Genomic DNA, 144,179 nt, shown 5'->3' with positions numbered 1-144,179 from the left:
AGGAAGAGAGGCCAGGGAGAAGGTTCAGGGGTACAGTGCTCACCTGGCATGCAAGACCAAGAGGTTAGAACTCCTAATACCACAAATATTTGGCATAGAGTGCGGGAGGAAGTTGGGAGAGCAAAAAGAAAACCAGCAAAGGAAAAAGCAATCTGTCTTAAACTGGTCAAAACTGGAGTCCTGCACACAAAGTTGGGAAGCCTGGAAGGAAAACCGGAAGCCAGAGAAGAGGCCCAAGTCTCCGGCTCACCAGGACCCTCTTTGGAAGGTCTTTTAGGCCCCCCCAGGACCCTCTGAGGAAGGTCTTCCAGGCTCCCCCAGGACCGTCTGAGGAAGGTCTTCCAGCCCCCCCCCCAGGACCCTCTTAGGAAGCTCTTCCAGGCTCCCCCAGGACCCTCTGAGGAAGGTCTTCCAGGCTCCCCCAGGACCCTCTTAGGAAGCTCTTCCAGGCTCCCCCAGGACCCTCTGAGGAAGGTCTTCCAGGCCCCATGCCTGCACTTCATCAGAAAGCCATCTGCAGGCTAGATCAGACAGCTATTTACTTTCCAACACAGGGGGAAACCGGAGCGATTACAGAAGCATTTATTTTTAAAGGCATTAAGCTGGTAGGTTGTAAATCTGCATAGAAGAAGCTTTTGCTGATTTCCAGATCTCTATTGTGTCTATTTCTCAAGCAAATACAGGTTGTCCCTTCCGTCTGTTGAACTTGTAGTTCTCCTGTGTGGAACTTATACCCATCCTTTCCAAGGGACTCTCTCTGTAAGCATGAGCTCTCCTGCTTTCTCCCTCCCTCTCTCTCTCTCTCTCTCTCTCTCTCTCTCTCTCTATCTCTGTGTGTGTGTGTGTGTGTGTGTGTGTGTGTGTGTGTCCTCCCAACCCTTTGCTCACTCTGTGTATGTGCATGCATGCATGCACACATGTATGTATGTGAAGCTGTATTTGGGTTTGATTTTGAGACAAGATGTCATTATGTAACCCAGGAAGACCTTCCTGCTTCAGCTTCCCAAGAGCCAGGGTTGGAAGCTAACACCTCTAACACTGTTTCTTTGTAGAAGTTAGCTCGATTCGGGAAATAACCAGGCTAGCTAAAAGATAAACGATTTATATTTTTATTTATTATAAGGGGAAAACCTCACAAAACAGGAAGAAGTCCAAGCTCAGTTGTGCAGTGAGGGAACCACAGAGAGAGAGAGAGCACCTGGGCCGGGGGCCCTTTTTTCTCCGGGTCCCAGAAAGTCACACCCTAATTTGGTCCCACCTCTTGAAGATAATTGGCTAACAAAGTTTCCCCATCACCGCCCCCTTTTGTCCAAACAAGAGCAAGAGCGATCCAAACCCAATACAGAACTATATACAATAAGAACAGACATTAAGTATAAAATTACAAACAACATAAACAATATTAAGCAAGGAACACATGATAAATGTTTTAATAAATGTTCTATTTCAAAGAGTCTAAGTCTTGCATCAGAAATAAGCTTGGCTAAATCATGAGAGGAAGGTAACTATGACTATCTAATCTTTAACCCCATCAAAGGCCTGAGAAGGGAGATAATATTACTTGAGTAGTCAGGAAGTGCAATCAAGCAGCTTCCAAAGCCAGAAGTATATGACAGAGACAATTAGCTACCTGAGCAATCACCCAAAGTCTCATTTGCAACATTAAAGCAACCAACTTTGGCTAAGGCCTAGCATAACTGACAGACCATTTTTAGAGGCAGGGAATTTTTTAGAACCGTCTTACCCTGTCTTGGCAAGGTTTGGTTGAGGCATGGGCAGTTCTTTGTCCAAAGGCCAATAGTGCCAAGAAGAAAACAAACTCCAAGTGGAGTGTTTTTGGTGCTCAAGATTCTCTTGGAAATAGATTGGTGCTGTCAGGAGCAATCATATCTCATGTCAACAGAACCCTAAGTTATTTAAATACCATGTTCCACAGATCCTTGAAGTGGTTGAAGATTACCTATCTAGACAGAGATCAATCTCTATGTATCTAAAGAACCTAATTAATGACTATATGTATAATAAATATGAACAACTATTGACCTACAATATTTAATACCTGTATAACTTAAGGACTAAGACTTCACATCAGAATATTAAATAATCTGTACACAAATGTGCAACAAATGAGGACAATGACCTCAAAATGTAAACAATGTATAGGTACCTTGATCAGAGGTAAGAATAATATATAAGTTTTATTACATTTATTTATTTACCTCAGGGAGGGAGCCATGTGCACTTCACTGAGTACATATGAAGGTCAGTCAATAACTTCTACGATTGGCTGGCTCCTTATGCCGTGTGGTATCAGGGGTTCAGATTCAGGCCATCCATCAGGCTTGGTGGCAAGTACCTTCAGCTGTTGAACTATTGTCCGAGTTAGGTTTTCCACTGCTGTGATAAAAGCCCATGACCCAAATCTACCTGAAGAGGAAAGAGTCCAATTCTTTTTTTTTTTATGATTATTAGGGTGGTATTTATTTAAAGGGGAAAAAACTTAGAGATCACTGTCCCAGGCAACAGCCCTCTACGCAACCAGGAAAGGAGTCTAGTCGCCAGCGGAGCAGGAAGTGAAGAGAGAGAGGAGAGGGAAGTGGCCGCTTTTTTAAAGGGAGAGAAACCACGCCCCAATGGGCTGGTACCTCAGCGGTGATAGGCTGGAGGAGTGGGAGGACCTCCTGCAACACCTCCCCCTTTTGTTTAAATAAGAGAGTTCTAAACCTACTATGAAATTATATACAATAAGTACAACTATCCTATTCTAACTAGCTTAGGTCTTGTATAATAAATAACTTGGCCAAGTCATGAGAGAAAGTAACTACATTTATATAGTCTTCAACCCCATCAAAGATCTGAGAAGGGAAATAATGTTACCTGGGTAATTAGGAAGTTCAGTAAAACAACTTCCAAAACATGCAACAAATCACAGAGACAACTGGCTACCTGGGCAATCACCCAAAATCACGTTAGCAGCGTTGAAGCAACCAACTTTGGCTAAGGCCTAACATAACTGACATACCATTTTCAAAGGCAAGCAACTTTTCAAAACTATCTTACCCTGTCTTGGCAGGATATGACAGCCCTGTTTTATCCATTGATGCACGCTCTGTATCTTTGTCAGTCGTTGAGGTATGGGCATTTCTTTGCCCCAAGGCCAGTTCTGCCAAAAAGAAGGCTCCAGGTGGAGTGTCTTTGGTGCTCAACATTCTCTCGGGAATAGAGTGGTGTTGCCAGAAGCAATTGTGTCTCACTACCACAAAACTCTGAGTTAGATTAAAGGCCATTTTCTACAGCTCTTTGAAGAAGTTGAAGATTATCTATCTATACTGAGTATAATCTCTATATATCTAAAGAACCTGATTAGTCTATTATAAATGACAAACTTAGATGACTATTAGTCTATATAATTCTCAATATCTATCTAACTTAAAGACTAAGACAATAAACGACTGTGAAACAAATGAGGACAATGACCTCCAAATATAAACAATGTACAAATATACATTGCAGTAGGTAAATATTTATCAATACACAATCATTATATAAGTATCTTAATCAGAGGTAGAAATGTACACTGCAATATGGTATTATATAAGTATCTTAATCAGAGGTAGAAATGCACACTGCAATCTGGTAAATATATACAATATATATATATATATATATATATAATATATGTCAATACATAAAAAATGTTTTAAACAGAGGTAGAAACATGCATGCGTACAATAGTACAATAGTCAATATAATTTAACTTTGTATCAATATACAAGAATCTATACCAAAGTATTTGTCTAAAAACAATAACTCACAATTACAAATCTATTATCCCATCATCCCTCTTTTTTTTTTTTTTCACTTGCAAGTACAGCTCTTAAGTGGCACGAACCAGAGCACGCGGTTGCTGAAAGCTGCAACCCCTCAGGGTGACTCTGTCACGTGGAGGCATAAGCGGCTTCCAGATTGCTCTTCTCTACCCCTGGATTCTGGGTTTCTGGTTCCGTCTCAAGAATTGATTTAATTACATTTACTTTGTTGAGAAACTTGCATTTTCCAGTTTTTAACATCTACTAAGGCACTGAAACAGGACCATGTTTTCACCGCGACTCTGCAACAGCGCCACCTGCTGGATAATAGGGTTCTGTTCTTATCTCCACAGGAAAACACTCATCTTTGAGAAATTCAAGGGACCCTGGATGTTTGGATACTGACAGATGGAAAAATACCTGCCCAATAGGAAATATCAAGACAACTGAATGGGTTGTGTAAGTAATATTAAACCATATTTCTAAATTTATAAAGCTGGTTTTGAAGTTGGACTCTGGCTCAGTCCCTCTCCAATTCCAAGCCTGTTAGTAAGAGAAAAACCCAGAGTTTCTGGAGTTTCTGTCTCATGTCAAGAGCCATGATATGGGACAGAAAGAAATATGAGTTTAGAAAACATCTTTGCTTTTCTTCATATCTATCATACTTTTCATTGAATATATCTATCATGTCTTTCATTGAATATATATAGATATGTCTATATATGTCTATATGATTAATGTTTAAGTTTTTCATAATGAACAATGAGTTTTTCCTGAAGTGACATTTGAAGTTTCCAGGAAGAAGATGGGGCCCCATAACAACAACTCCACCTGGTTGATATGACGTCATGATACTGATAGCGCTACTACAAGACCTGCTTTTGGTACCAGCTGCACAAGACAGTTCCAACTTGGTTAGCTGAAATGGTGCACATCTTATACAACATTTTGGCCAGACCTGCACAAAATACTCAGAGACTATTGGCAATTTTAAAAGACATTGATCTTGAAATTTAACCATCATTTTACTTTCACAGGATCCCCCAGAAAGAACGCCGCCCCCATGACAGCTGGAAGTAATTCTAGAGGACGACGTCCCCTCTCCCAGTAAAGTTTGCCCTTGGGTTTAGGGACATCATTTAGGGGTTGATTATAATTAGTATACGACTGAGGGTTGGGGGAGGAATTTTATACGCTCAGGGATCATTTTGAAAAAAAAAAAAGAGTCCAATTCTTAAGTCACACTCCATCAATGAGGAAAGTCATGCAAGAACACAGGCAAGAACTGAAGCAGACGCCATGGAGGAGTACTGCTTGCTAGCTTTCTCCTTATGACTTGCACAGCCTGCTTTCTTATAGAACCCAGGACCACCAGCCCATGGTTGACACCATGTTTAATGAACTCGGCCTTCCCACATCAATCATTAATCAAGAAAATGTTCTACCAACTTGCCTATAGGCCAATCTTTTTTATATATAATTTATTTAACTCTATTTTGTGTGCATTGGTGTGAAGGTATCAGATCCCCTGGAACTGGAGTTACAGACAGTTGTAAGCTGTCATGTGGGTGCTAGGACTTGAACCCCTGTCCTCTGGATGAACAGCCAGTGCTCTTAACCATGGAGCCATCTCTCCAGTACACACCTATAGGTCAATCTTATGGAACCATTTTATTAATTAAGATTCACTCTTCCTGAGGGGGAGGAAACACTGTAGAAGGCAGAGGGGTGGAGGACACCAGGAGAAGATGGCCCACCAAATCCATTAAGCAGGGCTCACATGGGCTCACAGAGATTGAAGTGGCTAGCACAGGCCTTCATGGGTCTGAATAAGGTCCTCTGAGCACATATGACTGCCATCTTGGTGTTGTGAGACTCAACAGTGGAAGCAGTGTGTCTCTGACTCTTTTGCCTGCTCTTGGAACTCTTTCCTCCTATTGGGTTGCCTTGTCCAATCTCAAATGGGGGCTTTTGCCTTGTCTTATTGTATCTTGTTTTGTCCGGTCTGGCTGTCAACTCTTGGAGGACTGTTCTTTTCTGAAGAGGAAATAGAGGGAAAGAGAGTGGCTCTGGGGGAGAGGAGAGCTGGGAGTGGGAAGCTGGAAGGAGTGGAGGGGAGGGAAACTGTGGCCAGGATGTATTGTATGAGAGAAGAATCTATTTTCAATAAAAAAAAAAAAGTTCCCTCTTCCTGAGGCAGAAAGATTTTAAGCGCCAGAGAACGAGGGAGTTTGCTGTGAGATTGTGTCTCCTAGGAATGTCGAAAACTATGCTCATAAAGTCTCACCAACATGATTGCCTAGAAAGCTGAACAAGGATGGCACCAATAGATGTGCTAAAGCCACAAGGAAAACCCACAGCCCTCCCCACACAAAGAACTACAGGCAACCAAGGAATGTTGAGAGAAGGAAAATTGACTTTCTCAGGGAAGAGCACACCCGTTAGTTACCCAATTCCAGTGGTCAGCCCTAAAAACAAGTAACATTGTACAAGCTGAACAGGTTATTTTTAGAAATAAATGTGTACACACACATATATATAATATATATAATATACATGAAATAATATATATAAATATATGGGGAAAAGACCATGAATTTGAAAGAAAACAGGAAAGTACCCCTTTCAACTATGGGGTTGGTTAAAGGGAAGGGAAGGAAGGGGAGTAATGTAATTATGTTATAATCTCAAAAGATAAAGAAAATTTTTAAAAGAAAATATTCCCTCTACCCAAGAATGTCTAGGTTTGTGTCAAGTTCACAAAACTGACATAACCATCTCATCAGCCTCTCTGTGGGTCTTCATCTGAGACATTTGTTTGTTTTCTACAAACCTCAAAGTCTCACTTAATTTCCCCCCCGCCACACTGCTACCACCTTCTTGGTCTTCTGTGTCGCAGTTGTTAGTGGCAGACAGGAACCCTGAGTTTTCTATCAGTACAACAAATGCCTGAGGAAAATCGGCTTATAGAAAGAAGAAAGGTTTATTCTGACTCACGATCTTGAAAACATCATATGGTGAGTTGGTCCTTCTGCTTTCGGGTCTGTGGCAAAGCACCGTATCACAGCAGGAGAATTCGGCACAGTGCACCCCAGAGTCACCTAATAGCCTAAGAGTTATCCTAATTGAATGAGGAGGGAGGGAAAGAGGCAGAGACCATGGTACCGAAATCCCAAAGACCTAAACATCTGCCAACAACAGGCCCTACCTCTCAAAGTTCCTGCCACGTTCCAATGCTGCCACACTGGTGATCAATGGGGACATTCATTCCAGATGCAGATGACAGCACTAAGTACCAGGGATTTGTTAAAACCTTTTTGTGACATGAGGCACTTCTGAAGGAACCAGGAAACCAACCTTGGACTAGGAAAAAAGCGGGGTAGCATCTTCTAACGATTACTGCCTACGGGCACTGCACACTACTGAAGCATAGCTCACAGGGTTTGCTAGTCACATTGTAGACATCTTAGATTTAATTATTACAGCTTCCAGCAGATGGTGTCTTATTCTAATACATTAGTATGCAAATGGCGCTCTTTTTAACAGATGGATTTAAAATGCTTTGAGCAGAATTAGGTATAATTTTCTATGTTTCCTTTTCCAGTGTTGCTGATCAAATTCAGGTGCTTGTATGCCAGGCAAACACTCTAACGCTGAGCTACGCTGGGGCTCAAGTACCCCTTTCTGATTAATACAATCATGTCATACAAGTTAGCAGCAGCCACGCCAACAAGTATGGAGCAACAGGGACTCTCCCACAGCTGTTCCAAAAGAAAGCAGAATCCTTCACCTTGGAAGATGTCCCCTCACCCAAGCTGGACCTCTCTGGAATCATCTTAAAGTTGAAAGGTCCTCCTAGTCATGACGTCACCAGGAAATACATCTCTGGCCGTGGAGAGGGGGATGTGTCCAGAAAAGAGGTCTCTCATTTGCTTTCTGATGCTGTGATAACTATTCTAACAGAAGCAACTTGGGAAAGGGGGGCTTCCATTGACACCAAGTGCATCGTTGTGGGGAAGTCACAACACTGGAAACTTGAAACAACTGGCGTCTACTGCCAAGAAGCAGAGAGCAATGAACGCCGATAATTCAACTCCTCTCCTTTTTTCTGCACTGCAGATCCCAAGCCAGAGGAAGGTTCCACCCACAGTGGGCGGGTCTAGCCGCCTCAGTTAACCTAAACAAGGTAGTTCCCAAAGGCACGCCCAAGACCGTCTCCCAGGGCATTCTAGATCTTAGCCAACTGTCCACTCCATCACACGGAACAGGCAACACGCAGACGTGGGCGGCGTCTTCCACGCTTTCCGGAGTTAGCTGAAAGAGGTGGTGCTTCCTCATTGTGGACAGTGTGGACGCCTTGTACTCCGGCTGCTGTGCCTTCCCCTCAAACTGTGATCCAAAATAATAAACCCTGCCTTCTCTAACTTGATTTTGTCCAGCACTTAGTCACAGCGACAAGTAACCAATGTAAGTTCATAGCTGAACAAGATCTTAGCGAGCAGGGCCCAGTTAGAGAAACCGGGTCTCTTTAGGTATGTTTGCCCCATCCCACTTTCCAGACCGCCACAAGGGAACAGTTTTCCTGTGTCACGCACTTCCACTACCATGTTTCCACCTTGTCCCAAGCCTCCAAGCAATGGAACCAGACGAGCCAGCCATTCCTTCTTAAGTTGTATCCACAGACATTTTGTCCCCATGACAGAAAGCTGATGAACACAATTGCTATGGTGACATATTAGGGAGGTGGGACTGCAGAGCTGTGATTGGCCACTAGTTCTCTGTCTTCATGGATGGGTCAGCCCATTCATGTAATTGATGGTTTGCTGGATGAATGAGTTATTTCAAGTATGGCTTTGATATAAAAGGGAGTTCTCTATTGCTTGCTAGCCCTGTCTTGTTATAAGATGGGTCACCTTGGGATTCAGAAGAATAGTTCCAGCAGCCACCTCATCTTGAATTTTCCAGCCTTCAAATAGTGAGCCACACTATTCTTTATAAGTTTGCCTGTGGTATTCAGTTATAGCAACATAAAACACAATATGACTATGATTTTATGCAGAATGCTAACCGCAGAAGAGTCTGGCCAGCTGCGGCTGCCTAGCCTCTGTGTGTAGGAATTCCTGGAATGATGTTCTGAGAGCCAGTCCACAGGGGTGACCCTGGGACTGCAGTGGAGCACACCATGGCTCTGCTTTCTTGTGGCCCTGAAGAAAACAGCCTTTGATCTTTAAAAGGCTCTGTAGTCCCTGAGGTGAAAATCTGGAGCAGCATGTAGGAGACATTCTGGAATCAGCAAAAATGTGTATTTGCTGTCTGTATGTGTGTATGTGCGAGTGTTTGCATGTACATGAGTATGTACGTGCTGCGCTGTGTGTGTGTGTGTGTGTGTGTGTGTGTGTGTTGTGTCGCTGTACTACATGCCTCATGCAGCTTCCACTGACCCAAAAGCCATAGTAGCAGCAGCCACGGATGACTTAGAGTTCCTGATCCTCCCTTCCACTTCTACCCCCCACGTTCTGAGACCGCAGGCATGCACCACCACCAGGCCAACGTTTCCTTCTTGATTCATTGTGCTTTGCAATTTACTAGTCGAAAGTTGTGTTATATTTACAAGGCCGCGAACAATCTCCAAAAGGTCTCCCTGTATTACTTCAGTTCATACTGACACACGAAGGGAGCTTTGCAAGAAGTCAGAACACACACATTAATAATTAGCACCTTCAACACCTGATACTCCATCAAGATGACAGCAAAGGAAAACAAGGGAAGAAAAGTATCTACAGTTGAGAGACTTCCGAGACTAAAGAAGCTCTACGTTTAAAAACACAAAAAGTGCCTGACTCAGAGGAAACACAGAGAGTCCTGTAGAGTTAGGTCAAGCGGTCAAGCTGTCCCCAAACACTCGCTCCTCCTGCAGCTGAGAGAGCTCCTGAACTGCAGGTTCCATGTATCTACTCATTCACAGTCCAACAGGCAACACAACCCACGTTCTCATCAGTTCCCTTGCTTCTCAATCCTCGAGGGTGTGACCAAAGCTGGCCAGGTAGAGATCCCTTTGGAATACTGAGTGTGAGACGGGCTAACGAGGGAGCCACTAGCCAGCCTGGGTCTCCTCTGCCTCAGAGAAAATCATTATCTACATTATAGTGATCAGACAAAACAGCAGTCCTCTTATCTATGGGGCAACACTTTCAACTTCTAAAGCTATTTGCCAAATGATGCTGAGACGAGAGTCTATGGGAAAATGTACAAAACCACCAAGAAACGGGCTCTGATCAAGGCAGAAGGAAAAGAGAAATGGAAGACCAAGAGGTTTTTTTTTTTGGGGGGGGGGGGGAGTTGGTTTGTTTTTGTTATTTGGGGGAGTGGCATGCCTCAACATTGTTCTAAGCCTAGGTGTAGACAAAAGTCACACAGAACCTTCTTATCCCCTCTACTCCCACAATCACTGTAGGGATATGGCAGTAGAGTAGAGACCGGGGACAGGAGTGGCAAGACCCTCTTACTCAGATTCATAAGCTAACCCTCGACTTGGTATGTCCACACTCTTTTGAATTAACCAATGTGGTGATATTTTCTTTGTGCTTTAACAAATAGTGCTTGCCTGAAGATCAGAGTGTGGAGCTAGCTACCCACACTAGTCAGCCTTAGAGGCCAAGCAGTGAAGGTGCACACTTTTAATCCCAGCTCCTGGGAGAGAGAGGCAGACGAGCCTCTGTGAGTTCAAGGCCACCCTGGGTTATACCAGACTGAATCAGTCTAAAAGAGAAACAGAACTAATTGGTGGTGGCTCCCACCTTTAATCCCAGCACTAGTGAAATAGGGACTGGAAGTGATATGGCTGGGCAGAGAGAGGAATGCAAGGCAGGAAGAAACAGGAGCATTCACTCCAAGGTTTCTTCGAGACAGCACTCAGTCTGGGGATTCCTGGAGATGGATCAGACATTTGGTCTGAGTGTCAGGAATCAGAGAGGAAAAATTAAGTCCATGAGGGGAAGAAGCATGGAAAACTAGAGCTAAGACTGGGGGATCTTCTAAATCACTCATAAAATATTCCAGACCCCCCAGAGCAGAGGCTAGCCAGCTACAGAGAACATGAGCTGTATGTTTGCACAGGATGACCTCACACCTCATTCATGCCTTGCTGTTGATGCTTGAAAGTCTTGTTTCTGCTTAAGACCCAACCGTCTTCATTTTGGGCTGACTTGTGTAAATTATGTAGCTTATTCGTAACCTGGTCAAAACACTACTGTGTGGAACTCAGAAAACAGAAGCTCCAACTACTTAGTTCATGTTTCACTTCAAGTTAAGCTAACTTCTTTCTTTTTTAAAAAATTGCTTATTTTTATTTTTGTGGTATGAGTATCTTTCTTGCATGTATGCCTATGCACCCTGTGCATGTCCTGTGCCCTCTGAGTTCCAAAGAACTATCAATGCTTATGAACCACCACATGTGTGGTATGGAGGCCACTCGTTTGTTTCCCGGCCACCCTGACCCAAAATAATCACACAAAAAACTATATTATTTGCAATACTCTCTGGCCAATAGCTTAACCATTTTGCTAGCTAGCTCTTACAGCTAGAATTAACCCATTTCCGTTATTTTATATTTTACCATGAGGTTCGTAGCCTACCAGGAAGGTTCTGGTTGGTGGTTTACGTCTTTCTCCTCTGGCGGCTCCATGGCATCTCTTTGACTCCTCCAACTCTCTCTCTATCTTTTCCAGCCTGCCTACACTCTGTTAAGTCATTGGCCAAAAGAAGTTTCTTTATTAATTAACCAATAAAAGCAACACATATACAGAAGGGCTTCCCACACCATTTCCCCTTTTCTGTTTAAATAAAAAGGAAGGTTTTAACTTTAACATAGTAAAATGCATATAGCAAAAAAGGGGGAGGTTATGTGGAAGGGGAAATGGTGTGGGAAGTCCTTCTGTCTATGTATTGCTTTTATTGGTTAATGAATAAAGACTGATTTCAGCCAATCGCTTGGCAGAGTGGAGCTAGGCAGGGAAAACTAAACTGAAAGAAGGCAGAGTCAGGGAGATGCCATGTAGCTCCGCCAGAGACAGACACCAGACGGAACCTTGCCAGTATGCCACAGCCACATGATGATACACAGATGAATAGAAATGGGTTAAATTAAGATGTAAGAGTTAGCCAATAAGAAGCTAGAGCTAATAGGCCAAACACTGATTTAAATAATATAGTTTCTGTGTGATTATTTATGGTCTAAGTGGCCAGAAACAAACGATCAACCTCGTACAACAGAGACGAGGGGTCTCCTACAACACACTGTGGGTGCTAGGAACAGAAGCTGAGTTCTCTGCAAGAGCAACACATGCTCTTAAATGCAGAGCCATCTCTCTAGCCCCCAATTCCTTAATAGCCTCTCCCTTCCCCACCTTTTCAGATTATTCACAGTGGGGACATGATTAGAGAGAAGACAAATTGAACCTGCCACGGACAGTACAGTCCCCCTGAAAGTGCTTTGTTAGTCCCAGCAGACTCCTGTAGATGAAGCAATCAGGAAGTTCTGGAGAGTGAATGCCTCCAGAAGCAATGCCAGTCAATGGGGACTAAATAAGCGGGCAAGGTCCTCGGCTTTTTTAGCCAGAGAAGGAATAGTCTAGCTAGCTCTCGAGCATGTGCATTGTTACTCTCAGCACTCCCTCCAAAGAACTCCAGTTTCTCACAGAGGAAACTTACTCGCCACAGGCTTCATCGAATTTCCTTGAACCTCCCTCTCACATCTCCGTTTTACCCGTGAATACACTACTTGCACCTGGGATTGCCTCTGGGGAAATGGCAGCCACTACAGCAAGCCGTATCATAATGTCCAGGGCCGGCTCAAGGAGCTTTTTAATGTAGACATTCCTAGCTAAGTGGACTAGAGTTGAAGAAAAATTCTCCTCCCTCCCTAGTAGCTGGTACAATATCCCAAGTTAGACTTGGTTCAGGCCTCCTTTCTCTCCACCTGTGCCAGGAAACAGAGTGAAAGGAGGTGAGAGAGTGTTACCTGCACACCTACCTCTGGGAGGGTCAGTCCTGAGAGTGTCACCTCACACCTCTGGGAGGGTCAGTCCTGAGAGTGTCACCTGCACACCTCTGGGAGGTTCACTCCTGAGAGTATCACCTGCACACCTCTGGGAGAGTCGGTCCTGAGAGTGTCACCTGCACACCTACCTCTGGGAGGGTCGGTCCTGAGAGTGTCACCTGCACACCTCTGAGGGGGTCAGTCCTGAGAGTGTCACCTCACACATACCTCTGGGAGAGTCGGTCCTGAGAGTGTCATCTGCACACCTCTGGGAGGGTCAGTCCTGAGAGTGTCACCTGCACACCTACCTCTGGGAGGGTCGGTCCTGAGAGTGTCACCTGCACACCTCTGGGAGGGTCGGTCCTGAGAGTGTCACCTGCACACCTACCTCTGGGAGGGTCGGTCCTGAGAGTGTCACCTCACACCTCTGGGAGGGTCGGTCCTGAGAGTGTCACCTGCACACCTCTGGGAGGGTCGGTCCTGAGAGTGTCACCTCACACCTCTGGGAGGGTCAGTCCTGAGAGTGTCACCTGCACACCTCTGGAAGAGTCGGTCCTGAGAGTGTCACCTGCACACCTACCTCTGGGAGGGTCGGTCCTGAGAGTGTCACCTGCACACCTCTGGGAGAGTCGGTCCTGAGAGTGTCACCTGCACACCTACCTCTGGGAGGGTCGGTCCTGAGAGTGTCACCTGCACACCTCTGGGAGGGTCGGTCCTGAGAGTGTCATCTGCACACCTACCTCTGGGAGGGTCAGTCCTGAGAGTGTCACCTGCACACCTCTGGGAGAGTCGGTCCTGAGAGTGTCACCTGCACACCTACCTCTGGGAGGGTCGGTCCTGAGAGTGTCACCTGCACACCTCTGGGAGAGTCGGTCCTGAGAGTGTCACCTGCACACCTACCTCTGGGAGGGTCGGTCCTGAGAGTGTCACCTGCACACCTCTGGGAGGGTCGGTCCTGAGAGTGTCATCTGCACACCTACCTCTGGGAGGGTCAGTCCTGAGAGTGTCACCTGCACACCTCTGGGAGAGTCGGTCCTGAGAGTGTCACCTGCACACCTACCTCTGGGAGGGTCGGTCCTGAGAGTGTCACCTGCACACCTCTGGGAGAGTCGGTCCTGGGCCAGGCAGCTCTGCAGTTGCAGGTTCTCTGTCTTTCGTGCCACTCAGACACCTGGTCCCTACCGCGTAGACCATTCTGTGCTTTGTCGTGGACTATTAGTTAAAGATGTATGACATTCCTTATTTTTGCTTGGTTTTTCGAGACAGGATTTCTCTGTGTAACAGTCCTGGCTGTCCTGGAACTCACTCGTAGGTGGCCTCAAACTCACAGAGATCCACCTACCTCTGCCTCCCAAGTGCTGGGATTAAAAGCATGTGCCACCACCGCCCAGCGTATTACATTCTTTTATGCTGTGGAATACTTGTTTAGTGATGCAAAGATGTGTTGAATTTGTTTAACTCTGAAGTTGTGTTACTTTGCCTGTTTAAAACACCTGATTGGACTAATAAAGAGCTGAATGGCCAATAGCTAGGCAGGAGGGAGAAATAGGTGGGACTGGCAGGCAGAGAGAATAAATAGGAGGAGAGAGAGAAGAGGAAGGAGCAAGAAAACAGTGGGAGAGGATGCCAGGGGCAGCCACCCAGTCACAGAGTCAGGAACCAAGTAAGAAGGAAAGAAAGACATATAAAGAAGAGAAAGGTAAAAGCCCCAAAAAGCAAAAGATAGATGGAATAATTTAAGATAAGAGAACCTGGTTAGAAACAAGCCAAACTAAGGCTGGGAATTCATAATAATAAATCTCTGTGTATTTATTTGAGAGCTGGGTGGAGAGCCTACAGAGCTTCTTTAGCTTGTGTTCTGCAAGTGAGGAAGAACCAGGAATGTGTGTTAAAAGAATAGAAAGTTAAGTGTCATTCACCTATCAGATGGTAGTCAAGAGGTATAAAGAAGGAACCCCGCCTCGTTCTACACAGAAAGATATGTAAAGTGGAGCTGGAGACAGTAGGTGCAGGAAAGGTCTCTATTTGCCCGGAGCAGGATAGATTCTTCTTTTCTTTTTCTTTCTCTTTTTGAGACAGGGTCTCAATATGTAGCCTTTGTTAGCCTGGGACTTGCTATATAGACCAGGCTGACTTCAAACTCATAGAGATTTTCTTGCCTCTGCCTCCATAGTGCTGAGATTAAAGGTGTGTGCCACCATGCCTAGCAAGATGGACATTTTCAATGACCGTTGACTTCATTAGCCTGCGGGGGCACCAGCGTCATAAGAAAATTAATCTGAACTCCATGTCTTTATCCTTACAACTCTCCAACTTTACAAGTCTAGAATGGCTTTTCTTTGTCTTGTCCCTTCTCTAAAGATTTCCTTTTTATTGCTGAAGATGCTGGACAAGCCAGAAGTTGAAGTAACTGCCTTTATTCACGTTTCATTTAGCTTTCTTTGGTATCATAGGAACCCTATACATATTTGCTTGTGTTTCTCTGGTTAATCTGTGCTCTTGCAGAGTCCAGCTTGTCCGAGCTAAGGAGAATTATAATTCCTCACAGTGAATGTGGCACTCCAACCATTGCTCTGCTAGGCATGACCTCTATTTGCAGAGTCTCCTCATCCTCCAAAGTGGCTGCTTATTCTCCAGTCGTCTCACGCGTGTCCCAGACAGCAGAGATTTGGAAGTAAAGGAGAAGTAAACCACTTGTGAGATGGTTATGGTGTATGTCTGCTGAGTCTACAACAATGGCCAGACTCTACTCCTATGCTTCTACCAAAGAAGGAAGGGAGAGACGGTAGGAGGGAGGAGGGCATGCTTCTGCAAGGAATACGAAATCATTACATTTTGCAATCAAATTACTCTGGGCATGTATCCAGATTTTAAATGGGAGTTCTAGCTCTCTAGAAGAAGAGAACAGACCCTGAAGAGCAACTGACAGTCCTTCCCACCCTGGCCTCCAAGAGTTCCATTTGCTCAGGGAAAGCAGGATAATTCTACTTACCCCAGGGAGGTCATGATGGGATTGCGAGAACTTCTGGTTCTCAGGAAGTCCTGCTAACTGGGATATGGAGGGCTGCATAGATGTCTCTGTGGTGGTGCCAACCTGAATAGATGGCAAATGAGGTCCAGATGCCCTCCTCTGATCTTGACAAAGGGAACCCAGGAGAAGAGGACTCTGAATTCGCTTAAAACATCATCCTACCACCCTAGTGAGATGTGATGTGACAGGTATTTGGGGCTATTACCAAATATTCTGGCTGCTTCTTTATGGGAAATGGCAAGTTTTGCATTTTTGTGTCCCCTTGAAGCTACCTGTGTCCATGTGTCCATATAAGATATTATGGCCAACAACCTTTAGGCAAAAGTGAGGTGTATCTTGTCTAGAGTAAATGTAAGAGCCTATAATGATCAGTTTTATGTCTTATTTTGACTAGGCTATAGTATTCAGTTTCTGGTCAAACAATAATGTAGATGCTTTTGCGAATCCATTCTAGACGTGTTTGATATTTACATCAGTAGACTTTGAATAAGACGTTCCCCTCTGAAATGTGAATAGGCTCCATCTGATTCCTTGAAGAACAGAAGGGAGAAGCACTTCGCCCCCTAAGAAAGAAATTCTGCTTTGGGACTGCCTTCAGACTCAAGCTGTGATGTCAGCTCTTCCCTGGTCTCCAGTCTCCTGCCTACCTACGCTGTAGCTTTCATATCTGTCAACCCCCACATCTGCGTGGGCCAAAGAAATTTTTGGTTATGACTTTCTCTGTATTTCTCTTTTTGCTAAATACATACATACATACAGGCGCACACGCACACACACACACACACACACACCTACTGTCTATTGGTTCTGTTTCTCTAGAGGCCCCTAAAACAAAATCTACATGCAATTACTCATATTTTATTTTCCCTGCCACAATAACCTTGGAAGCAAGCATGGAGAGTAATCTCTTCAAGCTGGCTCCCTGAGAGACAATCACAATCCAAGCAAGTGTGGCAGGAGAATAGAGAGAAAGTGAGGCACATAGGCTGTGCATTAGCATCTGAAAGAAACCAGTGGGCAGAAAGGAGAACTGAACACTGCCACCCTGCTTAGCATCGTGCCCACAGGTAACGGAGCTTGGACAGAAAATGCCTATGCTATGCAAACATCCTAGAGCAATCTCAGTCCTTTGCACACCAGTTGCCTACATGCTCTCTTGCCTGCTTCTCTCCGAGCCCTCTTTTCCTTCCTTCCTTCCTTCCTTCCTTCCTCCCCCTTCCTCCTCTTCTTCCTTCTCCCCCCTTCCTCCTCTTTTTCCTTCTCCCCCTCCTCCTCCTCCCTTTCTCCTCTTCCCCCTTCTCCCCCTCCTCCTCCCCTTCCTCCTCTTCCCCCTCCTCCTCCCCTCCTCCCCCACCCCCATCCTCCTCCTCCTCCTCCTCCTCCTCTTCTTCTTCTTCTTCTTCTTCTTCTTCTTCTTCTTCTTCTTCTTCTGTGTTTGTTTGCTTCGTTTTTGAGACAGGGTATTACTATACAGCCCCAGCTGGTCTGGAACTTACTATGTAGATCAGGCTGGTCTCAAACTGACAGAGATGTACCTGCCTTTCCCTCAGGGGTCCTGTACCACCATGCCTATCCAAGTACATTCTTTCTTGATAAACTTCCTCTCCCGTTATTACTATTTACACTCCCCTGCCTGGTTTCATGGCTTAGGTTGCAAGAATCTGGACATCCCTTCAGTTGCCCACCGAACCCTCTATCCAGTGATAGCACAGGCCCCTCTGTGTTGCTAAGCCACTAAACCGGGGCGGGGGATGGGGGTGGGGAGGTTCATTGTTCCACAACCTAGTCTAGGTGGGAACAGAGACACAAAAGAGAAATCAGGACACATACAGAAACAAAGTTCCTTGTCTTCTGCTCTGAAGTTTGGAAACTAAGATTCATTCCTTTCATAACACTCGCTGCTTTTTATTTCTGCAGGCCAGTATTCTACCAGGCCTTAGAGCCTTCCAGACCAGCAGTGCTCCAACTCTGCCCTTCTTCAAGTACCCCTGGAATCAATGTTCCCTTCTCTCACCTGCTCCAGCTTTCCAAGTTCTAAAATTACCTCTTCCTGCCAGGTGTGCTGCTGCATACCTGGAATTCCAACACTCAGGAGTCATAGCCAGGTGAGCTCAAAACCAACCAGGCCTTTGTAGCAGGTTCAGGCCAGCCAAGCCTATACAGTAAGGCCCTGTTTCAAAACAAAAACTAAAACCTAAAATTATCTCTTCCTCTCAAGTTATGAAAGTATTTCTTAGAGTGAGAAATCATAACTTTGTGATAAGAAATAATATGTAAATTCCCTTCAGCTCTCAATGGGAGCTTTATTTCCCCTCAGGGGATCTGCGATTGAAAAGAAGATTAAAAAACAAGACAGGATCTGACACCAGTGAAGATCAGGAGGGAAAATTAAGAAAGGTGCTTGCTGCAATATGAAAGACGTTCTGGAGCAAGAGAGAATCCCACAGATGCCCTGCAGCTTCAAGCAACATCGCTCAATGTTACAATGGGGTTCTGGGAGCTTTTCAATGACACAGAGCGGGGAGCACTCATAGTCCCTTCCAGAGGCCCCACTTATCCTTCTGTTGGCTCCTCATGGCAGTTCAGACTCTAGCTTCTGTCACCTGACAAACTCTCCCACCTGGTCTCTCAGGTCCGGACACTGGTCACTTTGCTTTGCACAGGACGGCTTCCCTAGGATGTGTGACCTTTTTATCAGAGCAAAGGTACTTGAAGCCTGAAACAAAAATCTCACCTCTGGGTCTCACATCTCCTCTCCCACTTACCCCAGGAGGCTTACCTCTCATTTCGCAGGTAATGTGTATCCATATGAAGTCATTTGGGGGACTCAGTTCAAAATACAAGTGGAATGAGATTTGTGGTCCAGATGTTCACACTGGGATGTAGTCCAGAAACCTGCATTTTTACAGGCTTTTTCCCTCCAGTTGGCTCAGTGTGGGTAGCAGGGAGATTGTATTTGGAGAAATGGTGCCCCAGAGAGATGGGGGGCTGTAAGCTCAGCCTCCCCTCATGGCTCCACAGCTCCCCAGTTCTTTTCCTACACAGTCTGACTGCTTTTGTTCCTGATGTAGCCAGGCCATCTGCTCACAACCTTAAAACAAAACAAACAAAAGCAACAAATACAAGATGGAAGTCGCTTCTAGGAATGTCGGTGCCATTTGTGATTCTCTTTCTGTGTGCTAAGGGATCTGGCCTCGGTGAGGTAGTCTTTGAAGGCAAAATCGAGAATGAATCGCGACTCATTCTCCCACTCAGTTTTTGCAGGCTTTGCGCTGGATCAATGATGTGGCTTGGAAGTAGACACAGAAGAAAGCAACAGAAACCTGCTCAAACGGTCAAACAAAACCACCAATAACCAAGAATAAGCACATGTGCTTAACGCCCTCTCTTTGTAAATCCAGTTTAGAACAAGGGCCATGGGCAGCATCCAAAGTCAGACAAGACACGTTCCACTCTGCCAACTGAAGGGTTAATTCCTATGGCCTGGAGAAAGAGGTGGTACAACCTCTTCTACCAGCATCTCTACAAACACACACACCTGACAGTAATCATCTCAACCTGGCTCCTGCACAACCCAAGTCTTTGACCAAAACCCATGCTCCCCCTGGTGGTCTGGAGGTAAACTACAATTTACAACGGAAGTATTGGAAGGTTTTCCTGTTTCTATATTTCAGGTCTCTTCTATTCAACATCCAAAGAGAACTTTTCTCTGGGATAGCTTTGCAGTCAGACGCCTCCTCAGAGTGAACCAAGACAATTTGGAAGGTAAGATGCCATAGCTCTTACAGGCAACTGATGGCCATCTTCTCCGGGGACAAGCCTCCTGATGGTATCCAATCCCAAGCAGTCAGCCCTAAACACATATAGGTAACATTAAGTGGACTCCTCAAGTGGCATTTATACACGTGTGTGTGTGTGTGTGTGTGTGTGTGTTTGTGTAATAAGAAGAATTTGAGAGGAAGCGTGATGGGGCATAGGAGGAATTGGCAGGGATAGGAAATTATGTTAATAAAAAAATCAATGTATCTACATCCTTTAAGACAAATGACCTTATCTGTCGTTATTAATACCCTGGTTGATAAGGAGATTAAAAAATTTTAGAGGCGACATTTTTCAAATGCTGAGAAACAAAATTTCCAAGCTACTCATAACTGACTCAAAATGTTACTACTCTTTTGAGATTTTATTTATTAATGTATGTATATGTGCATGAACACACATGCTACAGCACTTGGGGAGTGGTCAGAGGAAAACTTGTTCGGTTTGGTTCTTGAATAAGTAAAAATAAAAAGGAGAACATGGCTGCTCCAAGGTATGTCAAAAGAGAGGGAAGCAGACATACCTGAGAGAGTCCAGAGTGGACATGACCCTGAGCTGGGCCATTGAGGGGAGAGGGGAGGAGAGAGCCAGAAGACCAGGAGACCAAAAGACCCCAAAGGTAAAAGATAAAGGATAAAAATGACAGGTGTAGTCAAAATGGCTGGGTGATACAGGTAAGAAGAGCTGGGGTAAGGGCAGCCCAGCCCCTAGCCTAGAGAATTCAGGGTAAGGGGTGGAATATGCCAGCCACAGCCTATAACAGGCAGGGACTGAGGGATGCTAGGAGAGCCTGATTGCCAGGTCCAGTGTGATATTTTAAATAGACACCACTGTTACCATTTGTCCTGGGTTTGAGACCTAACTCTCCTTTCACCAAGAGAGCTGTAGGGATTGGACTTGGGTCACCAGGCTTGGTGGCAGGTGCCACTACCCACTGAGTCCTCTAGCTGCTTCCTACCTTTCTATTTATCTACTCAGAGAGTGACCTTCTGTGTGACCTCCTTCCTCTAAAGTGTGTCCTTGAGTTTGTACTCTGTTAAATGCTAACTTTTCCTCTTTTCATTCGCCTCCTCCATTCAGCTTCCAAAACCTCTCATTTGTCTGACCTATTATCTTTTCTAATTCCAATAAGCTCTCCTCAATTTCCTTCTGGATCCATTATTTTGGAGGGGCTGGATTTTTGAGACAGGGTCTCTCTATATAGTCCTGACTGTCTTGGAACTTTCTATGTAGACCAGGCTAGCCTCAAACTCATAGATAGCCTCTTGCCTCTGACAGCTGAATGCTGGATTTAAAGGCACCATGCCTGGCTTGTATCCATTTGTAAATTCTTTTATCAACAAGACCAAGAAGCTTCCTATACCTATAGGGACCCTATACCCCCAGAGACACAAGGGGAGATTAGGAGAGGAGAAAACTAAAGATAAATCACAATAAAATAAGTCTAAGATTTGTCAAGTGTTTGCTTGTTACTTTTTGAGACAAGTTTTCACATAATGTGCAACAGACACATTATGTAGCCAAAGATAGCCTTGAACTTCTTTTTTTGTAATATTTATTTATTTATTTATTAAGTATACAATATTCTGTCTGCATATATGCCTGCAGGCTAGAAGAGGGCACCAGATCTCATTACAGATGGTTGTGAGCCACCATGTGGTTGCTGGGAATTGAACTCAGGACCTTCGGAAGAGCAGGCAATGCTCTTAACCGCTGAGCCATCTCGCCGGCCCCAGCCTTGAACTTCTGATTCTCTTGCCTCTGCCTCCTGAGTCTAAGATTATAGGCATACACCATCAGTCCCACTCTTTTCAGTGCTTGGGAACAGACTCAAGGCCTCATGAATGTATTCTATCAACTGAGCTGCATCCCCAGCCCAGCCAAGTACTTTTTAAAAAAAATTGTTATTACATGTATTTACACTACATTGATTTACTTAACACACACACACACACACACACACACACACACACAACATGGCTTGCATGTGGAATTCAGAAAACAGCCTCCAAGTGTCAGTTCTCTCCTTCTGCCATGTGGTCCTGGGGAATTGAACTCTGGTTGTCAGAGGCAGCAGCAGGTGCCTTGGCCCATTAACTGAGCCATCTTGCTGGACCTGCAGAGCATTTTCAGTAGGGAATACACTCTGTGGCTTAGCTATGGTTCGGATGTGTTCCTTCTGTGGCTGTTCCCCATTTTCACAGAGAGATGCTGAGAGGTGGTAGAACCTGTAAGTGCTGAAGCCTATTGGGAAGAAATGGTAGAACCTGTAAGTGCTGAATGGGGCATCAGCTCTGGGAAGGACTAATCTGTTCTCTTGGTATCTTGGGTAGCTCTCACAAAATGAGTTATTGATTAGCTGAGCAAGAATGGTCTAGCTTCCCCTCCCTCTGGTGTTCTCCTTTCGCTCCCTCCCTCCCTCCCTTCCTTCCTCCAGCTCTCTCTGTGGTTTCTTCTACATACATCACTGCAGCTGTGATGTCATCTATCCTGAAGCCAAACCAGAACCAAATCAACGCCTGCTGTGTGTCCTTAAAGCCCCGGAACTACGGTAACTAAGTCCTTTTCCTTTATAAAAGTACCCAATCTCTGATATTTTGATGTATCAACAGAAAATGGACTAATACAACAGCTGTCACAAAATGCTCAATTATTGCTGATGTTGTTTATTTAAAATGCTTTCAGAAAACTTGGAGCCCATTCATTTAATGTCTTGATCTCTGGAACAAAATAAATAGCAGAGGATTTCGTTACAAAAACAAATGCTAGCTGGAGCATGGCTTGGTGGGAAAGCGCTTGCCTAGCATGTGTAATGTCCTGGGTTTTCATCCTCAGTGTTGAAAAAAAACATCTGGGCCTGCAGGGAAAAGGTACGCATTGGGAAAAAGCAGGCAGTGAGTGGCTTAGATCAGAGAACAACCTGGTTAAGAAGCTGGCTAAACTCAAAGCCTTCATACAGGAGTAGTGGAGTTCCAGAAGAAACCCAACTGTTCCAGGAAAAGACAGAAGAAAGTCCTTCAGGACCTGAAAATCAAATACAGGATGCGGAAAATATGAGACAGCAAAGCAGGCCCAGGATTGAAGGACAAGCAGATAGCAGAGGCACCGTATTAGCTCAGTGTGCTGGGCACGGTTCCAGCCGGAGTGAGTGTAAGGACCGAGAGAAGTAGGCATTTTCCAGGATCTAGGAGCAATTGATTCCTAATCAATGCTGGTGGCAAACAGCCAGGACAGTTTTCCTGGGTGACTCTGCTGCATCTCAGCCCTGCAAAGGCCTCAACAGTCTTCCTCCAGCAAGAGGAGCAGAGGGCTGAAAATGTCCTCTGCGCATGTACAGTGTGCACACCTGTGACCCCAGAACCTTCAAGGATGGGGCAGGAAGATCAGGAGTTCAAGGACATCTCTGCTACACAACAAGTTAGAAGCTGGCTTGGGCTATGTGAGGCAGTATAGAGGCTGAATCAAAGGACAGAGCACGAGGTAGCCAGGAACACACAGGGAAAGTGAGATTTAGAAGTTTGAGGGCTAGAGAGATAGCTCAGTGGTTTAATCACTGAACTTGCTGTGCAATCCCAAGGACCACAGTACAGATTCCAGCACGCACAAAAATGGCAGACGTGGTCCCACACACACACCTGTAACCCCTGGACTGAGGCAGGTGAGGGCAGCAGGATCCAGGGGCTTTGCTGGCGGCCAGCCTAGCAGAACAGTGAGCATTCTCAGCTCAGTGAGAGGTCCCACCCCACAGGAAGGAGGCAGAGTGATCAAGAGGGCACTTCTATCGTTCTGGTCTCCATGAATGCGCAGGTGCATCTACCAACACATCTGTGTGCACATGCAATGCACACGCATTCACATATGAGAGGAGAGAAAAACTGAGACAGAAATGAGTAAGAGCAGTAGCCATGCAAGCATAAAGACCTGAGTTCAAATCCCCAGCACCCCAGCAAGGCGTGGCGTGGCTGCACTGTCTTTGACTCCAGTGCTGGGAGCTGGAGACAGGCAGATCTGGAGAGCCTGCTGCCTAGCTAGTTCAGGGAGAGACTCTGTCTTGGGAATAAGGCAGAGAGTGGCAGAGCAGGAAACCCAGTGTCCTCCTGCGGACTCTGTGGGCAGGCACTCATACACACCATACATACTAAGTAAAGGAACAATAAAACATAAGAGGAAACATTTGAACCAGGTACGAGAGCAACACTTTATAATCTCAGCACAGGGGAGACTCAGGATTGCCACAAGTCTGAGGCCATCCTGGGCTGCAAGATGAGATCTAGGCTATCCTGGGCTACCATGATACCCCATCAAAATTAACCAAACAAAAGTTTGATACCAGCCGGGCGGTGGTGGCGCACGCCTTTAATCCCAGCACTCGGGAGGCAGAGGCAGGCGGATCGCTGTGAGTTCGAGGCCAGCCTGGTCTACAAGAGCTAGTTCCAGGACAGGAACCAAAAGCTACGGAGAAACCCTGTCTCGAAAAATCAAAAAAAAAAAAAAAAAAAAAAAAAAAAAAAAAAAGTTTGATACCAGTTGGGTGGCTCATAAATGAACCAAAAATAAAATTCAGTGATTGCAAGGTACAGGGTTGAATCAAATATTAGCCCCTAAAGGAGGAGACAATTTTCTTCCATGTGTTTTAATGTAGGACCTAATTCGCCTCTTGATGAGGCTGTGATTTCCAGGTAATCAGCATGGAATGACAACCGTGCCTGCTTCTTCTTTTTTTGAAATAGGATTTTACTATGTAACTAGGCTGGCCTGGAATTCAAATGCTAGGAATGCAAGCATGAACCCCCACACTGGCTGAGTGAGCTGCTTTCTAACAAGACTAGAAACAAAGGCTTTCCCTGCCTATCCTTCCTCTCTTGTTTGCCATAGTCTTGATCTCTGGTAATCATACATTTTCTATATTAATACACATTATATACTTATAAATGTTGCGTTAGCCACATAGTGGTGGTGCATGCCTTTAATCCCGGCACTCGGGAGGCAGAGGCAGGCAGATTTCTGAGTTCGAGGCCAGCCTGGTCTACAGAGTGAGTTTCAGGACAGCCAGGACTGTTACACAGAGAAACCTGTCTCAGAAAGCCAAAAAAAGAAAAGAAAAAAGAAAAAAGAAGAAGAACCAGCCGGGCGGTGGTGGTGCACGCCTTTAATCCCAGCACTCAGGAGACAGAGGCAGGTGGATCTCTGTGAATTCGAGACCAGCCTGGCCTACAAGAGCTAGTCCCAGGACAGGCTCCAAAACCACAGAGAAACCCTGTCTTGAAAAACAAAAAAAAAAAAAAAGAAGAAGAAGAAGAAGAACCGTTGTGAGGTAGGGTTGGGCAAGGCAGAAGCAGGAGTCGTGAGTGACAGCAGGGCCTGTGACGGAGACACAGCTTCATACTGCTGGTGGTAGCAGCCTGGGGAGTTCTCTGAGACTTCCATTAAAGGAAGCCAGATTGTCTCCAGGAAAGAATTTTAGGACAAGTCAATAGAAGAAAGATGCTTAGGAAAACATTTAAACCAGTGTGGGTGTGGGCTGCTCCAGAGGGAGCAATAGCCGCACACGTGGTGACCTCCGAGTTCACAACATGAAGGGCTACTAATGGACACATATGAGATCCCAGAAGGTTCCTGAGTTGTAGTAGACATATAACTACAGCTGACAAGGTAAAACCATAGGCCACAAGGGCTTTCCAAGGGGGTCAAAACATGGTTTTTCCATAAACAAAACTTTTAGTCTCACTGTAAAGTTCCCAGAAAATTACAGGTTTACGTCCAGGAAAAAAGCAAAATCACACTCAAAGATCATATACAGTTAGGCCTTAAGTGTGGTCCATTGCTACGTTAGTTAACCTCATTTGGAATAGCTCTAAAACGGATATTGCCCCCCATGAAGGCTAGCTTCACAGCAAGTTTTGTTAATTGTGCTGGAATTCCCAACTCTCAGCTGGAGAGACTTTAACCAACTCTGCAGTAAAGGGCTCCTTTCTCTCCATCACCCCTTAATTTCCTGCCTGTCTCCTGTCAGTCACAAGCTGGAGAACGAGGGATGGTGATGTAAGTCTGAAGTCTGGAAGCCTGAGAAACAATGTACTGATGATATCCAGCACGGGAGAAATGTGTTCCCAGACAGAGAGAACATCCACCTTCTCTCTGCCTTTTTCTTCTCTTTAGGTGTCTCAGGGGTAGGATGATGGGATAATTCCCCTCATTCTAATAAAGGCAATCTGCTTTCCTCAGTTTGCCAGCCCAAATACAAACACACATACACACACACACACACACACACACACACACACCTCACAGAAAGATCCTTTGGACTAGTCAGCTTCCTCGCCATCTCTAGGATGTCTTTCATCTTCCAGGATAAAGCTCCAATCTGCTAAACAAAAACTCTCCTCTTCCCGCTAGCCTCTGCCAACCCCAGGCTACTTTCCTGCCAAGATGGAGTTAGCTGTTCTAGATACTCCAGATAAGTATCCTTTGCATCTGGATCCTTTCCCCCAGGTTAATTTCATCTATGCTGTCAGACTCATCTTCCTTCCTAAAATAATAAAACTCTATCGTGAGTTTCTTTAAAATCTAGTCCAGATTCAGGTCCAATGGCGCAGGCCCATAAACCTAGTCAATAGGGAGCTGAGACTGGAGGATCACACATTCAAAGCCACACGTGATGTTACCAGGGAAACTGGCATTGCCTCCGTGGATTCTTAGTGTGCTAATAAAGAATCTAGAAACAGGCTTGGAATGAGGACAGTTTTGTTGGTTTAAGAGGAAAAACAGGACAGGCAACATGTAAATCTCAGCAGTTCCCCAAAGGAGGGAGATGGAGAAGAGGAAAAGAGAAAGACGGGCTTTTAAGAAAGCAGACTGGTTCAGTATGGAGGCCAGAAAGCAGTCATTTGGCAGACAAAACAGCTGCATGTGTGCAGCAGAGGGGAGTTTCAGTGGAGGGGGCGGGGGGTGGCAAGGCCCAGAATGTCCAGGAAAGCAAGCCCAGGTTTTGCTTAGTATCTGAAGGGAAAAAAGAAAAAGGAGAATAAGGAAAAGCTACCCTTCTCTGAGCAACTCAGAAGAGTGGGCAGGCTGAAGAGGGACATGATAGGAGCTCTACACGCAATGGCACGGGAGAGAGGTTTCTGGAAGGCTGTTTATTATCTCGTTAGAGGGATGATTACTCTTCCTATCTCCTCACCATGGCTTTAGGTGAACCAGTTTTCTTAAAAAGTGGTCTCGAATGGAGGACTGACGAGCCCAACTGGATTGACTCTTAAGGGAGTAGAAGATACTAGATAAGACTGTAATCTTTGCAGCAGATCAGAATACCATCTCTCCACCCAACATCAGAGGTAAATTCCATTCTCATTCTCCCTCTCCTTCTCTCTCCCTCTCCCCACCCCTCTCTCATATGTATGGGTGTTTTGTCTACATGCATGTTTGTGCAACATGTAGAAGAGGGCGTTGGGCCCACCCCCAGGAACTGGAGTTATTATAGAGTTGCCATGTGGGTGCTGAGAAATGAACCTGGATCTTCTGCAAGAGCAGGCAATGCTTTTAACTGCTGAGCCATCTCTCCAGCCCTCAGATTCCATTCTCTTAACCTTTAATGGACCTCAACAGAGCCCTGATATCTGTCCTTCGTTGTCTCCAGGGCTACTATCTACTGATCCAGATAGTCAAATTATATACAATGGACACATATTATCCCTATAACATACAGAAGCCATGCATGCTTGGGACAAGATTCAAGAATGAGGAAAAAGAATTAAATCATATACTAAGGTTATATGAGGCCCAAGAGAACCATTTAGTGACTTTTTGCAAAGATTCACTAAATCTGTACAAATAGGGGTGACAGATCCAGAAGCTAGATGAGTACTCATTGACTCTCTGGCTTTTGAAAATGTTAATTTAGAATGCAAAAGGATACTTGGGCCCTTAAAGGTCAGATCAGTCCCAAAGGACGAATGGATCCTACACACAGTCTCATTCTGAGATTTCTGGAGGCAGGTTTGGTCCTATTCTGGTTCCCTCGCTGTCAGACCAGAGTTGGTGGGCTCCCATTAACTCAGGTAAGCTGTTTCAGTGGGTGTCCCCATCATAGTCTTGACCTCCTTTGCTCATATTCTCACTTCTCCCACTCTTCAACTGGACTTTGGGAGCTCAGCCCAGTGAAGGAGCATATTCTTAATATTTAAAAATATCAATTATGTCCAAACCTCTTTTCTCCACAATATTGAGTGAAGTGTTGAACGAATTCATTAAATATGAAAGTAAATTCCTGCAGAATCAGACTCATAAATGAAGAGCAAGGAAGAATGTAGTCCTCAGTTTTCTTTTACAAAAGCACCTGAAGATGAGCAATGCAGAAAGAAGGGTTTGGGTTTTTATTAACTCACAGTCCAGAAGGCTTGTAGACCCATATTTCTATATGATATGGTTGCCAGGCTCTCAAACCATAGCCCATACCTGAAGTGGTCACGTAAGTTGTAACCTTCCAGACAGGCTGTCTCTAACCTAACAAAGGGTCAGGATGTTGCTTTGCTCCTTCTCTGTAACTTGGAGGATGACTGAGCAGAGATGCTAGTTCAAGCCTACATGACTGAGCTAGCATACCGAGCAGGAAGACTTGACATCAAACACAGGTAAATGTGGACGTGACTAAAAGTCATTCACCTGGTTACCTAGGAAACAGAATGCTAATGAATTTCCCCCTCCGTTTATGTTTCGGTATAAGGCTGTTTGGTGGATAAAGTGGAGGAATCCTTCAGGATGTGAACTCAGGATTTCACGAGGGATCTCTGAGAATCTCCCTCCCGATAAAGCCATGTGAGTTGTGTCTTTATTCCCTCGCCTCCGTGCTGGTCAAGAGAGATAGTTTATGTTGGAGTCTGGTCCGGAGAAATAATTTATGGTCCAGGCTAGCACCGGACCCTGACAAAGGCTGGCAGGCCATCAGCATGGCGGAGGCACCATAATCACGTGTCTGTATGAACATCATGGTGGGTGACCTCATGATGAAATCAGGAGTCAGAGAGTTAGGAGAGGTCCAGGCTTGCTCTTGTATAACAGTTCATTCTCACTGAAACCGGGTCCTAGGAAAATGACACCAGTTTTGGGAGGGCAGTGACTGCTTTGCATGCTCTGCCTCCAAAAGATCTTACTTTCTCTTGACATTGTTGCCCTGAGACTGACCTTCGTACACATGAACCTTGGGAGACACACTCAAACCCTTACCCCAACCTGAAGCACAATTAATAAAAACTCAGAGAGAGAAATTGGGGTTCAACCTGAAGACCCAAAAAGCAAAGCGGCCACCCACTGGCTCTTGCCTCTACCTCAATATGAAATGACGACCCTGCCTCCAGGAATCTCAGAATGAGACTATAACGGGGAGCTGCCTCCTCCAGTTTTATAATCCTCTCTAGTTCTGGGATTAAAGGTGTGCACCACTGGGATTAAAGGCATGCACTGCCCAGTTTCTGTGGCAACTAGTGTGGCTACTGGGATTAAAGGTGTGTGTCACCACTGCCTGATCTGTAAGGCTGACCAGTGTGGCTGTTTTGCTCTCTGATCTTCAGGCAAGCTTTATTTATTAAAATACAAATGAAATGCTACTACATCAACCAGAGCAAAAAAATTATATATTTTTCTGTAATTGTACAAAATCCTGAAGTAGGAACATGCTTTCTTTTCTCACCACAGCCCTGGTTATCTAATTACACCACATTAGCCTGTGACTCTTTAGGGTAAAGCTACAGGCTACAAGCTCCCTGTGCTCAGACTACTCCACCTCCGTTTTTGCCATTTCAGCTTTCTAAAACTTAAATTTAGCCCGGAGGTAAAAATCAAGGAGGTTCAAATTCTAGCCAGGAGGGTAAAAATCAAGCATATTTTCTGAAGTGACAGTAATAAAGGAATAGTCTTGAGCTTCCAGCCCTCGTGGTTTAGTATCTTATCCTCATTCAGGGTGTCTCCATGGTAACTCACTTGTGCCTCTGAACAGCCATCCTGAGGCAGATTGGATTGCTGTTCTCCTTTCCTTACCCCCTCCTTGCAATGGCATTAAGTATCTCAGCCTTCGCCATGTGACTTTTTGAGATCTCTTGCTAGGGTAGGCAGAGACATTGTCATGGACATTGACGCTGTGCTTGATTATGTAATGTGTTTGTCAGTGGAATATTAAAAAATGCAGGGTTTTTTTTTTCCGACATGTTTGCATGGTTTTGGCTGACAGCGTTGACACGGGAAATCTGTGAAGCAGCCTTGAACTGGACCCCCAGCCTGAAACAGAACCGCCACAACGGATCTGAACATTTACAAGTGGGATACACATGTGTGATATTAACGTTGTGAACCACCGAGTTTTGGTGTGTTTTTGTACATAGATTCATTTTGGGAGAACATAACAGTTCCAGAGCCCTCCTTGGACTCGTCTCCGTGTTTATCGTGACGCTCCCGTGTCATTCCGACAGTCACTCCTCACTAGGCGAGCACTGTGGTTCCTGCTGCAGAGGTATACACCTGCCTGCTGTGACTGCCTCCATCCTCCCTGCCACAGCTCCCTCATCTCTGCAGTCGGAGGCAAAGTGCTGCTGCTGCGTCCAAACACCTTTGGCCAAGCATACACTGTGAGACCGCAAAGTGGGGCCTCTCTGCCGTTACCTAGAGCTCTCAGGTTGGTGCATTTATAGTAAAAACTAGTAGTAGTAGTAGTAATAAATTACAAATAATAAATATAATAATAATAATAATAGTTGTTGTTGTTATGATAATTTCAGTACAAGACTATCCTTCCTGAGGACCAAAACCAGACAGCTGGGTCTAAACAAGATCATTTGAGGCTCTCCACAGGGCTACATTTACTAAACTCCTAACTAATTCTCCTCACTAACCCAAGACACTACTTACATGATAAGCATAATAACCCTTTCTGGGATGGTTCCTTCTAGAATACAGTTGGGAAGGTTAAAGCAAAGTATTGTCCTTTAGCTGAATGTAACTTACATCCTTGAGGATCAGCTGACAATTTTTGTGCACTAAGCATGAGGTTCTCTTGCCAGAAGAATCTCTGAAGCTTAAGTCTATCCCCATGGGCTCTACCCAGGCCAAGAGGCCAGGAAATGGCACTTCCGTTACAATCTTCCATGCTCTAGAGGGATTGGAGTATGCTCGCAACCCCTGTGGGGTCAAGGAGTCACCTAAGAACATCGGAAAACATAGATATTAACATTACAATTCATAACCATAGCAAAATTACAGTTATTAAATGGCATGGAAATAATCTTGTGGTTGGGGTCACCACCACATGAAGAACTATATTACAGGGTCACAGCATTTGGAAGGGTGAGAACCACTGCTGTAGAGAATATGAGCCTGACAGTCTAGCCTTGCAATAATCATTTATACATGCAACACACACTTATCCAACTACGGTACTGCACTCTAGAGACACAAAAGGAAGAAGCAAAGCCTGAACTATCACGCAGCTTATGCAAGGACGAAGAGGAAAATGAAACAGGTAATAAAGACATAAATACATCATTTTAAGGAAAATTTTGAAAACAAGCTAAATGGTTAAAAGACACAGAGTTCTTCTACACAGAGCAAATAGAAGATACCTTTGAGAATCCAAGCTTATCCCTAAGTCACTGAAGAATATTGTGGGATGTTTGATCACACTGTTCTAAAGGCACCTTCTGATTGGTTTAATAAAGAGCTGAATGGCCAATAGCTAGACAGGAGAGAACAGGCAGGACTTCTAGGAGAGAGGAGTTCTGGAGAAGAATCTGAGGCGCACAAGAGACACCAGCATGACAGCGAGGAAGTCAGATATACATTGTGGAGGAAGGTAAAGAACCACGTGGCAAACATAAATTAACGAAATCAGGTTAGTTTGAGTTATAAGAGCTATTTGGGAACAAGCCTACACTAAAGGCCAAGCTCTCATAAGTAATAATAAGTTTCCTTGTCATTAATTGGGGACTGGTGGTCTAGGGAAGACTGCTATAGAAAGGAGGAAACCAACTCCCGCAGGTTGTCCTCTGACCTCCACATCTGCACTGTGGCGCACGCGCGTACACACACACACGCACACACCCACCCACCCACCCACCCACACACACACACACACACACAATAAATATACTTTTGAAAAAAGAATTTGCCCATGTATAGTTTCAATCTTCAGCTAGCGGTTTAGTATAGCGCTGACACAGAGAGTGTTGTCTTTGAGAAAGCACAACAGAGGTATTACTGTGTACCTTATTCATTTTTCAGTCTATAGTTGACATATAATAATTATACATATGAGGTATGTGATATATTATACATAAATATATTACACATTGCTTAAATAAGGGTAAAAATGATTTCCTCTTCCTTGAACTTTTATCATTGCTTTGGGCTAGGAAACACTGAACTCCTTTCCTCTGGTGCTGGTGCTGTTGTTGAGTTTTTTGAGACAGGGTCTCAAACTCACCACGATCTCCATGGCTCGGCCTCCCAAGTGCATGAAACACCAGATCCAGATTCCAGATTCTCTTCCAACTCTTCATAAAGAACATAATAAATTCCTGTGGATTATGAACCCCTGACCGTGAAGGCAGAGGCCTCAAGGGTCTTGGTGCCCCTCCCGATGTATGTGCAGTCCTGGCTTGGGGCTTGTGTTTGGAGCAGGGAGAGTCTCAGCTGAGGCTGAAGCTCTGACTCCAGAACCAGCCAAATCACGGCTGGGCTGCAGCCAGCGATCCAGAGGGAGCTGACAGTTTACTTCGTGTTGTGCCAGATTTCACACAAGTTTCATGGCCATGCATGCCGATTATGCCGAGTGGGAGGAGGAAAATAAGGACGATGACTTCGTAGCATATGAAGTTTTCAGCTCTCTTTCTAGCGAGGATTTAAGCTTTAAAACAAGTCTTTCACTGTTGCTAGGGTAGGAATGACCACCAGGAATCTAATTGCATTAGGTGTATCAGACTGGTTGGCTGGTTGGCTGGTTGGCTGGTTGGTTGGTTGGTTGGTTGGTTGGTTGGTTGGTTGGTTGGTTTTTCAAAACAGACCAGACTGGTCTTGAACTCAGGGATCCGCCTGCTTGTGTCTCCCAAGTGCTGGGATTAAAGGCGTGCGCCACCACCACCTGGTTCGACTATTTTTTATTAGACAGGTCTCTCCCTATAAGCCCAGGCTGACCTCCAATATGTAAGCCTCTTAGCTCAGCCTCCAACCATCTAAGTGCTAAAGTACAAGAACGAGCCACCATGCCTAGCTAAATCTCCTTTCTCCACTTCTTTCTTTTCTCTCCTCTTTTTTTTCTTTTCTAGGATGGAGTTTCATGTGTCCCAGGTTGGCCTCTAACTCACTATACAGCCAAGGATGACCTTGAACTTCACACCCTCCTGCCTCCACTACCCAAGTGCTGGGATTACACCACCACAGTGGGGCTGCACCACAATGCCTGGTTTATGTGGTGCTGGCAATGAAATCCAAGATTTATACATGCTAAGCTACCAAGTGAGCTACATCTGAGCCCCTACTTTTTAATAGCACTTGCAATTTCTCTCTTTAAAACAGTAGTAGCTGAAGTGGTCAGTGGTTAAAACATTTGCTGCTTTTTAGAGGACTCAGGTTTTGTTCCCAGCACCCACATCAGGCACCTTTTACTCCAGTTCCGGTGAACCTGACAACCTCTTCTGGCATCTATGGGCACCTGTACATACATGGTACATATACAGCCAAGCACATATCCACATTAAATAAATAAATACAGACTATCATGAGTAGTTTCAATGTTAGTAAAATCCAGCGTCTGTTTATCCATGGCTTTCATGGCATAGCAGTCAACCCAGAAGACTTCTGTGACCTCAGGTGACAGGGCTTATCCTCAGCAGTGGCCAAGTGAGCAATGAGGAGGCAGAGGGCTCCCGTTGAGAGTCCTCTAATTGAATTCAGTTCTGATGCTACCGACCTGGAGACAGTGCCAGATCGCACAGGATGCAGGCTCGGTCTCAAGGTTGTGCTCCATCCCACTTTAGATGCCACTTGCTCCGCTTTACCAACCAACTAAAAATAGGTCCCACAGCCCAATCCCTGGGTTCAGTTGTTTGCTTGGTAGGCTCATGGAACTTAAATGAAAACTTAGTTATAGGTTTGTTATAAAATCAATTCCAAAGGATGCAGATAAAGTGATGTAGGGCTGATGAAACAGCCTGACATATGCCCATGACCCACATGGTGGAAGGACAGAACTGACTCCTGAAAGTCCTGGCCCTACATACATGGTATGGCACACATGTGCCCATATGTATACACACACTGTCTTAGTTACTTTCCTCTTGTTGTGACAAAACACCATGACCAAGATAATGTACAAAATAAAGCACTTAATTGTGGGCTTGCTGACAATTTCAGAGTTAGTCCATGATCATCATGGTGGGAAGCATGATAGCAGGTAGGCAGTCAAGCAAGCATGGTGCCGGAACAGTAGCTAGAGCTTACATCCTAACTGAAAGATGGATGTAAGAAACTGAAAGAGAGGGCAAGACTGAGCCTGGCATGGGCTTTTCAAACCTCAAAGCCCACCCACAGTGACACACCTCTTCTAGCAAGACCACACCTCCTAATCCTTCCCAAACAGTTCCATTGACTGGGGACCAAACATTGAAACATATGACCCTATAAGGATCATTCACATTCACACCAGTGCCCATACTCACACACAAAATACATAAAAATTTAATTTTAAAGATTAAGTGATGTGAAAGGTGAGGTTTGGGGTAAGAGGCAGAGTTTCCACACCCTTGCTGACACTGGCAGTCTCCAGACCTGTCCCAGGGACTCTGGATGCCAAAAGGAACTTAGATAAGGGAGAAATACAGTTCTCTATACTATGCATAAAACCTCTCCGGATAAGAATATTCTCCTGAAATTTTTTTTTTTGGTCTTTCGAGACAGGGTTTCTCTGTGACTTTGGAGCCTGTCCTGGAACTAGCTCTTGTAGACCAGGAACTCCGAGAGATCCGCCTGCCTCTGCCTCCCGAGTGCTGGGATTAAAGGTGTGTGCCACCACCGCCCGGCTCTCCTGAAATTTTTAGCTTTATGTTTTTTTTTTTTTTATAACTGCAAAACCTTAGCCGGGCGGAGAATCCAAGCAGAGAATCCAAATAACATTCCCAGGCTCACGTTGTTAATAAGATCCAGGAATCCAGGTTCCTGAACGCAAAGCTGAAGCTTTTGTCCCTTTTGACACTCTGCCTCCAGCACAGGAGAATATTCTTTTTTTTTTTTAATTTTTATGATTCTTAATTATTCATTAATATATATTTATATTATCTTAAGGTTGATATAGCAATAATGACTATCACAGCAGCTCAAACCAGAGAATCTGCAGAAAGCCAGGAAGGACAGCAGCCCCTTGAATGAAGCTATGGTACACGAACCACGGATGTGTTGACAGCAATCCCTACCTTGCAGGGTTGTGAGAACTGAACACACCTAGAATCCCAGCAGACTTCAACGTATAAACACTGAGCACTTCCGACGGTTTGAACATGACCCCTAGAGAACAACATTATGATGAGTACGGCAAGAGCTGGTCGTGCTGAACTCTATCTGGTACTGTAACAGACCATCTCACCATTTCAGAGAATTGCATCATCCTGCCCTAATTAGCCAGTACAGGGCCCGGTCCAGTGAGCGTTTGCAACTATTGTGTCCCCGGAGATGTTTACAGAAGGCGCAAACTCTGGCATGGAGAGTATCTTCCAGAGAATTTGTCAGCAACTAATATACAGGGAGATGTGTGACTTTATTAGAAAGCTTTCCCCACCTCATCTTTTTTTTAAAACTGTTCACTAAGGCAGCATAGCATATTGATCTTTAATAATAAAATTACATTTACAATTTTATTTATTTAGATTTTTTTTTGTAAAAGTAGGGGCACTCGTTGCTTTTCTTGTGACTATGGTTAATGTCTGACAAGAGGCAACTTAAGGGGTAAGTGTTGAATTGGGCTCATGGTGTCAGGGGAGCTAGTCCATCACAGCAGGGAAGACATCACAGCAGGGAAGACATCACAGCAGGTGGCTCCATGGCTGCAGGAGCCTGGGGCTGGGACTCCTTGTATTAAGATAGAACAGAAGGCAGGGAGGTCTGATGGGAAACTGGGCTGCACTATAAGCCTCAAACCTCCCCCTCTCTAAGTAATCCATTTCTTCTAGCTAGGTCCCATTTCCCCAAAAAGGCACAACCTCCCAAAACATACCCCTGGAGACCAGGTGCTCAAATACATGAGCAGGACATTTGACACTCAGATCCTAACATGGCCTAGCTGTGGAACCCATACTGGCTTCCAACTTCTAATACTTGTGCCTCTGCCTTGCAGGTATTAGCCAAATCTTTATTTTTTTTTTAAAAAAAAAAGGCAAATTTAGGATCCAGTGAGCTGGCTCAGTGAGTAAAAAGTGCTTGTCCAGCAAGCCTGATGACCTGAGCTCAATCCCCAGAACCCATGGTGGGAGAAGAAACCAACTCCAGAGAGTTGTCCTGACCCCTGCACGCACACCATTGCACATGTATATCTGTACGTGCATACACACAAAACAAATGAACAACTGAATGAACGAGTTAAGCTGGCCATGGTGAACACATCTATAATTCCAGTTCTGGGAGGTAGGGGCAGGAAGATCAGGAGGATTCGAGATTCGGCCAGCTGGCCGAATCTATGTATTGAGACTTGAAGGAAAGAGGGAAGGGAGGGAAAGAAGAAGGGAGGGAGGAGAGAAAGATAAAAAGAAAAGTTTAAAAATATACTTGAGAGAGAGAGGACCAGGAAAAATGTGAGGAGGAACAGAGAGGGTAATGAAGGTGAGTAGAATCAAAATATATTATACGCGTGCATGGCAATTTCATCGTGAAACCCATAATTATGTATAATTAATATATCCTAATAGCTGTTACACATACATTATGTAAAATCATCTCTAACTATAATTCAGAAGAGAATGGGATATTTTTATATATTTGTTATAAAAGGAGACATAGAGCTGGATACAGTGGGTCCACATCTGTAATTCCAGGATTTGGAAATCAGAGAGGCAGGAGGATCGGGAGTTCAAAGCCATCCTAGGCTAGAGAAAGGTCAAGAATAGCCCAAACTACATGAGACCCAGTCTCAAAAACAAAAAACAGGGCTGGCTATGTGACTCGGTTGGTAAAATGCTTGCCCAGCATGCATGAATCCCTGGGGTTGGTTCCCAGCACCATACAAAACTAGACAGGTGGCACATGCCTATAATCCCAGTTCCTGGGGATAAAGGTCAGAGAATCAAGAGTTCAAAGTCATCCTTGGCTACATAGTCAGTTCAAGGCTAGCCTGGTTTATATGAACCTCTGTCCACCCCCCCACCCCAAAAAAAGCAAAACAACAACAAACAAAAGAAGACAAAACACATTTGAGTTTGGTAAAGAACCACTGTTCTAGGGAGCAATTAATATTAATTATTTGGTTTTTACAAAGTTTTTTATGTTAAAGTAAAGATGCATTCAAGATTATACAAGTCATGAATTAATTTAATTAATTAATTTAATGACTTTTTATGGCATACTTATTTAACCCAATTTATATATTAATAAATTAAAATGTTATGCCATCCATCTTTTCATCAGATTCTAGTCAGTCCTTTCTCAATCACTTGGCACCAACTAGTCAGACTTACAACAGAAACCGATATTATTTATCTCGCAAAATCGATGGCAGCAAAACTATAGAACCTGTACTTCTCTGTGTTCAAAGGCCCAGTTACATACAAGAGTCAGCACGGGGCAGTAGATCCTTCACTCTTGTAGCCAATAGTCAGTTTAATGAATAGAGTTCACTTGAACATTTGACTAGTAGTGTCCTACTGGGGACTAATCTGAAAGGCTGTTTCTATGAACATTCTTGCATATATCCATTAGCAGATATAAAAACATATATCTGTAATGTGTGAAAGCAGAAATGCTGGGCCATATGTATGCATCACTGAACTTTAGTAAATGGATTCCTTGAAATAGTTTTCCAAAAATGAAGGGAATGATTGACATCTCTACCAGATTCCTGACAGCTCTGCTTGCCCCACATGCTTTATTTCTTCATTTCAAGGTTTTCTTCTGGTCCCATATCACAGAGAATGTCACCTATAGGACTGAGAGATTTTGCAGAAGGCTAGTGTGGCCATGTAGCATTCATACCCCTTCTGAAGACATTCGGAGTCCAGCGATACTAAGAAGGTGGCTGGATACACAGGCTAGGGCACTGCTTAGGGGCTGATGGATTGGCAAATTCTACAAGACAGACTGCAGAGGCTCTTACCCCAAAAGTAAAGGTGGAACAATGTGGCTTCAACACGATGCATCCCAGCTTCTTTGCCAGTAAGACTTACGGGAGTGGGGGAAGGCACAACTCTTGCAATCTATTGCCCAACCTATGCTTCCCCTTCCAAAGCCCTGGAATTGTTGCCCATGGGAGGCAACAAAGCATGACACAGCAAGTTGAAGCAGGACCAAGCTCCTCCCCCTGCATCAAGATTAGGAAAGGCAACTCGGTTTGGGGGTTGGCTTCCCAGAAGTGAGCTCAAGCATCAGGAACAGGTCCTGATCCCACTGCTAGGAGCCCCACAAACAGACCAAGCTACACAGCTATCACACACATGCAGAGAGCCTAAGTCAGTCCCATTGTGTTCTTCTCAAATCTTAACTAGGGCTGTATAATGTATCGTCTGTTCAAGGATGCAGAAGTAGAAGAATGGAATTAGCTTGCTCATGTGTGTCGGAGGCACATGAGCTTCATTCTGCTCTGGCATGAAGAGAACCTTCATGGGTTGGCATCACAGGTTCTCATCCTATGGTTGCTGAGAGCATGAGATGAAGTGAAGGGGCAAGGATAGGGCATCAGGAAACCAAGTGACCACCCGACCAAGGAAAGAAGCAGCTTTTCAGACATCATTAGTGGCTATGTTAACCAAACACCTCATCTATGCAGTCATAGCAATGGTGGCGGTAGAAGGGGGGAGCATACCCAGAGCATAATGGTAAGGGCTGAGAATTTCAGCACTCACTGAAGCCAAATTTCAGTAAGTTTTGAAATTAGGACACAGGTGTAAAAGAACCCACAGCAGAATGGGGCCACGTGGGCGGGTCAGGCAGAGCTGCCACATCTGACCCCTCCTTGGACTGCAGTGGAGAAGCCAGCATCCCTTGAATGAAGTTTCCCAGTGCTGAGCCTACTTCAGCAGTTAATGCCTCTTCTGGAGACGCACATCCACCTGCATCCATTACCCACCCTGCCTCAGAGCACAGTCCTTGGGACACATTAGGGTTTTTGAGCCAACACGGGCTACACTTGGCTATATTGTTCCAAATCTATAAAGGCCAGGTTTTAGCATGAATCAGAACATGAAAAGGCAATGCAGTAGATTCAGGTTCTGGTTCCAGCTGCTGTGCTTCTGGACATTATGAGCTGAGGATACAGCAGTACTGGAACTTTCTACAGCGGACACATATTCAGTCCTCTATCAAGACCAGCAGCAAAACCAAGCAGAGAACCCTTAAAGTTTTAGAACCAGATTGTGTCATCCCTGTCAACAGCTAGTCATCGTAAGAAGCTTCTAGGGCCCAGAAGAACTGAGCCATTGAGTATGAAACTCTATTGAGCTCATTCTTCATCACTGTAACAAAAAACCTCAGGCAGGTAGGATTATGAATGAAAAATGTTTATGTAGTTTATGTAGCTCTCAAGATTCAAGGGTAAACATCAGTGTCACCTCGTGGCCGGTGGTAGGCAGTGTCACATTGTTGGGAGTCACGGCAGATGATGGGGGGAGTGTCACATGGTGGGGAGTCATGGCAGATGATGGTGGGCAGTGTCACATTGTGGGGAGTCGTGGCAGGTGATGGTGGGCAGTGTCACATTGTGGGAAGTACATAGTTGAAGAGATCACAGCTCAAAGCCAAAAGCCAGAGAACAATATACCACTTGTGCTCTTGAAACTGAGAGGGCCTAAGAGAGCTACTTTCATCCCTTCCAATCCAGTGACCTAGGCATCACCACCAGGTCCTTCCTCTTGGAGTTCCTATTTCCCAGCACTGCTTGGTCACTGAGCCACTAGGAGGCACACTTAAACCATATCGAGACCACAGGGACTCCACGTTCTCACAATGAGGACTGCCAGCCACAAATCAAGGGTAATCTGATATTCTAAACTAGAAAAATAAACATGTGCAGCATAAACAAAACAATCTCTTGCCGACATGCAAACATACATGTGTGCATAGCAGGGTGGGTCAGTCCACAAGGCACTAAGGAGACTATTAAAAGCAATGACCTAGCATCGCTGAGCCTGGTGATGTAGACTTGCAACCCTAGCTACTGAGAAGACTGGAGCAGCAGGTTTACAAATCCAAGAACTGCCTGAACTAGAGTGAAGCACGATTAATAAAAACTCAGGGAGAAAAATTGGGGTTCAACCTGAAGACCCTAAAAGCAGAACAGCCAGCCACTGGCTCTTACTTCGACCTCAATCTGAAATGGCGACCCTGCCTCCAGGATTTTCAGAATGAGACTGTGTCTGAAAGTTGCCCCCTCCTGTTTTATAATCCTCTTTAGGGCTGGGATTAAAGGTGTACACCACTAGGATTAAAGGCATACACTGACCAGTTTCTATGGCAACTAGTGTGGCTACTGGAATTATAATAGTGTGTGTTATTTTTACCTGGTCTGTAAGGCTGACCAGTGTGGCTGTTTTACCTCTGATCTTCAGGCAAGCATTGTTTATTACAATACAATTGAATTGCCACTATACTAGAGTGAATCCAAGGTCAAGGTCAAGCTAAGCATTTGGGTAGACCAGTCCCAAAGTGAAAAGGGAAAGAGAGGATGTAGCTCAGTGGTAGAAGCACATCGGAGGCCCGAGGTTCAATTCCCAGTACAGAAAGGAGAAAGAAGCAAGCAAGTTCAGAATCCCTTGGTAACAGTTCCTTTCTCTTTGCACTTTCTTCTAGCTCTTTGTATAACCCAGAGAGTTCCCTATGAAAAAAAAGCAAACAAGGAAGAAATCAAGGACCTGAATCAGTGGCTAATCACAAGGCATGCTGGCATGAGCTGATACTGTATATTACTGCCACTCTGCTGCTCCATTCGGGGACATTCTTTTTTTTGGTTTTTTTTTTTTTTTTTTTTTTTTTTTTTTTTTGGAGACAGGGTTTCTCTGTGGCTTTGGAGCCTGTCTTGGCACTAGCTCTGTAGACCAGGCTGGTCGAACTCACAGAGATCCGCCTGCCTCTGCCTCCCGAGTGCTGGGATTAAAGGCGTGCGCCACCACCACCTGGCCCATTTGGGGACATTCTGAGACACAGTGTTCTAATTTTAGTGCATGTGCTGCCAAAGTGAGCACCTGAAATATAGCATCAAAGGTAGGTTTACAGGAGTGAGCCTTATTTCCTGGGCAAGGGCAGACCGCATGGTCTAGACTTAGAAATGAGCATGAACTGGTGGATTGGCCACCTGAACAAGAACTGGGGGAAAATAAGGCTAAAAGTTTTAACAATTCATATACTTGTATATAGTGTACATGTGTCTATATGCATAATCATTTATGGATATATGGCATATGAAGCTAAGTGGGGAAGTACTCAGGGGCACAAAGCCAGGTAGTTAACATTCTTCATAAGGAGGTCGAGTTTAGGGGATGGATAGGAAGAAAAGGAAAAAGGAGACTAAACTGGGAAATACAATTTTAAAGAATGTGTATCTCTCCTCTCTCTCTCTCTCTGTGTGTGTGTGTGTGTGTGTGTGTATCTGTGTGTGTATCTGTGTGTGTATCTGTGTGTGTGTATCTGTGTGTGTGTATCTGTGTGTGTGTATCTGTGTGTGTGTATCTGTGTGTGTGTATCTGTGTGTGTGTGTATCTGTGTGTGTGTGTATCTGTGTGTGTGTGTGAATGTCTGCCACATATGTATAAGTGTCTGAGGAGGCCAAGAGAGGACGTCAGATTCCTGAAAGTTGGAGTTACAGGCAATTGTGAGGAACCTGATGTGGGGGTTGGGAACCAAACTCAGGTCCTTTGGAAGACTAGCAACTGCTCTTAACTACTGAGCCATCTCTCCAGCACCAAAAGTTATTATTCTATTTGTATAAAAGTACATGCATGTATCAAATTAGAATAATAGAGAGTACGTTAATAGACTTAAATTTGGCTTTGGAATATTGAATGGCATAGAGCCAAAAAGAAAAAAAAGGGAGACAAACTATGAATGATTCAGAAAGGTCACAGGAGGTAAATATACTCATAGTTCATGTATTTTAGGCCCCAGACTATTATATGCCAGTGCTGATAGTGTTGATAGTGAAGGAACTCTGAAGGTATGATAAGTTTATTACAGGGAATTGATCCTGAATTATCCAGGTAGATGCAAAAGATCCCAAGAGAGGAATACAGGAGCCAGAGAATGATTTAGAGACATTACGTTGCTAGCTTTGATGATATGCTTGTAGACAATCTTTTAAATGTTTGTCACTTTCATTTGCTAGTTATTTAATATATTCACATTATATATAAACATGTGCGTATGCACATGCATGTGCATGCCACAATGCATGCTTAGAGACCAGAAGACAACCTGAGTCAGCCCTCTCTTTCCATCTTGGGGTCCTGGGAATAGAACACTCGCCATCGCCCTTGGCAGGAATTCAACACCTGGTGAGCTATCAAACCAACCCTCATTAGCTGGTTACAAGGAGCTCCTGGTAGGGGCGTGCAGGGGTGTTAAGGAATGTGGACATAGTTTCTTTTTATCAAGGCTAAGATGAAGCTCAGTGGTAGACTACTTGCCTAGTATGTACAATGGTTCAATCCCCAGCAACGCACACACATCCCACACAAAAGGTCATTGTTAGCTACTAGCAGATCTGGGATTTGAACTTACATAGCCACCAGTCATATGTAAATCTTTGCATTTAAATGAATATAGTTTCTAACACACTAGATGAATTTCAAGGACTCAATGATGGTTGTCATGTTGAACAGTTAGAGATAACTTGATATTGGAATAAGATTCCATTGGATAGCATTGCTCTAGAATGTGACTCTAAATCAACATGCCCTTTAGCATCTGTTATCGATGTGACTATCAATATCTTAGTGAGAGCACAATGTGGCTGAGACTCCTCTTTGAGCTTTATTTATTTTTATACTTTAATGTATTTTTAGCAGTGCTGGGATGGAAGCCATGCACATGCTACTGCCACCATGGGAGCCCAGCCCTTCCATGCCTTTAAATAGTTATTCCTTGAGACTGTGTGGAGTTCTACAAGTTCTTCAAATTCTTAAGAAGGTATTACTGACACAATGAAACCCTTCATAGCACGGGTGTTTGGTATTGAGACTTGGCAGTGAACACCGGGAGTTAGAATGTCAAGGGAGATGGAAGGGCTAAAATAGGTTGGTATTTTCTCATATCTCTATTATCACAATGGGTGTAGCCAGGGGGAAAAGTATTAAAGATATATGTCAGAAAGCCGTTGCTGTCAAGTATTTAAGTGCTTACTTATTCTAGGCATGGTTGTAGTCAGACACAGTTGCTGACTATGTGGAGTCTATGTTCTTTCCTGAGGAGACAAAGATACCAAACTAGGAATAACAATAATAATAATAATAATAATAATAATAATAAATGTTTTAATTAGGGTTTCTATGCTGTGAAGAGATACCAGGACCACTGCAACTCTTATAAAGGAAAAACATTTAAATGGGATGGTTTTCAACTTTCAGAGGTTTAGGCCATTATCATCATGATGTCACACGGTGGCAGGGAGGGAGGCAGACATGGTGCTGGGGAGTTCTACATCTTGATAGGTAGGCAACAGGAAGTAGTCTGTCTCACCAGGCATGGCTTGAGCATATGAGACCTCAAAGCCCACCCCTACAGTGACACACTTCCTTTACTCCTACTCCAACAGGGCCACACCTCTTAATAGTTCCACTACTTTGGGAACCATTTTATTTCAAAGCACCCCAATGAATGCTCTAGAAGTTCATAAATGAGAAACAGCCACAGGCACTAAAACTGGGACCAGATGTAACTGTGGTGACCTGCTATCTAAAGCATGCCTTCTTACTTTAGACGTGTAATGAGATATTCCTCAGATGGGTTTCGGGGACACAGTATATCATAGAGGACTGGCAAGATGGAGTCGATATGTAAGCCTACTTTAAATTCTGTCTCTACCTATCTCATAGGTTTTTTTTTTAAATCAATGAAGACAATGTATTGTAATGTTCACAGCTGTTCACATACTGCTGTTCTAAAAAATCTTGGATTCCTTTTCTCTCTATAGAGATGGGCTTAGGGATTCTGATCCTTAGGAAAAGATAGGTAGACTGTTGAGGTATCCTTGGGCAAGAGAGGAACTAGAGAAGAAGCTGGCTGGCAGGGGGAGAAGATAATTTTAGACACAAAAGAAAAACCCCAAGGCTGGGTGGTGGCGGCACACGCCTTTAATCCCAGCACTGGGGAGGCAGAGGCAGGTTGGTCTCTCTGAGTTCAAGATCTACAGAGTGAGCTCCAGGACAGCTAGGAATGTTTCACAGAGAAACCCTGTATTGAAAAAACAAAACAAATTAAAAAAAAAAAACACCACAAACTACAACAAACAATAAAAAGCAGGGCATGGTGGCTTCTAATTCCAACACTCAAGAATCTGAGGTAGGAGAATTGGACATTTGAGAACAGCTTAGGCTAAAACCCTGCCCCAACAACAACAAGGTATACCAACATTCTCCTCCTAGGTATGTCTCAGCAGAAATGAAAACAGAGGTTCCTCCCAAGAATTTCTGGGTCTGCCAAGCGTGGTAGCACAAGTTCACAGTCCCAGAACAAATGTTCCTTGACAGACTAAGAAAGGGAAAAAATCTCCATCCTGGGCTAGAGAGCAAGACTCTCTTAAAAACGGACAATGAGACTTTAAAATATTTTGCTACATGAAGAGAATTAGACCAAAGAGGCAGAAATCCTCAAAGTCCATTCATAAGTCCGAAATACACAAATTTATAGAGACTGAAAATATTTTTAGGGACAGACCTGGTGGTATATGCCTGCAGTCCCTTAACTCAGGAGACCGAGGCAGTAGTATTATTGCTAGTCTTTGCTACATTGTAACTACCAGCCTAGGTAGGGCTACACAGTCAAGCAAAATGGGGGAAGGGAGCTGGAATTCAAGGTTCTGGATTCAATTTCTAGCACTTGAAGAAAAACCAACAGCAAATAAAATATACCCCAAACAATTATTTGTGTGGCCATTAGGGGCTGGAAGAAGTTAAGACACATGACTGTTGGTGGGTATAGAATTTATTACTACACTGACAAAACACTCTGAAGATAGATAGTAGCAGTGGTTGTAAAACTTGGGGAATAGCTTATGTTCCCCTGAATTGAACACATTAAAAGATGATTCTTACAGTATGTGGAGGGAGGGTGAGTTGAGACAGAGTCTCACTCTGTAGCCTAAACTGGTCTAAAACTCACTATGTTTTAGCACAGGCTGGCCCTTGTTCACTATAGTTAGGGTTTTTAATGATGTGATTAAACACCATGTCCCAAAGCAGCATGGGGAGCAAAAGGGTTATTTTGTCTTACGACTTTCACTAAGGTAAATCAGGGCAAGAACTTAAGGCAGGAACGTGGAAGCAGAAATAGAAACAGAAACCACGGGGAAAACACTGCTGACCGGCTTTGCTCCTGTGGCTTGCTCAGCAAGCACCCAGGACCACCAGGCCAGGGATGGCACCACCCAGAAGACCTGGGACCATCCACATCAGTCATTAAGCAAGACAATAGACATACCTACACATATGCCCACAGACACGCCAATCTTAAGGAGGCATTTTTTTTTTCAACTAAGAGTCTCTCTTTCCAAATATGTATAGGTTTGTGGCAGACTGACAAACGCCAACCAGCACACCTTTATATATCCTTGCCATGTAGCAACTAATGTGGCCTGCTTTCTAGCTGTGGTAGCTAGTATTCAACAAGGCCTTCCAGGACCCCAGGCCTTGACTCAAAGGCGCAGCTGAAGACAGGCTTTCTCAGACGAGCACCACCTTGTGGCTAACAGAACTGCCAATTAACATTTCCTAATTTGTCTTCAGATGCTAATTGAGGTTCATAATTATAACCCCGGGAAATATGGCAATCTAGAACTGCCTTCTGAATCATCAAAGAATGATTAAGTCGTGCATCCTCCGCTTTGATCATTCTTCAAGTACTTTCTGGTGATCTGTCACCAGGCACTCAAGAGTAGCTCTCTGCCCCCAGAAAGATCATAGTTTGATGGGGGAAGTCCGCATGTATCAAACTGTCACACAGTAAGTATAAGGTTGTAGCGGTGACGAGGCAACTAAGCAGACTTCCCTTGTCTTCGGAGAGCATGAAAACCATCTGATCATTTGAAGGGGTCACAGAAGGGACATCATGGAGGAATGCAGAGGGACTGACTGAGTTTAGTCCTCCATAAGAGGACTAACTAGACAAAGAGAATCAAGAACTCTAGGTGAAGAGAATGTGGAATGCCCTATGGTGGGGTGCAGGGCACAATAAGCAGGAGGTCAAGGTTGTCGGGATGAAGAGGATGTGGAGTTGGGAGATGCATAGGCAGGATGGACAGACCATGTTGAGTCTTTGAGTCTACTTAAGAATTCTGCTTTGTCCTAAGAAGGAAGAGGCGCACAGACCTTGACCAGACATGCATTGTGAACCATTCCCTAATGAAGACGCTAAGCAATATGATGGCTAGCTTCCCCAAGTCAAGCATTTCTTTGTGTATTTATGTATGTGTGTAGCTATGGGTGCCTGTGCACATATGTGCATGTGTGTGCTGGCATGCAGAAGCAAGAGATGGACAGCAGATGCCTTTCTCAGTTGCTCTCCTCCCTCATTTTTGGAGACAAGGTCTTTTACTGAAGAAACTAAAGTTCACCTTTCGTCTTTTTGGCTTGACTAGCATGGCAGAGAGCCTGAGATCTTCCTGCCTTGTCCCCATTTCCACCCATCTCTCTTTTCCCAGTGCACGTGGGTGCTGAAGGTCCAAACTCTGTCCTCATGCTGGCATTTCATGGACTGAGCCATCTCTCCGGCGTGCTTACTTGCTTGTTTTCTGATGTTTTGTTTGGAAGCAGGATCTTACATACTCAGGTGAGTCTCAGACTTCCTACGTAGCCAAGGATGGCCATGAACTTCTGGTCCTCCTGCTTCTATCTTCCCAGGGCTGAGATTTCAGGGGTAGTCCATTGTGCTCAGTTTATGTGGTAAAGGGTTTCATGCCTGCTAATTTAGGCAAGTGCTCTACCAATTCAGTTACATCCCAGTTCCAGTTAAGTCTTTTTTTTTTAACTTTTTTTTTATTTGTTTTTCCTCCAGTTAAGTCTTGTTTTCTGTTATTGGCCCAGTGGGTTGTTTGCTGCCATGTTGCCTGGCTGGGCATTCAGGGACATACTCCTCTAGCTTGGAGCCATAAGCCCTTTGGTTGTAGGTGAATATTTGTCATGGAGTATTTACTTACTAGAAGGTTGATTTTAGAAAGAACATCTGGACTTATTTGGGGTGTGTGTGTGTGTGTGTGTGTGTGTAATGCGTATGTTGGTGCATGTGTCATGGACATATGTAGAGGTCAGAGAACAACCTTACGGAGTCAGTTTTCCCCTTCTGTTCAGCAGGTCAGATGAGCTTCCATATTTGCATAGCAAGCACTGTAACCCTGCTGAGCCATTTCTCAGGGGGTCCCAGTCCTTTAAAAAAAAAGGTAGATGCCCCCATTTAGGACCCACCACAGCCCTATGAAGAATATTTTGTATTATTTCTTTAGTGTATGTCTGTGTACATGTGTGGGCAATTGTGTGGAGGTCAAAGGACAATTTGTGCCTGTCTGGGGTCATCAGGCAAGCACCTTTACCGGCTGAACAACATCACTGACCCATAGGAAGAGGATACTATCATTATTCCTATCTTAAGAGGTTCCAAAGTGTTAATAACATTTAATCAGGACATTCTGCCGCTAGCTGCTCCCCAAATAAGACCCAGGTCTGTTTTGATCCCAGTCCTTTCCAAAATATCTTTCCTAAACAAGCTCAAGGTGAGAGAAGCTAAGGTACTTCCTATGGGCTATGCCTCTGTTGTGCCAGTCATCATTGCCACACCCCTAAGGAGAGTCACCAGAGAAAGACATCTTCTACTTTCCAGTTCAGGGCTCTCTCTCCCTGAAAAGTGTCAACACACTCTATCCTCTCTCTCAAGACCTGCCGAGCAGCCAAACAGAAAACCAGCCTCAACAGAATCTCACCAATTATCACCTGACTTTTCTCCTCCAGTTTTATGCAAATAGCTTAAGAGTAGTGAGGTTTATGAAAGCAGCTGCAGTCTGTCTGGAGGCTTAATTGTTCTGGAAAGTTCAAGGCAAGTCATTTTTTAAAAGCAGTTCTAATACCCCTATAAGTAGGAGATATTTTTTCCCCTAGCAACACAATTGGGAAACATCAGTGTTCTAAAAAACAAAGGCACTGATTTTTCCCAAATGCGCTACATTTTCTCTTTTGAAATGAGTGAGAGGACAAATCAGACAGGTTCTCAGCTGTACTTTTGTAGGAGATGTGGGCATTGGCACAAATAAGAATAGAGGCATTGTTTCTGCCTTTGAAAGAAAGGTAGACTGAAGCCCTGCAGTTCACTCTGAGAAGAGATAACAGCAGGGGCTGGTGGATGGGCATCCAGAAGGCAAGGAGGAGGCAAGGTGGAGGGCACTCTTCTTCTGCCTTGTGGAGACAAGGAAAAGGCAAGGAGACAGAAGACAGTTCAGGAGAGGAAGCACACAGTAAGATGGCACCTACTCCTAATCCCAGCACTCCAGTAACTGATGCAAAATTACTGGAAAATGGAGGCCAGCAGATACAGTACAATGAGTGCCAGGTCATTGGACCAGCCAGCAAGACCCTGCCTCAAGAATAAATAATAAATAGAACTGTAAGAAGGAAAGAGAGAGAGAGATGTAGCTCAGGTCACAGTGCTTGCCTGTACTTTGCAGGATGCCCTGAGCTCTGTCTCCAAGAGTAGAGGAGGAAAGAGGGGAGAGGGGCGATGATAGAAAATGGTCGGTGAAAATAAATAGAAAACCCTAAAGCAGAGGCAAGGAGGACATGGTTGCATGCAATAAAGTACTGCTTATAAAGTATTGGTCTCTACCCAGAGGCACTCTTTTGGCACCGCGGGTAGGAGTGAGTGGGTGGATGGGTGAATATTTTCTTTGGGAGACAATATCTCCCTCTGTATGTAGAGCAGCATAGAATTCTCAGAGATCCTCCTGTCTCAGCCTCCTGAATGCTGGGATTACAGGTATGTGCCACCACACCCAGCAGATCTGACACACTCGCCAAGACCTTTGAAGTGATCCTCACTTGTAGGCAGAATGACCTCCTTGATGCTCTTGAATTTTCTTCCACTGTCCTTCCTCCAGGTATCCACTCAGGGGGTTGTCTCCACCCCAGTAGTCGTCCTAACAAGGGCTCCCCTCATCTCCATTGCCTTGATTTCCTAAAGCTACAATCACCACCCACGACATTTTCTGTGCTTTGGATCTAGTCTCTCATAAGCCTTCCCAGAATAAAAATTTCACGTGAACGGTGATTTTGTTTTGCTCGCTAGCATCACTGCAACGCCCAACATCTTGTGGGGGGTGCCGATAGGACCCTGAAAAACCTGAAGGAGTACGTGAGGTGGGGCGGAGGGCTTGGCAAGATGTGTGACTCCTGTAGCAGGCAGGGTCTGGGCAGGTGCTTGGAGCAGACCTCTGCTTTTTTTCTCTCCTCTTCCCCGCCCCTCCCCCTTTCTAAAGGTAGACAATCCACAGGAATTAGCTCAGCTAAAAAATCTAATAGAAATCAAAGCGAGAGGAGGGTTGAAGTATAGGGAACAAACACAGACGCAAAACAGAAGGAAACGGGTGGAAAAGTAAGGCGGCGAAAAGGCCAATAGACGTCACGCTCCTCGACTCCCCCGCGGCCGGGCGAGGCTCCCCTCCTCCGCCCTGTAGACGCCCCGCAGCGGCTGCGGGTCACCACCACTAGGGAGAAGATCGGGCCCGTGGTCCCGCGAGGGAGCCCCACACCCACAGCCCAGAAACCCGCTGCTCTGGGGCCCTGCGCCAGTTCGCTGGGGTGGGGGGGGGGGGTGGGGGGGTAGAAGGATGAGGGTGAGTTGGCCCGGGCCGTGAGGACTACATTTCCCAGGATGCAGCGCACTAGCGCGCTTGCGCAGTGCGGCCGGAGGCGGCGGTCTGTTCTCCGCTGAGAAGGAGTGGGGCTGAGGGAGGCAGCGGGTGAGAGTTCAGAGTTCAGCAGCAGCAGCCCGAGCCCATGATTCCCATATGCCCTGTAGTTTCTTTCACCTATGGTGAGTCTAATGTGGCCCGTGGAGGCCTCTGCCCTGCCCTTCTCCGGCCCCGGGCGGCGGGTAGGCGCGGGGGTTGGGGCCAGCTCCGGGGAGGAGGCGGCGGCCGCCACCCGGGCGTGCGAGTGAGTGAGGGAGTGCGGGGAGGGAGGTGGACGGCGGTGCGGCCGCGGCCTGGCCGGCCAGGGCGGCTTCTCACGGCCCTCTCTCTCTCCCCTGCCCTCCCTCGTCATCCCGACCCCTTCACGGCTGCCCTCCCGCCATGGGACCCGACTCTCCGTGCCCGCCGCAGTGCCCAGCCGGCTGGGGGAAGATGCCAAAATGGCGACCGGCAACTACTTTGGATTCACCCACAGCGGGGCGGCGGCGGCGGCGGCTGCGGCCCAGTATAGGTAACGGCTCCCCGCCCTCTCCCTCGCCTCTCCCTCCGCGCCCCGCGGTCCCTACCCCGCCGGCACTCGGGCCCCGCGGGCCGCTCCCGCCCCCGCCGCACCGCCCCAGCTCCCTGGCGCGGCCGGGCCCCGCACCCTCCCCGCTCCCGCCCACTCCCTGTCCCCTTCTCCCCCTCCCTCCCGCCGGGTCCTGCCGACGTCGGGGAGCGGCCCCCGAGGGGCGAGGGTGGGGGAGGAGTGACGACCGAGGGTTGGGGACGTGGAGGGCTGCTGGGGCCTCGGACGGCCCCGGAGGTAAAATGGCCTCCCGCGGCCTTGGAGCGGAGCCCAGCTGCCCGCCGCTGGCCCCTCGGCTTCCCCCGCCTCCGCCCTGCCAGCCCCCACCCCTTATCCTCCTCTGGCTCGGGGAACGGAGAGAGCGAGCGAAGGGGCCTCGCAGGGAGTCTCGGGCGCAGCGGCCTCTGTCGCGACGCCCCCGGAGCCCAGATAACGTGTCTTTGTGGGCACCTTTACTAGGTCCCGAGTCCCCGACCCTTTTCCCCCACCAGTCCCTCAGAGTGACTGCCCGTTTGCCAGCGTCACTGCATCCATCCCCATGCCCTGTGGTTTTCTTGCTCGGAGAGGATGGTAATATTCCAACCACCTGTGAATTGTTTAGCTGCGAGACTGGGAAAGGTGGGCGAAGTTTCTAGCGCAGAGCCTTTTTCGCCATTGAGTACGGTGCTAGGTGGAGCAGCGAGTCTCTTTTCGGGTCTTTCTCTCCCCCCCCTCCCCCTCCCCGTCGGGGAAAAGAAAATACGAGGACTTTGTACTGAGTCATTGTAATGCACGGAATGAAGCCTCTGCCTTCAGATAGCTGTCACTGCAAAAGTAGCTGCAATTTTTGTACATCTTTATCGCAGAAACAAAGACAAAACGATGCGTTTATTGTACTTTGCCAGGATCGAAGTAAGACAGTCTCTTGGTTCAAGCCATAAGCGCCCAGCTCTTGAGTATTGTCTTTCTGCGTGTATTACATTGCGTATCTTAGATATTAGATTCATCCTGGTTAAACTCAGGTAGTTTTTCATCTCATATGCCTTAGGCGAGTTGTGTATTTAAAAGGGGCGCGTTGGAAAAAACAAAATTTGAATAGCAATATCATCTTGATTTGGGGGACATGTAATGGGGTGCTGGTTAATATTTGGGGGCTGAAAGTTCTAAAGGAGAAAAAAGTTACCTGATTTAATGGAATCTTAAAATACAATTTACTGCAAGAAATGCTATTTTGTATATTGCCGAAAAAGAAGACTCTCTGCCAATCCATAGACATAATGCCCCCATTGAATTTTTTTTATCTGAAGAGGTGTTAAAATTTGTAAGTGTATTATATTGCTGACATTGGTATTTTTCTGATTGTTGAAAGCCTTAATATTTTGTGGCATTTTACAAGTCTTTTTCTTGAGGCCTGTGTTGAGAAAAAGGACTGAAATTATATTGTCAGAGCAAAATCTTGGTACATTTCAGACATTAACATGTCATTTGTTTTATAAGTTCAAGCAAAGTTTCAAAAAAATCTTTTTTGGCCAGGCGATGGTGGCGCACGCCTTTAATCCTAGCACTTGGGAGGCAGGGGCAGGCAGATCTCTGTGAGTTCGAGGCCATCATGGTCTACAAGAGCTAGTTCCAGGACAGGTTCCAAAACTAGAGAAACCCTGTCTCGAAAAACCAAAAAAAAAAAAAAAAAAAATCTTTTTTGAAGGAAGAGGACATAGTGAAGACAATTTATTTTTTCAGGAAATGAGAAAGCTAATGGCATCGGTGGCTGTAAACCTACTACTAGCGAACAAGTACCGTGTGTACTAGAAGATGCTGTGTTTGACCATTAAAATGTTTTGTGCATTTTGTACAGTATTTTTCTGTTTTCTTAGTATCCACTGAATGACGTATTTGCATTATTAATTGTTGACATATTGAAATTGATGAATTGGTTGCAGTTTTTGGGGTTTTTTTTTTAAGTGCAGGATTATAGATGTAAAAAAATTTGAATCCAATCAATATTGTGTGAATATTTAATCCCAGCTTGAACAAAATAATATTCCAGTTTGTTGAATTGTTTTGATAATGTATGTATGTCTGAAAAGACTGGTCTTGATGTTAACTATACATAGATCACCAAACTCATTGTTAAGACTCATTGCCTTTTACATAGGCAAATGTGAAAGTTACTGGTATTTTAAAAAACAAGAATTCATATTCAATAATCTTAATGTTTTGAGGAAGATGAGTAAATACAATTAATACCAGCAATGTTAATTCTGGCTAGTTAATTCCTAAAGTTATAATGGAACTTTAGGAAGTGAAAGAATTTAGTTTTAGTTTGCATGTATATGTTTCTTAATTTGAAAGGTCTCAAAACTCTGGGGACTCTTTAAAGTCTTTTACATGTGAATGGACTGTTTGATAACATTGAGTATAGGTAATTCAGAGTGAACTTCTGAAATGTCAGTTCTGGTCTTAGCTTTTTTAGTCACGGCTATATGTAATCTATTTGACTAAATTTACCTTAGATTTATCCTTCATGCTGGAAATGAAACCTGTGTCTTTCATGCTGCTTGGCAGTTTGCTCTACCAGGAAACTACATCCCCAGCCTTAGCTTTGATATTTGTTAATGATATACTAAAGAGTTAGTTTGGTGTGTTGTAAAGAGATTAAGTGAGTTCCAAATAGCTTTTAGATTGTTTTCATTTATGATAATTCATATTATACACTTCTTTTTCTTTTTTTTTTTTTTTTCTTCAAGGCAGGGTTTCTCTGTAGCTTTGGTTCCTGTCCTGGAACTAGCTCTTGTAGACCAGGCTGGCCTTTAACTCCCAGAGATCCGCCTGCCTCTGCCTCACGAGTTCTGGGATTAAAGGCATGCGCCACCACTGCCCGGCTCATGTTAAACATTTCTGTGTTGAGCATTTATTCAGTCTTTGTGCTGCAAAGTCTCAGTTTCTATTTTTTTTTCCCTGTTGTGTGTATTTTTTAAGGACAGGTAGCCCTAACAATGACATGTCTTTTGAAGATTTACTTCCTGTTAGAAAAAAATTTTGAATTTGTGTGTGTTTATGTATTTCTGATAAGATGTTTAATTTATGGGTGGAGGCACAAGACTAGGCGGGTTCTCCCATGGAAAATAACTAAGATGGCTTCATGACAGAAAGTGAGCTTAGTTGAGAATTCTTGTGTTGAGAAGGTACACTGTTAGACATGCTAAACTTAAAAGGGGGCTGGAGAGAAGGCTCGGTAGAAGAGCAGCATCTGTTCTTCCAGAGGACCCAGGTTCAATTCCTAGTACCCACATGACAGCTCAAAACTCTTAACTACAGTTCAGGGAGATCTGACATCATCACACAATTATACATGCAGGCAAAACATCAATGCACATAAAATAAATTAAAAAAAAATAAGCCGGGGTGTGGTGGAACACACCATTAATCCCTGTACTTGGAGGGAAGAGGCAGTAGATCTCTGTCTTCAAGACCAGCCCGTTCTATATAATGAGTTCCAGAATAGCTAAGACTACATAGAGAAAAACCTGTCTTGAAAAATGAACAAGCAAACAAACAAAAACTTAAAAAATTTTGAAAAACCTTAGGGAGGATTACTGTTTGAGGAAACATTCAAAACAAACGCCACACTCTTAAACATATATAGCATAAATCTATATGTGCATGCACACACAAACACATATATATTCACACACACCATGTAGACCATGTTGACCTCAAGCTCAACTTGGAACTCTAGGTTTTGCTTCCATTTTCCAAGTGTTGGGATTATAGGCATTGCTGCCAATGCAAGATGATTCTCCTATTTTTATTTTTATTTTTTTTTTGAGGCAGGGTCTCACATATCTCAAGCTAATCTTGAGCTTAACTGTGTAGAGAAACATAACCTTAAATTTTTGATCCTCCTGCCTTAACCAGCAGTATGCTTCTATTAGTCACACCCACCTTATCCCGCTAGCCTCTTTTTCATTTGCTTTTTGTTTATTATTGAATATTGTCTGTGTGGGTGTATGTGCATGTCCAGTTAAGTGTGTGTCCAGCACACATGTGGAGATGAGATTTCAACTTTTAGTAGTTCATTCTCTTCCTCCATCATGTATTTTGGTCACCAGACTTGGGTTATCAGACTTGTGAATCAAGTGCTTTAACCTGCTGAGCTGTCTTGCTAACTCTCAGATAATTCTTAATGGGGGGAGGGTCCTAATGTTCTCATAACAAAAATCTTTCTTTCACCCTCTTTTTTTTCTTTCTTGGAACTCAATTTGTAGGCCAGGCTGGCCTCAAATTCACAGTGATCTGCCTGCCTCTGCCTCCTGAGTGCTGGGATTGATTAAAGGCATGCACCACCACTCCAGCAGTACTTGAGTTTTTAAAGGGGTTACAACATTTACAAATGTGTAATAAAATTATTATAGAGTAATTTCTGTTCTCCAGTGAACAGAAAAATAACCTTTTCTTTTAGTATTTTAAGCAGCCATTTTCTTGTCACTTACTCTTGAGAAAAATCTTGAACATTTCTTGTCATTTCATATTTAGTTTCTTCTCTGGGTAACTTAAATCTTTAGCTGGTACTTAACCTAGTTATATTTCTTAAGATGTAGCTTTAGGTATCATTGATATCTGAATGTTAACTGTACCTTCAATAAAGTTTGCTATTTAAAGTAATCATTTGGCAACATTTTTACCATTCTTATCAGTAATAATTGACTCCAGACAATATAAAGGTTGTGTAATCAAAGTAATGCAAAGTAATCATTCCCCTTCTTAGCCTCTTACAGACCTCCTGCTTCAGTCTCCCAACTGCTAACATTCTATGCTTGCTTGGTGAGCATTTTAAGAATCTGCTAGTCAAAAGAAGGCATCTCATATAACTGTTTTGAGGTTTCTTTTGCATATGTGTTTCTAAATGATAACTTATTACTACAATAATTTGGGCAGGCAAAAGCGATCACCTTGAATGGGTTGATTTGCCAGTTTAGTTTAGGTTTTTTATTTTTTTATACTTTGTATTTGTATAGAGTTAATAGTACTGTCTTAAAAGTAACACTAGTAGGGTATACAGACTAATTACTAATGTGAGAAGGGAAAGAGAGAGAGAGAAGACTAACTAGGTAAAAATGTTTTGAAACCACTCATAGAGATGGAAATTTACTGGTGGTTAATTTTTTTTCAGCTTCCATGTATTCTCCCGTTGCCGAATCAGAGACTCTAGGGTGCATATATTAAATGTATAAAATCTGAAATAATGACCCCCCCCCCAAAAAAAAAGGATAGTTGCTATTAGACTTCTGGTATTTCCTGTATATTTTACTAATAGCCAAGGAGTAGGTTGAAAGGACTGAAGGAAGTATAGCTTGGTAAGTTTTGTTTGTTTGTTTGCTTGGTTGGTTTTTCGAGACAGGGTTTCTCTATAGCTTTGATGCCTCTCCTGGAACTAGCTCTTGTAGACTAGACTGTCCTTGAACTCACAGAGATCTGCCTACCTCTGCCTCCTGAGTGCTGGGATTAATGTTGGCCACCACTGTCTGGCACTTGCTAAGTTTTTTGTTTTTTGTTTTTGCATGGCATGTTCAAGGCCTAGAATTTAATCACTAGTACTACTCTAAAGAGGGTTGGAGGATTGTAGAATGAGGCAAAATAACCCTGTATAGAATGTTGAAGTGATAGGTAGATTTGACTTTATGGTGGTACATGGTCTCAGAAAGATTTGAATTGGAAACTAGTTAGCCTTAAATTTGAACCTCAGCTCCATTTCTTTAGTCTGTTAGCCAAGTCACTAACTTCTCTGAGATTTTATTTCTTTGGCCACCTTTTCTCAAGGTGAAGATTAAATACAACATTTCCTAGCATAGAGCATGGTTCTTAGAAAGTTGCCTACCAATACTATAGGAGCGCATACATTTTTAAAGAACTTACAATTTATGTCTGTCATATGCTAACTATAAAATAGATGTTGGTATCAATGGTAGATCTCAGTTTCAGTTCAGTAGGGAAGGAAGAAAAACACAGAAATGAAACCCAGTAAGAGTCCATTGAATTTTCTGTACTAAATCATACAAAAATTGACTTTCAAAAAAAAAATTGAAGCCAGGCCGTGGTGGCGCACGCCTTTAATCCCAGCACTCGGGAGGCAGAGGCAGGCGGATCTCTGTGAGTTCGAGACCAGCCTGGTCTACAGAGCTAGTTCCAGGACAGGCTCCAAAGCCACAGAGAAACCCTGTCTCGAAAAACCAAAAAAAAAAAAAAAAAATTGAGTTTCATGAGTTGGATATGGTGGTGGTGTATACTTGTGATCCCAGAATTTTAGCTATTCTGAGTAAATTCAAAGCAAACCTGTTCTACAAAGGGAGATCCTGTCTCAATAATCAAAACAAATTAGCATTCCTTTTGTAGCAGTGTTGAATTAAGTTACTAATTTCAAATAACTTTTTTTTTTTTTTTTAATTTTCGAGACAGGGTTTCTCCAAAGCTTTGGTTCCTGTACTGGAACTAGCTCTTGTAGACCAGCTGGCCTCAAACTCACAGAGATCTGCCTGCCTCTGCCTCCCGAGTGCTGGGATTAAAGGCGTGCGCCACCACCGCCCGGCCAAATAACTCTTGTTTACTTAAATCAGTGTTCCACAACTAAGTCCCCAGCCTTACCCATGTTTATATAGAGCCCAAAACTGACTAGAAGTAAAAGCAATGAAATCTACAAGACACATTAAGGGAAAAGAGCAAAAGCATAGTCCTAAAAAGAGATTATATTAATGAAGTTTTTAAATATCCAAGCCATTAACTCTAATATACTTATTATAATGAGATTTTTGAAATCTCAAGTTTTTTACGGTAATCTTTTTGTGTGTTTGTTTTTTGCTTTTGTTTTTCAAGACAGGATTTTTTTTTTTTTTTTTTTTTTTTTTTTTTTTTTTTGTAGCTTTGGAGCCTTTCCTGGAGCTTGCTCTGTAGACCAGGCTGAAAAAGATTCACCTGTCTCTGCCTCCTGGGTATGCTACCATGCACCCGGTTGATAAAGGAATCTTAATGGTTGTAGTGAAACAAGGATTATCCTTAAAGTGTTAGAACATCTTGTAAGAAATAATTAGTATTTAGAAAAATAAAAGGATAGATTATTAGATTAAGACTTTATAGAGATAGTGCTATGCTTATCAATAGTTGAGCTAGAATGTAGAGAGTATAGAATGTTTAAAGGTATGGGTTTATTTTTTCCATAGTCAGCTACATTATTACTTAGAATTGCAAAAACTGATAGTGTTAGAATGACCTAGATAATGTACTTAGTAAAGGTTGAAGGGTCAACACAGTCCATATCCATTGTTTGTGGCACCACTCTGTTAGGGCACAGGATTAAGGTCGTTTTTCAAAGGTAGCATCATTTAATGTTTGATAAAGCCTAGTGAAGTGTAGCTCTTAATACATAAAAATCAAGGTAATAAAATAAACATGTGCTTGTTTGTTTGTTTTAATATCTGTGTGTTAAAAGAAATTTGAAGGCTATAATTCACCAGACTCTGGTGGTGCATTCCTTTAATCCCAGTACTCGGGAGGCAGAGGCAGGCTGATCTCTGTGACTTCAAGGCCAGCCTGGTCTACAAGAGCTAGTTCCAGGACAACCAGGGCTATAATTCATGTGATATTGGTACTTGATTTTTAGAGCTTGTGCTCTCAAAGAATTTATACTTGTGGGGCTCACTATGGTAACAGTCATTGACTTTTTATGTGTACTGTCATTAATGTGTGAGTGGAGTATGTGTGTGTATAGCAGCGCCAAATCTGGGTTCTTTTGAAGAGTGAGCATCAGGTGCTCTTAATGGATGAGCAATCTCTCCACTTGACTTTTCATGAAATAGCAAAATAGGAAATTGGAGGATCTGACTAAAAGTATTACTGTATTTGGAAACAGTTACATTCTGTGATCCGGGGTGACCTGGCACTCATTAAGTAGTCCAGCTACTTTCCAACTTAAGATAAACCTGCTGCCTCAACCTTCAAAATGCTTACTGGTGTAAGACAACATTCCTAGCTTTAAAAAAGGTTCAGACACCAGAGTTCAGCTCTCAGGACCCATATTAGCTGGCTCACAACTACCTATAAGTCCAGCTCCAAGGAATACAACACTCTATTCTGGCTTCCTAGGTATCCATCCATACATAACTGGTGTGTGTGTGCGTGCACACACACACACACACACACACATACACATACATACAAGTGAGTAAATAAAACAGGGCTGGAGAGATGGCTCAGCAGTTAAATGTACTTACAGAGGACCTGAGATCAGTTCCTAGCAACCACATAGTAGTGGTTTAGAACTATGCCAAACTCCAGTTTCAGGGATCCAACATTCTTTTCTGACCTTCTCAGGCACCAGGCATGAATGTGGTGCAAAGACATAGATGCAGACAAAAATACCCATTCTCTTAAAATCTTTAAATTTAAGTCTTAAAAAATATTTTTAAATACTTTTTGGTTGAGCAGTGATGGTGCATGTCTTTAATCCTAGCATTCAGGAGGCAGAGGTAGGCATATCCCAGAGTCTTAGGGAGTTTTAGGGCAGTCAAAGCTACACAGAGCCTTGTCTCAAACAAACAAACCTTTTAAAAACCATTGAAACATATGTAAAAGAAAACTTCACATATGATAGTTTGGTAACGTATAAAAATAGGCAAACTTGTGTAGCCCTCAAACAGAATACTATCAGTATTCCAGGAGCAGTGTAAATCTGGTTATTAGCCTCATGTTTGGTGATCCACTGCTAAAGCAAACTATGTATACAACCAGAGAAGTGGTGCCTGGCATGTAAACATGTCTTGAATGAATAAATAACAAAAAAAGATGTTACAAACTTGAAACATTTGATAGAACCAGAGGAAGACATAGTCTGAACTCTCCTTTCACCTGTAGGAATTGAACTTGGATGGTCAGACTCCAGTAACAAGGACCTGCATCCACTGAGCCACCTCTCTGCCTGATGGAGGCTTTTTATCATCTCTGAATGGTTTTGCTTTGTTTTTTGAGGCAGTATCTTGATAATGTAACTTCCCAAACCAGCTTGGAACTCAGTGTCCAATGCTGGCCCTGAATTAGCCACTTGAGTACTGAGGATTGCAGAGTGCATGGCCATACCCATCTTCATCTGATTTTCTTTAATTTTTATTTTAATCTTGTGGCTTTTTGAGACAAGGTCTCTATGTAGTCCTGGCTATCCTGAAGCTCAATACCTAGACCTTGCTGGCCATTCACAGGGATCTTCCTGTTTCTGCCCCTTAGTACTGGGATTAAAAATGTATATCACCATGCCCAGCCATCTAATTTTTTAAATAATGTCTTTTGAAAAGTTACATATTATTATTATTTGTGCACGTGTGGATGTCGACAGTCTTAATGGAAGTCAGTTCTTCTCTTCCAGGGTTAGAACTCAGGCTTGCAGGTCTGGTGGAGTACCTTTATGCACTGTGTTGTCTTGCCTGACCCTATTCAATTATTTTTGATCCATCTCTTTTTATTCTTTGATCTTAGATTTGATACTCCTTTATTTCTTTAAATGTAGTTATTATTCAACCAACTCCTGTTCATCATATCTTATTTCTTTATGGTAATTTTGATCTGTATAATTTGTTTTTGAGGTTTTCTGTTTGCATTTGCAACATCTCTGCAAAGGGAAATAGTTTGTAGCCCGTAAAATAAAGTCAATGCAAGATTCTGTTAAGATAGCTTACTGGTTGTTTAGATCTTGGTCATAAGTAATTTCCAAGGGGTTGTCTTATAAAGGTTTTTGTTTTCTTTACCCAGAGTTAGGACTAAGACAGGAAAAGTTTTTTTTACAGTTCTCCCTTCAAAGAGAGTGGTGAGGCACACCAGTGCTTTGAGGAAGAGACCAGATCTCTGGGAGTTCAAGGCTGTCCCAGTCTACATAGTGATCAGTTCCAGGCCCGTAATAAGACCCTGTCCAAAAAAAAAAAAAAAAAAAAAGAGCTTTCTAATTATTTCATGTCTCTGCAGTACAGAAAATGTTATTTGTACAGCATTTGCCACAAACACATAGATATGAACAACAACAACCCTGGAGATTTGGAGCCCTGGTGAGGCTAGAAGTTAACAGTCTTTGATTTCTAACTGTTCGTGAACTGCCATTCTCTAAGAACTAGCATGGTAGAAAGTGTGGTAGGCTTGTGTGACCACTTGTTAGCTGGTGTTAAATGCTGCTCATTGCCGGGCGGTGGTGGCGCACGCCTTTAATCCCAGCCCTCGGGAGGCAGAGGCAGGCGGATCTCTGTGAGTTCGAGACCAGCCTGGTCTACAAGAGCTAGTTCCAGGACAGGCTCCAAAACCACAGAGAAACCCTGTCTCGAAAAACCAAAAAAATAAAAAATAAAATAAATAAATAAATGCTGCTCATTGATAGGTAGATGTTTCTGTTTAGTTTGGGTTTTGGTTTTTGTTTTGTTTTTTTTTTTTTTTTTGCCTATTTTTTGGTGTTGGTTGATTTTGTTTTTTAAGCAAAATTCTCTGGAAGGAAACAGTACATTGATTTGTATTTTGTATGCAGGTCTTTACCTCCTTGAAGAATGATAATTTGAAGATCTGTCTGCTACCTTGAGTAGTATGGTTTCAGACTCCGGAGTACAGTAGATAGAATCAGAATAGCCTAGTATGCTTACAGCTTGTAGCACTGAAATTTCCTTTCCTTTCTCTACAGCATGTTTACTTATTTGACAAAAATAATGCTTTGTAAAGTATTTTGTCTCCATGTTTAGATACCTTTTTTGGTTTTTTGAGACAGGGTTTCTTTGTAGCTTTGGGGCCTGTAGTGGAAGTAGCTCTGTAGACCAGGCTGTCCTCGAATTTATAGAGATCCTCCTGCCTCTGCCTCCTGAGTGCTGCTATTAAAGGTGTGCACCACCATTGCCCAGCCTAGATATCTTATGTGTTGGTACAATTTCTAGTTATTTTCCATATATTTTTATGGCTGAATACTAAACCCTCATTTGCTTTTGCTGCTTTGAAAATTGTAACAAAGTGTTTTATTCCTGTGTTTTTTCTCTTTTAAAGGTTATTTGACTTTGGGGATCCCTTAAGATTCATGTGAATTTTAAAATGGATTTCTCAATTTCTACAAAAAGTCTTTGGAATTTTGATAAGTATCACACTGAATAATCTATAAATCCCTTAATTTGTTCCAACTTGAATATGTGAGTTATTTAAGTTGTTTCATGCAATATTTTTTTTACCTTCCCCAACTCCTCTCAGATCTCCCACCGACATCATCTCCCCACTTCTCTCTTCTCTTAATCAAATAATAAAATAACAAGTCGGGCAGTGATGGCACATGCCTTTAATCCCGACTGACTCTCTATGAGCTCAAGGCCTACCTGGTCTACAGAGTGACCGGGCAGTGGTGGTGCACGCCTTTAATCCCAGCACTCGGGAGGCAGAGACAGGCGGATCCCTGTGAGTTTGAGGCCAGCCTGTCTGGTCTACAGAGCAAGTTCCAGGACAGCCAGGACTGCACACACAGAAGCTCTGTCTATGAATGAATGAATGAATGAATGATCTTGAAGCATTGTGCTTTTCCTCTTTCCATATATTCTTAACCCTCTTGTACTATGGTTTTTACTAGTGTTGTGTTCTCTGGTTTGTCTTCTGTAAGTTAGGTCTATTCTAGAACTTTTAAAACAACAAAAACTTGCCTTATTCTAACTGTAAGAAGTTACTATGGAGCCAGATACCAAGCTATGATTCTAAATCCTACTAGGAGCTATTTGCATTTACTATTTTTTTCTAGAACTCTTTCTAGTTAGATATTGAACTTCTTTTTCTTCCATATTTTTATTTTTATGTATATTCCTCTTGTACACTTAGTCCTGTACACTTAATGGAAAAATCTACCTACTCTAAAGTTAAGGTGAATTTTTTTTCGATTGTACTTTCTATCCAACTATAAGATCTTCTTATGGTTCGGGATCATACCTTTGTTGTTAATTGCCATGCCTATCATTTGTTTTTTTTATGACAGAGTTGGTAGGCCTCAAACTTACTATGTAGTCAAGGATGGCTTTGAACTACTAATGGTCTTGCCTCTTCCTCTTAACTAGGATTATAGGCATGTGTCACCAGACCTAGTGATTATATCTTAGTATTTCTGTTTCTTGTCTTCATCTTTCTGTCAGAGGTTTCGTACTTTGCTTGACCTTACCCTGATTTCTGGCCTGCTGCATAGCTGTAGACCTGGGTTTTTTCCATGGTTTGCAGAATTTCTTATCTTTGTTTATTTTTTGTTTTGTCTGGGTACATATATAATAGTAAAAGTTGACCTCAGATGTCTTTAAAAAGTACTTATTCTCCATAGTTAAGCTGGGCACAGACTTCTGCACAATAACTATTTTCTCTTGAATTTTGAAGATATCACTCTCCTGTCTATGTCCCACTAGTATCTGATTTTTTTTATATCTAATTTTTTTTTATTGTAACATTCTTTTCCTCTCTGGAAAATTGAAGAACTTCTTTTGTGTTGAAAAATTGAAAAATGTCTCCAAGTTGGTTCTTTGGTTGAATTTGAAAATATGATTTCCTTTAATAGTAGAAATTTTTCTTAATTTCATTTAATTTTTTTTCTAGAATTCTTTCTAGTTAGATATTGAACTTTTCTTTCTTTCATATTTTTATTTTTATGTATATTCTTTAGGCTCATCTCCTGACTAGTAGTATAAAGTTCTTGTTTTATGACACAAATTAGGGGTTTTGAAAATTGTGTGACTTTGATGTATTTATTTCTTGCAGTGACAGAGTTAACTTGCTTTGCAGTTAAGAATACGCTTTCTTTAAATACCTGATAATTGCCTATAACCCTTCAGTTTTTTTGTTTGTTTTTTGAAGAAAGCAGCAAGACTGCCTGAAAAATCTTACTTTGAGACAGGGCCTTACAATGTAGCACCGACTTGTCTGTTACTTTGTAGATGAGAATCACCTAAAATTCTCAGAGCAAAGAGGTCCTCTTGTCTCTGCCTCCCAAGTACTGGGATTTAACTCAGGTGCCACCATGAACACCCCAACTAACTATTTCAAGGCTTCTAGCTAAGTTTTTGATACGCAGGTAGGAAACTGGTCATTATCTTCGAGGGTAAATCTAAGAATGTGGAGTAATTTTACAATTTAACCTTAATCATTCTCTAGATACTTTATTTTGCTTTTTTAATCTTTTGAGAGAGTCTGATCTCGCTGAGGCTAGTCTAGAAGCGTCTACCTCCCAAGTACTAGCTTCACAGGTCTACACCACCATGCCTGGTTTCTTTTCTGTTTTTTTTTTTTTTTTTTTTTTTCGAGACAGGGTTTCTCTGTGGTTTTGGAGCCTATCCTGGAACTAGCTCTTGTAGACCAGGCTGGTCTCGAACTCACAGAGATCCGCCTGCCTCTGCCTCCCGAGTGCTGGGATTAAAGGCGTGCGCCACCACCGCCCGGCCCTCTTTTCTGTTTTTGACATTGAAGGAAATAGCATGTTCAACTCTTGAAGCCAGCCTGCCTGCCTGCCTGCCTGCCTTCTTTCCTTCCTTCCTTCCTTCCTTCCTTCCTTCCTTCCTTCCTCTCACTGAGATCCATCTGCCTCTGCCTCCCAAATGTTTTTTTTTTTTAAAGATTTATTTATTATGTATACAGTGTTCTGTCTGTATGTTTGCTTGCTGGCCAGAAGAGGGCACCAGATCTCACTACAGATGGCTGTGAGCCACCATGTGGTTGCTGGGAATTGAACTCAGGACCTCTGGAAGAGCAGTGAGTGCTCTTAACCTCTGAGCCATCTCTCCAGCCCCCAAATGTTTTTTTTTGTTCTCTTTTCCTTTAATTAATTTTTATTTTATTTTATTTGTTTGGGTGTTTTGCCTGCATCTATGTATGTGTACCACTTGTGTGACTAGTGCCCTCCAAGGCCAGAAGAAGGCATCAGATCCCTTGAGTTACAGATAGTTATAATCTGCCATGTAGATGATGCTCGGAATAAAACCCATGGAAGAGTAACAAGTGCTCTCTTAACTGCTGAGCCGTCTCTCCAGCCTCTCTATTTTTTTTTAATATTTTATTTATTTATTATGTATACAATACTCTGTGTGTATGCCTGCAGGCCAGAAGAGGGCACCAGACCCCATTACAGATGGTTGTGAGCCACCATGTGGTTGCTGGGAATTGAACTCAGGACCTTTGGAAGAACAGGCAATGCTCTTAACCTCTGAGCCATCTCTCCAGCCCTCCAGCCTCTTTTGTATTAAACTTTCTTACACATGCTGTTATTAATGTTGCAGGGGGGGGGTGTTGTTTGTTTTTGAAGGGGAATGTTGAGACAAGGTCTCTGGCTGTCCTGGGGCTTGCTATGTAGACCAGGCTAGACTCAAACTTAGAGATCTGCTCGCTACTACCTCCTATGGGCTGATGTTAAAGGCATGATCCACCATACACAGCTTACATTTTGTGATTTTCAATTTAGTTTCTCTCCATTTAAAGCTGACTAGATTCTATTTATTATTCACAAATATTACTACTCAAAAGCACTTGTCTTTACAGATTGAAGTCAGTGAAATTTTACATTGTATGCAGGGAGGTGACACCTTTTATTTTACTATTATAAAATAGGCAAATCCCCTTGATTTTTAACTTGATATTTTGCACTTGGTATTGACTTAAACCATCCTTCCTGCAATCAGATCCCCAGTGCTAGGGGTCAAATGCAGGGCCTCTCTCAATACTAGACTTCACCCTGGCCTTTAACCTGAATTTTGAAAGTAAACTTATTCTCCCCTATGTATTTGATTGCTAGTTTGGTCACTGTATCATAACGTCTTACAGGGGAAGGCATGTTTGAAATTGAAAGAATTATCTGGATGGCTTCTAAGTAATAGTCTTTAATTTGAATGAAAATCAGTTTGGCTACTCTAGGAATTGGGACTACCTAATGTTTTTGGCAGAAGTTATGTTTCCCGGGCCTGGCAAATATAGCTCAGTTGATGAGAGTACTTGCCCTGTGGGAAGCACTTCAGTTGGATTTCCCATCACATATGGACTAGGGGTGATGATGAAAACCTCTGATCCTTCACTCCAAAGACTGAAACAGGAGAATGAGGACGTCAAGGTCTTTCTCAGCTGTATGGTAAATGTAAAGTCAGTCTGGGATCCAGGGCCTGTTTCAAAACAGCAACAGAAAGAAGTTCCAGTTCAGGTGATGATAGGGACCTGGCTGTATGAAACAGAACTGCGTTAGGAAGCCCTGGAAATGAATGTGTGTATATTTGTATATACATATACATTTGCTTACTGCCCTGGCATCATTTTTATAAGGTGCTTAAGAATGATGACTTTGTAATTTGTTGTTCAGACCAAGACACTTTGGAAGAGTGACAGAAATAATATGAATAATTCCACTAAGACAGTGGGCATAAACCAGAGCATATGGTCTTCCTCCCTTAGTTATGCCTTTTTAAGGGTTAGGATCAGGCAGTTTCAGTCAAATTGTCTACCTAGTTGATTGTTTCCACTATGTCTCCACCTATTTTTTTGTCCTGTAGAACATCTTTTGGGGCCAAGAAATGTGGGCCTCTACTGAAAAGGAATTAATAATGGGATTAATAGAAACAATTACAGTTGACTGTGTATGTGCAGGCTCTGCATCATGGATAAAGAATGAATAATTGTGCCTGTATTAATGAGCATTATAAGTTTTTCTCATCCATTATTTCCTAACTGTGGTTATTTATATGACATTTCAATTATACTAGTATAAATAATATGGACATGAGATTTACAGTTTAGGGTATGATGTATTAAGATTATATGCAAATACTGTGCCAGTTTAGAAACATAACAAATTTTTGTTTGGGTAAGGATTCCTTTGGTGTGGGACTTTGCGTGTGCCAAGTAAGAAGCTCTACCACTAAGCTTACTGTGCCCTTTAAGCAAGGAATTGAGCGTCATTGGATTTTGTTACTTATTATTTATCTTATTTTAAAAATAAGTCTCCTACAGATGTCAAAGAGTAATTATATAAGAATCCAAGACTATATCTGAATTTTAACATAACCAAAGTCCTTAGACAATGTTGTCTGTATATGTGAAATCAAATCTTTTTTTTTTTTTTCTAGACAGGGTTTCTCTGGTTTTTTGGAGCCTGTCCTGAAACTAGCTCTTGTAGACCAGGCTGGTCTTGAACTCACAGAGATCTGCCTGCCTCTGCCTCCCGAGTGCTGGGATTAAAGGCGTGCGCCACCACCGCCCGGCTTGAAATCAAATCTTTTTTTTTTTTAAGAATTTTTTTTATTTTATTTATTATTATGTATACAATATTCTGTCTGTGTGTATGTCTACAGGCCAGAAGAGGGCACCAGACCTCATTACAGATGGTTGTGAGCCACCATGTGGTTGCCGGGAATTAAACTCAGGACATTTGGAAGAGCAGGCAATGCTCTAAACCACTGAGCCATCTCTCCAGCCCCCTGAAATCAAATCTTAACTAGTTAAATGTTTAACACAATTTCATAGACCTGGTGTATTTTTATTTTAGTTTTTGGGACTACATCTCATGTAACCAAGGATGACCTTGAATATTTGATTCCTGCCTGCCAGTTCCCAAGTATTTGAATTACAGTTGCGTGTCTCCACACCAGTTTTATGGAATTCTGAGTCTTGAGTCCTGGGTTTTCAGAACATTAGATAAATAAGCACTGTTCCACCTGAGCTACATTTCCATCACACACACACAATTTACTGTTTGGGGGGGGGAGTTGTTTATTTTTTTTGTTTGTTTGTTTGTTTTTCGAGACAGTTTCTCTGTCTAACTGTCCTAACTATCCTGGAACTAGCTTTTGTAGACCAGGCTGACCTTGAACTCACAAAGATCCACCTGCCTCTGCCTCCTTAAAAAATGCTGGAATTAAAGGTGTGCGTCACCACTGCCTGCCTCCCTAAAACTTTATTTCTGTGTGTTGGGTGGGGTGTGCAGCACATATGCTTTAGCATATGTGAACTTCAAAGCACAATTTATGGTAATCTGTTTTCTAAAGAATGTCTGTTTGTGGGCCCTGGAGAGGATAAAAGTACAGGTGACCTGGATTATATATTACCAGAACCATAAACGTAGAAAGAACCATCTCCACAGAATTTCTTCTGACCTCCATACCCGCACATCTCTCTTGCTCGCCCTCCTTCCCTCTCCCTCTCTTTCTCTCTCACACAATTTTTATTTTTTTAGAGAAGGTCAAATTGAGGCTAGGAATATAGTTTATTAGTAGAACCTTTACTTAGCATGTGTGAAGCCCTAATTTTAATTCCCAGCACTGCAAAGTAGTAAATAATAGATGAATAAAAATTTTAAGTGTTACATAATCTATAATAAATGACATGTTATTTAGACAGGTTTCCCATTATAAAAATGTGAGCTTATCTTTCTTGTTCTTTGTCATTTATGCAGAAAGTGTTGGGTAGTCTTATATTAAAATATGGAAGCTTCAGCCAAGTAGAAATTAATAGTTTCTTTGGACTCTAAGTTTTTTGTTTCTGTTTTTTGTTTTTTGTTTTCTTTTTCATATTGGACTGAAATCTGGCACCCTGTAACTTCCATCTGTTGGTTCTAGTTCTGTTCTCTGGAGCAGCATGGAGTAAGTGTCTTCTTTTAGAAGACAGCTATCACCTTTCCTAGAATCTTCCATTTTTATATGAAATAAAATTCTTATCTGTAAGTTTCATTATTGATTCCCTTTGGTCAAATTTTAGTTGATCAGTATTTTCTATAATGCAGGCTAAATATGGTGGCCCAAAATATTAATTCTATACAACCTTCCTATGCTACTATGCACACCAGTATAGAATACACTGTACTTTATAACCCATAAGTCACATACTCACAATTTATTAGTGCTATCAGCAGTACACACACCCCCAGCTATTCTTAACTGTTGGCTCTTACTAAGCCTTGTTGTCAGCCAAACATTTGAGCTATTGGGTGTCTCTGCTTTGGAGAAGGCATGTGTTACCTTTGTAGGATGGCCTTAGCAAGTGAGCCTTTAATGAAAACTAAACTATACTGTCTTATGATCACATCTGTATGACTTGAGTTTATGTAGCACAGATTCTCATTTTAGAAGTTAAAGTAACATTTCTATAAGAATTTTTAGGTGGAATTGATTTGATTACTATTTTTGGAAAACACTTTTGCCTTTTGAGGCTTAAATGGGAATGACTGTAGAGCATCTGCCTTAGGGCCTTTTACAACAACACATTAAATTTCTAAAAGAACTTATTTAATGAAATGCTTCTTGTAAGCTGGAAATTTTGTCATATTTATCCTATATAAGTTGTATAATACAAGGTCTTTTATTGAGATTTTAAATTGTGTAAAATAAACTATATATAAAGGGTTTTTTAAATTCCTAATTTGATGCAAATTTTTTCCTCTGTTTTATATCTGTTTTCTTGCTTTGCCATGTGATTCGTGGTCTGATGTATAATATATGTAAATATATAAAGTATTTATAATTAAGGAATGGAAATTTATTTTTAAAACACTAACTAATAATAGTATTGAGTAGAACGTATTGAGTTCAAATAAATACTTGCCCTTCAGTAGTCAGTAATTCTATTACTTGAAAAATATGCTTTTAGTTGATAATTTTAAGATTATTCCTTGATTTTAAAAATTAAATTATAACTTCCCATGTTTCTTAAGTTGATAAGTGATTTTAAATGGCTATCTGCTTGGTTTTAAAATTAAATTATTATATTTATTCTTCTACTTCACAATATAGCCAGCAGCCAGCTTCGGGTGTAGCCTATTCTCATCCAACTACAGTTGCTAGCTACACTGTCCATCAAGCTCCAGTAGCTGCTCACACAGTTACTGCTGCTTACGCACCAGCAGCCGCCACAGTTGCAGTTGCCAGGCCTGCTCCAGTAGCTGTTGCAGCTGCTGCAACAGCTGCTGCTTATGGAGGCTACCCCACTGCACACACAGCAACAGACTATGGTTACACCCAAAGGCAACAGGAAGCACCACCACCACCACCCCCAGCTACTACACAAAACTACCAGGTAAGAAAACGACTAGCTTCAGTAGCTTTAACATACACATTTAATTGGTTCAGGTATAATGGAAGGCTTAAGCCAGTGCTTGTAAATGTACTTCCAAGTGGTGGAGAGATGTGAATGATTTCCTAGGGTATGATCCAAGCATTAAGTATCTTTGCAGTGGATTTTATATTCTCCTTTGCTACTTTTACCTTACTACACATATATATGTTTGTTTAATTTTTTTGTAAAGTTTACACAAATTATTGTTTAAATGCTTTCATCTTACCCTAAATTTATGGAGAAAAGAAAGGGAAGTTTGAAACTCATCGTTGTAAGCCCCATTGAATAAATATTACATGTTTTCTTCTTGAAACTTAAAGTTGCTGTTCCTTTTGCTTACGCTTTTATGCTGTATTACCTAGTCCCATGGAAATTCTATCTAATACTATAGCATTCATCTTTAAAGCAAAATTGCAGTCAGTTTTGGGGGGGGGGGTAAAATGGGTTATTTAATTAAGTAATATTTAAATGTTTTGAAATTATTGAAGTCAAACACTACCTGAAGTATTTTGAGGTTATTTTTAAAAGTTCAAAATTAGTTACTTGTATTGAAACTTAATTTTCTTATTTTTTACTATTTATTATCTTTATGTTCATTGTTAGTGTTCTCTTTCCTTATTATAAACTAATCATTTATTAGTTAGTTATATTGTATTGAAACATAGTCTAGGCCTATAACTAACTCTGTTTTCTTTTCCTTTGTTGTATATTTACACAGTAAGGATTTTTTTCCTGCCACCTAAATCAAGGCTTTTGTTTTTGTTTTACATTTCTTCTTTTAGGACTCATATTCATATGTAAGATCCACAGCCCCTGCTGTAGCTTATGATAGTAAGCAGTACTACCAACAGCCAACAGCAACTGCTGCTGCTGTAGCTGCCGCTGCCCAGCCTCAGCCTTCTGTGGCTGAAACCTACTATCAGACAGGTGGGCTTTATGTAAACAGCTTTATTATAAATGATAAAAGTAATAATTTGGGGTATTCTAATGAAAACAAACTGCAGAGTCCATCTACAATGATTCTATCAGTGTCCTTGTTTTCTACTGTAATGCCATTGAGTCACAGAGATGATTAGGATAGAAGTTGGTGTCCTTTTGTTCTGGATATGTATGCTGTTTGTGATTTACAGAATAGGATTCCTCTCTTGCTGAAGTCAACTGTACAAAAGAAGCTATGACACTAACTTGTCCACAAGCTTTACCAGACTTGACTTATTTTATAATGCTGACTGTCTTAGTAACCATTTGGTACTTTCATGGACTCATATTTTCATCTGTAATGACAGGTGGTTCTGTTACCAGCCACTGTTAATGGGTTTCACTTCCCCAGTTTGTAAAACTAATTGTTTAGCTTCCCCCACAACCCTTTTTCAGTCTACTACTGTGCCCAGAGTACTGAGCTAGCTATATCTACTGAATATCCATAATGTGAAGTGCAGTACATATAATAGTTCAAATGCAGAAGTTTTTTGTCTGTAGAAGCCTCCATATTTAAAGGATAGACTTATTATAGACTTAAACTTTACCAAAACAAAATCACAACAACAAAAGCATTTTTAAGGAGCTTTATTTTAAAGCTGAGGAGATAGGAATATAGCTCATTTGAAAGAGTGCTTGCCCTGTTATTCATGATGCCCTAGGTCCAACCCGTAACACCATATGACTCTAGACATGGTGACTCATGTCTGTAATCCCAGCATTCAATGGCTTGAAGTAGGAATATCAGGAGGTCAAGATTATCCTTCAGCTTCATAGCAGATTTGAGGCTAGCCTCAACTATATAGCCTTGACCCTCTTTCAAAAAATAAATAAGGCTGAGGTCTGAAGATTGAGTAATACCTTATATTTGAAGATGGATTAGAATTTTTGGTTTTAAAAAAAAAAAGTCAAACTGACTTTATCATGGGTAGGAAGTGCCTTCGTCTCCCTCTTCATCCCTGTCCTTTAACACATCTATACATGAAATCGTTGACCACATTTCTTCAGTGTCTCTGGTTTTTTGATTTTGTAAATCTCTTAAAAGTTGGAAGAGTGATTGCCCTGAAAACTATTTTGAAAGTGGATACCTACATGTTTATAATCCTAGCATATGGGAGGCACGAGTTTGAGACCAGGCTGGGCTTTCTAGTAGTTGTAAGGCCCTGTCTCAGAATATGTATGTATGTTGATAAATTGCAATGACTGGCCTTTTTATGATCCCTTTTCTGTTTGTATATATAATAAACAAGCTTCATAGTTATTCCAAGGCTAGTCTTGTGCTTAAGAGTACTGGATTATCTAAGAGTCGGAAGATTTTTAAGTTATGACATTGACTGACTTTTTAGTTACTTAGGAGTTAGTTTTTCTTTAATTCTATCTTAATTTGTGTTGTTTGAATCAGGTATAGGTAAGTTTAAAATTACCTTAACTGAGTATCAAGTAAGTTTTTACTCCTGTGTATTTAGGCATTTCTCAGAAATGAAATCATTGAGTAGTCATTAACGAGAAATATATTTGATAGGATTTTTCATATTTGAGTGTTGAAGACAGTTTAGTAAAACATGAATAGTAGTCATTTAAGGATAGCTTTTTTGAGCTATTTGAAGAATAACATTTGTGGTTTTGAGTTAAACTCACTGAGTAAATCAGTAAAATGCCATTGACAGTATGCGAGTAAGTTTCAGGATTAAGCACTGAAATTTTTAATATGAATTGAAATACAAATTTAGCTTTGTTCTGTTTGTAAAATTAATCCTTTCAAGTAGACTGGTTTAAATATTCACATATCCACAAGTTATATAAAAACTTTTGATCTGTCATTTATAAATAGTACTGCTTTTCTGGTTGTAATTCTGATGAACTGTAATGCCAGAAATGAAGAAACATGTTTTATTCAAGTTAGTAGTAAGAATCATATCGTTTGCTCAGAAGAAATTACTAGGACTTCTGATCGCTATTGCTTTTAGTTTTTTAAGTATATTGTTACAATGACTGTAGTTACTCTTCTCTTTTTCTGGTGTCTTTCTTGCTTTAGCTCCTAAAGCAGGTTATAGTCAAGGTGCAACACAGTATACTCAAGCCCAGCAAGCTCGACAAGTGACAGCCATAAAACCAGCCACACCAAGTCCGGCTACCACTACTTTCTCCATATATCCTGTGTCCTCCACCGTACAACCAGTGGCAGCTGCGGCTACTGTGGTACCGTCCTATACTCAGAGTGCTACTTACAGTACCACAGCAGTTACTTATTCTGGTAAGACTGACAAGCTGTATTTAAATGGTAAACAAATTGCAAAGCCCTGGCTAGAAACTGTCCTGATTTCTCTGTAATTATTTTACTTACAGTAGCAGGAATTGAGAAAAATCGATTCATGGTTGTTAAAATAAGTATTTGTACCTAATATGACAAAAGGTCCATATTATAAGCAATGTTGTTGATGATGGTGGTAGTAGAAGCTCTTAGCAGAATATACTGCCCTTTGAGGGAATTTGAAAGCTAATCTTCTGACCTAGCCTTTCAGTTGGAAGAGAGAACATACAGTCCTCTGCAGAATTGTTTCCTGATAGTGAACTTGAAAACTCAAGGTTAACACTTGAAGACTACCATAGACAGATTATCTATTATTGTTTCTTTTGGTTCTTGGTGAACTATTTCTGCATATTTATTGTCAGAAATAAATAGTCCCTGAAAATGTTGGCAACTTTTTTATAAACATCCATGAGGGTGTAGTTATATGACACACCTGTCTTAAATAACAATGGCTTGATTTCTGACTGAGTAGTTAATTTTGCAGGGATGAAAACTGTATGTATGATTTTGTCGACTCCTGACTATGTACTGCTGTATGTTTATTGCTTTTATTCTTTAATACCCTATCATTTTCTGTGTAGGGTTTAAGGTGGCATAGACAGTTCTAGTTCTTACCTTTTGCTGCTTTGCTATATCCTGATTATCAGAAAGAAACCTAGATAATGAATTTTAAAAGATACCTTCGTTTTTCTCAGATTTCTTATCCTGTCTCTAGGAATACAGGAAAGCAGATAGTTTCGGAAGAGCATAATGTGATATTATACTGTACATATATATGTGTGCAAAGCCTTTGTATACTGATATGGTTGCTGTCTTTGCTTAGCAACATGTGGAAACAGATTGGAATGAGGAAAGAAAGGGTCATGTCTGAGAAGTCTCACCAAATTGATGAATGATGGAGACTTGATTAAAAGAAGTTAGGGCAGAGAATCATTTTTGTTAAGAGTAAAGACATAGTCAGGATTTTCCCTATTTAGGGAATGAATCTTTTCAATTTCAAGATACTGTTATTTCTACTCATAGGACTTCCTGATTAAGTTTCTTTGCTGCATTCGTTGGTTGATAGTTAAAATTGAAGTCAGGATTATTGCAATGGAATATTATTGAACATATTTTAAATGTCTACATTATCTTTGGTCATAGTTTCTCTCTTGCGTATGGTCTGTAATATGTAATTATGCAATCTGGTGCTTTGCCCTAAGTTCTTCAGAAAATATATTTTTTTAAAGATTTATTATGTCTACAACATTCTGCCTCCATGTATGCCTGCACGCCAGAAGAGGGCGACAGATCTCATTACAGATGGTTGTAAGCCACCATGTGGTTGCTGGGAATTGAACTCAGGACCTCTGGAAGAGCAGCCAGTGCTCTTAACCACTGAACCATCTCTCCAGTCCCGTCCCCCCCCCCCCCCCCCGAAAATATTTTGTAAGCATAAAGATACTCTTTTTACATAGCCACAATATCAGAACCTCTCAGGTTACTTGACTATACTTTGTATACTTTAATGACAACTTATTTTAAAAGTTTATTAATGCTTGTGTGTAAGAGAGTGTATGTGTAAATCGGAAGACAACTTGTAGGAGTTGGCTCTCTCTACCATGTGAATCCCAGGAACCAAACTCAGATGATTTAGATTTAGCTGTAGACCCCCACAGTTGTGACTGACAACTTTCTTTGTTGTTGTTTTTCAAGACAGGCCCTGATTGTCCTGGAACTGACTCTATACACCAGGCTGGCCTTGAACTCACAGAGTTGCTACTGCCTCTGCCTCCTGAGGGCTGGGATTAAAGGCATGTGCCACCATGGCCTGGCTGATGACAACTTTCTTATATCAACTGCTTTTTTTTTTTACGTGTACCCAATGAACCACAATTTTAATAGTAAGGAAAGCAAACATGGGTACTATCAAATATAAATTTCTGGTTAACTTTGGTGGAGTCTTTTTTTTCCCCAACTTTTTTATAATAAAATGTAAAATTAAATGATTGAGATTGGCAGACAAACTAAGATCTTATTGATTATACTTCTCCAGGTAAATAATGTATGTTTATTTTCTCATAATGTAGACAGTTTTAATTTTGAATTGTTGTTCAACAATCTGGGTGATTTGGTTTTAAGACATGGTCTCTCTGTTCCTAATGCTAGCATAGAATTTGGATATAGCTTCGGCAGGCTTTATATTCACTGTGATCTTCCTGCCTTGTCCATTTAAGTGCTGAGATCATAGGTATGCACCATCAAATCAAGTGTTAATTTCTATTTTCTTTCTTTTTTTGTACATTTATTTATTTGGGGAAAATGAGTGCACTTGTCATGATGTAGCAGTATTTTTTTGTCTTTTTATGTATATTTATGTTCAGCCAGTTTTTTAAGAAAAGAAAAACTACTTTTGAATGTTCTTTCTGTTCAATTGCTTTAGGAACATAGAATAAATAATTCCTGCTTATTTCCAATCCATGATTCCATCTTTGGTTCATTGCCTGTCAGGTATCTCCATTAATAAAATACCTTTTCTTTTTCTCATTAAGTAATCCATGGACCTGTTGTCCAACTACCAACTGCAGGTTGTCATGTTTTGAAAGTATAAGTAAATAAATTTATTTGGTGGTGTAGGAATTTTTGCTCTTTTTAACATGTTGATTCTTAAGGAATTCCCTTCCACATCAGCACTGTAGATTCCTTTTATCATATAGTATCTTGTAATCCATTGACTCTCATGTCTCTGAGACATTATTTTCATGAATTTGAGCAGTGGGATCCTTTTATTCTTTTGGACATTGGATCCTCAATGTCTTTTGGACATTGCCAGATTAGTCATTGAGCACTTAGGATTTTCTTGCCCTAGATTCAGCAAGCAGCCATTTCAGTAAGGATCCTTAGGTTTCTTATAAATGTGACTGTCATTTAGAAACTTGCTGTCTCATTGTATTTTATTCTTTGGATAATAGTGTATTTTGAAGTGTGTGTATACAACACTTCTAATGTTTTTTGCTGTTTTATATTTTTTGTTATGTATAGTAGGAGGGGCAAACACACAGTATACCTGTGTGGATGTAAAAGGACAGCTTGTAGGAGTTGATTCTCTCCTGCCATGTGGTTCCCAGGGATCAAATTCAGGTTGTCAGCTTGAAGGCTAGAGAGATGGCTCAGTTTAGAGTATGTACCTCTCTTACAGAGGACCCAAATGGGGTTCCTAGCACCCATGTCAGGTAGATACCAACAGCCTGTGATCCCAGCTACAAAAGATTCAATGCCTCTGGTTTCCTCAGCACTTGCGCTAACAAGCACATAACTTGCACACATACACAGTGTGGTATTTCAACACATGTATAATGTGTAGTGATTAATCAGGATAATATGCATACCTACACCTCAAACACCATTTCTTTGTGTACAGATATTCAGATACATCTCTGCTAGCTCTCTTGAAATTATCTGCCTCTCTTGAAATAACCATAGTCATCCTGCTATGTTACATTAAGCATTAGAACATATTCCTCCTGTACCTGAAATGCCACACTATATCCATAAATACACTATTTTATATACTAGAATATTACACAGTAGCGATGTGAGTCAATAAAATATATGGGCCAGCAAGATGGCTCAATGAGTAAAGATGCTTGCCACTACGCTGTAAACTTAAAAATATATATTTTTAATTGCATGTATGCATGTGTGTCTTCTAATACTTCCCTGTATCTGGCACACTGCCTTCCATATAGTGGACCCCCAAATTTAAATACACATTTATACACGCCAAAGATACATATGGTCAACTAAGTTTCAATTTTGTAGATTCCGTATAAAAGATCAGTCTACCAGATGTGAAGCCCTCTGTTCCAATATTGATTTTAAAACAATTTTATATGAGAATTGTGGTTTTAATTAATAATAATAAAAGTAGCTTTACTGGTTTTGTGTTTTAGTTTGTTTTTATATAAATATATATATAAATTTTCTCCCTAAATTTTCTAGTCATATTGCATTGTCGGACTGTCCTGAGTTCCAGGGCTCAAATGTTTTTCCTGCCTCAGCTTCTTAAGTAGATGAGACTCCATGCATATATCACCATAATTGCCAGCTCTCTGTATTGATTTTAGACAGGTTGCATGGGTTGTTTGGGGGCGGAGGTTGGTGGTGGTGGTTTGGTTTGGTTTTGGTTTTGAGAGGTGGGTGTAGGGGTACATTGCTACACGTGGAAGTCAGAGGAAAGCATTTAGGAGTGGTTCTCTCCTTCCCTGTTTTCCAGGAATTGAACTCAGGTTATCAGACATGATTAGCAATCTTGCTAGCCTTATTGTGGGATTCTTTTGTTTTTTGTTTTTCTTTTTTTTTACAGTAAAATTTAAACTATGGTTCTGTCTAAATTTGAAAGCATTTGGCTGGTGTTCTTTGATTATATTGATTTGAAGTTAGTTTGGGGTTTATTTGTATCTTTTAGTTTGAATTTCTGTTTTGGTTTGTTAAATAGAGGCTAATATTAATAGGATGCCTAATAAAGTTCATTGAAGTATAGAATCTTTCTTAAAACCAGTCACACCAAGAGTTCTCTATCATATAGTCATTACTGGTATACCTACGTTTTTCCACTTTTGGGTGTTTTCTTCTATCACATTTTCCTATCTTGAAATTTCATAAGCATCTTATAATCACAAAATTTAAAAATACTTTCTCAAAAAGTTACTTAACTTCTTTATTGTTGTTAGCCTTGTCAATTTTGAGATTCTTATGATTCTCGTTACTCATATATCTCGGCTTCATCTTCCAACTCATCTTTTCTTCTGTGTGTAGATGTGTTGCAGTAAGTAGGTCAGAAGTCATTTGCTTAGATTAGATTAGCTTTTAAGAACAAAAAGTTCAACATTCCCCATACCCTCTCTCTTTCTGTACTGAGGATTGAATCTATGTCCTTGTGCTGTCTACTGCCGTGCAATAATTCCAGTCCTAGTTCTCTTCAGTTTTGTGCTGTTCTGCCATCTTGGTTTTCCTTCTCTTCTTGCCCACCTATTTATTACATTCCTTTAAGGAGCTGACTTGGGGTATGGTGAATAGGCAGTGCAGCGGAGTTCAAGAAGATAAAAAACGTCAAACTCTTTACAAATTTTAAAGCCAGCACGTCACTGAACATCAGTGTTTATGGGACAATCATTAGCATAAAATGTTTATTCAGTATAGATTCCCAACAGTGTAAATTGACCTACTGTGTACATTAAACCAGAAAACACCTTGCTTCTTTCATAAAAGTTTTGGAAGAAAGAACCTTATTAGTTCTTAGTTCTTACAAGGTCTTGTAACTTGTTCTTTTACTAAGCTTTATTATCTTGCGTCCCAAACTAGCTTGTTTGTTTCTTGCTCTACCATTTGTACAAACCATAAGTTGATGGCTGGAACTTAAAATCTTGGTGATATTTATCTTTTTCATTTTACCTATTATTCTCTTAATTTTTCAAATCTTTAGTTTTGGTTGTGAGCCTAACCTTTAAGGGGCTGAGCCATCTCTCCATCGCTAAATCTTAACTTATGAAGTACTTTTGAATTTTTCCTACTTGTGATTCTTCAAGTCCATTGCTTTGTAAAATCTGTTCAGAGGGACAGTAGTTTCTGTACACATATTTGTCAAACACATTCCTTCCTTTGAGCATACAGTAAGCATCTTTTAAGTGAAGGACTAAATATTACACTTTTCTTACACCTTCATAACATCTGTGTCAAGTAAATATTTTAGTGATGGTGTAGAAGACTGGTAAGTTTTATGTTGGGGGAGATTTCCTGAGATAAGATATATACATATTGTAAATATGCACGTATAAGTCTACCTTTTGTCAGCATTTATTGAATTTAAACTTATAATTGACATTTAACTTGTCCTTTTATAATCATATAACATAATCTTTGTTTCGTTTTATTTGTAAGGTACATCTTATTCAGGTTATGAAGCAGCCGTATATTCAGCTGCGTCTTCCTACTACCAACAGCAGCAACAGCAACAGAAGCAAGCAGCAGCAGCAGCTGCTGCTGCTGCAGCAACAGCTGCCTGGACAGGGACCACCTTTACTAAAAAAACACCATTCCAAAATAAACAACTGAAACCAAAACAGCCTCCCAAACCACCCCAGATTCACTATTGTGATGTTTGTAAGATCAGCTGTGCTGGACCACAGGTACTTATATTGTGTATTTACCATGAGTTTCAGTGGTTATTTTTCATAGTTAAGTAGGGTTGATGTTCTGACTCCTGTGCCTACAAAGCACATTCACATAACTGTGTATTCTACATCCAACAATTCACCCATAGATTAAAAATATGCATGTGGAAGACTACATCAGAGTAGAATGCCTGCATTTTTCCTTTTCATGCAATAAACCTTTACCCAGGATTTACAACAGGTATTATAAATAATCTAGGGATCTTAATGTGTATGCATAGTAAACTACATAGATTGTGTACAAATAACTTTGCTGTTTTATTTAAAGAACTTGAGCATGCTTGGATTTGGTAAACAGTTTCCTACAACACTGAGAGATGGCTGTATTTCACTAAACATTTCTTTAGAAATAGTATTGTAACACAAAGGTATGATAATCAAGAAAACTGTAAAAGTGATTGTGAATGTAAGAAAAATGAAGACAACTAATCCCCTCACACCTTCCTTTTTAGGAAGCCTCCTTTGCTTTTTATATAAAACTAAGTTTTTATTCAAATTAACCTATAAATTTAAAGGTTGTATTCCTGATGAGATTGTTTTGTTCATGCTTATAGATTGTAACATCTGTAACTTTGTCCATGAGGGGACTGGGAACTTGGAAGTTAGAAAGGTATAAGGAAGTTGAACTATGGTGCTGGGGATGTATCTCAGTTAGTAAAATACTGGCCTATGAACAGACCCATAGACTCAAGTCCCCACAACTGCATAGACCAAACATGGTAGTTGCTGCACACCTGTAATCCCAGTACTGAGAAGTAGATGCAAAAGAATGGAAGTTCATTGTCGTCCTTGGCTGTGTCTCCCTCTACTTACTTAAAAATAAGATCAACCTGTGAAGAATGTGAGTCCTTTATTTTTGTTATAATCCTGCCATCTACACCTTAAAATCTGTAATTCAAGCATGGTCTGCTAATGAGTCATCCCTTCCTAAACCTTACTTGTTTTGACTATGACAGAGTCCATTTTTTTGTCAAGTATAGGGTACACATCTGTAATCCCAACAACTTGTAAAGCAGAAGTAGGAAGATTAAAAATTCAAGGCCAGCCTGGCCTGCATTGCAAAGTCTGTCTTAAAAATAAAATGTTTTTATATAAAAATTTATGTAAGTGTTGGCTAGAGGAATGGCTCCGTGGTTAAGAGCACTTGATCATGGGGAGGACCTGGGCTGGGCTTCCAGCTCATGTGTTCTGGCTCACATAACTACTCATCCATAATTACAGTTCCAGAGGATATGAGGGTTCTTGCTTCTGAGGGTACCAGGCATAAATGATTTTTAGATTTTAAAAAATTTTACACCAGCAGCTTGGCATATATAGAAAGCATTTTGGACGGGAGAATAGATCAAATTAGACTCTTCATATTATTTCTCTTTTTCTAACTATATTCCACCAGTATATGCTTTGTTTGGGGGTGGTAATTTTGTTTTATTTTTGAAAGACATGGTCTCTCTATGTACCACCCTCTTCCCCTGAACTCATTGTGTAGACCATAATGTCCTGAGACTCACTGAGATCTACCTTCCTCTGCCTCCCAAGTGCTGGGATTAAAGGCGTGAGCCACTATACTTGGCTTGTACTTTCTAGTTGAGCCACTATGCTTGACTTATATGTACTTTCTATTGGATTAGTTATGTTTTTAATATATAATTCCAGAATTTTTTTAATTTTTTGTGTTGTCTGAATTGCTGACCCCTAATTAGAATATTAAAATGTATGTACTCATCGTATATGTTCTTATGTAATATATTTACCTATAGATTCTAATGAAGGTTAGGTGTCAAAATGCATTCAGAGTTTCAAAGTTAAATTTTTAAATAATGCCTTTTATAAACAATTTTTATTATGTAGTAGTGGTTTTTTCCCTCCTAATAACATAGGTACAGTTTCCCCTCATTTTAGTTCTTTTGTGGAATGTTTGCTATCCTTTTTTTTTCTTTTTGCCCAATGTTATACATAAGTATTAAAAGATACAAGTTCTTGAAACTACAAGCAGTTTAATCTTACATTTTAACTGCACATGAAAGTGCTTTGTAATTCAACCTATTGGGTAAGGAATAAGGAAATAGTTCAGTTAGCAAAGTATTGGCTTTATAAGCCTGCCACTATAAGTTCGATCCCCAGAAGTCATGTGTAAAAGAAAAAACAATTGCCTGATGTGGCCTGAGCTTATACTATTGTTCAGAAAGCAGAAATAGACAGATCATGACTCTCTGTGGGTGGTCTCAATGGTAAGCACCTCTTGCAAAACAGAAACCTAGATTGTGCTTGCCCTGTGTTCTCCCTGAGAACACACTCACTAACATGTCTGCATCCTGTTCTCAGTAGTAGAATGCATGTCTGGCTTACTTCAGTCCCTGAATTCAGTCTTTGGTACCCAAATAGCAAAGTATTTTTATTAAATAAACTGCAGAGAACCACAGATCATACATACAGAATCTCTTACGTTCTTAAGTGCTTTTAAAATAGCAATTCTTATCACCCCCCCCCCCCCCCCCCCCCGCTTTTGGGAGACCGTGTATTGTTACATAGCTCAGGACAGCCTTGAACTCAATGATCCTCTTCTTCAGCCTGCTTAGTACTTAGATTACAGGTCTGCACCACCACACATTTACTACAGTCTCTTTTTGTTGTTTGCTTTGGGGATCTGTCTGTTTGGTTTTTTGTTTGTTTTTTGGTTTTGGGGGGTTTTTTTGAGACAGGGTCTCACCATGTAACTGTGCTGGCCTGGAACTTACCATGTAGACCAGGCTAGCCTCAAACTCAATGCAGTTCTGTTCTGCCTCCTGAGTACTAAGATTAAAGGCAGTTTATAATCCCATTTTTAAATGAGTGTTAGAGATCTGAAAATTGAATAGAATGTTATAGAAAGAAAATTTGTACTTTTTGTTCAAAACAGACTTATAAAGAGCACTTAGAAGGACAGAAACATAAAAAAAAAGAAGCCGCATTGAAAGCCTCTCAAAATACCAGCAGCAGCAACAACTCAACTCGCGGGACACAAAATCAGCTACGTTGCGAGCTCTGTGATGTGTCTTGTACAGGAGCAGATGCATATGCTGCCCACATTCGTGGTGCTAAGCATCAGAAAGTAGGTGTTTTGGTCTCCCTCCCACTCACACACACAGCCTATGTCTTACTCTACTTATTTCACTTTTTCAATAGGGATTTGAAAAAAGATGACTTCAATTTTTGGAACCTTTGAGTATATCATAAACCTTGTTTATATGTTAATATACATCAAGGTAACATCAAACAGTCATTGCTTAAAAGAAACACTAGAGACCTTTAAATTGAATTAAACCACTTCACGATTTGAGACTAAAGCATTTGTCTTGGTTAACTACAGACTGATTTACCTATAGACAAATCCTTTCATCAGTAAACTACGGACCCATATCTGTTTCACAGAGATTTTGTTTAAAAAAAAATGAGTTTTGTCTGTAAATCCATAATTGAAAGAAAATTACAGTTTTGATTTTTATATTATAGTCTCACTCAGACAATTTTTTTTTTAAATGAACACATTTGAGTTTCCTGACAGGTGTGCTTTTTGTTTTGTAGGTGGTTAAATTACACACAAAACTTGGTAAACCTATTCCTTCAACGGAACCAAATGTTGTTAGCCAAGCTACTTCTTCAACAGCTGTATCTGCTTCAAAACCAACTGCCTCTCCTTCAAGTATTGGCGCAAGCAATTGTACTCTGAATACGTCATCAATTGCAACTTCTTCAGTGAAAGGTCTTTCAGCTCCAGGAAACTCGTCTCTTAATAGCACATCCAACACTAAAGTGTCAGCGGTATCTACCAATATGGCTGCCAAGAAAACATCTACACCCAAAATAAACTTTGTTGGCAAGTACTAAAGATTGATTCTTTGTGTCCCTTCTAACTCTGTCAGAGTGGTTTTTCTTTTCCATTGTGTTGCTGGGTATTGAACCCAGAGCCAGGCAAACACTGTACTACTGAGCAGCCTCTATTCTCTCTGCTTCTGTACATCCTAAAAATCCACAGTTTGCTATCCTTTTCTGAAACCCATTGAAGGACTCACCAGGTACCTAACTACTTAAAGCCACACAGGAGGCTGAGGAACTTGCTGCGAGCTTCAGTTTAGTTCTAGGAGGCCAACTTAAGTTAATAGGAGAAACACTATTTCACAAACAGTTAAAAGAAAAGAAAAGAAAAAACAGCCCCTGCCAAATTCGGTGGTCAGTTTTCAATTTAATTGAAATTGACTACTTTAACTCAACTCCTATACTGCAAAACATAAGATGCATCTTAGTTTCTAGCATGTATGTCCACCCATCATTTTTTTTATTTTTTTTTATTCTGTACCTATATGTTTGTTAAATTAGATTATTCCTAAGATTATGGATCTGTGTCTCATCTCTATGCAGCATATTCCTAGATGATTTTATGCATTCTAGTGTATGCAACTTTAAAATCTGGGAAATTTAAAATCCCACCTGTGTTTGAGAATTATTTTGGTTGCTTGCTGGTTGTCCAATAGATATTCCCTTTCCATTGTGCCCCATCACAAGAATACTAAAATATAGTCATAAAATTGACTTACTTTTTTTTTTTTAAAGGAAAAGCTTCACTAATATTTCTTACTAATTGCTTGCTGTTACTTCCCTATCATCTATGCAGTTTTTCTATGGTAGAAAGGCTTTTCGTTGTTAGGACTTGTTTTTTAGACATTTAATTTCGTCTTTAGAGCTCAATTTCTTTTATCTAATCTCGTCATCATAATCTCTGTGTTCCTGTTACTCACTTTTTGAAAACACATATCAAACTCTTGTCATCTCTTTTAAAATCTTCATTGGCCTTTATATATCATCTATTTATGACTCACATAAAAGCTTTGATAATTAACTTGTACCTTCTTACCTTCATGTTGCCTTTACCTGGGGGAGTAGTTGATTACTAAATTCCTTTCTTCAGTTTACTGCAGTCTTTAGGTCCATGTTTCTATACTTTTATACATGCTGTGCTTCCTGGTTAGACAATATTCTCTGCTGTCTTCTTGGCTGTTTTATTCTTTATAATCTTCTCTCAAAGCCCAGTTCACATGGTATACCCTTGGGGAAGTCATTTCTTACTGGAAGAACTAAAGATTTGTGACTCTGTTCTGCTTCATTCCTACAATACTTAATGCCTACTAGCACAGGTTATTATCTCTTCCTTTAAATTGTGACAGCTTACTCACAGTTACCTTATTCTATACTTTCTAATAAAATTTTACTGAAGTTGTTCTTTGCCAGTTTCCAATATTTGTATAATTGTCTTATTTCTGTGGCTAGTTCTTAAAATATATTTGAAGGCATTTTAAGAGTAGATCATTGACAGTATGCTTTTCTCTTGAGTAAAATGTTAAATTTAATTGATTAAAATAAAAGCAGTGATTTGTAATTTTCCTTTTTGAGGTTATTCACACTTAACAATTTAGAATAGAAACAAATCTTGGTGGGAAAGATCATGGTGGGTACAAGGTACTTGTCAAACCTGATGATGACTCCAGTTCAATCCCTGGTTTCCATGTGGTAGGAGAGAATTGACTCCTTTAGGTTTTTCCTCTGATCTTCACATATGGTTGTGGCCTACATGGGCTGAACCTAGCATGCACAAAGCCCTGGGTTCAATCCCTGTCCCCACATAAAACCCACTGGTGACGCATGCCTAAAATTCCAGCTCTTGGGAGGTAGAGAGAACTGCCAGAATGTTGAGGCCAACCTCGCCTACATAGTTGATTGCAGATCTGGCTTGTCTACAGCTTGAGAAACCCCTTCTCAGATATGTAAAGAAAAGAGCAAATAGGAAGAAAAACCGCTATGGGGAGTAGGTAAATACTATTTCTTACTAATCGCAGCTTAGGCAACTCAACACAGGCATGTATTATATTTAATACCTTTGTTTTCAGATTCCTTTTGTTCAGTTTGGATGCTAAATGTTAGGAGAACCAAGATAGGATTTGTGATACGGGTGTATGTTGTGAGATGGAGAAGGGAAAATTTTGAAAATGTGGCTCATTAATGAGATTTTCTTTAAAATAATATATAGTTTTTTAGAAATTCTAATCTATTCTGCATAAAGTTCAGCCAGCAGTAATAAATATAAATTTGTTTTCATCTTAACAGGTTTACACATTTATACAAAAATAAAATTACTGTAATATTTTGCTTTTCTAGGTGGTAATAAGTTGCAGTCAACGGGAAATAAAACTGAAGACTTAAAAGGAACTGAAGGTGTTAAAAGTACTCCTGCTGCCTCTGCTGTGCAGATTCCAGAAGTAAAGCAAGATGTAGTATCAGAACCAGTCACACCTGCATCCCTTGCTGCTTTGCAGAGTGATGTGCAACCCGTGGGACATGATTATGTAGAAGAGGTATTGATTTGAGAAAACCCTTGCTCTGAAATTGGGCAAAAGGAAAAAAAAAAGTGTCACTCTGTTATAAGCACACTTTATGTGTAAAATCAAGCTGTAGCCAGTTGTAGTTTAGATTTCAGTTACTTACAAAATTAAGGTTGCTGATTTAATGGGTATTATTCATTTGGTTTCTCGCTCATTAGAACACTTCCTGTTTTACAGGTAAGATGAGTACAGTAATTAAAGGAACAAAGGAAACTCACAGAGGCTTGAATAAATAGTTGCCGTTAACAGAGATCGTGCAGTGGTGTAGTGTAACAGTACCGTTTGCTTTCACTCCTTTGGAAAGCGTGGATAAGTTTCCAAGCTCTGGTGTATGTTTATAACATTAGGATGTTTGCCCAATAAAGTTGTGACAATTCGGTAAATTGAGTGAGTGTTATGGAGTAATGTTTGGGTAACTGTTTATCCTTATTCTGTTTCTCTTTCAAAAGATAATACATAATATGTTGACTGTTAATAAGGTATACAGCTAGGATATTTAAGTTAAGTAATTATAAATGACTAATTATATATCTTATAAAGGTAAGATTTGATTACCTTTTAAAATGTGTTCTCAGGCACTTTTATTTTTAATGTTTTAGGTTAATTAAATCTAATCTTTAGACAGTTTAATTCTAATCCAGCCTTAATAGCACAATTTCTACTTAATAGTATCGTCTCAGTCTGTTTTTCTCACTGTGCAGTTAAAAAAAAATGCATCTTGACTTTTGTATGTATCATCAAAGTCTTGAGCTTTGAGAAGTTTGTATAGCAAAATTGGTGTTTGTTTGTTTGTTTGTTTGTTTTTTAATCATTCTCATTTCCAAGAAGCAGGTAGTCAGTAACTGGTAAATTTAAGACATCTAGCTAAATTTGGGAAGCATGGTTGACCCATACAGGATCACCTTAATACGGAGGCTTTAAACATTCAGTCATGGATGGTGCAGAGCCTCACAGAACCATGCCACTCCTTGTAGATTTGTTGGCATTTGCTGACTGATGGGAGGAAGTGAATGGTCATTATCTTCAGTAATGTGAAAACTGGCACATTGCCCGCATGTGCCTGTGAGGGGAGGCAGAGACTGGTGGATCTCTATGAGGTCACGGTCCGGTTAGTCCATATTGAAGAATTCCATTTTAACCAAGGCTACAGTAGTGAAACTCTTGAATGGGGGAGTGGAGGTTGGGATTAAAAATAAATTTCAACATTAGATCAGCATGTTGGTGCACACCAGTATTGGGAAGGCAGGAGGATCAGCTGTTTAAGGCCATTCTTAGCTTCTTGAGACTCCATCATGAAAAACAATATAAATAAATTGAAAATACAGAAATGAAAAATTATAAATGTTTTCGTTTGTTTTTACCCCACTTCAAATTCTGCTTGCTCCCAACATGATCAGAGATTCTATTTTTTCACACCAAGGTACGAAACGATGAGGGAAAAGTCATTCGCTTCCATTGTAAGTTATGTGAATGCAGCTTTAATGACCCCAATGCTAAAGAGATGCACTTAAAAGGGCGGAGACATCGACTTCAGTATAAAGTAAGGAAATATTACTGAGCTGTTGTCCTTTCAAGATTTTTGTTAACTTTATTTTTATTGCACGTGGGTATTTTGCTTGCATGTATGTCGTTGAGTCGTGTTTGACTGTTGGCCCAGAGAGGTCAGAAGAAAAGGCATTAGTTCTCCTGGAATTGGAGTTATAGATGGGAATATTTTGTGCTGGGAGTCAAACCAGGATCTTCTGGAAGAGCAGCCAGTTCTCTTAGCCTCTGAGCCAGTTGTCTCTCCAGCCCGTGTCCTTTTGTAAAACACTAGACCTTCCATTCTGAAACTAGCATATCCTAATGATACATTCAATTTGAAAGAATCAGATATTTATTTTATTAGTTATACTTAAGTAATAATAGTAGCCCTGTTCTTTATATTTGTAGTAACTAGCTAAAGAAGAATCCAGCAAAATTAAAATATTGCTTGGGTCAAGAAGTTGTATAATAATAGTTTCACATTGAGTCTACAGAATATAACTTCACCTACCTTCTTTATGTTGGTAAAATTAAATCTGTAAATAGTACTGGAAAATCTCTTCATTTATTTTATACTAGAAATTCATCATAACCTACCTTCACATAGTAACATGTTAAAAGTTGCTTAAAAAAAAAAAAAGCCTGGACTGGTAGAATAGGTATGTGGTTTTTCTTTTAAAACTGGGATGGGAATATGCCATTCATGGTAACTTGAATCCATGTACCCAGGCCATGTTCACTCATGTTTGGCTTCAACCAAATTAAGTAATAAATGAACATGCCAGCAGAGGGATTTTTATAGAGCATTGGTTTGGGGTGAAAAGATTTTTCTGATTCAACCTAATTGTACACTTCAGTAGGAAATTGTAACAATATTCTGGCACTGAGGACTGGGAATAGCTCAGTTGATAGAGTGTTAAGTTGACATAGTCCTGAGTTGGATCCCCAGCACTAGATAAACTGGGTGTAGTAGCACATGGCTGTACTCTCAACATTTCACTTGGATAGAAGCAGATGAAAGAGTTCAGCAGTTCAAGGACAGTACCATTACAAATTTTTAGTTTGAAGGCAACCCTTTCTCACAAATGAAAACAAGAAACCAATATATACTTTTGCTACATGAAATTTATAAATAAACCTCTGATGAAAGACTGTGAAATTGTATAGTTTAAAATGGTTTTAAGCAGGTAAGGCACTTTGTACCTGTATAACCTGAATTTGATTTTTGGAATCAACATGGTAGGAGGAGATAACTCATACAGTATCCTCTGATCTCCACACATGCATTGTTACGGATGCATATGTGCACACAGACAATAAATACGAAAATAAATTGCATTTAGTGAATTTAGTTTGTTGAAGGGGTCCGCTCCTTTTTAAAAATGTTTTCTTGGAATTAACAGAAAAAAGTAAATCCAGATTTGCAAGTAGAAGTGAAGCCCAGTATTCGAGCAAGAAAGATTCAAGAAGAAAAAATGAGAAAGCAAATGCAGAAGGAGGAATATTGGCGGAGACGAGAAGAGGAGGAACGCTGGAGGATGGAAATGAGGTAGTGTTTTTAACTTTTAATTTTATGGCATTTAGTGGTTCTTCTGCCTTAAGGACAAAAAAAAAACCCTATTCTGTGTATAATTTCCATATTCAGATTTATTTGATGTACTTTCAGTGTTCACTAAGATCCAAATCAAAAAAAGATAAACATTAGAATGCTTAGTATACTATACTTAGTTTGATTGTTACCTTGGTATGAAGGGTTTTGTGGTGGCTCACATTTTCAATCCCAGCAAAGGCATGTGATTTCAAGGCCAAAGTTCAAGCCCAGGGTCGGGGTCCAGTGCCAGCCCAGACCATAAATTATTTTCTTGGGCCAGAGGGGAGGCATGGGAATAAAGACACAATTCACATGGCTTTATCAGGAGGGAGATTCTCAGGGATCCCTCATGAAATCCTGAGTTCACATCCTGAAAATTCCCCCATGTTTATTCTCCAAATAGCTTCTATACAAAAACATAAACTGAGGGGGAAATTTGTTAGCATTCTGTTTCCTAAGTGATCAGGCCTAAAGTCATGTCTGCAACTATGGCTGCTGTCATGTAGCCTGGATTAATACCTCTTCCCAGGTGATCTCCATAATTACAAAGAAAGGAGCAAAATGATATTAGCATATCCTGATCTTTTGTTTATGATGGCGACATCTTGTCTAAAAGGCTAGGTGACCACCTCCTGTGTGGTCAGGTACTAGCTGGCCTAAAAGTCTGACCACCATACAATGTAGGGCCTATATAGTGTTGCCCCACAGCCCAGTCAAGGATCCATGAGAAAAGTGGTAAACGGTATTATATATATTAAGTATATGAATAAATTGAGGATTGTAGAGGTAGCTCAGGGGTCAAGAACACATGCCCCTCTTGCAGATGACATTTAAGTTCAGTTTCCAGCATTTGAGGTCGCTGTCTCTAATGTTATCTCTAGAGGATCCTGAACTCAGCATGTGCACATTCTCTTCACACAGACAAATATGTATAATTTAAAATAAAGTTTTTAAAAAATGTAGCTCCTGAAGAAATGTGATACTTTTTGATAGCTGCTTCTGTTTAGAACCAATAAAAATTTATATTTAAACTGTTTAAATTTAATTGTAAGATTTTGTTGTAACAAAGAATTGTAAAGCAATCATCACTATCAGTGATATTTTACTACCCCTAAAAAAAAAAATTTCATAGCCCCATTAACAATCACTCCCAGTTTGTCTTCCATGTTTACTGTCCCATCTCAGTACCATGGAGTCACTAATCTCCTTTCCATCTTTATAAATTCTATAGATTTCATTAGGGTTTTAGATAATTAGCTTATACAGTGATCTTTTGTGTCTGTTTTTTGTTTTGTTTTGTTTGTTATGCATGTCTCCAAAGATGTTTGGGTATGGGTGTGTGTTGTAGGAAGATGTGTGTGTGCAGTATATGTGTTGATGCACATGCATGCAGAGGCCAGGGTACGACATTAAGTGCCCTGCCCTTTTACTCCCTGACTTACGTCCTCAAGACAAAACTCTGATGGAACCAAGAACTACACTTGGTGGGCAGCAAATCCCAGTGATCTCCTCCCAATACCGATATTACAGGTGTACACACCCAAGCTAAACTTTTCTTAAAGATTTATTATCTTTGTATTATGTATATGTTTACATAGCCTGTATGTTTTATTGTAAAGTTGCTTACTCACACTTTATTGTGTGCTCCCTTTAGGTTTCAGTGATAGATAATACATTAATTTATGTATATGGTAAAAATAATTTCCTTTAAATTTATGTCGTTAAGTGTTGGGAATTCTTTCTATGACTAGATTATATAGTTAAGTCTCATATATCAAATATAATTATCTTAAGTACCTACTCAGTGTTTGGAAAAATGTTCATATACTGAGCCTGAGTTTATAAACAATAATTAAAATTCCTACCCTTATATTATGTAAACAGTTTTTAGCAGTAACAAACACACCATTGGACTAAACATGATTTTCTTGAACTTTTAAGCTGGTTTTTTGTTTGTTTCTTGTTCTTTTTTTTCTCAAGTCTTAAGTAACAGAGAAGTATTCTACCCAATCCTCAGGTGACTTTAAAACACACTACCTGGAAATATTGGTAGTTTTTATAATTGCAATCAGTATGCACACACTTTTATTATTGTTTTAAACAAATTTATTATACTAGCCTAGACCAATACAAAACAGAAATAGATTCTGAAAATGTTAACCAGTGAATAGGCTGTATACCAGATAACCATCTTTTGAATTCATTAAGTGTTTTTTTGTTTTTAATAGGGAATGTTTTGTGAATTTGCGTGTCATCCTTGTCCAGGTGCCATGTTATCTTCTCTGTATTGTCCCAGTTTTAGTAGATGTGCTGCTGAAGCGAGCACACTTAAGTGTTTTCTTGGGTAAATGTAATTTCTGCTGAATTGACAGATTTACAAGATTTCACAGTTATTCTAGGAACGTTGGCAATATAGCCTGTATTTCTTTTGGCGATACTTACTAGAAACCACAGCTATCTCTAGCCAAAGATTTGTCTTCTACTTGTTATAATCTGCCATGTACTACCCATGTATTTATCCAATGATGAAAGTGTGGGTTGCTACCATTGTTCCTTTTTTATAGCTAAAAAAATACTTCATTTTGTACTGCTTTATCATGAATGAAGAACTTTGCTGTTTAAAAAAAAAACTCAGGTGAGAAGATGGAGCTTTGCATAAAGTGGTTATTGTACAAATGGTGAGGGCTTGAGTTTGAATCCCCAAAATCCATATAAAGTTGGACCTGGTGATTCATATCTGTAATCCTATCCTATATCTGTAATGGGAGACATACCTGGAGAATTCCCAGAAGTTGTGGGCAAGCTAGTCTGGCATGTTCTGCAGGAAAAGAAAAAAAAAATAGACTTTGTCTCAAACAAGATGTAAGGAGGGAACCCAATATTAAAGATTGTCCTTTGGCCCAGGCGGTGGGTGCACGCCTTTAATCCCAGCACGTGGAAGGCAGAGGCAGGCGGATCTCTGTGAGTTCAAGGCCAGCATGGTCTACAAGAGCTAGTTTCAGGATAGGCTCCAAAGCTTGGAAAACAAACAAACAAGAGGTTGTCCCCTGGCCTGCACATGGACACCATGGCACATGCACACACATGTACATACACACACAATTCATTATCAGGTAGGTTCCTTTGCTTATAGATATTTGGATTTACTAATCATTACCTTAAATGATTAGAGTAAGCTGAGGTATCTGTTTTCTGTTCTACTTTGTTCTTGAGGTATGAAGTCTTATTCTTACCTTATTGTTGTCTCTTTCACTCCATTTACCTCTCAATTAAAAAATACAGTAGAAATTGGAGTAAAGGGGAGGTAGGATAGTTAGTACTAAGTTATTTTGAGTATTGTTTTGTTTGTTTAATCATTTTGTGTTTGTGCTCTTATATATGCCAAAGTCAGGATGATTACAAGCATGTGTGCCACTCTGTGAGCAGAGGTCAAAGGGCATCTGTTCTCTCATTTGGATCCCAGGAATGGAACTCCCTGAGTCTTGCTGCCTTGAATACTTTTTAAAAATAGGTTTTTATGTTGCTAATTGATGGAAGTTCTTAAGCTGATTATTTTGTTTGTTCTTAATGTATCATTTGTCCACCAGACGTTATGAAGAGGACATGTACTGGAGAAGAATGGAGGAAGAGCAGCATCATTGGGATGATCGCCGCCGAATGCCTGATGGAGGCTATCCTCATGGTCCTCCAGGCCCATTAGGTCTTTTGGGAGTCCGACCAGGCATGCCTCCCCAGCCACAGGGTCCCGCAGTAAGTGTCTGCTTTGCTTACATGGGTATGAGAATTGAATCCTCCTTCAATATAGGAAGATGTTTTGTGAGCTGATTTTGAGTAATAATGTCATCAGTTTTGTCTTGACTATAGCTAGTCATTCTCTTAAAGATTCTTAATGCTAATGTCTTTATGCGTAAGAACTTAGTCAAGTTTCCTTTGTACTCTTTATTTTCGATACTTTCTGAATTCTAGATGCAGAGCTCCTTTGGGAGCGGCGAGATAGATTCTAGACAGACTGTCCTGGAACTCACTCTATAGATCAAGCTAGTCTCAAACTCACAGAGATCAGCATGTCTCTGCTACCCAAATGTTAGAGTTAAAGGCAGATGCCACCACCACCCATCCTTAAAATTTTTGTTAAATATTTTGTATTTAAGAGACTTCCTGCCTTTATTTTTCCTTAGATTGGAAAAAAATTCTAATGTCAGAGGTAACTCATTTGCCATTACAGATTATTGTTGTTATTATTATTATTGAGCAAACTTATTACTATTACCGAAAACAAAGTGAGTTTCAGATCACTGAAAAAAAGCATTTACAAGGAGAGAGATTAGGTCAGTAGTAGAGAACTTCGTATTCTATTTCTCAAGTTTGAGTATAACACTACAAAATTTAAGAAGCAATTTCATAGCCTTGGTGTGTGTGTGCGTGCGTGCGTACATACATACATACAAATAAATAATACACACATATCTGTATCTATATATAACAGTTTTGTTTGGGACAGAGGGTCTGGAGAGATAGCTCAGAGTTTTAGCACACTGGCTGCTCTTTCAGAGCTCCTGAGTGCAAATCTCAGCAACCATATGGTGACTCAACCATCTGTAATGACATATGGTGTCCTCTTCTGGCTTGTAGACAGAACACTATATACATAATAAATCTTTAAAAAAAAAAGGAGAAAGAAAGAAGATTTTTAAGTGAAATTTTGTTTAATTGACTTTCTTATTGTGAAGCTTAGTAACTTTAGTAACTATATCTGAATTGAAAAATTAGAATTTCTTTTATTCAGAAAAGTAACCTTTTTCTCTCTGTAGCCCTTACGTCGCCCTGACTCATCTGATGATCGTTATGTAATGACAAAGCATGCAACCATTTATCCAACTGAAGAAGAGTTACAAGCAGTTCAGAAAATTGTTTCTATCACTGAACGTGCTTTAAAACTTGTGTCAGACAGTTTGTCTGAACACGAGAAGAACAAGAACAAAGAGGGAGATGATAAAAAAGAGGGAGGTAAAGACAGGTGAGTTTACAAATTACTTATTTCCTTTTCATGAGCATTTATATTTATAAAGATAAATAAGATTGTTAAGGGGCTGTCAAGATGGCTTAGTATGTTTGCTGCTCTAGTTTAGAGTACCTGTGTTCTGTTATTGGTACTCACATCGGGCAGCTCACAACCAGTAGTAACTTCAGCTCCAGAACTGATGGCAGACATTTACATATGTATATACATAAAAATTGGAGACGGGGAAACTGAGTTTCTGATGTTAGTCCACAGATAATTAACTATATTTGTATTTTAGCTACAAGGCTTAACATACATTTCTACCACCACCAGGCTTTTTGTTGATTTTTAAAATTTAATAAATGTTTATTACAAAACATACTAAATCTGTTTCAAAGTAGCACTTATAACTTTTCAGTTATATTAAGCTCTTTTCTGTTTTTATTTATGTGTTGCATCTTGTCTCCACTTTGTCTATATTTTAGTACCTTTTAAAAACATTGATCAAAAGCATTAAGTTAGCAAAGCTTTAACATCTTTTTATATTTGTGATTTTTTTCTAATTTTTCTTTTTCCCATTTGGGAATATTTTTTTGTATTAATGTTTCTCTTACAGTTCTGACTTGAAAAGTAAAACACAGGGGCTATGGGTTTGGGCCCGCAGTTAAAACCTAGAACACAGAAAGTATAAGCAAGAGGATTATAAGTTTGAAACCAGCCTGTGCTATTCTTTTAAGATTCTGTAAGATAGACAGTATTTGTTTTAGTTGTCTCTTTGCCAACTTAGACCTTGATACAGTTTTTGATTTTTAAAAATGTTTTTATTTGTATCTGTGTGAGTATATGCATATATGTGCATTGGAAACCAGAAGAAGGTGTCTAGCCCCATGGAGCTAAAGAATCCGGTTCTGCCAAATACAGCTTGCTATGTGGGTATTGGGATTTGCACTCTGTTCCTCACAAACGATCACTCTTAATCACTGAGCCATCTATTAATGTTGTTTTATTTTTAGTGTGTGTTGTTTATCTAAATGATATATAGTTTAAAATAGTTTATATTTTCCTCTATGTTTGAAGAAAATTTCGCTAGTGCAAAAGTCATCTAGTTTAATATTATACTTGAAGGAAATTATAGTTCTTGTTGAGGAAATACTGTATTTTAACGTAAGTTGATTTTGATACAGAGCTCTGAAAGGGGTGTTGCGAGTGGGAGTACTGGCAAAAGGATTACTCCTCCGAGGAGATAGAAATGTCAACCTTGTTTTGCTGTGCTCAGAAAAACCTTCAAAGACATTATTAAGTCGTATTGCAGAAAACCTACCCAAACAGCTTGCTGTAAGTATCATGGAAATGTTAAATTTACCCTTTGTCCAGATCAGAAGTTTTTGGCAGGACTAACTGTGCTTCAATTTAAACCTCAGCCAGCTTTTAATTTTTGGCTTGGCTTTCATAATGAAGAGATTGGCTACTTTTTTCCCCCCTTTCTCTTATTTGTGCAAACTGATGAAATAGTTTTCTTCTTCATCTTTTAGGGGTTTTGTAGTGCTTGTAATTTGGCAGGATGCCATCTTACTAATTTATTTTAAATGGAAAAATTCAGCATATGCCCAGTTTTTCCAAAATTGGACTGCTGAGAAGACATAGCAAAGAATATATTTTTTCCATTTTATTTAGTGTGTGTACACATCATGGGGTGTTTGTATAGTGGTCAAAGGACACAATATATACTTCAGTTCTCTCCTCCGACTGTGTGGGTTCCAGGAATCAAGTCAGATCGTCAGCCTTGGCAGCAAGTGCCTTTTAAAACCCATTGATTATCTTGACTGACCTGATTTTTAAAACAAAATTAAAATTAAAAAATAAATAGTAAGGAAATTAAAAGCTTATATATAGCAAGTTTGACTTATTTACTTTTTAGTTTATGAATCTCTTAGTTGAATGCATGCTTTTGATATAAGAATGTATCTTACTTGAATTTGTCTGGTTTTATTATTAATACAGTAGTTGCTCAGTACCATTGAAAAGATGTCTGGACATTCCCTGAAGCCCCTAGGATGCCTGAAACCTCAGACAGTTTTTTTTATGTTTTTTATGTCATGTTTTTTTCTACTCTTTCCTGGGATAAAGTGCAAATAAATTATGCAAAGATTTATAATTAAACATAGTAGATTAATGAAAAATTCTCTACCATATGTCTTAGTAGCAACAACCTCAGCATGTCCACATCCCTGCCACTAGGGGAGTATTGTCTATAAACCCAAGACCTTATGTGTGTTAAACGTGTGCTGTGTGCTACACCACCAAGCAGCATTCCCCAGCTCATCATTCCTCAACGCGAGAACTTTGACATTTTTACTAAAGTTCTCTGTGTTGTAGCTGAGTGCCATCATCACTCACATGCTGTATCATGACAGCTGATTCAGTTAGGAAATAATGAACAGGTAGTGGATTGGAAAAGGGATAATTCACAAAGCAGGTCAGATTGAGAAATACAGCTTTAGATTTAATCATGGTATTCCAGTCAGCAAACAGTTCAAGATGTGTGAATTGCTTATTTGTGTGACTTCCCATTTAATATTTTCTAATTGTAATTGAACAGATAAGTACAAAATATGGGAAATACGACCATAGATAAAGGGGTGATTACTATATCTTCAGTTTTCTAAATATTTATAATGGTAGGAAATACTTTGTCTTGGCAGCAAGATAGTAGAGAAGGTAAAAGTACTTTCAACCCTGGAAACAGAACCCACACAGCACATAACATGAACAGTGGAGGAGAGGACTACTCCACAGAGCTGTCCTCAGACCTCTGTGCACAAGCACACAAGTACAAGTAATAGAGCATCCTCTTTTTGGTTCTCTAAAAACAAAACTTTTTCTAAAGATGAGATTTCAGAAATTGAATATGCTCTAATCCAACACATAGGGAGTGGGAGGCAGGAAGATCATCGGGTCAGGGTTGTAGTTGGTTGGCTGCCTATAGAGTTTGAGCCCAACCTGGGCTGCATGAGGTCTTGTCTCAAAAAGTAAGCATGACCAAGGTTTAAGTAATGTTTTCTTGAGTCATTTGCAATCAGTCTTCTAAAACATTGCAATCTAATTAGACATTTTAAATTTAGGGATTGAGATTTTCCTGGATTTTACATTACTAATACAGAATTGTACTTGACCAGAGTAGAACAATAGAAAACAAAAAAACAATGAGTTGTCCTGTTGAATTTAAGCCATATTGAACGTAGCATTGGCAGCTAGTGTTTTGCTTTGGTTTGGTTTCTTTCATATTAGCATTGTTTCCAGAATTAAAAGGAATCTTTCCAAATATTAGGAGCCAGTAGAATTAGCATTGAATTTCTTCTCACTTCTGTTTTGGTATGAGTGGGACAGGGATGTAGGGCATGACAGTGGCCAGTAAGCTTTAGGGAGGGAAAAAACAAAACGTAAAAATTTTAAGTAATAACTTGATATGCTAAAAGGCACTTATTTATACTTAAAGAAAGAAAGACTTTTTTAAGTAGCCATCCATATAGCTCAGTGGGCAAAATGTTTGCCTCCAGAGCCTGATGTCTGGAGTCTGATTCCCAGAAGCTGTGGAAAGAAAAGAGACAATTTCCTAGCATTGTCTTCCGACTCATTCATGTCGTGGTATGTGTATGCCATATGCACTCACATCACACACATGCAAGCACAGTATAGAACAACGTGATTTTTTAGGGAGGGGCTGTTAAGATGTCTTAGTAGTTAAGAGTATCGTTCTTGCAGAGGGCCTGAGTTTGAGTCCCAGTACCCTTTGTCTGCTCACAACCAGCCAGAACTCCAGTTCCAGGGAATCCGACACCCTCTCTAACCTCACAAGTACAGACATGCATGTGGTGCAGATAATATGCAAGCAAAACACTCACACACATAAAATCTTTTTTTAAAAAGGAAGTGGTGGGTGGTGGCGGTGCATGCCTTTAATCCCAGCACTTGGAAGGCAGAGGCAGGCGGATCTCTGAGTTCAAGGCAATCCTAACCTGTGAAGCGAGTTTCAGGACAGTCAGAGCTATTACACAGAGAAACCCTGTCTTGAATAAACAAAAATAAAAAAAGAAAGAAAGCAATTAAAAAGTGCTAAGTAATTAATAGTTAATGAAAAACAAACTACTTTGCAGATTACTTGCTCTTAACTATTTGTGCACAAACAAGTAAAATAAAGCAAATTAATCATTGTCGTTAATATTTATATAGTATCGTTAAGTACTTAAAAAGTTAATCTAGGGGGCTGGTGAGGTTGCTCAGAGTTGCTGCCAAGTCTGATGGCTGAGTTCACACTCCCCAGGACCCAATTGGTGGAAAGAACTACTGCAAGTCATCCTCTGGCTCCACTCATGCACAGTGGTATGTGTAAGCATGCGTGTGCACACATAATAAATTGAGGTGTCTTTTTTGGTTGGTAGTGGGTTTTTGGTTTTGTTTTTTAAGTTAATTCTCCAGCAACTTTGTGTCGAGTATGATATCACAAGTAAAAAGTAATGTACAATTTGAGCCTAAATAGTAATATATAAAAATTTCATGTTTCTGTCTTGTTCTCAGTGGTGGGGGTGGGCAGGTACTGGGGTTCGAACCCAGAGCCTTTCACACACCAAGTGGTTTATCAGCTGAGATATATTTGCGCCACCTGTAATGTCTATATAGAGACTTAATTTGCTCATATAAACTGGAAGTAAATTCATGCCTACCAAATTACAATAGATCTGTTACTGACTGCTTCTGGGTAAGCAATAAATTAACAAGTTGCAGAGAATGAACTATGGGAATGGTTGTTGAATCAGGCTCCTTGAGGTCCCATACATATTTTATTTCCCTTGAAAGTCTGTAAATATATGAGATAAATGATGGCAGCAGCTTTTTCTTTTAATTCATGGGTTAAAGAAGACATGCATACACATATACAAATAACTCCTATTAAAGTAATGGGGTGATTGATTAAGAACACCCACATGGTGATTCACAGCCATCTGTAATAACAGTTCCAAAAGGATCCGAGCCTCTTCCTTACTCTGTGGGCACCAGACATGCACATGGTACACAGACATACATGCAGGCAGGCAAAATACCAAACATAAATATTAATCAATAGAAAAGTTTGAAAATAGTGGAAAATATTAGTTCCACAAAGAATTCTGAAACTAAGGAAAAGCAAGAGATTAATAATGGTTTGGGTAATTAGTCTGTCGTGTTTCTTTAGAGGGAATAGAATCCAGTATTTGTAGAAAGGTAAATGTAATAAAAGCCACAATAAAGCTATATTTGTCTTTTAATGCAAAAGATTCAACTAATTTCTTAAAATCTTTATTACATAGGTTATAAGTCCTGAGAAGTATGACATAAAATGTGCTGTATCTGAAGCAGCAATAATTTTGAACTCGTGTGTGGAGCCCAAAATGCAAGTTACTATCACCTTGACATCTCCAATTATTCGAGAAGAGAACATGAGGGAAGGAGGTTGGAAAGCCAATTAAACGTTCTACTTTTGTATTAACTTTTTGTTTTCCATTTACCTATCCTTTGATGGCATTAAGCCCTAGAAGGCAACATGCTGGCATTACATATGAATTTGGTAGATTTAACTTACTCAGCAATTAGTTTTGCTTTAGATCATTTCTAACAAAGTGAGTGCTCTTCTTAGTGATGTGCTGTTATAGAAAACATCCTGTAATTGGTTTTCTTGATATATTTTTTTTCCTTTCTTTCAAACCTCAGATTTCTGGAAAAAAAAACTTCAAAAAATTGTTTTTTGCATAGTCAATACATAGAAAAAAGTTTAAATGCTTGTTAATAACTTGGGGCCACAATTTAACTTTTGCTAAGACAGTCTTGGTCTTGCCTTGTCTTGATTAATAAAGTTTCACAAATTGGCAAACTATCTACAACACTTAAAATTGTTATGTATATAGTCATGGATCTGGCCTGTCCTGAAGTGAATATTTCTAGTTCTCTGAGGTTGCTCAGTTTTGCGTACTTTATCAATGCAGAATATGCTAATGCACACAGATTTGGGCACTTGACCTACATATCATCCTAGAGCTCTTAACAAATGATGTGGATAAGTGAGTTACAGTACAGTTCAGGGTCTTGTTTTGTTTTTGTTTTTGTTTTTTTAACTGAATTTGCATTTGTAGAACATGAAACTCTTAATGGTGCCAGCAATGTTGCTTTAGGGACTATTCTGTAACATTTTCAAAGCTTCCAAAGCGTTTAAGCCAAAAGCATGATCAGTGTCTGCAGTAATGTTGGTTCTCTTTTTTATGGGTCAGATAAAATTTACTTTGTTTCCTTTCATGTTGTTTTTATCCATCTTAAGTTGTTGGAAATGGAATTAAATTTTACAGTGTCTGTTTTTAGTACAGGTTGAGGAGAAAAAATATTAATAAGGCAAAATGATTATTTTTAAAAAACTGGGCTTATGAAAAAACTTGGGCTATGAAAGCCCAAGAAAAGATTATTTTAGTCAAATTTTCATTTGGAGGAATGTCTGATTTTGTATATTTCATATCTATACCATATTAGGATTTTTAAATATTGTACCTTAAGCTTTGCATCCTAAAAAATTATTTGAACTTTATGTAAAGGATCATTGCTGTGAGCATGAATTCCCCTCGAAGGTCTAGCTCTCTGTGTTGTTGAAGAAAATAGTTCTTTGAGACAATTTGGCCAAGTTGTATGTAGCATATGATCCTTTACTTAGGATTTTAAAAATCTCATATGTTTTATAAAATAATGTTGCTATATTTAATGTAAAATTATGCTTATGTAACCATTTAACTTTATTTCAGAATGTTTCTGTGTATTTAGCCTCAGTTCATTATCAAGCCATTTTATAAGTAGAGTCCTATTGTAGTAAATCCTTTAACATGCCTTCTAAAGGAAACAAAATTATATTTTTGTCTGACCCAGACTGAGGTAGAATTACTGTTATGAATTTTACAAATATGATCATGAGGAAAATGGTCAGCCTGAAATTGAAAGATTTTGCTTCAAGGCACTGAGCTGGAAAGTTGGATATACAAAAGTGTAGAAACATTGTTAAGAGTGTTTTTTGCTGCAGATGACTGCAGTAAACCCATGTTTTTAGCTTTGTCATGAAGATTGCTTCTTTCTAGCTGCAGAATATCGGTATGTATTCTCTCTCACTGCAGCTCCCGGTGCTCTGTGTCTTCAAATCATTTAAAGCCTTTAGCTTGCTTTGGGGAGTTAGTACAGGGTGTAAGGAAGGCTTTGCCGGAAGAACATTGTAAATCATGAGATTCAACTATTATATTTCCACATAGTGTGATAGCTTCTTTAATATGTAGTGGTCCTGTTTGATATGAAAAATCATTTAATAAAAGAAATAACTAAATTGTCGAAATAACTGTTAAACACACGACAGATGTCTTTTCTGGTATTGTGTTTGACAGTTAACATACAGTAAACATTTAATTGACTTTAAGCTTGAAATGTTCAGAATGCTCTAACCATTGCTACAGAATTTTTTTCTGCAGCAAATCAAGTATTGTGTGTGTTTTTTTTCTACCTGTAGCTTATCAGGCCCGGTCCAAAGCCTTCTAGCAGAAGGGATTGATTCCTGTCAGGGGTTGCTGCCAAGACATCGGAAGGATTTTTGACCAAGGTTTTCAAAAGCTCAGTGTCACATCTGCCATTTGATGAAGGGGGGATTTTGGATGCAGAGTCTGGCATTTTTTTTTGTCTTTTGTGTGGCTATTTTGTTTGTCTTTTGTCTTTTCTAGAATTGAGCAGTGTTCACACTAGTTTTTAAATAGTTGGGTAATTTATATTTTACATAACAAATGTTAATTGAAATTAATATATTCCCATTAACTTTTAATCATAAAATAGTGTGGACACAGCATGTCTTCTAATTAGTGATTAACCCCTTAAAATTTGTGAAATACATTCTTGTAGGAAAAGAATTTGTATTTTTTTTTTAATAAATTGACAGGTTTTCGTTTTGTTTCATTGACTCTTAGGGAACAAATATGATTTTAGCACAATATATCTAAGGGGTTAATTTACTTAAAATATAAAAATGGGTACAAAAATCCACACTCCAAATTTAACAAAAATTTCCTACTTAATGCCTCTTATTTGTTTTTAACTTGTAATAAGTGTTCTGGCATCACTGAATTTCTATTGTAAGTTACAATTTTATACAAAAAGTTATTGGAAGAATTATGTAAGATTCTGAAATACAGTAGATTTAGAAACTTTACATTGACCATAGTCGTCTGTTTACATTCTGGCTTTAACATACTGTAAATAGAGCAGTAGACAGAGGTCTTTCCGCCTAGTCTTTATGTTGTGGAAAGTGGAAGTGGTTGAGGTGGATTTTTTTCTTTTTCAGAATAGTTATCTATCCTTTCTTTGTCCTTTTTCCTTATCTCATTTTTTTTAGATAACTTTCATGTTTCATCTATTCATAAGAATGACAACTTACCTCCTAAGACTTCTAAATTACTGGGCCAGAGAGATGACTCATTGAGTAAGAGCATTTGTTGTTCTTGTAGAAGACCCCAGTTCAATTCCTAGCACTCAGGGTTTGGCAACCCACAACCAACTAGACTCCTGGCCCTGGCCCAGGGCATCTGATGCCTTCTGGACTCTCTGGGCACGCACAAAAACGCATAATTAAAAAGTAAATTTTAATAAAATTGATTTCTAAATTCTTAGAAGACCAAAAAAAAAAATCAAGCACTTAACCCAGACTTATAGAACTTATTAGTTTATATTTCTTCTTTTCTCACTCATAGTCATGTGAAATACTCAGTAAATTATTGTTTCCTAAATGTGTCATGGTTGCTCTCTAGTTACTGCTTATATTAAACAGATTAATTTTTCTGTATTTAAAAAAAAATCACACTATAAACTAGGCACAGTGGATCATACTCTTAATCCCAGCTCTCAGATACTGAGGGAAGAGGATAAACCATGGTTTCAAGGCCAGCCTGAGCTAAAGACAAACCAGAAAAGCAAAATATACTATAAAGTTGATAACAACTGTGAATTAGATTGAAGTAGTTACTATTTGGTTATATGTTTGACCAGCAAATTTATTATCTTCTTCACATTTTATAGATACTTCAGATAAACATATAGCTGGCCTTTAGATCTTCATCTTTGTGAATGATTTATTAATGTAAACTGGTCTTTGTTAATGTAAAGTTAATTTCTTGTCCTAATTTAGTTTCCCATTTTCTCAAGCTTTATTAACGTAACACATTTTAACCAATTTAAAAAGACCCTATGTATTTACCATCAAAGTATTCTGCTCATGGCTTCTTTTCTGTACTTTAATTGTATTTTACTGTGCTAGTTCCTGTAGCCTTTCTCTGCTTTACTCATTGTTTCTCTCTGATTACTGTTTAGAATACTTTTAATGAAAACTTTTCATTTTAGAAAGCATTCCATATTTCCTTATAACATACTAAAATTCTCCTGTTGAACATAAAGAATTGAATTCTCATGGAACTAAACCTCATTTTGGTCCTTTGGTTTTTGGGGGTTTTTTGTTTGTTTTGTTTTTGTAATTGTTATATTGATATTCATATTTATTTTAAGTTTTCTTAAATTAGCCCAAGAATAACCTAGAATACTTGACCAATATGGTAGTTTATTGTACATTCCCATTTAAGGTGGATTTTTGTGTTCCCTTTTGTCTTTGTCTTCTTTGTGCTGGTGCGCTGTGTCCAATAATCTTTCCTTTAGATTTCATTTTGGTGAGTAAGGTTTCTATTTCCAGAAAATTGTATCACTGAAGAGTTTATCTTAATTCTCCTTTTGTTCTTCATATTGTATTATATAAATTTGTTCAAAGTTACTCCCTGGATGAATTAAACTGGAAAAACTCTCAAATGGCTCACGTGACACTGATGCTACTTTAAGAACGTGTCTTGCTCACCTGGTCAAACACCCATTCCTCACTGCATTTTGCCAATTCAATCCATTTTAGATGTAACCTCGGGTATGGTGAAAGACCCACCGGACGTCTTGGACAGGCAAAAATGCCTTGACGCTCTGGCTGCTCTACGCCACGCTAAGTGGTTCCAGGTTCGGAACATCATTTTACTTTTTTCTTGTAGCCTTATGAGAGAGTAGTTCAGTACATGTTTAACTATGCTTAAACATTTCAAAAGATTGCCTAAGCAACACTGTTTTAAATTAAATCTCAGAAAATAAGGTATCCTAGAAAGCTGAGTATAAAGATCTGCATTTTGCAGTTACTATTAATTTGACAATAAGCAGGCTTGGGGGATGTTTGTACTCCGGGGTTTTTATTTTTAGTGGCTATATTTGAAGTTGACTTCTTCAGGAAGATCACGTATTTTTGTATATATATTATATTCCATAAGGCTGCAGATTAACTTTGCTTTAAATAATGGAATATGTGTTTAAAGCTTTGTGTATAGTTTTAAGATTTTCCCCTCTTTCTCTAAGTTATGAGTGTAGGGAATGAAAGGTGAGGAAGCAACTGCTTGGTTTAGTGACTTTGCAGACATGCAAAGGCACAGACAGGAAACCAAACAGATCTCCTTAACCTTCCAGTCCCTAGACAAACTTTTTAGCTCTTTACTTTTCCTTTTTATTTCTAATTTAGGCAGATTTTTTTTTTCAGTTTACTGTTTTGTATGAACACGGGTCAAGGTTCACAGGGGATCAAGAAATATTATTCTTGTATAATCTGTTTACTTTGACCTAAATACTAGCTTTTAAATACTAACTCTGGCATAAAATACTGCTGTAAATGGCAGCTCATTGACCCCAACTTAAATGTAATTATTTTTATTTTTAATCTGAGCTTCCATTGAACAGTGGTATTTTAACTTTTTTTCATCAAGGGATGTTTCTGGTATTTCTAAGATTAATTCAGTTGGTTTTTGTGTTGCCCTCAAGGCTAGAGCTAATGGCCTACAGTCCTGTGTGATTATCATACGTATTCTCCGAGACCTTTGTCAGCGAGTTCCAACTTGGTCTGACTTTCCCAGCTGGGTAAGTAGCTTATGACAGCACCATATGAAAGATGAGAAAGGTCTTCTTTATTTACTCTTTGTCCTCTCACCCTACATTTTCATTTACATATCATATTTTTCTGTTCTGATGACAATTCCTGGGGATTTGAGAATATTGATTGTTTTAGGATTAATAATTAAGAAATTATGCTTGGGCTGGTAAGATAACTTAATGAGTAAGGGCCTTTGCCACCAAGCCTGAAAACTTGAGTTCCATCCCTATAACCCATAAGGTACAAGAAGAGAACTGACTCCTAAAGATTGTCCTTTGGTCTTAATATGTACGCCACGGCACATAGAGAAGTAGGGAGACACACAATGAATCGGAGAATGAGTGAATGTTTTTTTTTTTTAAGATGGTTTGCAAAATTATAAAGAAAATAGAATTTAATGTACTGAGTGACAGCTCAGCCGTGCAAGCTTGAAGGCCTAATATCAAGTCCCCAGAACTCACATAAAATATTGGGCATGGCGTACACACACTTTTAACCTTAGTATTGTGCTGGCCAAGACAGGAACATTGCTAGCTACTAGAAAAGCTTTAGGTTCAGAGAGACCCTTTCTCAAGAAATTGGGGAAATGAGCTATAAGTATGAGGCTCGTCTTAAACAAACATAAAAAGACCCAATGCCTTTGTTTAAGACTAACTGTTCTTGAATAGTAAAAATTCAGATAGAAATTTGTTCAGAAATAAAATTTATCCTGTTGATTTCAAAGTTAGGTTATTAAAAGTTAAATAGCCAAGGTTACCAGGGGTGGTAGCTTATGTCTTTAATCTCAGCACTCAGGAAGCAGAGGCAGGTGGATCTCTGAGTTTGAGGACAATCTGGTCTACAAAGTGAGGTCAAGGACAGCTAGGGCAGTTACAGAGAAACCCTCTATTGAGAAAATAAAGGGAGGGAAATGCCAAGGTTATCTTTTATTTATTTCTAATTGTTTTATTCTTGTTTCTCTCTGTGTTTAAGAATTCCATGCTTTAGACTGGGCATTCCTTGTGGCCCATGCCTTTTCTCCCCGCACTTGGGAGGCAGAGGCGGGTTGATGTCTGTTGAGTTTGAGGCCCCCCCGGTCTTCAGAACTAGTTCCAGGATAGCCAAGGCTACACAGAGAAACCCTATCTGGAAAAACCAAACAAAAGCCTTAACTTTGGACTTAAGGCTTGTAGGGGTCAAATTTTTTCCCTTATAAATTATATATAGTATATATATTAGAGCTACAAAATTACATACTTACTATACTGCAAAAATTCCTAGAAGGGTGTGTCCCAAGTTTTAGTGATAATTTCTAAGGTAAGTGGGAGAAATAATTAGGATAAAGAGCTATAGTGTTTCATTTTTATTGGGAAAGGAAGGAGGGATACATGTGTTTGTTACTCGTGTGGTTAAATCTTTAAATTATGAATAGAATCCAGATAGTAGTCACAGCCCTAGGGAAGCTTGAAGCAGGGAATTTTAAGTTACATTTTAAGACCCTATGTCAAAAAAGCCCAATGAAACAAAAATACATAAATGAATCAAAGATGAATGCAGCTATGTATTTTCTGAGACACTTTTTGTCCCAAAGAATTTTTTAACCCAAGGAAGGAAAACAGCTTTCTGTTATGTCTGATTAATATCATCTCTAGAAGCAGTTATCCTATTGTTGCGTCAGTTTTGTCTGACATAGCTATTATCTTTTCTGTTTTCATCTTTTGCCACTTTCCCATGTGACAGACAGGGTTTGAGGACTTAATTTGGTTTTTACCTTTGTTTTTTTTGTTGTTGTTGTTGTTTTGTTTTTTTTGTTTTTTTTTTTTTTGCTATCTATTAGTTCTTGTCTTAGTTACTTTTCTATTGCTATGAAAGAGACACCATGACCAGGCAATTTATCGAAGAAAGAATTTATTGAAGTAGGGACTCAACTTCACTTTCAGAGAGTTAGTAATTAGCAGACAGGCAGTCATGATGCGAGAACAGTAGGTGAGACCCTCTGTGTTGAGACAGCAACCACAAGGAGAGAGAAGAGAGAGAGAGATAGCATGGGCTTTTGAAAACTCAAAGCCCACCCCCAATGACACACCTCTCTCAAAATCATACTTCCTGACCCTTCACAAAAGAGTTCTGCCGAATGGGAACCAGCATTCAAATATGTGTAGACCATTCTCACTCAACTACCACATTCCACTCCCTGCCAACATGGACTTGTGATACCACAATACAAAATGAATTGAGTCCAACTTCAAAAGTCCCAACATGCTTTCACAGGTCTCAACAGTTTTAGAAATTTAAAGTCTCTTCTGAAGACTCCAGTCAGTCTCTTAGTTATAACTTCCTGCAAAAGCAAAAGCAAAATGCAAGTTGAAATGAAATGAAATTTATGCCTTTGGTAATGCTGAAGCATGCATGGGCAGCCTGTATATGGTGGTTCTGTTGAACTTTCTATATATTGGGTTTCATGGTCTAAGTTGATGAGGACCAGATCTCTTCCTCAAGAGGGCTCCAGATCTCATTACAGATGGTTGTGAGCCAACATATGGTTGCTGGGAATGGAACTTAGAACCTTGGAAGAACAAGCAGTGCTCTTAACCACTGAGCCAAAAGCAAGTTACATACTTCCAATATAAGTGGCACAGAATATCAGAACCTTTCCAGAGGGGAGGAAGGAGGCATAAAGAAGAAATCTGGACCAAAGCAAGACTCAGTGATGCAAATTCCAAATCCTCTATCTCTTACTGATGCTAAAGGACTTAGGTTGCTTCTCTCTTCCAGCTTCGCTGACTGCAGCAGACTTCACTCTCTTGGTGTGGTTTCACTCCCTGTCTATAGATGTCCTTGGTAGAAACCCCACAGCTTTATGCCGTGTCCTCTCTGAGCCTTCATGCAGGGATTCCTCTGCCATTTACCTGGCCTCAATGACTTTCATTAGCTGTGAAGGAAGAAGATTCCACAGCTGTAGCCTGCTTTCTTGTATTGCCAGCTCCCAAATCATGTCACAGAGACTTACTATTTAGAGTGCTTGGCCTTAGATTTGTTTCTAGCTAGCTTTTTTAAACTTAATCCGTTTTTATTCGTCTGTGTGCTGCTCTGAGGCTCGTTTACCACATCTATGTACTGTCAGTCCTGCTTTTTTCTTCCTTCTAGCTGACCGACTGACCCCCAGCTGGCCGCCCTTTTCTCTCTGCTAGCTCTTCTCTCCCCCCACTCCCAGGTCTATCCCTCTTCTGCCTAGCCATTGGCTGTTTGATTTCTTATTAGAACAATCAAGTGCCTTAGGCAGGCAAGGTTAACAGCAACACATGTTTACATAGTTAAATTCTATTCCACAACACATAACCCTGTGCTGTTGTATCCTTTATGATTCTGAAGCTAGAATCGTGTGGCAATGCTGCCAAGTTCTTCTGCCTGCTTGGGATGGAACCTGGTCCTCTCCTTGAATTACGTTTTCATAAACTTTCCTTTGTTATTTGGAACAGGTAATTCCTTAATCCAGTGGTTCGCAGCTTATAGGTTGCCACTCCTTTTGGGTCAAAAAAAACCTTTCACAGAGTCACATCAGATGTCCTGCCTATCAAATATTTATATTATGATTCATAACAGTAGCAAAATTATAGTTATGAAGTACCAAAAATAATTTTGTGGGTTTGAAGCATTGGGAAGGTTGGGAACCACTGCCTTGAGCCATTTCTTTTTACAAATTGCAGGATTAGCTGGGTGGGGTCTGGCTCTGAGAGCCTCACTCACTTAATTCCATTTCTCCTTGTCTCTTTCAGCACATATAAGGCTCCAACATAACATTTCCTGGTGCTCTTTAAATAGTAGACCTACATAGGAGTGGTAACTAATAACCACATGATAGAGTCAGCATTAGCCTGTCTTGAAATTGCCTCTGCCATTGAAATTAGTCCTAAAGTCTTCAGTTTAGTCTTAGGCTGATTCTTACGGAAAGGGCAAAAACAGCCACGTTCTTTGCCAAACCATCACATGAATGGTCTCTAAGCCAGTGCTATTATTGCCCGCCTCAAAGACCTCTTGAACTGGGCCTCCATAGTCCTATCCATATGACTCTCAGCACTATTGTCTTCCAGGCTTCTCCTAGGGTGGCCCATTAAGTTCTTCTTACAGCATTCAACTACTTTCCTAGTCTAAAGTCTTCCATATTTCTCCAAAAACCAATAATTGGGCTTTTACAGAACAATAATAGCCCACTCTGTACCAACTCTGGTTACTTTTCTGTTGCCTCGAAGAGACACCATGACCAAGACAACTGATCCAAGAGTTTACTGGGAACTCAGTCCATACTTTCATGATTGGGAGCATGGTGGCAGATAGGCATGGTACTAGAACAGTACTAAGGAATTCTGATCCATAAGCAAGAGACAGAGCTAACTGGGAATGACATGAGCTTTTGAAACCTCAAAGCCTACTCTCAGTGAGCCATCTCTTTAACAAGGCCACACCTCCTAACCTTTCCCAGTTTTACCATCTTGGGACCAAATACTCAAATTATGAGTCCATGGGGCCATTCCTATTCAAACCATCACAATTCCATAATGTTTAGAATTTTAGCTTGGTATAGTATCCCTGAATCTTCTTGTTTATCTGAACTTTGACTTCATTTTATTGGCTTCATTGAATTTTTTAGAATCTGAAACTTTATATTATCATGCTAAGATATTAAACTCAATCCAGACAGGCTTTTTAATGTTGATTAGGTTTTACTACTAACAACAGGCTCATTCACAGAAATAATAAAAAAGAGTTCCCATGCAAATTTTGCCCCTGCATACACAGTCTCCACGTCAACATTTGTACCAGAGGGGGTACGTTTGTTATTAATAAACTATTTTAATACATAATTGCCATGTAAAGTCTATACAAAACAGACGTTTCATATTATTTACATGAGTATAAGATATCTTGCAAATTTCTTCCCATCTATTTTTGATATATGTAGTTGACATAATTGCATTTTTATTAGGTACAGTGGTACATTTAAACACAATTATTGTGTAATGGGTTTTCGTATCATTGACATGTTTATCACTTCAAACATCAGGTTTTTTTAATGCTGGAAACATTCAAAGTCTTAGCAGCTACTTTGAAATAAAACAGTTACAACTTAGAGATGTAGTTCATGTTAGAGCACTTGCCAAGAATTCAAGTTTCTGGGTTTGAACCTCAGTACCTAACACAACCCCCAAAAAGAAGTTTATGACTAATTTTTGTTAAGCATTGTCACCCTGTTGCATAGATTATGGCCATTAGCTGTCTTACCACCACCACCTCCACATATTTCCTGTAGCACGATTAATAAAACCTAGAGATTGATAGTGGGGTTCAACCTGAAGGTCCGAAAAGCAAAACAGCCAGCCACTGTCTCTTAACTCTACCTCAGTCCGAAATGGTGATTCTGCCTCCAAGAATCTCAGATTGAGACTGTGTGTGGGAGCTGTCTCCTCCTGTCTAGTGCTGGGACTAAAGGTGTGCACCACTACTACCCAGTTTCTATGACAAACTGTGTGGCTTTTGGGATTAAAGGTGTGTGTCACCACTGCCTGGTCTGTAAGGCTAATCAGTACAGCTGTTTTACTCTCTGATCTTTAGGGAAGCTTCATTTATTAAAACACAAATGAAATATTACTACACTTGCCAGGCTTTGCCACTCTTCTATTGTGGGATCATAGAGTGTTTGTGAATGGATGCTTTTCACATGATGTGATGACTAGTTCTGTCCATGTTGTTGGAAATGATAGACTAGCATTCTTTATTGGGGCTTAATTCCACAGTTCATATGTCCCACAGTTTATTTAGTCAGATGTTGAACCTTTTAAAAACATCTCTCCTTATTCTTCCCCTTGTGAGTTATTCTTTAAGGACTGCTTGTAGAAAGAAGTACAATTTGAAAGACTATTTTAATCTACCATTTAAAATGTGTTTATTGTTAGTCAATAGATGTTGGTAAAGTGTACATACTCTGTGCTCTCTGAAGGCTGGTTTCCACCAGGACTCCAGGATTACAAATTCTCAGCTTCTATCTCCAGAAAGGTCAGAAGAGATCTTTTACTTTTAGGAAAATGTCTTGTGGCACGATGCATTCTTCCCTCAATTTAGAGGTTATTAGTGAGGTGTTCGCTCACTTGTTAATCTCATCTCCACGTTCCACATGGAGAGTGCAGGAAGACCTGCTTGAGCATAGTCGCTGTTTCTTGGGAGTCATCTCCTGCTGTCCTTTCCTTTTTGGTGCAAGCTATTATATTTTTACTTGGAGGCAGTAACGTGCATTGTAACTTTATTTTATTATTTGCTTGTTTTAGTTTTGGGAGAGCAAGAGATCTTGAGATTTGGCTTTGTGCCCTCACCTTTAGATTGGTCTGACATTGTTTTACCTCTGGCTTTTTTCTTTAATTTTTAAGATTTATCATTTTATGTGTGTAAATGTTTTGCCTACATGTGTGTGTATCATATGTGTGCCCTGGTGTCTGAGAAGGTCAAAATAGGGTTTCAGAGCCCCTGAACTGGAGTTAGACAGTTGTGAGCCACCATGTGGATACTGGGAATCAAACCTGGGTCTTCTGCAAAAGCAACAAGTACTCTTAACCACTGAGCCATTTCTCAGCCCTTATCTTTCTGACTTTTTATTATATAACTGAGCATAAGTTTTTCAGCTTCTGAACCATTTTAGGGTTTTGTTGTAGTTTCAAACTGATTTGGTTTCTTTGAATTGTTTTTGGACCTCCTATTTATTGCATTCGTGTATTTTGGTTGTATGTTTTGAGCAATGTGTATGTGTGCCTCTATGGGTCAGAGAACAGTTTACAGTAGTCTGTTCTCTCCTTGGGTCCTGACTTTGGGGATCAAACTCAGATCATCGGGTTTGACAGTAATGCCATAGCGCACTCAGTCATTTGATAGGCCCTGGAATTTCTACTTACAATTTAAAAAAAAGAACGGGCACTGGAGAGATGACTCAAGAGTTAAAAGCACTGACTGTCTTTCCAGAGGACCTTAATTCAGTTTCTAGCACCCACCTCTAGTGGTTCACAAATGTCTCTTAACTCCAGCTCCTTGGAGATCTGACGCCCTCTCTTGGCTTTGGTGGGTACCTCTATACATGTGGCAGACAACCAGCATACACATGAGTAAAAATAAATAAAAAGTAAATTTGTTTTCAAAAGCTACACTGGTTGAACCAAATGCTTTGTACCAGAAAAGAGAAGATGGTCTTCATATGGTTCACTTTGTGTGGAGTGTCAGGAGTAGGCAAATCTGTAGAATGTGAAAGTAGATTGGAGGAAAGGGCAGAAAGGAAGAGGTGTTTACTAGTAGATACGCAGTGATTAAAAAATATCTGGAATTGGACTGTGGAAATGATTGAATAACTTCATAAGTATACCAAAGGCCACAGAACTGTAAGTTTGGAAGAATGAATCAGATAAATTATACTGCTTGGGGCAGGGCAGTCAAGACAGGGTTTCTCTGTGTAGCTTTGGAGCCTGTCCTGGAACTCGCTCTGTGTAGACCACTAGCCTCACAGAGTTTCACTTGACTCTGCCTCCCAAGTGCTGTATTTAAAAACGTGCACCACCACTGCCCAAGTAACACTGCCAAATTTTTATGTACATGTCTCCAGATTGGCTACTTTTAATGCCTATTCCTTTACCTTTGTCTTTCATTCATTGGTTTAAGATTTTTGTGTCTCTTAAATGTAAAATACAGTGAAAGTATTTTTTTAATTCCCTTATGAGTAATAAAATTCCAGTGATGCATTAAATGAAAGTTGAGATAATACCCATTGTTTGTAAAGAAAAAACAAGACCAGATGGGGCAAGCTCAGGCCTGTGTAATCTCAGCATTCAAATAAGCTTAGTAGGAAGATGGATCTCAGGACTGCTAAGTGAGACCGTGTTCCAGAATTAGAAATAGGCCAGAAGTGAAGGTTCAGACCTGTAGTCCAGTACACAGGAGACTGAGATCAAAGCTTGCATGGGCTATATGGCGACTTCTAGGTTAGCCTTGGGGTGCAAAGTAAGATTGAATTTAAGAGATCCTCCTGATTCTGCCCCTAGGGCCCAGCCAGTGTTTTTGTTTTTTGTTGTTGTTTTTTTTTTAATTGAGGTTGCACTCTGTTGCCCAAATAATGCCACTTCAACCTTCGAACAGATAGTGTGAGAGGCTTTTGTTTATTTTGAATATTTTTAAAAATATTTATTTATTAGCCGGGCGATGGTGGCGCACGCCTTTAATCCCAGCACTCGGGAGGCAGAGGCAGGCGGATCTCTGTGAGTTTGAGACCGGCCTGGTCTACAGAGCGAGTTCCAGGACAGGCTCCAAAGCCACAGAGAAACCCTGTCTCGAAAAACCAAAAAAAAAAAAAAAAAAAAAATTATTTATTATGTCTGCATGTATGCCTGCAGGCCAAAAGAGGGCCACCAGACCTCATTACAGGTGGTTGTGAGCCACCATGTGGTTGCTGGGAATTGAACTCAGGACCTTTGGAAGAACAGGCAATGCTCTTAACTGCTGAGCCATCTCTCCAGGCCCTATTTTGAATATTTTTATATTATTATTTTACATTTATGTATGTGTTGGAACAACTTGGAGACTTCAGTTCTTTATACCTTTAAGATTCCATCAGGGGTGTGTGTGTCTCAGGGCCACTTGAAAAGTTCTCTACCATGAAGGTTCATCACAAGTGCCTTTTACGCATTGAGCCATCTCTTGTTCATTATCTTATCGTAACTTCCCTAATCTTCAAAATCTTTAATGACCCTTGAGAATGTCAAGTGTCTATAATTCTGATGGTGTTAGAAAATGGTCGTTACACTGTTGAATGTCTTTTATGTTTAATCTTAGGCTATGGAGTTGCTGGTGGAGAAAGCAATTAGTAGTGCTTCCAGTCCTCAGAGCCCTGGAGACGCCCTGAGGAGAGTGTTTGAGTGCATCTCTTCAGGAGCCATTCTCAAAGGTGAGTTCAGGGTTCTTATCAGGGACTATTCTCAAAGGTGAGTTCAGGGTTCTTATCAAGTAAATTAACTTGATTTCTTTATTGAATAAGAAGCCCACTTTCTCAAGTAGATAATGCTAATAATGCTTTTATTTCTTTACAAAATGATGGTTATAGGCAGCCCTGGACTTCTGGATCCTTGTGAAAAGGATCCCTTTGATACTTTGGCAACGATGACTGACCAACAACGTGAAGACATTACATCCAGTGCACAGGTAATTGAATTCTTGTTGGATTACTGTTCTTAAGGTTTAGGGTTTTTTATAAATGTTTCTTTACATGAAATAATTACATAATAGTTATTGTACTGTGTAATTGGAAAGTGAGTCTTAAAGAGAATATTAAAGGATGTACCTTACCTAAGCTGGTAGGGCACACTCATTTAATCCCAGCTCCCAGTAGACCAAGGCATACCAGGGCTATACAGTGAAACTCTGTCTCTAAAAAATAAAAAGGAGTTACCTTAAACTAGATTTCACTGATAAGATTTCTAATATTATATGGATGAATCTGATGATTGTATAATTTTGTCTGTGTATCTTATATATATACCAGGAAAATAATTCAACATTAAACACTTTGTTAAATGTGGCTATTGGGTTATATATCAGTTTTATCAAGAATTCTCTGGTTATGCAGGAGTGAACTATGCTTTTAGATATTATCAAAGTTTTGTCTTTCCTGGCACTGTTCTATATCGAGGATTACTATGGACTGCAGAGTCAGACTTCCCTGTGTTTTATGCCAACTTTGTCATTATAATGGATTCCAGATGATTGTGAACCACCATGTGGTATTGAATTGAGCCTGGGTCCCCTGCAAGAGCAAAAGTGCTTTAATCACTGACCCATCTCCACCACCACCCCTTTATGAATAGACTAAACTTACTTAAGGATTGGTATTTTTAGCTTAATGATTTAGAAAACAGATAGGCATACACACAGAAAAGTTCCCCCCTCCCAAGAGTATCAATATTTAAGTTTTAAAATTAATTCTATATTCTAACTCTATTTGCAGTTTGCATTGAGACTCCTTGCATTCCGTCAGATACACAAAGTTCTAGGAATGGATCCATTACCACAAATGAATCAACGTTTTAACATCCACAACAACAGGAAACGAAGAAGGGATAGCGATGGAGTAGACGGATTTGAAGCTGAAGGGAAAAAAGACAAAAAGGATTATGATAACTTTTAAAAAGTTTCTGTAAATCTTCAGTGTTAAAAATAGGTGCCGGTTTATTGGCTGTTTTCCATTCATTATAATGTCTACTTTAAAAGTTTATCAAGAATATAAAGTTCCATGGAAGAACCATGTTTTTCTATGACATTAAAAACAATGTACAGTTTAAGGTATTATATGGATGGAAAGACACCGAAAAACATATTCAACTAGGGCAAAAATAGTGGTTCCATTTCCCCCCGCCCCCATATTTTGATTTTATTTACTGGTTGCCCTTGCTCCCTGTATTTTTGTGTCTTTTATTAACTAGTGCATTGTGTTATTAAATCTTTACTGTATTTAATACAGGATTTGTGCTTCAGTTGCTCCATGTATTTTGATATTTTTACTTAGAAGTTTGCTTTGACACTAGTTGTAAGTTACTTTGTGTTATAGATATCCTTTACCTCTTAATATTTTACAGCAGTACGTTTTTTTGTAACGTGAAGCTGCAGGATTCTTTTTCCTTTTGTTATTCTACATGTGAAGGATTACAATATAAGAACCTATCCTGCCATTTGAGTGCTCAGAACTGGGTGTTTCTGCAGATCTTGTGGCATTGTCTATCTAGTGTGATATATAAAGGTGTAATTAAGACAAATTTGTTAATCTAATCAAGTTTGCTGTTAGTTGTGCATTAGCAGTATAAAAGCTAATATATACTATATGGTCTTGCAACAGATTTAAAGCCTCTGCATAATTGATAATAAAATGCATGACATTTTTGTTTTTGATAGACTTTTAAAATTATAATTTTAGGTTTAACACGTAGGTCTTTGTACAGTTGACTTTTTGACATAGCAAGGCCAAAAATAACTTTCTGAGTACTTTTTCTTCTGTACAAGTGGAAAGGGCATTTTTCACATATAAGTGGGTTATTGTTTCCAAAAGAACTTTATCATTGTGCAACTAACAATAACTAGCCCTTAATTATGGTGACAGTTCCTTATTAATGTGTGTGCAATTACTCTTAACAGCTCTTACAGTGTAATACAGTGGAATGATCCCACACATCCTATCATCCTGATCATCTATAGGTCTATTACCAGTGAGATTGATAAAGTATTACTGTTTTAAAAAATAAGATTATCTAATGAAAAAAACAAAATTATTTGGTGTTGCCATCTTACGTGCTTATGTCTCATATGAAATGCTAATCCCCCAGCAGTGGTGTAATGCGAAGTTACATCTTACTGTTGATGTGCGTATGCTCTGGTACACAGGTGTTGTTTTGTTGTCACAGCACTACAGTGAGATACAGAAATAAAAGCTTAAATTCATATAATGAGTTAATTGTATTATGTGGTAGGCTTAATGAAGATGACTTTTGCTGATTCTATGCTTCAGTAAAACCATATTCATGACCGGGCAGAGGTGGCACACACCTTTAATCCCAGCACTCAGGAGGCAGATGCAGGTGGATCTCTGTGACTTCGAGGCCAGCCTGGTCTATAAGAGCTAGTTCCAGGACAGGCTCGAAAGCTACAAGAGAAACCCTGTCTCCAAAAACTAAAAAAAAAAAAAAAAAAAAAAAAAAAAATCATGCATGATATGTACATGTGTGTGTTACTCCTGCTAGGTGTATGTTGGCTGGTCATGTAATTTTGAAAGTTTTTATGTTTCACCGACATACTGGTTCATTTTTCTAAGGATTGAACCTTCCCCCAGACTATAGAATAGACTATTCTGACTGTTCTTGTAGAGCTGTCTAATATTATCTGTATGACTTCAGCATGTGTTTATGTTTATATTTTTGCTATGGGCTTTTGAGTATCCAGACAATTTTTAATTTTTTTTTTTTTTTTCGAGACAGGGTTTCTCTGTGGCTTTGGAGCCTGTCCTGGAACTAGCTCTGTAGACCAGGCTGGTCTCGAACTCACAGAGATCCGCCTGCCTCTGCCTCCCGAGTGCTGGGATTAAAGGCGTGCGCCACCATCGCCCGGCTTTAAAGAAGTATTTTAACCCAAAGTTTGAGAGAGTAACAAATTTGGTTGGGAAGGTGTGGCAACAGGTGGGTTCATTGTAGGAGAGAGGTGAAGCTGTAACTCCATATACTGGTCAGACAAGAAGCACAGACAGGACAAGACTTCTCACCCTAAACCCTAGCCTCTTAAGAGTCTCGTAACCTCCCACAACAGTGCCACTAGTTAGGAACCAAATGTTCAAACACACATCTGGTTTGGGGGAGGGGGGCAGGCTACTTCATATCTAAAACACAGCGTTTTATTCCTGACTCTGTCCAAGTCATATATGTCGTGAAGTGAGCTCCAGCAGGCTGGGCAGTCCTGTCCCAGCACCTTGTCATTCATAGTCCACATGACTTCTCTTGTCCATCCCCCTTCGGTGCTGACAGCTTTTCTCAGTGAGCTTCCCACATTTTGGCATCACGAACCCTAGAGTCTCCACTGCAACTTGTTTTTCACCTTCACTGCTTCAGGCACAGCCCGCTCAGGAGACTCCATGTAGGGAATCTGACTCAGCTGAATATTGCCAAGTATCAGTGACTCTCTAGAACCTTATTTAAGCTGAATTTGGGCAGACACTTCGGCAACTTTTTTTCTACCAGATCACCCAAGATAAACTCTGAGCTTTTTTCCTTTAAATAAATATTTTTTTAAAAAATTAATTTTTATCGATTCTTTGGGAATTTCACATTGTACACCCAAACCACTCATTTCCCAGCCCTTCCACATCTTCTCTCCACACTTGTAAACTCCCCTGCCCAAAAAAATTAAAATTAATTAATCTCCAACCAGGTGGTGGTGGCTCATGCCTTAATCCCAGCAATGAGGTAGAGGCAGGTGGATCTCTGAGTTTGAGGCCATCCTGATCTGCAAAGCAAGTTGCAGGACAGCCAGAGCTGTCTGCCAAGACAGAGAAACCCTAAAAAACTAAACAAAAATCTCTGGGGCTGGAGAGATGTCTCAGAGTTTAAGAGCACCGACTGCTCTTCCAGAGGTCCTGAGTTCAATTCCCAGCAACCACACTCTGGACCTCAACCATCTGTAGTGAGATCTGGTGCCCTCTTCTGGTCTGCAGACATACATGCAGGCAGAATACTGTATATATAATAAATCTTGAGTTTTATTTATTATGTATACAGTGTTCTGAATGCAAACAAGAAGAGGGCACCAGATCTCACTATAGGCAGTTGTGAGCCAGCGTGTGGTTGCTGGGAATTGAACTCAGGACCTTTGGAAGAGCAGATAGTGCTCTTAACCACTGATCCATCTCTCCAACCCAATAAATAAATCTTTAATTTCCATCGCCTCTAGTCAGTGGCCTGCTCCTCTATCAATTTCTACCTTCTCTCATACCAGTCACAGCTGTTGCACCTCCAGTTCCTCCCTACAGGCACCACTGTTCCTCTGCCTCTATAGAGTCACTTGTTCATTGTAGTGGCATCCAAAGCTGGGGTGTGTCTTACAGTATTACCTTTTGCCCAAACAACTTCACTTGCAATTGTTGGTTGCAGTAGTCGTTGGTCTGGTTCAAGGCCTCTGGCCCCTGGCACACCATCAGTACTGGGCCCTCTCTGAGACCTCTCTGAATATCCTGCTGTTGTCCCAAGTCATGGAGGTCCTATTGCTGTGGTTTCACAGGATGTCCCTTCACCCTCTAGCAGTTCATAGATGGGGTAGATATTGGGGTGGGCCATCTCAAAGCCCTGGATCTGGTCCTGGGTGGTAGCTGAGTTGTTCAGTCCGGGTTTCCCATGTGTGGTCACTGGCAAAGGAGTGGGACCAGCTTCAAATGAGTATTTTCAGCTGGGATTCCAGTTTGAAACCCTGGGACCCTTCTTCCCACTGCTAAGAGAACACACAAAGTGGACTCAGTTCTGTGATTACCCACCTTATAACAGAAGCAGCTTATCTCGGTGTTAGGTACGGGTCAGCACAGTAGCTGAGGAAGCACACATCCTGTTAGAGGAAGTGTGGGAGGGAGGTTGTTAATTGTGTATGTGTGTACTTGCACCAAAGGACACCTTGACGGAGTTCTCTACTTGCAAGTAGACTTCAGAGATGTATTGCCAATCACGTTTGGCAGCAAGCATCTTTACCCTCTAGGCCATTGAACAAGCCCCAAGAGGAATTTTTAGCTTTATTTTTCTTGTTTTGTATTTTTTTAAACAAGGCCTCACGCAGTCATAATAAGACCTCTTATTCTGAGTTCAATTCCCAGCAACCACATGGTGGCTCACAACCATCTGTAATGAGGAGGTCTGGTGCCTTCTTCTGGCCTGCAGACATACACACAGACAGAATATTGTATACATAATAAATAAGTTGTTTGGTTTTTTGTTTGTTTGTTTGTTTTTCGAGACAGGGTTTCTCTGTGGCTTTGGAGCCTGTCCTGGAACTAGCTCTGTAGACCTGGCTGGTCTCGAACTCACAGAGATCCGCCTGCCTCTGCCTCCCGAGTGCTGGGATTAAAGGCGTGCGCCACCACCGCCCGGCTATAAATAAGTATTTTTTAAAAAAAGACCTCTTATGGAGCCTCTGAGCTCCTGAGCCACACTACTTTGACCTCCCAAATGCTAAGAGGCATTTGCCACCACACCCACAAGAATTCTTAGCATTTCTAGAAGTGTATAAACTTGTGTTTTATCCTTGAATCCCCAATCCAGTGGCCTTGTTTTGAAACTATGTAATGTAGTTGGAACCACAGAACAAATGGAAACAAACAATTTTGGAGAGAGAAAAGATGAAGGGGCGTTAGAGTGTGGGGGCGAGTATCGTAGAATACATGTAGAGATCACAGAACCACCTAAGAGACACCTACCATGTGGGTACTAGGGATCAAACGGGTTGTCAGACGTGACAGAAAATATCTGCCCACAGTCATCTTGCCCTAGAATTTGTTTTCGTTTTGTTTTTCAAGACAATTTTTGTGTAACAGCCCTGGCTGTCCTGGAAAACCAGGCTAGCCTTGAATTTACAGAGATCTACCTGCCTCTGCCTCCAAAATGCTGGCATTAAAGGAGTAGGCTACCATGCCCAACTACAACGCCTACTGTTGCATGAAATCTCAAAGGAGATGGAAGAGCTTAGTATTAGATATGATAAAGAGGAAAGAGTTGAAACAAATCTTCGCGTTCTCTTCCTATGAGATGAAATAAGCACCTCCCTTGCTCATCACCATTGAATACAGCCATAAAACCTGCGTGAAACACACCGGTGATGGCGTATGCTTTTAATCCCAGCACTAGGGAGGCTGGTGGATCCCTGAGTCCAGCTTGCTCCACAGAGTGAGTTTCAGGACAGAGGAAACCCTGTCTGGAAAAAATAAATGAATCAAAAATTCTGGGTGAAATGCATAGGAGCAAAACAAGAACTCCAAAATGTAACGAGTAGCCAGTTAATTAGAGAACCATAATCAAAGTGCTACCATTCTCAACCACTGCCTTAGCCTTCGGCACAGTCGTGGGTGTAGAGGTGGATGGCAACTAAAATGGGTTTCTAGGCAGAGAACTGGAAAAGAGGGTAGGGTGGGGTAGAGAGGATTGGAACAGACTGGAGAGGGGGAAAATTAGTCCAAATGAAGGCCAGCATTACCCTGATACCAAAAACATTAAAAAAGCAATTCAGGCCAAGCCTGATAGTGTGCGCCTTTGGAAGACAGAAGCAGATAAATCTCTAAGTTCTGTGAGTTCAAGGCCAGCCTGGGCTACATAGTGAGACCATGTGTCTCAGAATAATAAAATAAATAATAGACAATTCAGAGCTGGGCCTAGTGATCTAGACCTGTAATGCTAGCTATTCAAGAGCTGAGACAGGAAGGTTACATGACAGTTCTAAACAAAACTTTATCTGTGATGGTGACTGCTAACTTGACAGGCTCTAAAACCACCTTGAAGATAAACTTCTGGGCATATTTGTTATTTGTGAGGGAATTTCTAGGCTGGGTTAATTTTGATGGGCAGACCCACTATAAATGTGGGTAGTAGCATTTCCGGTGAATGGGGTCTGTAAAGAGAAAATGAGAATACCGGCATTTGTCTCTGCTTTAGGCTCCTGCCTGCTACCAGGTCTTCCCCACCGTGCTTGACTGTGAGCCGGAACAAACCCTTAAATTACTCTCAGGTATTTATCGCAGCACCAAGAACAGTAACTATTGCATTATCTCAAAATAAAAATCGAAGCCAGGCGGTGGTGGCGCACGCCTTTAATCCCAGCACTTGGGAGGCAGAGGCAGGCGGATCTCTGTGAGTTCGAGACCAGCCTGGTCTACAAGAGCTAGTTCTAGGACAGGCTCCAAAACCACATAGAAACCCTGCCTCGAAAAACCAAAAAATAAAAAATAAAAAAATAAAAATAAAAATCGAAATAAAATTTAAAAAAGTAATCTGGAGATAAAGAGGAGCACCAGAGGATATGTCTGGCATGGTAAGTCCCTGTGCTCAACACACAGTTTACAAAAGAAGAAAAGAACAACAGAATGTCTAAGCAAGCTTAGACTCATACACTTCATCAAAACAGATCTCTGGAACAGCAAGATGGCTGGCCCAGCAGCTAAAAGCACTTGCCATACAAAAGCCTGAGACCTGTTGGATCCCAGAACCCACAGTGGAGGGAGGGAACTGACTCCTGAAAGTTGTCTTCTGACTTCCACCGTGGCACACGTGCATATACTCACACTGATAAGATAACAAAGTTGGATATATGGTGGCTCATGCCTTTATTCCCAGAGCACTCAGGAGGCAGCGGCAGGTAGAATTCTGTGAGTTCAAAGCCAGCCTGGTCTGCGTAGTTAATTTAGCCAGAGCTACATAAGTGAGACCCTGACTGAAAAATAACCAACAACAAAAAAGGAAGTTAGAGCCGGGCAGTGGTGGCGCACGCCTTTAATCCCAGCACTCGGGAGGCAGAGGCAGGAGGATCTCTGTGAGTTCGAGACCAGCCTGGTCTACAAAGGGAGTTCCAGGACAGGCTCCAAAGCTATAGAGAAACCCTGTCTCGAAAAACCAAAAAAAAAAAAAAAAAGGAAGTTAGACTGGACAATCATTCACAGATTCATTAAAGCCGATTTATGTATACGTGCAAATAATATCACTATCAAGCTTTTACTTGGGAGTGCATGACTGGGTAATCATTTGAAAATTAATGAGTATATGAATCTTATTACTAAAACAATAAAAAAGATGTTTTAAAAATGAGTAAAAAGGTGAAAGAATAAGAATTGGGGATAAAGATCAAGGCAGAAATGAATGAAATAGAAATGAAAAAGAAGCATGGTGGTTCTTTGAAAAGTTAAATAAGAATGACGGAATTAGCCGGGCGTTGGTGGCGCACGCCTTTAATCCCAGCACTAGGGAGGCAGAGGCAGGTGGATCTCTGTGAGTTCGAGACCAGCCTGGTCTGCAGAGCTAGTTCCAGGACAGGCTCCAAAGCCGCAGAGAAACCCTGACTCGAAAAACCAAAAAAAAAAAAAAAAAAGAATGACGGAATTTAGCCAAGCTGCCCAAAAGAAAGAAAAGACTAAAATTTAAAAATAAAATTAGAGATAAAAAGGGTGTTTTAGGATTTTTTTGTTGTTGTTTTGGTTTGGTTTTGGCTTTTTGAGGCTGTGTTTCTCTGTTTCTCTGTGTAGCTTTGGAGCCTATTCTGGCACCAGCTCTGTAGACAAAACTGGCCTTGAACTCAGAGAGACCTGCCTGCTTCTGCCTCCTATTTAATCTGCTGGGATTAAAGGTGTGTACCACAACCACCCAGCTTAGTTAGGGTTTCTATAGCTGTGAAGAGACACCATGACCGTGGTTACACTTATAAAGAAAACATCTAATTGTGGTGGCTCACTTACAGTTCAGAGGTTTTGTCCATTATCACGGCAGGAAGCAAGCCAGCATGAAGGCAGAGATGGTGTACAAAAGGAGCTGAGAGTTCCTACAGTTTTGACTCACAGGCAACAAGAAATAGTCTGAGACACTGGGTGTGACTTGAACATCTATGAGCCTTCAAAGCCTGCCTCCGGAGTGATGCGTGTTGGGCAGATTCTAATTGATCGCAATGATAAAACCCTGGAGTCACGTATTGGGTTAAATGCTGAAAGATCAGAGAAGAAAAGGAGCCAGGCACTAGAGAGACTTTTTACCTCTACCGAATCCTTAGACCAAAGTAGGCAAGATCCTGTCTACAGGAATCCTCAGACTGAATCCTAAGCTCCTGTCTCCTCCTGCCTTATAATCCTCTCTCCACTCAGCCATATTTGTTTCTACCTTCCTAGTGCTAGGATTAAAGGCCTGTGACTCCCAAGTACAGGGATTAAAGATGTAAGCCATCACTGCCTGGCTCTGTTTCTCTTTTAGACTGGATCAATCCCGTGTAGCTCAGAGTGGCCTTGAACTCACAGAGGTCTGGGATTAAAGGTGTGCCACCGCTTTCTGGCCCCTGTGATTGAGGTCTGGGATTAAAGGTGTGCCACCGCTTTCTGGCCCCTGTGGTTTAGCTCTGCACTCTGATCTTCAGGTAAGCTTTGTTAGATCACAAGCAAAATATCACCCCAGATGCACTTCACCACACCTACTCCAACAAAACCATACCTCCCAATAGTGTTATTCCCTATGAGCTTATGGGGGCTAATTGCATTCAAACTATCACCAAGGGTAACAATAGAATTTGAAACATCATCAGATCTTATCTTGAAATATATTTCTTTAAATTGGAAAATCCAAAAGTCAAAAAAAAAGTAACATATCAAAACTAAACCAAGAGTTAATAAACAATTCAAACAACTATAACAAGGAAAAAGACATAAATTTATCAAAATTTCCCAGCTATGGGGCTGGAGAGATGGCTCAGGAGTTAAGAGTGCATACTGCTCTGTCAGAGGATCCAAATTTAGTTCCCAGCATTTATGTCAGGCAGCGCTCAACTACCTGTGACTCCAGCTCTAGGAGGGTCTATCTGGAGGGCAATGGCACATGCCAAAAAGCGTAACTTTTTAAAAAATTATTTTTATGCTCCTAATTAAAAGAAGTTCAAGCTGAGACAGATTCACTAGTAAATTTTACAAGACTGTCAAAGAAGAATTAGCATCAACTGTGTCAGTTAATGCACATCAGCAATAATCTCTGACACATAATGGCTGGGCGTTGCATGAAGGACAAAGATCAAAGCTTCCCTCTATTCTGCTCTCCCTTTCTGTAGTTGTCTGAGTCCAAATCTGCTTGCCAATCTGCCTACTGTATCTCTCAGTGAATACTTTGTTTCTGTCCCTAACCGAGGGCTTTGTTCTCTCTGCTTCTGCATGGCACAGACAGCATCGTCTGGGGACAAATGGGGGTTACTTTACAGAGTTTTACAAGGGATTAAACCTGGAGAGAGGTCAGGAAGGAAAGCATATGGGGTTCCCAATCCAGTAAAGTTGAGTACATTTGTGTGGTGAAGTCTCATACTTTAGAATTGGAGACAAGGTAGCTGATCTCGGTGTCCTCTGAAACTTAAGGGAGCAGGGCCCTGTTGGAGTTGCTGTGTATGAAGAAAGATTATCTTAAGGTGGGGGAGGAGTAAAGGGTTTGAGGGGAGATAGGTGAATCAAGGCCCTCAAGCTTAGCAGCTGACACATATAATAGTCAAACACTCCCAAGCAATATCTGAAAGCTGCAGTCAGTAGATACCCATAAGGCCTCATGTTACTTTCTGCTGGCTGAGTGGATGCACCTGAGTCTACTGCCAGTCATCGCAACCCTGCCGTTACTGCCTTGCTTCTCAGGCCACAGCCCAGTGGAACTTTTACTTTACATCCAGTCAGATCCGCCTCCTTCTGCCACCACCAAATGTAGTTTGTAACTAAATCTCAGTTGTTATATTTATCAATAAGACTCGGGAGTCAGACGCTAGGGTGAAAACCTGCTAGCTCAGAGAGGTTGAGAAGCAACTAGCTGACCTTCCATCTTTGCTGAAATCTCAGAGTGTCCTGCCAATCCGTCAAACCAAAAAAGATCAGCACACTCAAAGTCCCTCACTACTACCTCCTGAGCATCACTCTGACTCCTCTCTGCGCACTTTCTGTCAAGTAGTTGCCGGCTCTGCCTCCTGACCCAATGTTGATTTTATTTAATTAACACAAATGCACACACACCATGATCAAATACTCTGCGCCATTTCTCCCACTTTGTCTAAATAAAAAGGAAAGGTTTTAACTCTAAAACAGTAAAACTATATACAATAAGAACTATTATCAGGTAAGAATTACATTCACGGGCTGGAGAGATGGCTCAGAGGTTAAGAGCACTAGTTGGTCTTCCAGAGGTCCTGAGTTCAATTACCGGAAACCACATGGTGGCTCACAACCATCTATAAGATCTGGCGCCCTCTCCTGGCGTGCAAGCATGCATGCAGGCAGAACACTGTTACATAAATCGATCAATTAATAAAGAAACACACAATTCTTTTTTAAAAAAATATTTATTTATTTATTATGTATACAATATTCTTTCTGCATGTATGCCTGAAGGCCAGAAGAGAGCACCAGACCTCATTTCAAATGGTTGTGAGCCACCATGTGGTTGCTGGGAATTGAACTCAGGACCTTTGGAAGAGTAGGCAATGCTCTTAACTGCTGAGCCATCTCTCCAGCCCCAACACACAATTCTTTAAGAAAAAAATTCACAATGTTCAATCCATTTGTATTTGGCAAATTTGGAGAAAGTACTCCATTATCTCGCCTATTTTGGTGAAGTCCCAAGTTTTATTCCTAAACCACTTTCTATTATAACTTGTATTACCAACCTAAAAATATCTTTTTAGACCTTAAAACATTTTCTTGATAATTTAAGTTTTTATGTCTCTCAGTCTTGTAAGCTTTACATCTCTTTTGTAAGTTTTTGGTAACAATGAAATCTGTAAAACTACAAATATCTAGTTTCCAACCCCATCAGAGACCTGAGAAGGATATATTACCTGAGTAAACATGAAGTGAAGAACAAGCAACTTCCAAAGCTATAGAAATGACAGAGGCAGCAGGCTGTCTAGACCACCACCCCAGGTTGCAACACTGAAGCATCCCTCTTTAACCTACAGGCCGAGAATATCTGACAGACTTTTCTGTGAAGCAGGAATTTTAAAGGACTTGCCTACCTTGTCTTGGTCAAGTTCAGCAGTCTACTTCCTTTGTGTCCTGATTGTCCAATTTGGACAGCATACTGTCAGCAGTTAAGGCAAGGGCCATTTCTTGCCCAGTGTCTAGCTTTGCCACATTGAAAGCAACTCCATATGGAAGTTCTTCAATGCCCTTCATCTTCTTTGAAGGAGACTAGTGCTGCCAGAAGTATCTCATTGTCGTGAAAAGCCTTATGTTATTAAAACATCTTAAATGACATATTCCGTAGTTCTCTGAAGTGTTTGAAGACCACCTATCTATCTAAAATATATGTTTAACCTTGAAAACATACCTAACTAATGTTTGATTAGTTATAGATGACTAACTACTAACCTCCATTTTTCTATTATCCTAAATAGTTTGTATTAATAGCTTTCAAGGACTAGAACTTTACTTTACATTTTAAAATGAGTTGCATAGGTATAATACCTTAAATGAGAGAAACATATATACAGTGTATACACACACACACACACACACACACATATATATATATACAAAAATAACCTTGAATTTGTATCAATATACAAAAATCCATACCAGTGTAAATATTTGAGACTGATGGTTACTTTTTAGTTTAAAAATAGACTTAATAATCTATCCTTTTACTTTATCATTCTTATATCCTGTTTTTTCATTAGATAGGAGAAAAGGAATGGAGGAAATAAAAAGAAAGGGAGGAATAAAGAAAAAGACAGAAAAAGAAAGAAAAGAAAGGAGGAAAGAATGAGACAAAGAGACAAAGAAATGCCTTAATACCTCCTTTGTTTAGTTTCCTCCCCAACCATGACCAATAACAACTTGAAACTAACCCCCCCCCCCCAAAAAAAATAATGACAAGCTGGGGGCTGGAGAGATGGCTCAGAGGTTAAGAGCACTGGCTGCTCTTCCAGAGGTCCTGAGTTCAATTCCCAGCAACCACATGGTGGCTCACAACCATCTGTACTGACATCTGATGCCCTCCTCTGGCATGCGGGCAGAGGCAGAATGTTGTATACATAATAAATAAATAAATCTTTTAAAAAAAAATAATGACAAGCATCTATAGTTCACCAAATAACCAAAAACCTCCCATCCCACCTCTTGGGAATGTGGGTATTGTGTTCTTAAAATTACTTCCTGTTGTCTGGGAGTGACAACATCTTTAGGGAACCCTGAGAAAATTGAAATACTGGCCAAGTTCTGGGAGAGTTAGTTGTATCATTTCTTGTCCAGTCTCTGTATGATGGGTACAGGACTTAACTGAAGTTCTCAGTAGAGTAGAATGTGAGGTTGGGAATCACGGCTAGCAGCCTTGAAGTTGTCTGAAACTGATATTTGGGTGGTGTTTGTCAGCTTAATGGCGTTACTACAGTCCAGGTGGATTTGCCATTGCAGGGACCCATCATATTTTTGGAGACTTCAAAGGTCGCTGTTAAAAATGGTCACGGTTTACTGAGGAAAACGTAAACATTTTAAATGCCATATATTGCAGATCCCTGAAAGGTTAAAGGATCACAAACTATTAAGTACATCTGAGGTACACAAACTTAGCTCCTAATTACCTGCTTCAGACTCAAATCTGAAAACACGCAGAGGAAGCTAGATGAAGCTTTTTCTAGAATTAGTAGGTTCCCCAACTGGGTTCTCACTTTGCCCTCTCCAAGAATGAGCTGAGCAGACAATGAAGTCTACAACTTGGTATGGATAACTTTAAAATGGGATTTAAAAAACAAATCAAAACAAAAACAAAACAAAAAAACCAACAACAAAAAAAACCTTAAAACAGGTTGCCATCCTGCAGATTTAAATAAAAGCGGCTTGAACGCTTAGTAGCAGTGGGCTGATCTTGGTAGCAGCAGGATGCTCTAAAGAGTCATTACAGGTCTGTAAAATGTTGCAGCTCCATGGAGTCTTAGAATTCACAAGCTCTCCCCAGGGCTGAGAGATTCCAGATGCCAGCCAAGAGCAGTCCCTTGAGAAAATCTACAGGTCTGAGTGTTATTCTTAAAAAATCTATTGGGGGTTCCCAGCGGCAGCGGGAAGCCACGTGGCGGAACCCCCAATGCAGCGGGCGCATGTGAGCAGACCCATGGAGCCATAAAAGCAGCTGTTAGCCCCGAAGAGACGGTTGTCAGTCCCCGGGGTGGGCTGGCGGAGTCGCCATGAGAAAAGCGGCTACAGCTTCTCACCAGTGGGAGGGCACGAGCTGCGCTGGCAGTGGCGGCAGTAACAGACATATAAACACAGGAAATAGCCATAAACATTTATTAAGAAAGAGGGAAAGAGAAAGAGAGAGAGAGAGAAGAAAGAGAGGGAGAGAAGGAGGGAGAGAGAGGAGGAGAGAGGCAAAGCCCCGTGTGTACACCGGGAGAGAAAACGGGGGGGGGGGGGGGGGGGGGGGAGAGCAATGGCGGGCGGAGGTCAGAGGTAAAAAAGGAGTGGGCGTGGCTAGGGCAGGGACCGAAAGAATAACATTCCCACATCTTGCTTTTAATAAAAAAGCAAATTAGACGCTCTAGTTTGAAGGAATTGGGGCGGCTAATTCTCAAGACTGCTTCCTGCTGATTGTGGGCATCGTCTTTGGGGGGGGGGGCGAGTAAAGGCTGGGTGTTGGGAACATCCTGGCATAGCTGGTCTCTTTGCTTTTGACCGGTGTCTGTGGCATGGAAATGTCTGGTATCTCTTATCCTGTTTAAGATATTGGCAGAACAAAGAACAAAGTTAAATTAAGGGAAAAAAAAATTTTAGGACCAGGGGATTGAGGGGGTATCTGACCTGTTTAAGATGGATTCTTTAATTCGGCTCCCTAAAACTCACGAGAACTCCTTGGGTTTGTGAAAACAGAAGTTTTAGATAATGACTGTAGCATAAAAGATAAATTTGGTTTGAAATTTGTTTGGTTTGCAAAACCTCTCAGCTGTCAAACTGTCAGAGATCTTTGAGAAGGATAAGATTTTACTTGGGTTACTGATTAAAAAAATGACAGAGAACTTACTTGGTTGGCACCCAGAGCAACTCTTTTTGGGTCCTCCATGGTCGCGGAAGGTTGCACTTGAACTTTGCTGTTTAGCACAGGGCCTGCCAGGCTCCAGAAGATCCTGTGGGCTAAGAAATCTGTAGGAAGACAGACCTACCTTGACCTGAGCAGCTAGGCTGTCGATTCCAGCGATTCCATCCACGTCTAGAGAGGTCTTTACTTTAAACGAAAGGCAGGTTTGCCCAATGGTCAGCGCTCTGCAGTTGAAGCAAAATGCAGAAGGACGTTGTTCTTCGTGTGTCTGTCTTCTGTCTTCTTTGGGGGGAGCAGAGAGCTGCTGCTAGGAGCCAACCTGTCTCTTTTTTGTTGTTGCGAAAAGTTTTTAATAATTAAATACTTAAATATCACATTCCCCAGATCTCTGAGCAGTTGAGGGCTGTTTATCAGGTATAACTATAGTATAGAATTTGTTTGGAAAGTTGGGTCTGAGCTTGACCACACTGGCTCTCAGCAGGTGAGATTTACATTTGTAAAAAGGCAGAGAGAGGGAAAAAACCACTTGTAATATAAGGTTAGTGGCAGAACTGACAATGGTAGAGAACAGATTAAGAGACTTAAAGGTACATAGCAGTTTAAAATATATGTATTATTATGTATAGAAAGAGTGAACAGGAATTGGGCAATGTGGACGACTCTGATGGGCCCTATCAGAGACATGCCATTGCTCAAAACACATGTAACAGAGTTAACAGGAGGATTTTAGTGAAAACCGGGTGAGAAGGCAGGGTAAAACTGGGAGTAAAACCGGGAGAGTGTGGTCACGTGACCTGGCCCTCAGCCAAGATGGTGGAAAAAGTCACCTGACCCATCTGGCCTTCAGCCAAGATGGTGACCACCACGTGTAGTCTGCTTTGTTAGAGAGCCCGCCGTGCCACAACAAAAGCCGCAGAGTGGAGGGGCAAAAGGCTGGAACCGAAAAACAGCTGTGGATAGTTTTAATGGGGCCATTTATTTGGACAGAGATGGATAAGTGTAAGGCATTAAAGCATGAGGCCAGAGTGATAGGTCTGGATGGCTTGGCTCCCATGGTCAAGGCCGTGCAAACACCCGCAAAAACCGTGGCACCTCAAGCCTACAACGAGAACGGCTCCCCGTTAAGGCGAGATGCAGATGGCACGAACACCCGGGCCCTATGAAAAGGCATCCGATTCCATGGGGGGGGGGGGGGGGGCTACAACCTAGCTGAATCGACTCGCGGGCAGGAGGGATTCAGCCTAGGTCAGGCTGCACCGTAGCGGCGTGCTGCACCGTAGCAGCAGTTACGACGAAAAGAAGGAAGAAAAAGAATGAAAAAAGAGAAAGGGAGGACTGGAGGCCCCGGGCCTCCAGGCGCGGGTGGGCTGAGGGGCTGGCTAAAGCCAGCCGTCTCAGGCACAGGCTTAGCACAGGAGACAAGCAGAATTGAATGCCAGCGAAGGGAACAACTGAGGCCCTGAAAGCCCGCAGTTGGAGGTCCCCCTATCCCTAAAAACCGTGAAGGGTTGCTGGGAGCTCAACGGTCAATCCCTTGGGTTAAAAGAGATGGTTAAGCTGGCCAAGATGGGGACACTCACGATTAGTTGATTTGTTGTTTGGAGGAGCTGCATCCAGGCAGATGGAACATGTGGTTGTTGTAGAGAAGGTACTCAGGTCCTGATTCTGCCCCAGGAGGGAACTCAGAGTCCCAGACGGCGCCTAAAGCCAGAACTCCAGCCCCAGGTAGAAGTCTGGGGCGCACGAATCATCCGAGTCACAGCACCATTTGTTATTCTTAAAAAATATATGGGGGGTTCCCAGCAACAGTGGGAAGCCACGCTGCAGCCGGCGCATGTGAGCAGACCCATGGAGCCATAAAAGCAGCTGCTAGCCCCGAAGAGACGGTTGTCAGTCCCCGGGGCGGGCTGGCGGAGTTGCCATGAGAAAAGCGGCTACAGTTTCCCACCAGTGGGAGGGCACGAGCTGCGCTGGCGGTGGCGGCGGTAACAGACATATAAACACAGGAAATAGCCATAAACATTTATTAAGAAAGAGGGAAAGAGAAAGAGAGAGAGAGAGAGAGAGAGAGAAGAAAGAGAGGGAGAGAAGGAGGGAGAGAGAGGAGGAGAGAGGCAAAGCCCCGTGTGTACACCGGGAGAGAAAAGGGAGAGAGAGAGCGATGGCGGAGGTCAGAGGTTAAAAAGGAGTGGGCGTGGCTAGGGCAGGGACCAAAAGAATAACACTGAGCATGGTTACTGCTCTCCCAGGCTCCCTTGTATGATAGTCGATGGTTTGTAGACATGTCTGCAGCTAGTCCTTCCATCTGTGCCTCTCAGAACACAGTGCGTTCTAACCCTAGTGTAACCTCCAGAGCCAAATCCTGTCCACATCTATCCACACGTTTACTCTTTCCCTCAGCTGGTTCTCTAGGTCTTTGTGAGGGGTTGTTGTCGTTTTGTTGTTTTCGGGGGTGTTTTTTCTTTGAAGTAGGGAAAGGAGAACGGTGCTTCCTTATTGATAGGTGAGTGGGAGAAAGCAGAGCAGAGAGCCTTCTTTTCTAGAAGCAAAAGGATTGCTTCTCTCATGACATGTGGTTTCAAACTGTTTTCGCTGGCTATTTCCTCCGCTCCCTCACAGGGAGTTGAAAAATTGCCCCCTCCCCCCGCCACTGAGTCTCCAGCTCGGTTGGGCCGTGCTGTTCCTATTCTGATATTTGCAGAGTCCAGCATTGCCCTGTTTTCCTTGGCTGCTCCGAGAACATGTTCCTGAGGCCAGGTGGATGAATGATGAATAGACTCCAGTGTTCTGGGGGAAGGTAAGGGGCCAGGAAATGTCTGATCATTGACAGGCCGCCAGCAGAAAAGCTACTGTGTTTAACACACGGGGATGCGGCACCACAGTTCAGTGTCTCCAGTGTCCCCTGCCTGATAAAACAGACTTACCTCCAATTGCCTACATTGCACCTTAAACCTTGGGATAGAAGACTGTTTCTTACGTGAAATGGGGGTGTGAGGGTGTCCCAAACCTCTGTGTTTTTTACAGCTGCCTGAACAATAAGCCTAGCAAGTTTTCCGAGTGGGACGGTGAGCCAAGCTCTAAGCAGGCATTTGGAGCAAAGATCAAATCGCCAGGAGTCAGGGAGACGGTGGCATTTTATCTGAGAAGGTTCTCCTGACCCGACAGCTGCCAAGGCTTCCTTCTAAGATCCTTAAACTCCAAACTCCGGTGGGTTTCCCACCATTCTTCCAGTTTGTCAAGCCTCGTATCTGGTTTCGGACAAAATTTCAGAGAGAAGCTGAGCAGTAGTGGGGCACGCCTTTAATCCCAGCACGCAGGATGCAGCAGAAGGAGGATCTTGGTGGATTTGAGGTCAGCCTGTTCTACAAAGATACCCAAGACAGCCAGGACTGTTACACAGAGAAACCCTGTCTCAAACTTGGGAGAGGAAATAGGTTCTCTAGGTCCAACTTCAGCCAAATCAGAGAGGAGGCAGTCGGGTGGCTCGTCCCTCGCTTTTCCATGGCCCCTAGTATAACTTTGTTATCACAGGCATTTATTTCTATCTTGCCCTATACAGCATTCATGTGATTGGATGACATATAAAAGCATTAAATTGTGTTAATCTTCATCATATGAGTCATCAATAAGCCCCCTCCTTCCTGTAGATCATCTCTGGAATTTTTGTTGTAGTTTAGCCGCAGTGAGTATAAACCCCAACCAAACCCAAGTGGAAGTATATTGATAGGGAATGTAAAGAGGGGGTCGTGGGAGCCTGGCTCTGAAAGGGAAGAGAGAGCAGGTGACGGGGCAGAGCTTGCGTTTAAAGGGGCTTTAGCGCATGCGTACAGAGGCTTACTCAGGCAAGCAGTGAATGCATAAAGATTACATAGTGATATATGGTGGTAGGCCCCTGGGCTGACTAAGTATTTGCTTGAATACTGACAACACAAGCGTGACCGTAAGACGCTGAGGCTGGCTAGGTTTTCTCCTGAGTACAGACAAACGCATCCTGCCAGGTGACGGGAGTGGGGGGCAGGCGAGCATAAGGCCTGAATGCTAACATTCCTCCCTTTTTGTTTGTTATAAAAAGGGGAGGAGTTAGAAAGAGGTAGCAGGTGAGGCAGGATGAGGGCATTAAGTTCGCGAGATTGCTCTTGCTCACCTGGGGGCATCGGAATCTTGGGGGAACCTGAGAGAACTGGGGTGCTGGCCATGTTCTGGAGGAGCTGGTTGCCTCACCACCACTGGCCAGCCTCTGTGGAAACATCGGCACCATTTGGACCTGGTGCTGTTCGAGGTGGATCCAAGTTGACTCCCTGGAACTTACAAGGATTCTTTGAGTTTGTGGAAATATAAGTTTTAGACACACACACACACACACACACACACACACACACACACAATCACACACACCAACCAAAGGGAATTTAAAATCCTGAGCTTGTGGCTATGATAATATTGTGGTATAGTTTAATGGGGGCTCACCAATCCTGAGGGCTCACTGGAACAAAAAAGAGTGACAGGGACCCCAGTGAGCATCCTGAGCACCCAGTAAGCAGAACACCTTCCCTTCTGAGGGACAAACAAGCCCCTAGGTCTCCTCACACTCCCGTACCAGACAAGGCCTTGGGCAGAAGAGTGAAGAAAACACAGGAGATAAAAACGGACTCACATTTAAGTTGCCTTTGTCCAGATAGCACATTGTCTTAAATAGCTCCCGAAGTGGCCTTGCCTTTCACTGTGGTTCTGGGAGGATTGTTTTCTTTTTGTCAGGTTTGTTTGCCTTTTAAACAACATTTAGGGGTGTTGGGTTTTATTTTTTGAAACAAGGTTTCTTTGTGTGGCTCTGGCCAAAATATTTGTTTATGTATCCATGTGCCAAAAGACTTTAGGAATCTTTTCCTTCCTTCCTTCCTTCCTTCCTTCCTTCCTTCCTTCCTTCTTCCCTCCCTCCCTCCTTCCTTCCCTCCCTCCCTCCCTTCTTCCCTCCCTTCCTCCCTCTTTCCTTCATCTTTCTTTTCTTTTTTTAAAGATTTTATTTATTTATTTATTATGTATACAACATTCTGCCTGCCTGAAGAGGGCGCCAGATCTCATTACAGATGGTTGTGAGCCACCATGTGGTTGCTGGGAATTGAACTCAGGACCTTCGGAAGAGCAGCCAGTGCTCTTAACCACTGAGCCATTTCTCCAGCCCTTCATCTTTCTTTTTGATTTTTTTTTTCAGAGATTTGTCTGTGTAGCCCTGGCTGTCCTGAAACACTCTTTGTACACCAGGCTGGCCTCGAACTCATGGAGATCCTGCCTCTGCCTTCCAAGTGCTGGAATTACAGGTGTGAACCACCATTCCCAGCTGGGTGTCCTTTTCTGTCAATCTCTGCCTGTTCCTTTTCGGTGGAGAAGACCTCAGGTCGGGTTTTCTCAACTGAATTGAAAGCCTGCGGGGCTGGAGAGATGGCTCAGCGGTTAAGAGCATTGCCTGCTCTTCCAAAGGTCCTGAGTTCAATTCCCAGCAACCACATGGTGGCTCAAAACCATCTGTAATGAGATCTGGTGCCCTCTTCTGGCCTGCAGACATACACACAGACAGAATATTGTATACATAATAAATAAATAAATATTAAAAAAAAAAAAGAAAGCCTGCAAGTCCTAGTAATTCTCCTGTCTCCATCACCTGTCCCCTTATGTAGGTACCAGGACAGGTGTGCCAGTTCTCACAATCACACGGCAAGTGTTCTCGGCCTCTGAGCCTTTGGTTGTGAGACAAGGTCTTGTGTATGGGAATCACACTCAGGACTTTGTGCCCACTGAGCTAGCTACATCCAGCCTTTGTGGCACCGTTCTTAGAAAGCTGGGGTGGAGACTGTTCGGTTCTGTAACTCCTGGGGTGCCCTGAAGCTGACCTAGGCTGAGTCTGTACTCCCAAGTTTCATAAGATTGTGGCACAGCAGATGTGTTCAGAGACGTTATTGTGGTCAGAGCAAAGGTGGGAGTAGGAGCGGACAACCTGGTCCAGTCTACCAGATTTAGCAGATCACTTTTTAAACAGTCCTGTAGAGGGCGCAGTTTCCTCATCCCTAAGTGTCCACAGGTCGTTTGTTTTGAAGACATCCCAAGGAGTATTCAAAACGCTGAGGACAGACCGGGCGATGGTGGCGCACGCCTTTAATCCCAGCACTTGGGAGGCAGAGGCAGGCGGATCTCTGTGAGTTCGAGACCAGCCTGGTCTATAGAGCTAGCTATAGAGCTAGTTCCCGGACAGGCTCCAAAGCCACAAACAAAAACAAAACAACAACAACAACAACAACAAAAAAAAACCGCTGGGGACAGTGAGGAAGCAAGGGATCTTCGGCCAGCAGGGCAGCACGCAGGAATCTGAAGCAGGTGGATGGTCTACAAGTTTGAGGCTAACTGGTCTACATGGTACATTCCAGGCCATGCAGGGCTACCCTACAGTAAGACCCTGTTGAAGAAATGGAGGGGAGGGGAGAGGAAGGAAAAGGGAGAGGAGAAAGAAAACAGGAGCACCGTCAACCTTGAGGAGCTCTTAGCCCACCCTAGTGGACAAAAGGACTTAGTCTAAATATTGAGACGTCTGTAAGTGGATAGGACCAGGCACCGGCTGCACAGCTAGGAGGTGCTTCGGAATATAGGAATCTAGCTCTGCAGCAGCATCCCTAAGGAAGCCGAGTTGACACTGAGAACTGATTTATTGCATAAGCTATTTGGAGAGGAGACAGAAAGTGGCGAGTGCTTGTGATGTGTCTTTCTTTGCTGCTGTTTATTTGGCTGGTTGGTTGGTTCTGAGGAGAAACTGTCTCAGGTAGTCCAGACTGGCTGGAACTCCCTATGTTCAACTCCTGTTTCCACACCTTATCTCCTATGTTAAAGTATACAGAGTATGAGTGTCTACACCAAGGTGCTCACTTTTTATTTAAACCAAAATTATTTTAATTGTTTACTATAAAATTGCTAATATTATGGGACTGTCATCTTTTTATCTTTTATTGAAAACAGATTTTTTTTTTGGTTTTTCGAGACAGGGTTTCTCTGTGGTTTTGGAGCCTGTCCTGGAACTAGCTCTTGTAGACCAGGCTGGTCTCGAACTCACAGAGATCCGCCTGCCTCTGCCTCCGAGTGCTGGGATTAAAGGCATGCGCCACCACCGCCCGGCTCAGATTTTTTTTATACATGTAGTTTGGTTGTTTTTCTCTCCAGCCACTTCTTCCACATCCTCCCCACCTCCCACCCACCCAAATTCACACTCTTTTTTGCGCTCTCCCACTAGGAAACAAACAGGCTTCTAAAAAGAAGAAAAAGTGAAAGAAAGGAAAGAAAGGGAAAAAGAAGATAAAATAAAAGCAAACAAACTAGAATAGGACAAAACAGATAAATAAAAAAAAACCAGAAAGAAAAAGAGTCGAAAAAGCAAAACAAAACAAAGCAAAAAAAATTGCAGACAACACATATAGATACAGAGACACACATTTGTGCACATGAAAATGTCGCAAAAAACCCCACACAATTGAAAACCATAACAGATAAGCAAAAACCTATGGGGGAAAAACCCAGACAAAGCCATTATGGGACAAAAAAAAAAAACCCTCCAAAAATGCCACTGATTTTTTTTTGGGGGGGGGGCTGTCTAATTACTGGGCATGGAGCCTGCTGCAAATGTGGTTTGTACACCCAGTGAAACTATCTGTCACCCCTTGAAAAAGGTATGTTGGAATAGTGCAATAGCTTCTTAATTTACTTATTGTTAAGGCTAGATGATAATCTCCGTGGATCAGAAGTTAAAGTTAGAAAGAGGCATGCACAGAAAACTCTTTAAAATGCCTCTCTAATTACCCGGTTTCCCTTTCTGTGAACAACCAGTGCCATGACACCCTTTAGTCTATCCAGAAAAAGGTTCCATTCATATACAAAGAGATAGGTATAACTGCCATGAGAGTCCAAGTTCAAGGCCAGACTGAACTACACAGTAAGTTCATAATCAGCCTGGATTGCACAGTGAGACACTGTGTTAGAGAAAGGATTGCACAGGTGGGCAGAATTTGAAGCTGGATTGTCTGACTCCTTTAGCCACGGGACTGCACAGCTGCTACCTGGAATGTTTCTGCATTTTTTTATTATGGCTCTATAGTATCCAATTAAATGGTTACCCTGTAATATACTTGCCTCACTCCTATTAGTGAACATTTATGGCACTTTTCTTTCTTTCTTAGTTTCTTTCTTTTTTGGTTTTTAGAGACAGGATTTCTCTGTGTAACCCTGAAACCCTGGTTGGCCTCGAGCTCAGATATCTGCCTTGTCTCTGGGATTCAAGGCATGTGCCATCCACCCCCCATTTATGATATTTCTAACCCAATGTAACACACATGTGCACACACACACACACAAATGCAGTTAGACAAATGTTAATAGGGACTGTAGAATTGCCATCCCCCTGCCTCTTCCATTTATCCTTACATCCATGGCCAGTGAGAACCCCTGCTGGGATCCTTGCGGTGGACGTACTTAGCAGTATAGCAGTCAGTGGCTAGTGTTGGTCTTATGAAGGCGATCAAGAACATACTGTTCTTAAGAACCTTCTGGACTAAACAGGCTGACGTGGGACACAGTGGACCACTGGGCAACCTTTATTTAATGAATAAAGTGAACAAGCCATTGGCTTGAAGAAGCCAGTATACAATAAGGAGACTCATAAGGTCTCTAATCATGTGCTGGCTTAGGTTGTATATTTTGTGAGTGTAAAACTAAGTAAATAAGCTGAGTGTGATGGTCCTGCATTGGAGTCTAGGCTACTGCAGAAGTTGGTGGCTGAGGATTGCTTGAACCAAGGAGAACAGGACAGAAAACATTTTTAAAAAATTAAAAATTTCCATTAGTTGTCATGTATTGATGCCTGTCATGAATAAGAAGGTAGATACACGTAGTTAGCATAACAAGTAATGTTTTATTATGCTGAGGGACATCACACTGGGTCTCCCCCTCTAAATTCCTAGATCCTAAGTCAATCTCCCCCCCCCCTCAGGCTGCTCACCTGGGAGACACATCTTAGCTGAAGGTCAGGACCAGTTTCTACTAGAAGTCTCTTATTCTAGGGTGAGAATTCCGGGGGAGATTCCCCAGCCACAGGGCCGATCAAGGTGGTGTCTCTCCAGATGTACAGAGCATAGCGTTGCTCTTGGTATCTGCTTATATACTGTCCAGTGGGTGCCATGGGTTCTAGGACTCTGTCTGGCTATCTTGAGTAAGCGACTGAGTTCCGGTAATCAGTTGCAGCCTTGGGTGTGGTGGTGCTCCTGGCTAGGCTATTTTTATTTGACTAAAAGGCATTTTTTTTTTCACTGTGTTCATTACACTACCTCAAGATGAAGAAGAAGCCAAATGCTGCTGCTGCTGTGGTTGCTTCTTCTTCTTCTTCTTCTTTTCTTTTTTTGGTTTTTCGTGACAGTTGTTTGGGTTTTTTTTGTTGTTGTTGTTGTTGTTTTTTGGTTTTTTGTTTTGTTTTGTTTTACGAGACAAGGTTTCTCTGTGGCTTTGGAACTTGTCCTGGAACTAGCTCTTGTAGAGCAGGCTAGTCTTGAACTCACAGAGATATGCCTGCCTTCTGAGTGCTGGGATTAAAGGCGTGTGCCACCACCGCCCGGCCACGACAGGGTTTTACTTTGTAATCCCAACTCTCCTGGAACTCATTCTGTAGACCAGGCTGACCACAAGTTCACCTGCCTCTACCTCCTAAGGGCAGGAACTGAAGGCATTCACCACCACTGCCCAACTGTCAAATGCTTCTTAGGCTATGTCTATTCCCCAACATATCCAGAGGGGAGTAGAAAGACTTGGTTGTAGCAAGAGGCTAAGGAATCTCAATCTCTCTCTTTCTCCTTCGTGTGTGTGTGTGTGTGTGTGTCTGTCTGTCTGTCTGTCTGTCTGTCTGTCTAACTATGTAGCAGCTTACTTCAAATTTATGATCTTCCTGCCTCAACGTCCAAGATAAAGAAAGAAGTCTGAAGACTCCAGACTACTTGTAAAGTTGAAATGTGTACAGTGGCCACTAAACAATACAGGCATATGGCTAGGAAGTTAGTTCAGCTGGAGAAATTATTGTTAAGAACATGTTTAAAAGAACAAAAACAAACAACAAACAAAGCTCTGGTGATCCCAGAGCTGAAGAGTGGAGACAGGTGGAACCCTAGAACTCACTGGCCAGCTAGCCTAGCCTGCTTGGCTAGCTCCAGGCCCATGATAGATGCTGTCTTTAAAAAAAAAAGGTGGGTGGTGCCCAACAAGGGATACCCAAGAATGACTCCTGGCTTCTACACACATGCATGTAGAGAAACCACACACATACACACACACATAAACACATACACACATACATACAGGTACACATAAACACATACACAAATACACACAATGTACTTTAGTTCTTGAAAAATTTATCTATGTTGCTTACTGAGGTCTGTCGTTCACACAAAGTGACTTCACCTACTCAAGTGCAAGTATTATTGAATTCCTACTGTGTGTGAAACATGCTATGTCAAGATGAGTGAGACACACAAGCAGACAGCATGAAGTCACCCCAAAGAGGAGGGAATATCAGCAGCTAAGCTTCACAGAGCTGTGTGCCATAGTCAAGTGTTGTCCCATCTGGGAGGAGGATTTGTCAAGTGTCCATTGCTAGGCAAGCTAAGATTTGTTCCTGTTCATAATAATTCACTGAGAAATTAGGGCAACATGAGGAGAAGGGGTTAACTCTTTAACTCTTTAAAAAATATTTATTTAAAAGATTTATTTATTTATTTAATGTATATGAGTGTTCTATCTGCCTGCATGCCTTTATGCCAGGAGAAGCATCAGATCCTACTAGAGATGGTTGTGAACCACCGTGTGGTTGCTAGGAATTAAACTCAGGACCTCTGGAAGAGTAGCCAGTGTTCTTAACTGCTGTGCCATTTCTCCAGCCCAACCCTTTAATTCTTATATGTAAATAAAAACATTTCAAAATCGCCAAGCTACCATCTGCGTGTTCTTCTAAAAAATACTTATTTTTATTTTATATGAATGTTTTGCCTCCATGTGTATTCATGTACACCACATGTGTGCACGTGCCCTCTATGGGCAAAAAATGCAATTGGATCCCCTAGAACTGGAGTTATAGATGGTTGTGAGACAACATATAAGTTCTGGGTCCTCTGAAAGAGTGCTCTTAACTGCTGAGCTATCTTCCAGGCCCAGCTGTTTACCAACAGATAGAGATTAGAATATCCTTGGTAGGACAGGTTTTTCAGTCAGTGGGAATGTCTCTTCTCACGAGATTTGATTCACACCCTAAAGATCAAACCTATGCTGGTAGCTGGATAACCATAAGAGCAAGATAGAAACTGGTCTTAGTTTGTTTTCTCTTCATTCCCTTTCTTACTGTCCCTTAAAGAAAGTATGTGTGCTAGGTAAGGCTAGATGGACAGAACCAATAGGACTATAAAGGGGATCTATTATATTGCAAACAGAATTTACTAGAAAAGCTTACAGCCTATATGGGCCCTGTAGTTCAGCAATGGCTGTCTGCATGCTGGAGACACAAAGAACCTAGTGGCTGCTCAGTCCAGGGAGCTGGATGCCTTAGCAGTCCCAATGTGGCGCTGAAGGCCTGGAAGATTTTTGGGGAGCCACAGGTCCAGGTTGGAGCCTGATATCCGTGCAGGATAACAACAGTTGCAGCAATGAGGGTTGGCACACTCTCCAGTGGGATTTAAGACAGGCAAGGGAGCTTCACTGATATTCTCTGTGCGTTTGTGTCAGGCTCAGCTGCTGGGAGGTCAACCTACTCCTGAGGAATGTGTCCTGTGCCCCCCCCCCCCCAAGCTTTCCTGGAAATGTCCTCAGAGACCTGCCCATAGGTGTGTCTGTTCATTCCAGATTCCACTGAACTGACAACCAAGATAATTCAGCCCGACTGGAGAGAAGGCTCAGGAATTAGGAGAATTTGCTCTTGACCTGAATTTGGATCTTAGTACTAACATTGGGTATCTTATAACTGTCTATAACTCCAGCCCTGGGGAATATGAGACACCCTCCCCATGAGCACCCACACATGAGTACACACACACACACACACACACACACACACACAAATATATATACTTAAAAAAACCAATGTTTATCAGTGAGTGAAAACTGACTCTAGGAGCAAGTATGAGTCTATGCCTGCTGCTGTAACAGAATACCTTACAGTTGGTAATTTATAGATAACAGGAAATTGCTTCCCACTGTTCTGGAGACTAGGAAAGTGCAGAACAAGGCTTCAGTAATTTTCAAGTTGGGAAGGGTGACCCTGTCCTTGTTGGGCCCTCTCACAGGGAAGGCTAGCCAGAGCCCTCTGATCTCTCTTACAAGGACATTCCCTCAGGACTAAATCACCCCCTCCAAGCCCCATTTCTTTTTTTTTTCTCATCTGTATTTACCTTTTAAAGCAGAATGGGATCGGGTGCTATATTTCCACTCACAGACCTTACTGAGTTACAAGACCTAGGGAAGCTTAGGATTTTATTCTCGGTACTTTAGAAAACAAATCACATGGGGGAATTCCTCCGTTGTTTTAGCTTGTGTGCTTACTTCTAAGACTAGCACCTGCAGAATTTAACTATAGGGATGAAAAATTTTAAGATGAAACTGAAGCCATCTTTTTTTCCTTTTAAGCATGAAGCTATATCTCAGAAAATTCCAAGTGCCAAATTATTTGGTCTAATAAGGAATCCAGTGCGACAGCTAAACACTTCAGACCAAGAAGTTAATAGGTTACATTACACCTTACAATAAATATTCTTCCAACCTACTGAATCAAAACTATAGTATCACAGAATCACATAGGAAGAAAGAAATGTTCTCTTCTTCTTAGTTTTCATGCCATACGGATGTTTTAAATGTTAACAAAAATATACAAAAATCCCGGGAAATATATTATCAGAAGGAATGGAAGTAAGCATCAAACATAGACTTTTGGTGAAACTTAGTCTACTCCTTCCATGCGTGATGTGTCGTCATCTCCTCCCTGGGGTGGCATTTCTTCCCAGCAGCACTGGTATCATCCACAGTAGGATCATCCTCATCAATACCTAGACCAAGCTTGATCATCCTGTAGATCCCATTAGCATGTGTCTGGGGATCCTCTAGGCTGAAGCCAGAAGACAGGAGTGCAGTTTCTTTCTTTTTATTTTATTTTATGTGCATTGGGGGTTTTCCTGCATGTATTTCTGTGAGTGTCAGATCTTGGAATTACAGACAGTTGTGAGCTGCCATGTGGGTGCTGGGAATTGAACCCGGGTTCTCTAGAAGAGCAGCGGGTGCTCTTAACCACTGAGTCACCTCTCCAGCCCCAGGAGTGCAGTTTCAAAGAAGCAGCTGGAGATCAACCCTGAGCACTCCATTATTGAAACCCTCCGGCAAAAGGCAGAGGCCGACAAGAACGACAAATTTGTGAAGGATCTGGTCATCTTGCTGTGTGAGGCTGTGCTCCAAGCTCCATTTCTTTTTGTTATTATTTTTTTATTCTTTTCTTCTTTTCTTTCTTTCTTTTTCTTCTTTTTCCTTCCCCCTCCCCTCTTTTTCCAAGCCCCATTTCTTTTTTTTTAAAGATTTATTTATTTATTATGTATACAACATTCTGCCTCCATGTATGCCCACACGCCAGAGGAGGGCGCCAGATCTCATTACAGATGGTTGTGAGCCACCATGTGGTTGCTGGGAATTGAACTCAGGACCTCTGGAAGAGAGCAGCCAGTGCTCTTAATCACTGAGCCATCTCTCCAGCCCCCAAGCTCCATTTCTTAACAATATAACATGAGGTTATGTTCTAACATATGAAGTGGGGAGGGGAGAGGAAGGGGCACATTCAGAAAATGCTAAACCAGCTGGCTTTTAGGTATTTAAAAACTTCGATTTGCTGGCTTTAATTCCTGTGAAGTGTGTAGATCAGAGACAGTGTCAAGTTTCCAGAATCATATTATATTACAACTGGGCTCGCCATCAGCGGATATTAAAGATCAGGGTATTAAAGTAATGTTTTAATGAACAATGACCTGAAGGGAGGGACATTTGCTAGGCAAATTTCTATCAAAAGCCAGTATTTCTGTTCATGAATTGGGCCAGATGTTGAAAACAAAAGCAACAGAATCTGTCTGGCAAATTCTCACAACTGAACCGAGGGGGTCCCTTGGGAACCAACCTGGAAAAATCAGTTAATCTTTTGCTAGTTTTTGAGATGATTTTATTATAGCCCAGGTTGACCTGACTAAGTAGTCCGAGTCCAAATTCATTTTTTTTTTTTTTTTTTTGGTTTTTCGAGACAGGGTTTCTCTGTGGTTTTGGAGCCTGTCCTGGAACTAGCTCTTGTAGACCAGGCTGGTCTCGAACTCACAGAGATCCGCCTGCCTCTGCCTCCCGAGTGCTGGGATTAAAGGCGTGCGCCACCACCGCCCGGCCCGAGTCCAAATTCACAATCTTCTTGTCTGGCTTCCCAGGAGTTGCGTTGACAGGTGTGTTGGCCACTCCCACTTAGTCACCTATATTTTATTTCGGAGAGCTCTGGGAAGAAGAGCTGGGATTAAAAAAAAAAAAAAGAAAAGAAAAGAAAGGAAAAAAATAACCTCAAGCCTATTGTTTAGAACAATGCACAGCAAGGTGCCGGACACTTGAAAATTTAACTGCTAATGTTTATTGGCTCGTCCCAGTAGAGGAAAGTCTAACGAACTGCAGACAGTTTTCTTCTGTCTTACGCAGTAGCAAGTGCCCAAAAGGTGGAATTTAAACGGTGTGTGTGTGTGTTTTATTTACACTCTTGGCGTAAAATGAGAAATTTGTCGATAAGTTGAGAGACTAGGTAACTCCTAACGGCTTTTGATGGCTTACCAGTTAGAAACAAAGCAAGGAACAAAAGTTTGAATTTGACAAAACATTTTATGGTCTCTTCAGTCTACCATTTAGTTCCTGTCTGTTCTGTCTCTCTTTTGTCTAAAGTCTGAACGTCGTCCAGTGGGTTCGAAACCACTACGGAGGGATTCTGTTCATCAAGCTTTCGGATGCCGAATTTCAAAGGTGCTGGCAAATAATTAAAGCCAAGGCTTTGAACGACTGTACGCAACAACTT

General features: G+C 41.2%; 1 protein-coding gene and 1 non-coding gene across 6 annotated transcripts; one reads left to right on the top strand and one right to left on the bottom strand.

The window, feature by feature from the left end:
• The first annotated feature begins 49,943 nt into the window (after nucleotides 1–49,943).
• On the top strand, nucleotides 49,944–116,234 carry Zfr (zinc finger RNA binding protein). Of its 5 annotated transcripts, XM_041631017.1 has the most exons (21): nucleotides 49,944–50,149; nucleotides 50,439–50,538; nucleotides 68,184–68,207; nucleotides 69,354–69,636; nucleotides 70,458–70,602; nucleotides 72,689–72,907; nucleotides 78,884–79,131; nucleotides 82,073–82,264; nucleotides 82,738–83,029; nucleotides 85,363–85,559; nucleotides 87,007–87,126; nucleotides 88,514–88,659; nucleotides 92,289–92,451; nucleotides 93,513–93,718; nucleotides 94,888–95,038; nucleotides 99,049–99,190; nucleotides 103,695–103,792; nucleotides 104,636–104,731; nucleotides 113,583–113,694; nucleotides 113,851–113,948; nucleotides 114,751–116,234. In XM_041631017.1, the coding sequence occupies exons 1-21, from the start codon at nucleotides 50,113–50,115 to the stop codon at nucleotides 114,928–114,930; spliced, it is 3,249 nt and encodes a 1,082-aa protein (XP_041486951.1). In that variant the 5' UTR covers nucleotides 49,944–50,112; the 3' UTR covers nucleotides 114,931–116,234. The 5 variants fall into 5 exon arrangements, with proteins under 5 accessions (XP_041486951.1, XP_041486953.1, XP_041486952.1 ...); XM_041631019.1 differs by lacking the exon at nucleotides 82,073–82,264; XM_041631018.1 differs by lacking the exon at nucleotides 68,184–68,207 and having other exon boundaries at nucleotides 49,945–50,149.
• LOC121433111 lies at nucleotides 90,922–91,027 on the bottom strand. Its single transcript, XR_005972275.1, has one exon. It is a non-coding gene; the product is annotated as a U6 spliceosomal RNA (small nuclear RNA).
• Nucleotides 116,235–144,179: the final 27,945 nt, after the last annotated feature.

The sequence above is a fragment of the Microtus oregoni genome, unplaced genomic scaffold, assembly GCF_018167655.1.
Source record: "Microtus oregoni isolate MIOR12 unplaced genomic scaffold, Mior012 000036F_ref0000092, whole genome shotgun sequence".
NCBI lineage: Eukaryota > Metazoa > Chordata > Mammalia > Rodentia > Cricetidae > Microtus > Microtus oregoni.
Note: the sequence above shows the minus strand (reverse complement) of the source record. Positions and strands in the feature narration are given on the sequence as shown.

Coding starts and splice junctions, on each gene's coding strand:
- Zfr (XM_041631017.1), top strand. CDS start 50,113: ATGATTCCCATATGCCCTGTAGTTTCTTTCACCTATG. Junction 72,908..78,883: donor CACAGCAGTTACTTATTCTG/GTAAGACTGACA, acceptor TTTATTTGTAAG/GTACATCTTATTCAGGTTAT. Junction 87,127..88,513: donor GACATCGACTTCAGTATAAA/GTAAGGAAATAT, acceptor TGGAATTAACAG/AAAAAAGTAAATCCAGATTT.